The sequence below is a fragment of the Strongylocentrotus purpuratus genome, unplaced genomic scaffold (assembly GCF_000002235.5).
Source record: "Strongylocentrotus purpuratus isolate Spur 01 unplaced genomic scaffold, Spur_5.0 spur5_scaffold_9, whole genome shotgun sequence".
In the NCBI taxonomy this organism is placed as follows: Eukaryota; Metazoa; Echinodermata; class Echinoidea; order Camarodonta; family Strongylocentrotidae; genus Strongylocentrotus; species Strongylocentrotus purpuratus.
The window spans coordinates 4,810,642-4,954,820 of NW_022145615.1; the positions used below are offsets into that span (position 1 = coordinate 4,810,642).

Genomic DNA, 144,179 nt, shown 5'->3' on the forward strand with positions numbered 1-144,179 from the left:
GAGATACAAAATAGAGCCTCTTTTCCCCCCCATTACCATGACTAATTCCTGAATGTTTTTTGAAGCCATCAGACATATTACTATAGCCTTGCAAAGCTCGGCTGGCCTGCAGAGCGCGTGTTTCTTTCGGGGGTGGGGGAAGGGGGTATCTAATATACCAAAGTTAAAGAATAAATAAAGTCCATGCTCTCTATAAAGTTTACTTAGAAAAATACAATTTTAATATGATAACAGGAGATTTTCCCTTCTATCATTTAAATATCAGAAATGCTTCACATCAGTTTTTTTTTTTTTTTTTTAACCAGCTTCCTTTACTTTAGGGTACACAATATCGTGAAATTGCTTTTTAAAACCAATATTAGGCCTACATAATAAGAAATGTGTCGTCAAGAGAGTGAGCAATTCCCGTAGACTTTAAATATGACTTTGCTCCTGAAGTGTTAAAATCTTGCTCGGTTGCTACGATGTAGCCAAAAGGCATTGAATGCAAAAGGGGTCCAAAAAAATCCAGGGTGAGAATCTCCACTCACCCCCTCCACCACAGGCCCCACGGTTATCAACCTATCAACACACGACTGACAAAATAGAAGAATAAGACGTGAAATCACATCGTCCAACTCCAAACTCAGGAAAGTAAATAAATGAAAACAGATGGCGCTACAGTGGTTTCAAGAAAATTTCACATAACAGCTTCAGTTACATCAAAATAAAAGGAATTCTTTGTTACGCTCCCTGTGGTCAGAGGCGGCGCTCCCTATGATGGGGGAGGGGGGCAGAGTGGCCCTGCCCCACTCTTTCAAGTACCCCCAAAAGGGCTCCTTTTACTTCAGATAAGTGCCCCTTTTTCTTTATAACAGGTGCTCGCTCCACATTCTTATAATATACGTGCCCCTTACCCCCTTTGAAAAGTGCACCCTTTACCTCTGATAATATGTCCTATTCAAATATGAGAGATCCCCCCTAGATTTTAATTTGACAAGTGCCCCTTTTCCTTTATAAATAGTGTCCTTTCTCACTTTTGATAGTTGCCCCTTTTCACCTTTTTCACTTTTATTTTATTTTTTGTGATAAGTGTCCACATTTTAAAAGATATAAGCCCCTTCTCTTTTTTCTCTTTTTCTATTCTAATACGTGTTCTTTCACTTTCTCCTCAACATGACTTGTGTTCTTAATCTTAAGTGGTTAAGAGAGAAAAATTCTTAATTTCCCCCAAATTTGTATAGTTTATATAATTGTGCTACTTATCTAATTCTTTTCAGTCTTTCATTAATAGATTGTGCTGAAGGATTTTTTATATTTTTTTCTCTTTATAAAATGTAACTTTTCGCACTGCGTCCTTTCAAATCTTAAAACTTATCTTGCTCTCCTTGCCTGCTCGCAAATGAATATTTGGATACACCCACACCTAACTGCAACTACTAAAATGATGTTTAAGTAGTTTCTTGGACCATGTTAAGAGAGAAACAAAGATTAAAATCTTCCCTGATAATGTAATCACAATGTAGGGTATATACACTTGTAACTCACTCGATTCAGGATTGTTCAGTCTTAGACTGTTGTTCCTATCCATGGTTTCCTTTGGTTGGGGTCGTCATCACTTTGGAAGGGGTTGTCATATATATATATATATATATATATATATATATATATACCCAGTGTCTTGAAAGGTATATATTTTGCTTTAAGGCTCCCTTTCTAGGTGTCCTTTTTCCAGAAAGTGTCCCCCCCCCCCCCCACCAACAAACACTTTGGGAGACTCCGTCCCTGCTTGCGAATTTTCTAGTTTTCTAATTTTGGGGGGCGGGGGGGGGGGGAATGTGCCATTCATTCTTATGTGGGAACTTCTGCCCCCAGCCTCAATGGTAGCCCCAAAAGGCAGCCAAAAATGTGATTCAAAGGAAAACAAACTAATTTTCTTTTCTTTCTTCTTCTCATCTTTCTTTTTCATTTTTTTCTTTCTTTCTTCTTTCTTTCTTTTCTCTCTGGTTTAATCATTTATGATAAGCCATATCCACGCTCCTGAACCTCAGTCACACCACTAAACCGACTCCAGAGTCCATCCGTCTCTAAACACTGACCGATTCTTGGTCATTTAGGGGTACATAAATATACGGTCTGCTGTCGGACTATCGTGCACTTGTCTCGTTGAACTCGCTATGCCGTTGGCAAGTTGAGGAGCAATCTCGTTTGTGTTTAATGAACGAGCGCCATCTCATGTTGACTGTAAACTACTTTGCTGATACGGGCCCCGTTGCATAGCACTATTGATGATTCCCTGTAAAAAAAAAATTAAAAAAAATCTTGATTCGATTGACAGACTGTTGAGTGATATTGCCAGGGGCGGCGATCCCGGAGGGACGGGGGGGGGGGGGGACACGTCCCCCTCGATTTTTTTTAGGAGGGGATCGTCCCCCCCCCCCCTCAAAATTTGAAAAAGTATACACAAAAAATTGTATAGCAAATACTGACTAAAAACTGCAACACACTATTAGGCTCTGGAGGGCCCAAGAGTGCAGCGTTTAATAAATACAAATGCAAAAATCTTCTCACTCAGTAGCTACGCTCCCTCGCATAATATCCTTCAAAATTAACAAGTAAATACCGAGAAAATTGAAGAGTGAAAAATGGTATATATTGCTAACGTTTATACTATAGTTTTGCTAAGGAATGTAATTTTGTAATACAACAAAACTTCAAAAACCTGTGAGGGGGTAGTCACTTCCGTCACCTTCACCCCTCTCATTCACTATGCTCCCTCGCATTTGCGTACTGATGGGTGCGGGGGGGGTTGGGGGCAGTTCCCCCAAAATGAAATTCAAACGTGGTTTATTTTTAATTCGATACCAGTGATTTACAAATATTGTAGAAATGGCATGATTTTTCCCTGACCTTCCGGGTGCCCTGCCCCTGGACCCCACCAAGGGCCCTAAGGCGGCCCCTTGATGCTCATCTGATCGTAATTTAATGCCTAAAACCCCTGAGCTTCTGGGGGCTCCGCCCCCTGGACTCCACCCCAATAAGTGACTTGCATGCCAGTGTCACAAATAAGGTATCAAAATATGCTCATCTGACCGTAATTAAATGCCTAAAACCCCTGAGCCTCCGCGGCTCCGCCCCCAGGATGCTCGTCTGACCTTAATAAATGCCTAAAACCCCTGAGCTTCATTAGGCTCCGCCCCTTGACACCCGCCGGGGCTTTGCCCCTGGACCCCACGCCAATGTACGCTTCGCTTTGCTTTGCTCTACCTGATCGTAAATACTTTAGCCCCCCCCCCCCCATTTTGGAAAACGTTCCCAGGGCCTGCGTAACGTGTAAAAGTGGTGGTGATGCGGATTTTTTTTCTGCCCCCCCCCAAAAAAAACATTATTGCACTGCTCCCTTGTCCCTCGCATTTCGCCCCCCCCCCCCCCTCCCCGGTCATGAAAAGAAATCGCCGCCCCTGGATATTGCCATGGTAAGTTTTATCCTAAGGTAGTTCATCAGTCGCCTTTCAAGCAAGCTGCTTCTATGACCCAGGCATAAAAAGCTCTTCAGAATTTCCGATCTTCTCGAGATATCGGTGCTTTTACACCCCGGAACCGGAAACTGTGCCAATCTGCCGATATTGCGCAACAGCTCATAACCGCCTCCTCCTCCATCCTTCTTAAAAGTAAAAATAAGTGCTCACTGGTGAAATAGTTAAAACTAATTTGATCTCATGGCTTCTCCTAAATAACTGAACATTCAAGACTAAAACACACCTACCAACCTATTTGGTATATACCGTGTGAGTCCAAAACAAATTTACACTCAGAATATTGTCACTTATTTTAAAAGTCAGCTATGAACGAAAGGTTATCATATATGTTTTGAAAGAGTGTTATATCCCGAATCGTTTGGTATTGGTATGGTATGTGTTCACGCTTGGATGAGCAGGAGGCAATGTTTTGTGAGAGTGCAAAAATTGACTTTGCACAAAAGTATTAAAGTGAGAGGATGAATTGAATTAAATGAGATGCATTACATATGCTTTTTGCAGAAGCAAAGTCACACACGTACACTACACGAACGCGCAAAAATGTTCTTTGATATTTGATATTTAATATTTGATATGTTTGGCATGCTTAATTTTGTTAGGGATGTTATTTGGATCTACAAAGACCGAATTAATATCCAATTCCCATTTGTTTTATTCAAACATCACATAAGCATTACTTTGGCCCAAGTCGAGTGTTGAACTCTCTTAAACAATGTCCCCTGTTCATCCAAGCGTGAACACATACCACAAACAAAATAATGATACCGAATGATTTGGGATAAAATACTCTTTCATAAGATGTATGATAATGTTCGTAGATGAATTTTAAAATAATTAGCAATTTTCTAGGTGTAAACTTTTTTTAGACTCACACTGTAGAAGCTGTATAATTTCTCCTTGTTTGTAGAAGCTGTATAATATTCATAATCACTGTGAGATATCATAGAAGACAACAAGATATCGAAGTTAAAAATGTCGACCCACGTCATGGTTTTTTGCAGGTTTTACATGTTTTTACATATGGATTCTAATGTCGTGTGTCGTGCGTCAAGCACATTAAGTTGCTTTTTCAGGGATGATGGTTTGAAAAAAAAACATCTTACCTATCTACTGCATGATACACCATTCACATTTTCATTAATACCAGAACCTTTCAGAATCCTTCCGAACCCAACCCCATTCCATCACTGGCGGATTCAATGGGGGAGGGGGGGGGCACAGCGGCCTGTCCGTGCCCTCTCCCCTTTTTGAAACACGAGTGGCATACTACACTGTCGCTCATATAGTTGGAATATTTTAGTTTTACCCCAATTAATTTTTTTTATGGAATTATTTTTAAAATAATTAAAAAATAATAGACCTAGATAATAGTATACATTCTCAGATTTTGTTAAATAAAAATTTGCCAATGTGTGTTTTGCGGAATTGCTAAAGCATGTATATGCTATTATATTCCACATACTAAGAATCTTGCTCTACGATTGGTCAAAAGTAAAAAAAAAAAAAAAATATTCCACCTTAATGACCGACAGTGTATTAGTCCACAAGAGAAAAGAAACATGATTTTCCCAGTTTCCCAATTTCAAGGTGGAGGGATTTTGAGAGAGTTTTTATTTTGCTCGTCACATTCACTCTATATTTACTGCCCAATAGAGCCATATTAAAAATGTTCATGCTTTTCACTTTCTTTGTACTAAGTGTGTCAGGGATCAATACATACGTGGAAAATTAAGAGGGACATCGGGAAGCGATGCATCAAGAAATGACTGCATTGTTTCAACAATAATTTAGCTTGACAAGGTGATGCATTTGGGGTTAACCCCCCCCCCTCCCCTTGAGTTTTTTATATGTATGTTTTGTGTATGATTTTGGGAAACCCCCCCCCCCCCCCTTGAACAAATCCTGCGTACGCCACCAGACCTCACAATCCACTGATTAACAAATTGCCTCGAGAGATCGAGATTGAGAGAGAGAGAGAGAGAAAGAGAGAGAGATAGAGAGAGAGAGAGAGGGAGGGAGAGAGAGAGAGGAGGGGGGAATGAGAGAATGAGAGAGATATTCGGAAACGGATAATGTCATCATTTACCACCATGCCTCGCATTATTATTCATTAAACCCAGCGTGCAAATCGAGTTACTACCGCATGCAAATCGTTGTTGGAGAGGGAAATTTATGAGCTAATAACCCCCATCCTCTTTAAAAAAAGGGGGGCCATAAAGGGATATTGCACAATTGAATTCTCAAGATAGTAGTCTTGAGAATTCAATTTGTCACATATAGAGGTCGCTGGTATTCACTTTCATTCCCTGTACAAGCAAATCATTTTGATACAGTGGCGAAGCGCGGGCTTAGTAACTTTTAGTGTTTTTTTTTTGGGGGGGGCGGGGCACCAGAATTTGGTCTACTAGATTAGCGTTTTTTAATTTATTGTCATAGTCACGACATCCTTTTAGGAGTTAAACCATTTCTTGTAAAAACCAATCCCTAATTAATTGAGGAGAATTTGTTTTTCCATCCCTTGTACACATAGACTTACGGGCACATTTTCGCGTGAGGGCCGTAAGGGCCTCTTGTAAGAAAATATGCTTTCCAGATTTATAATTAAAAAAAAAAAAGGCAATTTGATTTAGTCATCAATATTCGAAGAGCATTTTCTAATCCCTTATATTATCTCAAGTTCTTTTTCCTTTTCGTTCATCTCTCCCCTCGCTCTCACCTTTCGTTTCGTTTTTTTTTTCTCATTCGATTGGGGGGGGGGGGGACGTAGCTACGCCATTGATTTGATAAAATAATAAGCAATAAAAGAAGTGAGAAACGAGAGATAATCCCGAAGCCGCTAAAGTTGTTTTATATTAAGTTGGAATACAAAGTTCTGATTATTAGTATTTTCACAACTGCCATGTTATCATTGTCTATTATCCTTGTTCAATATTTCATGTTTTCAGGAAAATGTTTATTCAGGTTTGAATGTGAAATGTCAAACTTTTTTAATAAAAAAATTCTACGACTCTTTTAACAATCAAACAAAATGAGAAATGACGCAAATTTTTACTGACAAACGTCAAGATCATTTATTCATAAAAATAACAAATCCATCTTAAAAAGCAGTTCATTAATGTAATAGTAACTTGAACATGACTTTAAACATTTTACTGCAGCAAATTGGCCATCAGAGGGAATTTGTGTTCTTAATGCATGCCTAGAAGGACATAAAGATGTAAACAATTCCAACTCCTATTAGATTTAAAGGATGCAGTGAGGACGTTTCTATAGCAACCGGATTACGGATACATTGAAGTACAGTGTACGTTTATTCCGAAACGTTTTATATTATTTCATTAAAAACAGAAAACTGTAGGCCAACAGTCACGTGCATCAACACACCGTTTTATATTGTAAAGGGCGGTATCATAATATACAGAAAATGTTTCGCAGCACTTTTGAGCCCCCCCCCCCTTGTGTTTTGCATTTGTGTTCCACACGACCCAGGGATGTACAGTATCTCGAAGTTGAAAAACAAGAGGTAAGACCCCCCCCCCCCTTCCTAAGCAGGGAGGGGAATGGGGTGGAGGAGGTGGTTGTATTTGGACAGATCAGAGTTTCGTGCTACAGGGCCCTGTATTACAAAGAACTGATATCAATCGCAACTTATTTGTGATTGATATCAATCACAACTATGTACATGAGAGATGGGAGACAAACTTGTGATTGATTTGGGAATTTGATATTGATTCGGATCAATATCAACTCTTTTTAAGACGGGGCCCTGGCTTATTACACCAATTCCACCCCCCCCCCCCCCCCACACACACACACACACAAACTTCACTGTATGCTATATACGCCACTTTAAAAACCTGTCCTTTTTTAATGACACATGGTGTCAAGAAAATCAAATGACAAAGAAGACGGCAATTTCAATTTCAATTATTTATTCAAACTTTCTACACAACATAATCAAATCAGCGCTCACAAAAAAAATGGTTTCTGCAAAAGATGTTTTAACTACTTACGCTCAGGGTGAGAATCACAAAAACGATAATTTTTATATTATCAATTATATTAGGTAAGAGCATAGCTGTAGTAGTAGAAGTAGAAGTAGTAACAGCCTTTGTAAGAATCATCACACTATTGTATCATTAATAATAGTATGAGTAGGTTGTAGTAGTAGTAGAAGTATTAATATTAGAAGTTGTTGTTGTTGTTGTTGTAGCAGCTGCAGTTGTTGCAGCAGCATTAGTATTAGTAGCAGCAAAAGTGACAGCAACATAGAAGTATTATCATTTACATTGTTAATGTTATGAAATTATTTTAGTAGCAGTAGAGAACAAATTTAATATTCAATATTAGTAAAAAGAAATACAGTGTACTAGTACTAGTAGTATTAATTTCAAAGTAGTACTATTAGCAGTAGTGGTATTGGTAGTAGTAGTAGTAGTAATGGTAGTAGTAGCAGCAGCAGGAGTAATAGTAGTAGTAGCAGTAGTAGTAGTAGTAGTAGTAGTAGTAGTAGTAGCAGCTGTAGTAGTAGTAGTAGTAGTAGTAGTAGTAGTAGTAGCATTAGTAGTAGTAGTAGTAGTAGCAGTAGCAGCAGCAGTAATAGTAGTAGTATCAGTAGTAGTAGTAGTAGTAGTAGTAGTAGTAGTAGTAGTAGTAGTAGCAGTAGTAGTAGTAGTAGTAGTTGTAGTAGTAGTATAGTAGTAGTAGTAGTAGTAGTAGTAGTAGTAGTAGCAGTAGTAGTAGTAGAAAGTATTTTGAAATCGGGCCGAAAATTTCGCAACGACTCAGCCAGCCAGCCGCTGGTGGTGGTGGTAGTGGAAGCAGCAGCAGTAGTAGTAGTAAGCCTAATCGTGGTTGTAGTGGTGGAGGCGGCAGTTATTTCTGGAAAGTTAGGCACATGGTCATCCGCGACAAGATGTTTACAATTTTATTGCATCAAAAAGATTTTGGTTCTTAGTTTTAGGAATATAAAAATACATATATAAAATAAATTCATTTTAGAGCTCTCATAACCTATATTCTCTTTAGGTGTGCATGATTGTAAACAGGCAGGCCTAACCCACCCCGACCCTTCCTTACCCCGTATTCAGATATGGATAACCAAACGACGTTTATTTTCCTCATGTAGAAGTTTCGGATTCATATCGAAAGAAAATTCGATAATACAGAAAAAATTAACATTGTTTATGTTCGTTGTTAAAACTCGATTTTCCCCATCAATTCCTTCCTGTATTCCTAATCTTAGAGCATCCAAGGCCTGATTGCTAATTATTGGCCTTAATTACTGTGACTAACATATAATTTGATGTCAGAGAAGGTTAAGTAATATAGTCATAAACCTCTCACGGCCCTTGCTTTTAAGCACCAAGTGTTAATGATGATGGTCGAAATTACCATTTCATGATCCCTGTCTCACGGCTCTTAATATAGTTCTCACGTTGCTGATCTTTTTTATGTAATACAAGTAATTATATTTCAGAACTTAGTAAACTCCCCATGAATCCATTTTTCTAATTGAAGTAGCTTCTCTTTGTGTGTCGTAAGAAATAAAGGGGTATTGTTTGATTGAATCACCTAAGGCACATAGGCAAACGTCGGTACTTGATGATAATGAGAAAGTTAATACGTTTTTATGCGATGCACATCCCTTCTGCATGCATGATGTAGTTTTGATGTAGTAACACTCTCGTGGTACGAGTTTTTGAAGCTTCTTGGGTGGAAGTGAAGCGCTCCTGCCGACATATTCTGAGATAAAATCAACTGGATGATGAGATTTGGGAGACGGTTGGACTGAATTACGCCGTTTGCATGGGTTGTTCGTTAAGACCTCGACAAACACTCGACGGAATTTTCGATTAAGTATGCCATAAATTAAAGGGTTGACGGCGGAGTTGATGAAAGATAGGAGGGATGTGATTCCTAAGGCAACATAGATACTATTAGATACGTCGAATGATGACAGAAGATACACAACATAAAATGGCATCACGCATAGGATGAAGACACCAAGAACAGCGCAAAGAATCATGACGGCTTTCTTTTCTCTTCGCATCCGTGTTTTGGGCTTCCCGATGTAGACTGTTCGCGAGGTCTGAACAGATGTCCTCTCCATCGAGACCACTCTTCGGGATTGGAGCTTTGCTATGCGAAATATATTGTAATAGCAGTAGAGCAAGATGCACAGTGGTGTAAATAGGGTCAGGACCAGGTACGTGTAAGCATAGGACCAGTTCTCGGTCCAGTCCGCGACGCAGAGGCATATCCATGGGATGAACCGGTACTCGGACCATCCAACCAATGGCAGGGCGGCCATCGTCGCTGACAGAGCCCAGATGATAGCAAGCATGATGCCGGCACGCAACGAAGTGACGATCCTCGAATATTTGAGCGGCTTCATTATAGCAACATATCTGTAAAATGGGAAAAGTAGTACAAACACATATTAAGAATGTTTACATCTACATAACTAATCTGTAGGCCTTTCCACACAAAGTAATAATAATAACAGTGATATTATTACATTTATAAGGCGCTTAATACCATATTTCTATAAGCGCTTAACAAAAATACAAAGAAATGTTAACATACAACAATATTATCTATGATACATAATTATAATAACAATATCCTAATAACAATTATATGATAATAAGGTATTCTGATTATAAAGTAAGAAATGTATTTCTTTTTGTTGATAGTTCATTATTTAAAAAAAAGTAAAGTAGTGGATGGATGAATCCCTTGTGTGGCCATCTACACATAACATTTATAAGAACAGTCACGTGATTCAAAACAAATCTTGAGACTGGTGCAGTCTTATTTCCAGACATCCATTCCCTTAGACCTCAAAGACAAGTAGATCGAGAAATTTGGCCTCGATAACCTTCAGTTTCGTGCTTGTAAACAGGTAAAGGTCTATGCTATACAGAACCTGTTGTTCTCTGAACATTTAGACACATTGTCAGAATATCAAAGAGAACAGAGCTTTCGGACTCGTGAACCGTTCCCGCTGAAAGCCCGGTCAACGTTTACCCGTGTGCATCTTTGGCCAGATAATATTAATTCATGAATTGAGCATTCCTGGAGGGTAATTGGTTACGACACATTTTGTTTTAATCAGGCATATGCTGTTGTTATTCGACCCCACCCCTCCGTCCCTTTGGAAAATCTTGGATCCGCTCCTGCACACCTACCTATCAAGAGAGACAGCAGCCAGTGTCATGACACTGGCACTTCCAAAGAGTGAGTTAAGAAACCCGACCATAGCGCACATGTCAGGTCCGAGGTTCCAAACCCCGAGCTGGACCGATGACTCGATCACGAACGGTAAGACGGTACACCCACGAAGCAGGTCTGCAATGGATAGTGACGTCATACACATGCCGGTACCCGTGTTGATGCTACGCGTTCGATAGACTACATAGCACACCTGCGTGGAGGAGGGAGAAAGAGAAATTCCAATTAGAGGTTCACTATACTTGTCAATGTTTTCAGATCTTTATTTGGCACATGTCATTACAATAACTAGTTTTTATAAACAGTTTCCATTCATGTTGCACTTCAAAATGTATCAAGCGCGGAATGGATGTTAAATCAAAGTTGGATTATTCCTATTGCTGACTGTAGAGTCAGCATGGGTGTCAAATAAAGGGTTAATGGCAAAAGGCAGAGGGGAAGAAATTGGACTAATCTGAAATATGATGTACGCGAATAATGATAAGGATGCCCAAGATAGTCAGGGGAGCAAACCGATCGTGGATTAAAGATTATATACCACTTCGAATGATTGAAATGAATACTTTTATTGGACACGAAATATAATATTTACAAAGCTATGAACACATTAATAAAAGAAAAAAGTGAACACACATTATTGCAACATTTAAAAGTAACCACACTTTTCACCGATACTACAGGGCAATGCTAAAAACTGACATGTATACAGGAAAAAGCACCCATGTAGTCAATAATTATACCGTTTTGATCAAACTTTAACAGAAAAGTTACGATGATTCCTTTTATTTAACCCGTCGATATCAATTTATCGTGTCAACATCAAAGTTGAACAAATAATTATTGAATGGTTTCATGTTTTGGAATCAGAGCGAAGCCCTATTTTCAGAAAGTCGGATCTTTGCAAAACATAAATGGCTGCGAAGCCATGTTAAAATAAAACCAAGGTTGACTTGAAGCTCATGTAAATCGAATGTGACATGACTTGAATTGAAACGAATTGAGGTGATGTGAATCGAATTCAATTCAGTTGAAATATAGATGTATAAAGTGAATTGACTTACCGCCATATTGCCAAAGATAGTTATTACTAAGATGATGGAGAGAAAAGCTGCTTGGAAGATGAGATATTGCTTCGGTGGCCTAAGAGTAAATCTGGCAGGCTCTGTAATGTTTTCAAGTATCGAGTTGCTCGTTTCATTTTCCTGTCCTTCCATTTTCGAGAGACGAACGGACAGCTTGGCAAACCTTACTCCACTTTTAAATGTCCGCGAGTAAAATTGCGTGGATGGTTACTTCAGACATCATAAGTCACACAGATCCATATTTCCCGGTGATAATAATAGTATCAATAGAAAACTCGTAGAAAGAAATGAACCTGGCATATAAATCGGCAGATCCTTTTGATACGAAATATTAGGAGCGTCAAAAAATAATGTAAGTCTTCAGACGCAAACAGATATAATGAACAAGAACGCGGCTGATGCATAAGTAGTTACAGGCTTATCTAAAGTAGGATGAGCGTGTTCTAGTGTGTGTGTGTGCGTTAGTGCGTGTGCGTTGAGAGCGTACTCTGTCCAATATCTCGCAATCTTGCAGCTAATTAACATGACTGCTCCAGTAAAATTCTAGCATGGCCGCGAGAGTATGTGGAAGATACTGTCGACTTCTGAATTTGCAATTTTACAGGGGAAAACTGTGTCAGTATCTTCAATGTGTTAATATGCTCTACGAAAAGATTTTTGTCATTTTAACATACATTTTTACATACAATTTGTATGTATGAATTTCATTACTATTTTGTAATATGAAATGTAGAGGAAAATAAATGTTACTATGATTGAATTGAATTGCAATGATTGAACTGAAGGTTTGGATGTATGATTACATAATGACTAGAAAGATTTAGGGTCTATCTGTGGTGGACATGGAATGATCGTGGGCTTTAAGTCTGTCTTTGGTAGTAGACCAGGTAGATATGAACCATACTCTCCATTGGGATACTCTTGGAACATAAGATTGTTTGTGCTTGATTATGTAGCCTTATTTTACATTTTGATGATCATGGAATACATCACGTATATCTGAGGTAGATAAAAGTGTACTTTGAATTACGTACCAGATAAATATACATTTTTTCATTCTCATAATATTGATCATGGAATATAAGTCTTTCTTTAGTATACTCCTCATAGTATGATCATGGGATATGGGCCTGCCTTTGGGGATATTTATAAACTATAGTCCACAAAGGATGATCAAGAAATATAAGTGTTTCTTAGTATAATATACACTGTTGGTCATAAAGGTGGAATAATTGCATTTTTGTTTTGTATTTGTGGGAACTGCCCCGTACCTTAGCCCCCCGCTGCGTACAGTCATGGTTCAGTGGCTAAGCAATGGTCTCGTTACTGTGAGGCCCCAGGATGAAAACCGTGTCAATCTGCTTTATTAGTGTCCTTTAGTGAGGCATTAATCCTCAGTACTGTCAGTTATGACTTAAGGACGTAGGTCCCCTAGTTAATTAGCATAGTAGCACACATAAGCTTTAGCAGTCACGCAACACAAACACTCGCAAAATATTATTCAATGTAATCTGAGAATGTATACTATTATTTAGATCTATTTGGAATAAATCATTGTCAAAATCATTCCATAAATTGGGGTAAAAATAATTATTTCACCTGTATGACCAACAGTGTATGTTTGAAACCATATACACCTCAGAGCATGAGCATGGAATAGGCCTATTACAGGTCAGTCTGTAGTAGATATAATCCATACTTTTGATAGGATAATCATGAAATATCCGTCTTACTGTGGTACATGTAGATAACGAACCAAACTCTTAACATGAATGTCATGCAATATATGTTTTGAATGTCTGCGGTAGGTATAAACAATACTGTCTTATAGGATGATTATGAATTATGAGTCCGTCTTCACTAAATAGAAACTATACTTTTCATCAGATGATTTTGATTTTGATTTAATCTGTGCATTATCAGAACTTGAATAGTTTGCTGTAGGCTAAACTTATTATTCGCTGCATATTTTTGTTAAATTCCTTTTCTGCAAATTTACGGCGGGTAAAGCGATGTGCCCCCTCCCTGAAACAAATCTGGAAAACGGGTCCCCCAATCCTCCGTAATTATTGCTCCGGCTTATATTATTTTATATGTCTTCCCTTAGTTTTGAAAGATAAAGTCATTCTATACGCCTTTGGTAATCGGTGCGAGTAGTGATATAAGAAGAGCTTCCATCCTCTTGAAGGAAAATCATGATTAAACATTATACTCCCCATAGTATTTTGATGGATATAAGCCAGCCGGTTCCTGGCATGAACCAATTAACTTCGTGCCGTAGACATAATTTCGCGCCAGCTTAGAACTATTTAAGTGTTCAATTTAAAAAAATAAAATCTATTTTAAGGCAAAATTCGTTATTAAAAATATAGAAGAATAGAAGAATACGCCTTAGCGTCAACTTCAATTTGACATATTGTGTTCACTGGAATGATTTCTCTGGTAAACCATACGAATTATACGATTTGCTTTTGTAGCTGCATCAGGAACCACAGACACAAATAACTTTACTGGTTGCTTACTGACAAGCATTTATTATGCTTTCTTAGCAGTCAGGTAAAATAACCATCATCACTACTAAAACTTTGCAAAAACGCTGATGCAAAAGTTGCAAAATTACAGTCGATTCATATTGTAAAAATAGTTCTTTAAAGCTTATGGATTATGTTAGAGATGTAGTGGACGAGTGGATATGACACCGGACTGTGGATCACAAGGTCCGCGGTTCAAGTCCCACCGCGGCACTAATGTCCTTTGGCAAGACATTGATGTACATTTGCCACTCTCCACCCAGGTGTTAAATGGGTACCCGGTAGGATGCAAAAGCTAATGTGGTTAGATTAGCAAGTGTGCGCTTGTAAAAAAGACGCCTGGCTGGAATGCTCCCCAGGGAGTGGAGAATGTGCATACATTTTATGCGGGTAAGCCTGAATCCGATGACCGGGGTAATGATATATATATCTGCAAAGCGCTTTGAGAGGGCCTTCGGTCCTGAAAAGCGCTATATAAGAACTAGTTATTGTTATTAGTATTATTATTATTATTATTATTATTATTATTATTATTATTATTATTATTATTGTTATTATTATTATTATTATTATTATTATTATTATTATTATTATTATTATTATTATTATTAATTAGGTATAGAAATGAAGAGAAATTCTGAAATTATTGCATTCCGTCACGAAAGCATGACGCTGCAAAATAACCGTATAAAGCTCAGTTTAGCGCACGCAAATCAGTCAAGTTCGCGAACGAGTATGCGCTGCGGTCTGACTGTTACCGTGCAAAAAAAGTTGTTTGTCTTATTATTGCACGCTCATGCACACATTAATGAGTTTCACGTGGCACGTTTTCAAGCAATAGAATACTTGCTAACAAATAACTCATTTTGTTTGTATAAGACTCTGCTTACTTATTGTCATTCAAATATCCTTTCGCGAGCGAAACTGTAGTTTTGAAATGTTTAATACTTAATACCGCGTGGCACCTTGGATAAAGTCCGACTACCTATGGGTTCAAAATAATTATTGTACCCGATAAGTACGTACATTTTTGCCCCCTTAATGTGATGTTATTCATGTTGCAATTTCGAAACATACTTGCTATTACTTTAATCCACAGACATATACATTTTTACCACCGTTAAGCTGCAGTGTGTATGTATTTATTTTATAATTTATCAAGTAAAACCAAAATATCAACCACTTTGGGCGGGGTTTGAGCCAACCCCGTACACTGGGTTGAACTACATGACGTAAGCCGAACCTTCAGCGAATATGATGACACTTGATAAAGACACTGATTTTTTTTTTGCAGTCAAAGTGTGTGTAATCAGTCATACTTGTTTAATGTTGGCTTTCGTTCACGTGTTTTCTAGTCACATGCCCGACTTTAATCATAATATTATATTGCTAGGTTATCATAAAGAAATCAGTAATTATCAGAAGTCGATTCCCTCGGAAGCTTTGGTTTTGATTTCTATTTGTGATCGGTGCATGTTGTTTTGGTGTTCAGAGTCGCAGATCTAGGATTTTCAAATAGAGGGGGTAGGTGCGACTGCAAATCCTTTCACGTATAAACAATGGTATTTCGCTTGCCCAACACAGCAACACGTGTCATATAGTATAACATTCGAACTGAGTCTGTTTAACACGTTTACGCTGTGGAAATTGGCTAAGATGCAGGGGACCAGCGCAAAATCTTACATGTGCCAACAATGGGAGATAGGTCCCTACCCCAAAAACAAATAGGGCGCTTCTCCTACCCCCACCCCCTCCTTTAGGGGTCTGGGGTCATGGTGGTAAATATTCAATCAGAATTTTGCTTAAGTGTTTGTTCGGCAGGAGGAAAGCGGGGGAGAAATTTATGTAAGATAGTTATCACCTAAACTGATGGCTATCATCATGTATTTAGGGTCGATGTCAGAATTTATGAATAAATTCTGGTAGACGGCCCCACGTGTTTCGTATTCATGTGTAGATGAATGAACAATCTGTTTAACATATTATCAGCGTATGGACAAATTGGCAGCAAAAGACCATTATAAAGGGTATCAAAGAATACTGAGAGATTTTTGTTTATAATTTTCATACTTAGGATTTTAATGATTTCGTAGCTTTATGGTTATACTGACTGTGGAAAAACCTTCATTCTACTGAAGCAAAATGAAAAACGTTTGTTCGACTTATTTCAAACTTTGAACTAACTGTACTAAATTGTTTGTGTGAGTTGTCTGATTCAACTTTAAGTTGAATAACCGCTTATTGTTGTCTACCCTTTTCCCTCTCTCTCTCTCTCTCTCTCTCTCTCTCTCTCTCTCTCTTTCTCTCTCTCTTTTCATTTGTCTTCCGTTCTTCTGCTTGATACATGCAAACATGGCAATGTAATTGATGGCGATGTGACTTGAATTGGGTATTGCGGAACGTCAGCCTTTTCATCCTGTGCACAAGAGCATTCTACATCGATTTAATAAACCAAAATCAATATTATTTGTCATGTTATTTTGAAATAATTTTTCCGTTATCAAAAGTATCATTCACATTGTTAATCATTGAGAAATGAAAAATGGGGCTTGGATGCGTGATTACTGTGAATAACAAAAGAACATACTTATGATCAGAATCAGTTGAGTATTAAACATAATGGTGAGCGATTTGCACCCCACTTCTAAACATTTTTCTTCTTCTAAATATGCCCCTTTCATGGTCATATTCCTGTGATTGTCACTGAAAACTGAATTGCTCATATTTGAAAAAATTGAAAGACACTAAAGGATGTGTTGGATAATTGAATTGACCATGAGTTAATTGAAATTAACTGAACGTATTGCATAAGCTCATTTAGCTTTTTGGCTTTTTAGCTTTTTGTATGCATAGATGGTGGAGACGTTTTTGACAATGGAAAATGGTGTGCGTAACAGTTCCATCTAAGGAAAAAAATGAAAAGAAAACTATTATAATATAAACGTTGTGATCAACATGAAGTTATCTTCTTTATCATGATAATCATTATCATAATTGTATCAATATTATATCACAATAGTCCCATAAAATATAATATTTTAATTATATTAATCGATGTTATTGTGTAATTGATAATAATTATTTTTCTGGATTTACACAGCTCTTTACAGACACAATACTGAGCATGATTTCCAATTTAAAAAAATGAAAATTTGAGCACCTTTTTAAAACAACTTCTATGAAAAAGACTTCAATAATATCGTGACGTATTTCGAACGTTGGAAAAAAAAGTTATGAAATAAAAAGAGAATTTGTTTTTATTCATTGATTTAATTTGATAAAAACTCCTCTTCTTTTTGGTTTATGACATAGAAACAAAGCATTTTCCGTAGTCTTAGCTTATACAAACAGAAACCTGATTATAACATAGCTTCTTATCATATGATAATCGAACATAAATACAACATAATTTATTATTCATAGTTTCACACTGTATGTGAATATAAAATAGCATAATTATTACATAAGGTAATACGATTACAAATCGGTTAAGCAAAGCATGGCGGACCCGCCCAGCTAAAAGAAAACCAAACTCATCATTCAATTGCATGAGCAATCGCCTGTCACACGATGGCAATTTTTTTTTCTACGAACACAAGTTGTATTGTATGCTTATTACCTCTTCATTTAATAATCCAAGTGGTGTGCTGTGGTAATTGGTTTCTATTCTTAAACTCTTGAGAAATATCACACACAAAGCTATGCTCATTAAGAATCCTATTTTAACATCGATTTCCTTAAGTAGCCCCTTTTCTACCTCTGCCTTCTCGTAAGACAACAAAACAGGGTGGAATTGGAAAAAACCAAGGATAGTTCTCTCATAAACAATACTAATTGTCAATTCCATTCCTTACAAAACAAAGGTACGGAAATAGTGTTATTTTATAATTAACAGACTGTCTGACATAAAATGACACGTACAATAACATACGGTTTCTTGAAATCAGGAGAAAGAAGAAAAAATATCTTGAATCTGGGTGTGAGGAGTAAGAGGGGTGAGGGGACGGAGGAGAGAGAGAGGGGTGAGAGGAGTAAGAGGGGTGAGAGGATGGAGGAGAGAGAGGGATGAGAGGAGTAAGAGGGGTGAGAGGATGGAGGAGAGAGAGGGGTGAGAGGAGTAAGAGGGGTGAGAGGATGGAGGAGAGAGAGGGGTGAGAGGAGTAAGAGGGGTGAGAGGATGGAGGAGAGAGAGGGATGAGAGGGATGAGAGAGGGTGAGAGAGGTGAGAGATGGAGGAGGGAGAGAAAAAGAGAGAAAGAGGGGTGAGAGGATGGAGGAGAGAGAGGGATGAGAGGGATGAGAGAGGGGTGAGAGAGGTGAGAGGTGGAGGAGGGAGAGAAAAAGAGAGAAAGAGGGGTGAGAGGATGGAGGAGAGAGAGAGGGGTGAGAGGAGTAAGAGGGGTGAGAGGATGGAGGAGAGAGAGGGATGAGAGGGATGAGAGAGGGTGAGAGAGGTGAGAGATGGAGGAGGGAGAGAAAAAGAGAGAAAGAGGGGTGAGAGGATGGAGGAGAGAGAGGGATGAGAGGGATGAGAGAGAGGTGAGAGAGGTGAGAGGTGGAGGAGGGAGAGAAAAAGAGAGAAAGAGGGGAGAGAGGGGTGAGGGGAGTAAGGAGGGGTGAGAGGGGGTGGGTAGAGAGTGGTTAGAGGAGTAAGAGGGGGTGAGAGATCTGGTGGAGAGAGAGAGAGGGGTGAGGGGAGTAAGATGAGTGAGAGGATGGAGGAGAGAGAGTGATGAGAGGGATGAGAGAGGGGTGAGAGAGGTGAGAGGTGGAGGAGAGAGAGAAAAAGAGAGAAAGAGGGGTGAGAGTGGTTAGAGGAGTAAGAGGGGTGAGAGACCTGGTGGAGAGAGAGACAGAGGGATGAGGGGAGTAAGATGAGTGAGAGGATGGAGGAGAGAGAGGGATGAGAGAGGGGTGAGAGAGGTGAGAGGTGGAGGAGAGAGAGAAAAAGAGAGAAAGAGGGGTGAGAGGGGTGAGAGGAGTAAGTGAGTGAGAGGGTGGTAGAGAGAGGGATGAGAGGGATGAGAGAGGGGTGAGAGAGGTGAGAGGTGGAGGAGAGAGAGAAAAAGAGAGAAAGAGGGGTGAGAGGGGTGAGAGGAGTAAGTGAGTGAGAGGGTGGTAGAGAGAGGGATGAGAGGGATGAGAGAGGGGTGAGAGAGGTGAGAGGTGGAGGAGAGAGAGAAAAAGAGAGAAAGAGGGGTGAGAGGGGTGAGAGGAGTAAGGAGGGGTAAGAGAGTGGTGGGTAGAGAGTGGTTAGAGGAGTAAGAGGGGTGAGAGACCTGGTGGAGAGAGAGAGAGAGAGGGGTGAGGGGAGTAAGATGAGTGAGAGGGTGGTAAAGAGAGGGGTGAGGGGGTGAGAGGGTGGTGGACAGAGAGGGGTGAGATGGGTAAGAGGGGTGACAGGGTGGTGTAGAGAGAGAGAGAGAGAGGGGGGTAGAAAGGGTGAGAGGGGTGGAGAGGGAGGGATGAGAGTGGGTAAGAGGGGTGAGAGGGTGGTGTAGAGAGAGAGAGAGAGAGAGAGAGGGGGTAGAAAGGGTGAGAGGGGTGGAGAGGGAGGGGTGAGAGGGGTGAGAGAGGTGAGAGGTGGAGGAGGGAGAGAAAAAGAGAGAAAGAGGGGTGAGAGGGGTGAGAGACCTGGTGGAGAGAGAGACAGAGGGATGAGGGGAGTAAGATGAGTGAGAGGATGGAGGAGAGAGAGGGATGAGAGGGATGAGAGAGGGGTGAGAGAGGTGAGAGGTGGAGGAGAGAGAGAAAAAGAGAGAAAGAGGGGTGAGAGGGGTGAGAGGAGTAAGGAGGGGTGAGAGGGTGGTGGGTAGAGAGTGGTTAGAGGAGTAAGAGGGGTGAGAGAGCTTGTGAGAGAGAGACAGAGGGGTGAGGGGAGTAAGATGAGTGAGAGGGTGGTAGAGTGAGGGGTGAGGGGGTGAGAGGGTGGTGGAGAGAGAGGGGGTGAGATGGGTAAGAGGGGTGACAGGGTGGTGTAGAGAGAGAGGGGGGGTAGAAAGGGTGAGAGGGGTGGAGAGGGAGGGGTGAGAGTGGGTGAGAGGGTGAGAGGGTAGTGGAGAGAGAGAGAGAGGGGGGGGGAGGTAGAGAGGGTGTTAGAGAGAGAGGGGTAAGAGGGGTGAGAGGTAAGAGGGTGGTGGAGAGAGGTGGGAGGAGTGAGAGGGTTCAGGAGAAAGTAGGTAAGAAGGTGTGTCGTTGTGGGCGTTCGTATCTGTTTGTGGGTGAGTGGGTGTGTATGGGTTAAGATGTGTGTTGGTAAGGATGAGGGTTTGTGCGTGCGTGCGTGTGTCTGTGTGTGTGTGTCTGTATGTTAAAGATAGACAGAGAGAGAGAGAGAGAGAGAGAGAGGAGCAAACAAATAATCCAACTTTTGTTCTCCTAATAATTCAGGAAAGAAAGGCAAGTACAGAAGTGCTCGACTCGACATCATAAACCGGTATTCCGTTTATGGTCGAACCAGCAATGAGACGAGGTGCGAAATAATGAGATATTTTAATATGCTACACAATTAATTGTATTTGATATATGACACATATTAGTGTGCCACGTTTATGACACTTTATTACGGTGTCAGTATTTACCATCATAAAACGATACTCGATAAGGTATAAAGATTTTAGTGGTGGTTGTGGTGGCTTTTTAATAATGCTCCAACATTATTACCCCGGACATAGCTGGCGGCCAAATTTAATGTGTAGGGCTCTTGCACATCGGGTACTCATTTACATCTGGGTGGAGAAGGGCAAATGCGGATCAATGTATTTCAAAAGAACTGTAATGTCGGGCTGGGATTCGAACCCTCAACCTTTCGTTATAATCATAAATAAGCCACCTCGCTGCCCTGTTAAAGGATGCCCAAGTAGTGCATCCGCCAGTAACCCCACCCCCTTCCTCGCCCATGCCACACATGACTTCTAGGGCAAGTTCACTTTGGCTTAAAGTTGGCTTGATGAGAGAAACGGGTCATTACTTTTTACATATTTGGGGAGAATATAAAACAAAAGAATAATGAAATCATGAAGTTTTAAAGATTTGACCGATAAAGCACAAGTTGGCAAACTTTTTCATTTTCCTGTTTGTCAAATTTGTAATTTAAGTTTCATAAGATTTCCAGTTTCTCCAAATAATTACTTATCATAATACCCTTGGTAAATCACATAGCTTGTCACGTTTCACATCCTAGCCTTCATATCCGAGCCTTAGACATCATCCTCTACAAGAACGGAGGCCTTTATAAAATTCAATTGAGCTTTATTTCAAAACAACTTTTTTTTTACATTAAAGAATTATAACATTGTGTTGTGTAAATTGTTCACGGCGTAGAATGTTTAAAGGGATCTGGTAACTTTGTCTCAGATTCTGAAACAAAATCCTGGATTTAGCTCATGCTGCAATGATAATTATAAACCTTAAGGTCAGTCATGACTTTTACAATCCGATCGCCTGTCTGATTATCGAGATATTTATGATCGGAAAATCGAAACCAAATTTTGCGTTTGCCAAACGGTTATCATAACACTACAGTCTATTGGGGAAAACGAATATGGTAAAACCGGTCACTCAAAGATTTTTACTTTTTTGAGGCCCTTCTTGATCATTTTGAAGCGCGATTATTTTAGGGCTTCAATATTATACAATATCACAGACACTGATAACACGTAGGGCCGTGCATCTGTAACGCCTTCGTGATCTATTAAAGTTGATTTGAGGCTCTGTCTGGCTTCCTCGTAACATTTTGACACATACCGAATCTCGAGAGTGTAGATAATGAAGGACGAGCGTTACGAAAAATATGGGTTAGGTACACTATTGTACAGCTTCAGTAATGAATGTATATCATGTATATATATATACTACTACCAATACTATCGCTGCAACTCATACTACTACTTCGACTACTACTAACACTACTACTACGACTGCTACGTACTACTACCACTACCACCACTACTGACTACTTCCGCTACTACTAATACTACCAATACTACTAACACTACTATTACTATCTACTGCTACTAATACTACCCATAATGCTACTTCTGCTACTAATACTACAACTACTAGTACTACCACAACTTATACTTCTACTTTTACTACTACTCTTACTACTACTACTACTACTACTACTACTACTACTACTGCTGCTGCTGCTGCTGATACTACTACTTCTACTACACTTACCACTACTTCTACTACACTTACCACTACTTCTACTACACTTACCACTACTTCTACTACACTTACCACTACTTCTACTACTACTAAAATTCAGGGTCTTTTAAAAAAATCAATATTCTCCCTCGCGGTTGACTGAACAATAAGCATTGGATTAGGAAGGTAAAACGAGAAAGTTATTTGTAAACAAGTAAATGGATCTGAAATTTTAATTATAATGTCATTTAGTTGACTCTATTCTATACCCATATTTACATTAGCTAAATCCAGTTTACATTCCTTTTTAAAAATTATCATTTTGCGATAGCATTCCATCAAACAGTTGACTCACCGATGCAGAATGAAGGTTTGAATTAAGAACAGAAATTGAAATCCACATGTATAAATAACCAGAAAGAGAGCAAAAACAACAACAACAACACTCTGAGTTGTCTTCGATTAGTTTACCAGTTCGCGTGCAAAAATCTCAATGCCGCATTTGTATTTAATCTCTAATCTCTAATCTTGTCCATTGTATTTAATCTCTAATCTTGTCCATTATGGGAGAAAACATATAAATATAAACTTTCGCGAATAATAGACCCCTTGAAAATCTCATTACTTGGAAATTCGTCAGGTATTTAGGACTTTTGTAGGATTTCTTTTGTTTTTGTTATTTTTAACAGGAAATAAGCATGAAAAGTAGGTCAACCAATAGGAATACTTTATGTCATATCTGAAGATGCGCCTAGCGCATATTATATCCTGCATCAAAAATTTGTTGGCTTTTGATTGGTTGAGAGCTCGTCACATGACCAGAAATATTTGACCTATTTTTAGAAAGTACTATATGAGAGTACTATTTTGGTTTACAATTTTGGAGTTGAGAAAAAAATGTGAATTTTTTGGGGGAATTGAATCAATTTTTTTTTTTCAAATCTTAATTTAATGAAAACAGAATATTTTAAATCTTTTTAGATAAAATTTGACATTTTTTTTGTTCTAAATTTTTTTTCTCCCAAAAATGATTTTTTTTGTTTTGTTTTTTGTTTGTATTAAATAAATTTTTGATGCAGGATATAAAACAAATATACCATGCCTTCTGTTCGAGGAACGGTTAAACTATGGGCCTCGGTGACTCCAAAAGTACCATTTGCTTCGGCAAATAGTAGTCACCTCTTGCGCATAGTTTTAACCAGAACCTCTTAAGGCAGTGTATATTTGTATACTAATCTTTGGCGTAATTAGTTATTTGAGCACTTATTACGCGCGTCATCATTATGCGCTGTTGAATGTGGATCATGAAGACAAATCACGCTTTCACTATATTGGTTAAGATGAGAGCATTAAAATCGTCATATCCTAGCATGTAATATCTTAGAAAGTTCTCATCTGTGATGTTTCCGGTCAACACGCAATCTTCTTCTAACTCGTCTATTGGCACGAAGTTGGTTCTGGGTAAAAAAAAATTGCCGCCATTATATCACCACGAAAGATACAACAATACCATACCTGTTGTAAATATTGTTGTAAATACCATGCAAGATAAGATAAGATAAAAGATACAACAACTTTCAGAATACCAATTATCTCGACATTATCTCCCGTGCGCATAATAAGCAAACAAGGATTAAATGCCACTTTATTAATAATACGCACAATTACAAGCGCACCAAAGTATGAGCGCAGGCGCGGCCAATAAGATGAGAGAAAAGATACAACAAAAGATAACACAAAAGTTAGAACAATGTTCAGAATACCAACTTTATCGTATCTTCAAAGATACAACAATATTAGTGATAACACAGGGTTCAGAATACCGCCCCTGGGGGGTGTTTCACTAAAGCCCTAAAATCGATCTAAAATCGATTTGATCGATTTTAAGGGCCTAAAATTGATTTCGATTTTAGCAGCAGTTTCACTAAATAAATAAAATCGATTTTGGCCTTAAAATCGATTTTAAGTTAGAGTGTGATCCATATCAATTTTAAATCAATTTTATCCTTATTCATTGCATTATTGATATGCTATGTTCAGTATTCATTGGTTTAAAAGGCGTATGTGTCGGCTAGATTCAATTTGAACATACATCTGAAAATGAAGAATTCTGTTCCGAAAATGAATGGCATTTTTTTTTTTTTTTTTGGGGGGGGGGGGGGAACAAAGCTTTGTTCATAACCAATTTTTTTTAAAATCATCATAGTGAGGCATATGATCAATACCAAATGTGGCACTCTGGTGGGGGGGGGAGCACAATGGCCCATTTTTTCTTCAAAAATACATGGGCGGCCCTTTTTCTCCTTAACCCTATCTAGCCCGAGGGGGGGGGGGGGGCTTATCCAGCCGCACGGGAGGGGGCCCAATTCGTGAGACAATATTTAGCAGCGAAACAGCCGGCCGATAATTAGCTCAGTGAAGGGGGGTGAGCACTAATTTTTTTGGGGGGGCCCTCGACAAAATTTTAAAAATCGCACCCCCCCCCCCGAGCGCCAGGGGAGGGGGCCCATCTCCACAAAAAAAATGGTATACTTAACGTGTTCTGACACATTTTTTTTTCCCAGAGGAGGGGACCCGGCCCCCCTGGATCTGCTACTGCTTAGAAGTGCCCCCCAGGCTATGCAGTTTCAAAATAACCCATGCTAGATAGGGTTAAAGTGCCCCTTTTACATCTGATTAACATCCTTTTTTGTTTATTAAAAGTGCACTTTTTCTTCATGTAGTTTGTAACGTTTCACTTTGTTTTAAAGTTCCTCTTGTTATTTCTAATAACTTCTTATGTTTTCTTCTTAGAAGTGACCCTTTTCCATTTTGTTATGTGCCCCCTTCTCTATATTTTTTAAACCATATGTGCTTACAATTATGTGTCCTTATTCCGTTCATATTCTCTCTCTCTCTCTCTCTCTCATTAACATAAAACGACACTCCCATCACAACGCTTTGCTTGTCGCCCCTTTCAAAGTAATTTTGTTTCTTCATGAACACCCCCCCCTTCCCACACAAAAATAAATAAAGAACAAAATTGAATAAATAAACACTAACTTATAACAAGAGCATTACTAGGATATTTGAATACTCACCAGCAAACAAACACACCATGATTGAATCACATCATCGCTCTTTATCATCATGTAATAATTATCACCATGCGCTAGCGTACAATCTCATCTATTCACCCCCCCCCCCTTTTATCTTCTTAAAAGACAAAAAATACATACAAATGAAATTAACACAGATTTTAATGTCTAATCAATATGCTTATGCTTTAATGAATAAAATCTACATTTTGTAAATGATGAGCATAGCAAATACATTCAAGGGATACAATTAGAACATTTTTTAAATGACACAAATGGAAGGGCTACTATGAAAGTATCAGCCAGTTAAAACTACTGCAGCTGATATCTGCCACTCTCTATTCGAGTTACTTTTAAGGATATTAAAAGAGTAATACTTGTCAAAAGTATTTCTGTTACTCGTATGTTTGTTAATCTATGGATGATATACATTGTCATCTAGGTCACGCAGTCGGTGAGAATGTGATTTTCTTGATACAATAGTTTGTCTATATGAAATCAATCATCAATTCTTTTCTATCAGCTTTGAAAAAAAATTCCTGCAGGAAAAATCTGTTTTCACTCAATCACAATGTTCTGTTGTTTATTTTGTATTCGTTATTGTGCAATTGCTACAAGAGCACTTTAAGCACCAACAGGTAATTATCGATACAAAGTCATGCAAGAAGTGCCTCTAGGAAGAGTTCCAAATAGGTCATCAAACTGCTGCTCAGATGAATTGCTAATTTAAAAATTCCAATTTGATATTTTAAGATTCATTGCCATGAACAGAATTATCTATGTAATGTGAGTTTGGTAACAATAACCTCCATGACAGAACAATAGCTTTTTATTTATTTTCTTTTCTTCTGCAAGATTCTAAAATTGTGTTTAAAATATAGGAAATCTTGGAAGTATCATTAAAACGTTTACTTCCTTTAAAATATTTTATGTTCACATTTTATCAAACCCAAAACCTCATACTCGATGGCAAAATTTTAGTACCTTGACTAGAGCATTTTTAATAGCTTAGGATTTAATTTGTAAATCTTATTTTACAAGTAGTGTTGGGTGTAAAAGTGACCAGTCCATGATACCAAGATCTGTATCTCATTGTGGTTCCTCTTGCTTAAAGCTTGAAAAGGGAGCTTCTATCTGTAGGCTAGCTGATGTTTCATAGGAAGCATAATGTTGCAGGTAATTCAGGCTCTGCAGTCTAGAATCAGAATTTAAAGTTATGTAATAAATGAATCAATTAGTAAATACTAGTGCAATTTTTCAACCCATCTTCAACCTTTGTATTCATGATCATTTCAAATACTTTAATTGCTAAATAAATAAAGTAGAAGAATACAACATTTTCTTTGAAAAATTTGAGACAAAAGTAGTTTTAGTTATAGAAGATAAATGATTGTTTGCTTCGGAGAAGAAAAATCCTTTCATAACCATTTGTGCACGTTTATACAACAGAATGGTTAAGATGGGTTTTAAACTTCTTACAGGGATTATGACAAATGTACTGATTTTTCTTTTGTAATGACTGCTATAGAGGTATGACAACAATGGCAGGCACAGAACATGCTGATAAGATCAATTATGGTAATTGATACTGCTTACCTTTTCAACTTGAAGAGATGGACAATAAAAGTCCATATGTCATGAACTAGCAGTACATGAAGACGCCATAGCTCTTTATCTTGCAACCTAAGATTTAAAGCAGAGATACATAATTGTGATGAAGAGAGCACATCTATTTTCCAGAAAAATATTTGTCATTGTATCTAATGTGTTCAACAGAACATAAGTACATTTTTATCAGTAATTACAATAGTAATTTACATGTATTTGGTCCCACATATTGTTACCAACCACATTGAAAGTTTTAGACACTTGCAAGATTGACTATGGAGTCTAATATTGATCTCGGATACCCTACTCTTGAACCAAACACTGTTGTACACAGAATCAATGAACATTCCCCTGTCGTGAGTAAAAGGGAAAGATATACCTCAACTGGTAGATAACAAACAGCTTACATCATACATATATGCTCATAACATTTTGTTCAATCACATCTTTATACATTAATTTCTGCCCTAAATTTTATTAAACCGAAACGGAAATTCTTTTTGCTCAATTGATCGTGAGCCCGGCAGTCACTGAGCAGCGCCAGATCGACGTTGCTCTATCCCTTATTGTTGAACGCCAAACAATATTTATCAGTCTGGCTGACGTAGTCATTTATGTTCGATTTAGACATGTCATGGTTGACTACCCCTTACATGGATTTATCAGTTTGTGATTGTACTAGAAAATGTAATGAAAATCAAGATTACACCCTCAACAACAAATTAGTAATTTATTTATATGTAGGCCTAGTTATAGAAGAACCACACACAAAAAAAATTACCTTTCACTTGTTTAAATATTGGTGTGCAATTTTAACTAGTAAAAAGATCACTTCACAAGGCCGCTTAGTATGATACACCTAGACATTGAGCTTGAGTACATTCTGCATATCCAAACCCTTTCCTTATTGCGCCAGAGGCCGAGGTAGAAATTAGTAGTAGAATGAGAAGTCCAAGACTGTAGAGACACGGCAGGAGAAAACTTTTGAGTCTTGGACTAAAGCCGGTCTATTCGGTGGATACGACTTGAGGTCCACTCCATCTTTGAGTCTGACTCTGTCAGAAGAAAAATGAAATTAAGAAAAAAAAAATAACATAGAGGTCTAGGGAGCCTAAGGCTTAGAGACCATAGTCGACTAATATACCTGGTTTTAATATTAATATGCCTAGACCTACTAGACTAGTCTAGAATCCAACTTGTTACTGTAGTGTTAGGTACAGACTAAACCTATCTGACTCCTTAAAAAATACAGTAGTCTAGACTAGATTCTAGGTCCACATCTAGGACTAGATCTAGTCCTGCAGAAGAGAGCTGCAGACAGCAGTATGTTAGAGCCTTAGACCTGGTTAGAAAGGCTAGGTCTACATCTTCCCTAGATCTATCATTATCAAGTACACCTCTAGCCCGGCCCCCCCACTCAGGGGTCGGAATGACCGCATGCGTGTTGCCAAAATGTCCGGTAAAGGGGTACTTTTCGTGCGACAAAGTCCGGCCCGAGAATTGTAAAAAAAAGGGGTGTATTCGACTTTTCACCCGGAGATTTCTTTAAAAAGGGGGTGTTTTTTTCTTTTTTTTCTCTCATCTCTTTGGACTCCTGAGAAATTATTCCGAATTTAGGGGGGTACATTGAGCAATTTTCCTGATTTAGGGGGGTCTCCAAGGCAGGAAAAGCCCGCAAAAGGGGGGTTCGAAAATGTTGGCAGTCCTCGGATAGGGGGTGCTTTCAAAAAGAGGGAACGAGCATATGCGTACCCTAAATAACACTTAGTGGGGGGGGGGGGGGCCGGGACCTCTAGACTCTAGATCTAGATCTAGACTAGAGTAGACCCTCTAAATCTACATCTAGAGTCTACTACTAGACTAGATCTAGACTCTCAATGTGTCTTAGGGTCTAACATAACAGTAACACTCTAGAGTCTAGACTAGTCTAGAGTCTAATAATCTTCTTTCATAAAATATTAACGTCAAAACAATGATCCAGTTGATTTTTAATTTTAATTTAGGGCCCAATAATAATATCAACAAAAACAAGACAAAGTCAAAGCCAATACGGCAATAGATCTAGATCTAGGGCCGCTAAATAAATAGATTCTAGATCTAGATCTAGAGTCTAGTACTTTATAGATTTAGGCCCTAGACAGAGTCTAGATCTAGATCTAGGCGTAACTACTAGTAGATCTAGGCCTACTAGAGTCTAGTCTAACTGTTAGTGTGGCCAGAAATCGAAGTAGTCTAGGCCCTAGGTCTAGATCCAGTCTAGATAAATAGGTCTAAGCCCAAATCTACAACTAGACCTAGGTCTAGGCCTAGTAGTATATTGTATAACCACAAGACTACTGCAATAATAAACTAGATTAATATGATTAATGAGTTTGTACCTGTCCTAACCCTCGGTAGAAAATTCCCATTGAACCTGCATGAATTTATATGAATGGGACTGAAATGATTGAACCAGTGCAATTCGTCCACTTTTTAGCCCAGTTGAGGAGTGATATAAATTGATATTATCTAAAGTTTTGTTCAGTTAAACAAAAATGTAATTCTATAAAAATGACAGGAACACTTTTCTCCTTCCAAAATAATAGATTTTTTATCAACAGAATTAATATTTTCAAAGAAAAACGGAATTTACTTACTTATTCAAGGAGTCTCTTCCAGTAGTTTAGCAATGCAATTTTGTGATCGATTTACCCCAAATTGACTAGCCTTGATTGCAGACACCTAAAAATCTATTTTAGCTTAAAATCGATTTGATGAAACAGCTCACACGTATCGGTTTTAAGCTAAAACTGATTCGGCCTTAAAATTGATTTTTAAAATCGAAATCGATTTTAGTTGATGAAACACCCCCCAGGTCCCTCGGAGAGGACCTAAAGCCGTCGGCCGTCTGGTTGCTTATGTAACAGTTTGAATTTGTCTTTATATTTCAGTTAGTAAATTTCTCATCTCTTCCTTAGCCACTATTACATATTCATTTATATATTTGCATTCTTCATTTGCATATTCATTTTCCCTGCTCATGTTCCCATTTCATTCACCTTCTTACAGCACAGTCTTTCAGTTGCACTACTGCCACACCTTATTTTCCTCTCTCTCCTTCAAACCCATTCCCTTTGTTGTCTTCTCATTCTCTATGCATGGTTGCCTTTTCCTGCCCTAGCAACATGCACTTTCTCTTCTCTCATTCGTTCTCTTTGCCTCTCACCTTTGATCTATCTAGCCTGTTCACCTCATTTGTTTCTCTTATCACATGACTTTCCCCTGATTGGTTTATTTTGTTATGATGCCTGAGTTGTACTCAGAGCCATGTTATAATATTGAGTATTAAAGTTAGTTCTGTTCCGTCCTTCTTCGGGTGAGGTTGTGTTTTCTACTGTCTTGGTTTACTTGAGTTTTGTTGGAGAGTTTGGATTGTTTTTGATGCAGCATGTTCGATGATTGATTTTGGTTTATAAGTTCCCTCGGTTAATAAACACGTTACACTTACTTACAAGAATGTTATGCTTTCTTAGCAGTCAGGTAAATAACAACCACCACCACCACCAAAGAATGGAGGAACATGAGAGAGAAAGAGAGAGAGAGAGAGAGAGAGAGAGAGAGCTGGGAAGATAACAATAATGTATATATTTCTAATTGTGATCCTATCAGAGAGAGAGAGAGAGATGGGGGGGGAGAAAGAGACTGAAAAAGATAGACATCAAGAGAGAGAGAGAGAGAAAGAAGAGAGAAACCTTAAAGAGAGAGAAAGAGAGAGAGAGAGAGAGAGGGGTGGGAAAGAAAGAAAGAGGGAAAGAGATGGGGAGGATAGTTCGTCTATATAGTAAGCAATTTACAACAGAGCCTAATGATGATTATGTTCTACAAAGATGACCAATCCTTTACATGGTGTTCGAAATCAATGTTACATAATAAAAAAAAGTGGCATGCCCTTAAATTGCTGCTTTCGCAAGGAGGTTTCTATTAAAATGGCGAAAGATGTTATATAACCATAGCTGAACAAGGTTTCACGTTTTCACATGGCGAGCATTCCTTTATCAATAAAAATATACACACACTTACGACTGAAACAAAAACTGGATTTTAAGAAAAAATGTAAGAGAGGTGGATAATTCGTTGTTTTAAATAAACACGGCAAAAATTAAGATAAGCAAATAACTGTAGTGCTCTTTCGATATATTGAACACTGGTCGTAATCTGTTTTCACGAAGTGACGGTAGTGAAAAAAAATTGCATTCACTTTGCGTTACGATTTTCCTCACTACCGTCACTTCGTGAAAACAAGGACGGTATGATTTAAAGGCTGAGATACACGGCCTTACGTGTTATCACTCGGTATCTGTGATATGGTGTAATATTGAAGCCCTAAAAAAATCGCGCTTCAAAATGATCAAGAAGATCCTCCAAAAAGTAAAAATCTTTGAGTGACCGGTTTTACCCTACTCGTTTTCCCCAATAGACTGTAGTGTTATGAAAACAGTTTGGCCAACGCAAAATTTGGTTTCGATTTCCAATCATAAATATCTTGACAATCAGACAGGCGATCGGCTTGTAAAAGTCATGGGGTTCCTGACTGACCTAAAGGTTTAAAATCATCATTGCAGCATGAGCTAAATCCAGGATTTTGTTTCAGAATCTGAGACAAAGTTACCGGATCCCTTTACACGATCGCAACTACTTTTGAAAAATCAACCTTTCCGCAAATTCAATAGCCTTGTGAGTCATAGAAATCATGTTCGGATAGAGGTGTCGTGGATGAGCGAAAATGACGATGAACCATAACGTTATAATAATAATAATAATATTGGATTCATATATAGCGCACGTATCGACCTTGCAAGGTCCTCAAGGCACTCCAACATTACCCGGCTATGATAGGCTGCCGATTTCGACGCTCACAGCATTTTAAGGAATTCCTTCCTACCGGTACCCATTTAACACCTGGGTGGAGAGTGGCAAATGTAGATCAATGTCTTGCCAAAGGACATTAGTGCCGCAGCGGGACTCGATCCGCGGACCTTGTGATCGACAGTCCGGCGACGTATCCACTCATCCACGACACCTCTATCCGAACATGATTTCTATGAGATATAGAAAAGGGGTAATAAAATGGCCCTTAAGTTGATTTCTCGAAAATAGATCGTGTTGAATATTAGATTTGAACTTCTGTGTTAACATAATCCGGAGCTACTATTCGTGTCAATAAGAAAATCGAGCTGAATTCATCATAATTATCGAGTTAACTAAATTGAAATACATAAAAAGATTTGAAAGACGATGCAAACCATTTAGAAGCATCTAGTGAAATAAGTGAGTTGCTGGATATCATCTTCTCAACTGTGCAATATACCGAACCTACACAATCCTGTTCTTGATTCAATGTAATCCGAGAATCTGTATTGAGTTGCGCCACATACGTTTGTTTCATTGTAGTTTGACGACGATGGTTTCGAATCACAGAGAGGGAGTATGCTGTATTATTTCGAAACACATTCAGATGATTCAGGGGCATAAATGTTCCATTTATCTGTTTGTGACGTCGCACATAGTAAAGGAAAACAATGGGAATTGTAAATATCTGGTAATCTCAACTTGTAAAAATAAAGACTTTATATATTTTCACGTATTTATCTCAAACTTTCAACGATTCCTTTTTGATCTTTCTTTTTGGCTTTCATTCCGGACAGATTTGCGTGAGAATGTAATAACCTTTCAATGGCGTTTGTAGAAGTACTGTAGTCACAGAATGTGTTAGGTATAAAAACATTCAACTCATGAAACATAAACATGCAGAATCTCACAATTACAACAAATTATGTGTACTTAAGATTAAAAAGAAAAAAAAGTAGGCGCCGTCCAAATGTTAAACATTTGCGAAGGTAAGTTAATTAATTATGCATTTGGGGTTAGAATGAAAAAAAATATTAATCATTTTTCATTTCCAACAAAACTTTTTTTTTATTATGTCATCACTAAAAAAGTGGTCATGTAATTTTATCATATTCCTTTCTCAAACTTTCACTGAATCTGTATTTTTCTGTTTGATATGGTTTTATTCAGTTCATTAAAAATATACCGTGCGCTACCCTGCTTAATAAGCTGATGGTGAAATGTTTACCAAATAAACACTTACTCAAATCAATTATTAAACAGTTTGATTTTCCCCTTCCCATGTCAGGTGAATCTATATTTTAACTACTGTAAATTTCTATATATTCTATGGATATAAGATTAGATTATTATTATTATCATTTTGATAAGGGGTGAAAAATGAACGATCTAGTCCAGGAGTACAGTTTTTCATTTGTTTTATGTCGATATACTAAAAGAATTCGATCATCTTGAACAGTGGAAAGATATTTCCCCCAAAGTGTATAAGAATATATTCTACCGAGGCATAGGCCTCTGTTTTTCGCTCTTAACTCTTTCTCAACAATTGACATCTTCTTACGGGTTCAGTATTCCCCTGTACCCCGTAGCCACGGGGGGGGGGGGGGGGGGGGCACGTGCCCCCCCCCCCCCCCCATTTTTTTTCTTCCAAGATCGGTTGAACTTTTTTAGACCCCCCCCCCCCAACAAACAAAAAAACAAAACAAAAAAAACATCAAACTCTGGCTACGGCCCTGTTCCACTGTACCCCGTAGCTACCCCATTGATGGATCCATAATATCACTCCTGTATCTTTTCCCGTATTTTTTTCCTCCACAGTATACTGTAATTGTTACATGTTTTTGTCCAATTTTGCTTTTTCAAAGATGATGAATATTATTATATACGTATACATATACAATGATTACTGATCATTCTGATTATGGAATTCGACTGTTGTAGGCCTAATTGCACATTCTGAATCCTTAAACATACATGCACCTCTTGATCGAGCAATGGCTTACGAGGCACGGGGCTGGGATCTCAACCGGTCGCCCCCAGTAGGGAGAATTATGAACTGTCACTATTTTGGTAGCTGTCACCTTGATATTTTGGCAGTGTAGCGGTGTATTCGTGTTTTTGCTATATCTTACCTAAGTGCATTTTGATGACCCCAAAATATATTTTTACTAAAATAAATGATCGTGGGAAATTGATATTCAGGAAAGCGACACCAGTGTCCATGGTCGTGAGGTATAATCTGTCACCCTTCTATATCCAGGAGGGGGAGGGGGGGGGGGAGCTTGTACCCTTTGAAGCTCAAATCAACACACTATTTTAGGGATACTGCTCTTGTATCGTCTCGGAATGCAATTTTGAAGCTTGAGAGTGTAGTTGAAAACCTATTTTTTGTGAATTTAAAAAAAAATTGAAATTATTATATTATTCTATACACTTCACTTGACATGCGTGCAAATTTTCGCGTAGATCGGCCGTTTCACGGCCGAGATCTTAAGGGGGGCCATGATGCCCCCCCCCCCCTGGCCGTACTAAGACCTCAAATAGCCCGGCCTTTTTAGGGTTAAAGGGATCGTTTAACAATGTTAAATCTGAGATACACGGCCCTACGTGTTATCAGTGTCTGTGATATGGTGTAATATTGAAGCCCTAAAAAAATCGCGCTTCAAAATGATCTAGAAGTGCTTCAAAAAAGTAAAAATCTTCGTGTGACCGGTTTTACCATACTCGTTTTCCCCAGTAGACTGTAGTGTTATGAAAACCGTCAGGCGAACGGTTTTCAAAATTTGTAATTCCGATCATAAATATCTTGATAATCAGACAGGCGATCGGCTTGAAAAAGTCATTGGGGTTCCTGACTGACCTTAAGGTTTATAATTAGCATTGCAGCATGAGCTAAATCCAGAATTTTGTTTCAGGATATGAGACAAAGTTACCAGAGCCGATCGCCCGTCTGATTATCGAGATATTTTTTATTGGAAATCGAAACCAAATTTTGCGTTTACCAAACGGTTATCATAACACTACAGTCTATTGGGGAAAACGAGTATGGTAAAAACCGGTCACTGAAAGATTTTTAATTTATTGAGGATCTTCTTGATCATTTTGAAGCGCGATTTTTTTAGGGCTTCAATATTACACAATATTACAGACACTGATAACACGTAGGGCCGTGCATCTCATATTTATCATTGTTAAACGATCCCTTTAATGTCTTGAACTGCGTGACTTAACAAGTTTCTGTAACGCCTTTGTGATCTATTAAAGTTGATTGGGGGCTCTGTCTGGCTTCCTCGTAATATTGTGACACATACCGAATCTCGAGATGGTAGATAATGAAGGACGAGCGTTACGAAAAATATGGGTTAGGTACATATGAAATCCACATCTATAAATAACCAGAAGGAGAGCGAAAAACAACAACAACAGCAATCTGAGTTGTCTTCGATTAGTTTACCAGTTCGCGTGCAAAAATCTCAATGCCGCATTTGTATTTAATCTAATCTCTAATCTTGTCCATTATGGGAGAAAACATATAAATATAAACTTTCGAATACTAGACCCCTTAAAAATCTCATTACTTGGAAATTCGTCAGGTATTTATGACTTTTGTAGAATTTTTTTTTTTTTTTTTTTTTTTTTAAACAGGAAATTGTATGCAATCTTTCATCTTTATAAGCTATGCTTTTTTATTGGTTCACAATGTCACGTATTATCTGTGTCATCGTGCACTAGGTAAATATCAGATTCTGTTTATAGATATGTGTTGGTGATGCTAAAACTAGAAGAATTTGTTTTTAATCCTAAAAAAAAAATGAAACAAGATCTAGGGTTTTTTCACAATTCTCTGATATGACTGTAATATAAATATTCAGCGTAAAAAATAGCATTGACATTGGGTTACTTCAAAACATCTTTAAGAAATAATAAAATAAAATACATGTGTGCTAGTTATAATTATGGTTCATTATGATGAAAATGAATTGTAGGAAAGACCGTGAAAGAATATATTTTCTTGGAAATGTAATTGGAGAGAGATTTTTATATTCAAATGATGTTTATAAGATAATGATAAATTGACCAGTTAGCAATATATAAACAGTCTAATGCAGGTTATACCAACACAAACGAAACATCAAAAGATAAAAACAATTAACAAAAATAGTCCTATACAAAAACATAGCCATACGCACAAACAACCCATGCGCACATTCGTTGTAAAGGAGTCGTTCCCTGCTTGAATGATATTATCGTACCTTTCTTGTCATTGATGAAAAGTTCAGAGCCAAGCATTATATATATTCCTCCTCCAATCAGTCTCAAAGTCACAAGTTCCTATACCTTTTGTACAATCTTGCGACTTATTCCAAGCTATCGAAAGAAAGAGAGAAAGAGAGTGTGATAAAGAGAGAGCTGGGGAGATAACAATAATGAATTCAAATTATATTTATGTACTTCTAACTGTGGTCCTATCAGAGAGAAAGAGAGAGAGAGAAGAGGGGGAGGCAAACCTTAGGGAAAAATAGTGAGATAGAAAGATATATATATATAGAGAGAGAGAGAGAGATAGAGAGAGAGAGAGAGAGAGAGAGAGAGAGAGAGAGAGGAAGAAAGAAAGAGATGGGAGCATAGTTCTAGCAGTTTATAATAGAGCATAATGATGATTATGTTGTACAAAGATAACCAATCCTAAAGGTATTGGGTGACTTTGCCTATGCTTCTAAACAAAATCCTGGATTTAGCTCATGCTGCAATCATATTATAAACATTTAGGTCAGAAATGAATCCCATGACTTTTACAAGCCAATCGCAAGTTTGATTATCAAGATATTTATGATTGCAATTCGAAATTTAACACTACAGTCTATTGGGAAAATGAGTATGGTTACACTTATTACTGAAAGATTTTTACTTTTTTGAAGCACTTCGTGATCATTTTTTTAGGGCTTCAATACAACACCATATCACAGACACTGTTAACACGTAGGCCATGCATCTCAGATTTGGCATTGTTATACAGTGCGTCCAAGAAAAAACGAAACCGACAATTATCGATGTTTTATCATTACTTAGTCACATTTATAATTAATAATTATATGGAAAGCTTAGATCCTTCTCTTTCATTTGATGCAACTCATATGATGCATATTTCACGCATGAGTGATTAAAATGAATTTGAAGAGAGGAAAACAAAAAGTCATTTGGCGGACGGTATCTTAATTTCAAAGAGAAAATCACATTTCTAGAAAGTTGAGTTTCTGCTCTTTTATATGACAACTCAATCAGGAAAAATAAGCAAGGAATGACAAAGTTCTGTATGTTTAAAGTAGTGCTTGCATTTCCATAATTGTATCAAACAAATTCGTTTTCACTGGCTGCCTGCCGTAGCGACAAGCAGAACTGACAAAAGACTAACTCGTTTCGTTGACAATCAGCCATGCATGAAGTCTTTCGTTTACGGCTGATTGTCTTTAGTTAAATCCGTTTGTTGCTACGACAGGCAGCCGGTGAAAACGAATTCGTTTAATGAAATTATGGAAATGCAAGCACTATTTTAAACAAATATTATATGAGTTGGATCAAATGAAGAAGAAGCTTTACAAATATGTATCATTTATCAATTATAATTGTGATTAAGTTATGATAAAACATCGATAATTCTCGGTTTCGTTTTTTCTGGGACGCACTGTACAATGCCTTTGAAAGGTGTACGAAATCAATGTTACATTATACAGAAGTGGCATGCCCTTAAATTGCTGCTTTTGCAAGGAGGTTTCTATTGAAATGGCGAAAGATGTTACATAACCATAGCAGAACAAGGTTTCCGTTTAAACATGACGAGCATGATATCATCAATATAATTATACAAGCACACACTCAAAGACTGAAGAAAAAAACTGGATTAAAAATAAGGAAGACGGAAGGAAAATGAGAGTGTCATAACTTTTTTGTTTTGTTTTTGTTTGTGTTTGTACTTTTTCTTTCTCTCTAATGTCTTTTGTTCTCGTTTGTTTGTGGGTTATTTAAGACTAAGTGTATGATTATTTGTTTGTTTATTTTTTTGTCTGTTTTTAACATAGGTTCCAATTCATGGGTGTTAGATGCTAAAGGTTTATTTTCTCAGGTATATTCAATATGTTAATTTGAAGTGATTACTTAAAATACACTAAACTATAATGATGTGTTTTCTTCTTTTTCATATGAGTTGTACCTTCAATCATACTATTATGTAATTATCAATCTTGTTGAATGTTTCTCGAATATTTATTTGTAACACCTGTGACTGATAGAAATAAAATATCATGTAATTTTTTTCTCGAAAAATCAACCTTCAGCAAGTTCAATAGCCTTGTGAGTGAAGACGGCCTGCTTGCTCATCCGTGACCAACTCTTGTGTCACCTCACAAAATATATCTTAAACCTGACTTTATAATTGTGTCTGCTATTGCCTTAGTCATATTGGTTATGAATTGTGTTGTGAATTTTGTTATAATACTGTATATTATACTTTGTGAGAATTTCAAACCACACTTGTATGTATTATTGCCAATGTAAATTGTTCATACCTGAATTTATTCATGATGTGATTCAGAATTGTATTTAAAATTCTTGCTATGTATAAGTCATATAACTGTCTTGTTATGTTTTGTGCTGAAAGCCGGAGGACCGTACCTCATCATAGACTTTTTCTTTATAGAGTCTTGGCGCCCTTCTGGCTTTCAGCACACGACACCATGTTTTTGTCTTATGTTTTATGTATTACATGTTACACCAATGGATAACAAATGTCTGTATTATATTATGGACAATAAAATCTTGCGAAGTTCAATTATAATAAAACCTTTTCAATCAATCAAATCACGTTATCTGATCATGATTTCTATGAGATATATAATAGGGTATTGAATAGATCGTGTTATATTTTAGATTTGAACTTTTGTGTGAACAGAATCCGTAGCTACTATTCGTGTAAATAAGAAATCCGAGCTTAAAGCCCAACTGCTATACTTATAGCTACTTGCGCCCTCTATATAGCAAATAATGACTAATCGGTGACCATTGATCCCCCTTGATCCTTTTTTTCTTACGTTAATTGAGAGCTTATTTGATGAGATAACCACCTGTCAGTGACCATCAACCAAGGCTCAAAATCGATGACCAGGCAGGGAGGTCTAATCCCTCCTGGCCAAACTAGTGTGGTGTGGATTTAAATCATCATAATTATCGAGTTAACTAAATTGAAACAAATAAAAGATTGAAAAGACGATGTAAACCATTTAGAAGCATCATCTTCTCAACTGTGAAATGCCGAAATACTAATCCCAATCAACACCGTGTCAACCTGCACCATACTGCTCTTGATTCAATGTAATCCGAGAATCTGTATTCAGTTGCGCCACATACGTTTGTTTCATTGTAGTTTGACGACGATGGTTTCGAATCACCGAGAGGGAGTATGCTGCATTATTTCGAAACACATTCAGGGACCTAAATATATGGCAGAAATCATTTTTTTTTCCCCTTCCATTTATCTGTTTGTGACGTCGCACATAGTAAAGGAAATCCAATGGGAATTGTCCATATCTGGTAATCTCAACTTGTAAAAATAAAGACTTTATTTATTTTCACGTATTTATCTCAAACTTTCAACAATTATTTGTTCCTAATCTTTTTATTGCTACTTTCATTCCAGACAAATTTGCGTTAAAAATTTAAGTACCTTTCAACGGCGTTTGCAGAAGTTCTGTAGTGACATGATGTGTAAAAAAATGTATTAAACAAATCTAACTCAATGAAACATAAACAGGCGGAATCTCACAATTACAACCAATTATTTGTACTTTTTAAAAAGAAAAAAAGTAGGCGCCGTCCAAATGTTATACAATTGCGAAAATAACTTAATTGATTATGCATTTGGGGTAGAATGTATGAAAATTACAATCTTAAGAAAACAAAATTAATGACAAATGAAAGATGATTCTTCATATCGAACATTTTTTTTAATGATTATTTCATGACTGAAAAACGCGGTTTATGTAAAATTATCATATTCCTTTCTCAAACTTTCACTGAATCTGTATTTTCCTGTTTGATATGGTTTTATTCAATTCATTAAAATTTACCGTGCGCTACCCTGCTCAAAATGAGCTGATGGTGAAATGATCACGAAATAAACGCTAACTCAAATCAATTATTAAACAGTTTGATTTTCCCCTTCCCATGTCAGGTAAAGCTATATATGTTAATGCTGTGAATTTCTATATATTTTATGGATACAAGATTAGATTAGATTATTATTATCATTTTAACAAGGAGTAAAACAAAAACAATGGACGATCTAGTCCAGAAATACAGTTTCCCATTTGTTTTATGTCGATATACGAAAAGAATTCGATAATCTTGAAGAGTGGAAATATATATATTTTCCCCAAAAGTATATAAGAATATATATATTGGCTTCTCTTTTTCGCTCTTAACCCCTTCTCAACATTTGTCCTTTTCTAAGTAATTCCCCTGTTCCCCGTAGCTACCCACTGATGTATCCATTTTTACTCCTGTATCTTTTCCGTGTATTTTGTTCTCCACAGTATACTGTAATTTCTACATGTTTTATCCGACTTTGCCTTCTCAAAGATGATAAATCATATACATAATATACATAATCAATATTTACTGATATTTCTGATCATGGAATTCGACTTTGTAGGCCAAATTGCACATTCTGAATCCGTAAACATACATATTTGCACCTTTTAAGCAATGGTTTACGAGGCACAGAACTGGGACCTCAACCGGCAGCCCCCAGTAGGGAGAATTATGAACTGTCACTATTTCGTTAGCTGTCACCTTGATATTTGGGCAGTGCAGTGGTTTATTCGTAGTTCTTATATATATCTTACCTAAGTGCTTTTTGTCCCAAAAAAATTCACTAAAATAAAATTAATGATTGTGGGAAATTGATATTCAGGAAAGCAACATCAGTCACCGGTGTCAGTACGTCCATGATCATGATGTTTAGTCTTTTACCCTTCTTATCCAAGGGGGGGGGGGGGCAAGTTTGCACCCTTTGAAGTTCAAATTGGCCACTATTTTAGGGATACTGCTCTTGTATCGTCTCAGAATGCAATTTTTGAAGCTCGAAAGTGTCGTTGAAAACCTACTTATTGTGAGCAAAGGATGAGTAAAGTATAAATGCGATCATGAGATCGAGAATTGTGAGTTTATAACCATACTTCCGGAAATAAAAATAACAGATACAATCGTTCATCTACCAATAACAAACTTTTGAGGAAAATGGAGGTACATAGAAAAGTTTATTGCCATGTTATATTTGTCACCAATAATAGTGTTATGCTCTATATTTTCAAATACACCAGCAACTATTTCCGAACTTGGCACGAATAGGAGGTTCATACATGTACATAAATCTTCCCATGTTTTCGGCAATAAATTTGTTTTGGTCTAAACAAACTGCTAGGCCAGTACCAATCTCCGTTCTGTACTTTATTTCTCAGTCACGAGGTCACGGAAAGGAATTTGACAGCCGTCAAAACAATAGAGTCTGCGTCCTTAGTTGACCGTAAGCTTGCCAAAAAATGTGACATTTGTCCCCAAGGACCTTTATCACTATGGCAACGGCTAACTCGATTAGCTTCCGTTTGTATAATCGTCTGGGAATTCTTTGATTCTATCCAGCTTGCTAAACGGGAAGAGAGAGCGTTTGAGCAATGTGATATGAGCCAGATATCACTGAGAGTGTCTTAGCTTGGCTTATATAGCGAGAGGTGTGAGGGGCCTATAATCAACGGTCAGTTTAGTCGTTCACTCGCCATTGTGTTGGACAACCCTTTTCACACATTCACGACTCACCGCAGTGGTTGAATAGACAGACGACTTTCATTCTGTCTCCGCTTTGATTGAATTGAATTCATCGCCGTCATTTTTTGTATGTTTGCTATAGGAGTACATCACCCATACAAGGGGACTACCTTCTGTCTGCACTGCTTGCTCGGGACTGTGTGTCGCTGTAACCAAACATTACGTCCGAAACCTCCCAAGGCTTCCTAAATCGCGCTCGTATTTTTTTAATCTTCATAAATTATGTTCGCCCGTATGTCTGCTGGCGCTGGCGCGCTGACGGGGCTGTGCGCTGCCACGGTGGGTATAGTACAGCACCAGCGGCGCGGTACGGACCAGACGAGCGAGTCTTCCTCCCCTCAACACTCGAAAGCCAATCCGCATTCGCCGCCTCGTAGTTCGGGAGACAAGACTCGTGGAAGTGGTATCTCGGCGGCTCCATCGGGCGAAGGGAAGGAGACATCGGGAGGCCCAGCCATGGACTTCAACGAATACGCCGACGACGTCGCCAATAGGGCATTGGACCTATACAACGACAATGACTGGAAAGTGGCTCGGTCAGCAGTAAGTTCAATCTTTATCATTTTGAAGCTTCTTTGGTGTTAACATTCAATAATGTTTACTGATAACTTTCCTTGATGTTAAAACGTTTATTCAATCCTTGACCATAATTGTTTTTATGTCAAAATTTATCAAATTGACCAAGCGTGAAAATAAGTTTCAGAGGATCGCTATATTATGTTAGGCAGCGTTGGTACTCGAGTGATAACCAAGGAGATGGGAGACACCACTCCTTGCGATATCTTCGTATATTATCTTGATACTCTGTTCAGGTTTAGGAGAAAGATGAGGGGTTCTAGTTGATGGAACATTTAGTGAGCCCGCGAGCATGAACGTTGGTGGTGGTGGTGGTGGTGGTGGTGATGACGATGATGATGAGGATGATGCTGGTGATAATAATGCATGCTGTCATATTACATGTATGTTATTTACCAGGGCGATCAAGATTATGTCGAGATGATAGTTAAAGTGATGATCATGACTTTTGAGTGTTTATGGAGCAATTATTTTCGGATGACAATTATGGTAGTCAGGGTCAAGACTCTGTAGGGACCTTAAAGTTGTCGATGTCGGGGATATGTGTCTTCATCAGAAGCATAATCTTGGTAGCGGTGTTGTTGGTATTTATTGGTGATGGTCTTACTCGAGTGATGTTAAAAGCGATGGTTTTACTTTAGTGATGGTGGTGATGATGGTAGTGACGGTGGTGGTGTTGATAGCGATAGTGGTGATGATAGTGATGACAGTGATGATAGGGACGATATTGATAGTGGTATTGATGATGGTGGAGATGGTGGTGGCTCATGGTGATGGGATGGTGACGACAGTAGCAAAGGAGGTGGTGGCATCAGTGATGCCATAACAATGTTACAGTGGTAGTTATGTGATGATGGCAGTGGTGGAATTGCGGTGTTAGTGATGATAGTGATCAAATCATTACAGTGGTGATGGGATTGTGGTTGTAGTGATGAGAGTGATAGTGGAACTCATGATAGTGGTCAAATGACTTGTAAAGATGATGATGGTGGGATAGTGGTGTGATGGTGTTGGTTGTGATGATAGTGGTGACAGGGTGGCGGTGGTAGCGGTTTGATCATGGTTCGATGGTGGTGTACAGGGTGTAAGTGATAGTGGTGATGTTTGCAGTGATGATAGGTAGTAAAAAAAAAACATTTTGGGAATTTGGCTACAAGCCGTACAGTAGGCTTATTTGCTTTTAAAGAAATTGTAGCTTATAGTTTTCCTAATGATATAATAATTCGTGTGTTGAATATCTCCGCTGATTAGCTTGGTTAGTAAGTCCATGGTTTAATCATATCATATAGCTGCAATTATTCCAGGACAGAATGAATAAATCCCGAGTAGCAGCTGTGCGGATCACTTTGGCAAAATAAATGAGGGATGAAACAAATATCAATTAATTTCATTTTCACCAATCTTCGAGTAGGAGTAGGACTATATTGAAATATATTCTTAACCATGTACTCTTGGTGTATACATGTTAACAGAATGGTCATTGATCTGCTTTGTCCTGTGGGAAGGGGGTGGTGTTGTGCGCTTTTCTTCTTCTTCGCGCGGTTGATTAAGCCAACGATGAGCGGTAAACCCCTTATTGCTTGGAGGCATGTCATGTTATCGTCGTTCAAATGATCCTCAACTCGCATGTGAATGCGGCGTTAATTTGCTGATGAACAGGCGTGAATCATACCCAAATATCACCAATTCGTAGTCTACCATCCAAACAGTATCATTTCCTTAGGATTCCCACTTATAAACCGATTTCATTCTAAAGGATGCCATTAATTCGTGTCTGTATATATTTTGCGTCATTCTGTTTTGCCTCACTAAAAATTTGTGCTGCATTACGCAAATTATTAGCATAACAAATAAAACGATAGATTTAATCATTAGTGTTAGGTGCACTTTCGTTATGTTATTGTAACTATTTTCAAAATGTATAGAGGTCGTATTCGTTTTTAGCTATACTCCCCTGATACTCCCAAGTGTGTTTGATAGAAAACAAGAAGGGGACTGAAAAGTCTAGAAGAGAAAATTATATTGTAGGCAGTGACATAGCCTATTCCAGAGAAGGAAATATTGAAGGGGCATTTTAGGAACAGAGTGTTCGAGTCTACAAGTCAGATGTTAGATATTTAAGGGGAGCTCCACCCTGATATTTAGTAGGTTTTATTCAAAGAAGACAAATGAGAGGAACAGGTCAGTGAAAGTTTTGAGCAAATTCGGATTAAAAACGAAAAAGTTATGAAATTTTGAAGTTGCGATCAATACAAATTGGCAAATCTGTGACTTATCTTGCGAGCTTTCCTCCCGTTTTTTGAACTAAAAGAAAAACAGAAGTTTCAATTTTCCCTCAAGAACATTTTCATTCATAATTATATACATCCTATATATATATATATATATATATATATATAACTATTGCAAATTTCTCTTCAACCCCAGTGTGGAGAAGAAAAATATCAATTCTTTAATCAATAACAAAAGAAAATGAAAGTTTATGGAATTTATGTACAGAGCAAATAGGAGAGGCGTTCGCAAGATACGTCACAGTTTTGTCAATTCGTGTTTGATTGATCGCAACTTCAAAAATTCATAACTCTTATTTGTACACCCTTGTTATATAGAGCCAATGTAACATATAATACATACCAAAATGTGGTTATTGTGCCCCTTTTTAGTATAAGACGCAAGAGGGACTTAAAATGAGATAACCACTTCTTTCCTTTGCTTTCTTTTCTATATTTTCTTTTTGATTGATTTGTTTCCATTACTTTCTGGAATTGTGCCCCTACCCTTTTACCCAATCCCGTTTGTGAATCCTCTCAACTCACTTTGAAAGAGATCGTAGTTAAGAAGATAGGCCTGATAATCCTCCTGACATCATAATGATTTGGTGATTGCGTGTGAATGTGACATGTCTTTGTATAGCAAATCGTGTGTGTCTCGTATTAAAGGTGCTTATCCTGATTAATTAACATAATGACACGTGACGGCTTTTATACGCAAACTGAAAGTAACAGTGTAGGCCTACTAATTGAAAAGAAAGGATTGTGCACGGATTTAATATGGTATTTGTAACCGGGCCAAAGAGATTTTCATGGATTTTAAGGAAATATGTATATGTCTTACTTCCCAGTTTAGCTCTGTGTAGAACATGTTTCCGCTCGTTTTCCACCCTTTCGACCCCCCCCCCTTTTTCTCTCCTTCACTCACACACACATATACTCGCCCCCACCAGACATACAAACACTTAGATCTTTTCCCCTCTCTCCCTCTCCCTCTGTCTATCTACAACTCTATCTCTCTACCTCTCTTTTCAATATTTGTTCTTTATTGTATGTGTGTGTGTGTGTGTGGAAGGGGGGGGGGGGGTCATCAGTAGAGCTAACATTCAACATGGATTCACTGAGAAGGGAAAGTCATTCCGTCTTGGAGCCAGTCTACCGTCGATAGTGTTTTAACTACTCCGTTCATTAATGACATCTTAATCAAGCATGGCGGTTATCTAATTAAATTGGTCTAGTAAATCCATGGGGAAATGATCAGTTTTTCTTCTTCTTCTTCTTCTTTTCATGGAATACCCTGGGTCCCTGTCATGCCTTTGTGTCTGGGAATGTCGTTGGTTAGGTCTACGATGTATTCGAAAGTTTCGAGTTGATTCTTGACAGAAGATGATGATGGATGGTGGAAGAAAATTAGGTAGAATGTAAGACAGAGAGAGAGAGATAGAGATAGATAGCTAGATAGAGAGGAAGAGAGAACGAGAGAGGAAGAGAGAGAGAGAGAGAGAGGAGAGAGGGGGGGGGGACGGGGACGGGGAGCACAATCTATACAGAAACAATATTTTAGGGTTTACTTTGAATTTTAGCTTTCTTGGTGTCATCCAATCATGTACATGTAGGCTTAGGAAAAAGGTCTCCCTCCGAAAAATTTATAGAGAGAGAGAGAGAGAGAGGGGAGGGGGGGGGGGGGGAAGAGTTTTTTTTTCCCCACTTCATATCATACATGTATTTTCGAGACTTCGCAAGTTACAGTCATTGTTGTCTTATCTCATACAAGTTACGGGGAAAATATATTTTGGATGACGTGTTAGTTTGTACGGTGACATGAAAAGCCTAAACACGGCATTCTTCTTGATTTGGGATTGTTCAATAGCGTGGCTGAATAACGACCGTTCTTTAGATGTACGAACTTCACTGAGATGGTGTAACCATGGTGTAACTATAGCTTGCAACAGCCCATGTTGTCTTACCATTTGCAAGTGAAGGGAGGATAATATTGGGGATGACGTGTGGCTTTGTGCAGAAGCATGAAGAGCCTAAACATGGCATTTTTCTCTCTCAAGTCTCAGTCTCAGTCTCAGGGTCTGAGTTTGTTCATGGGCATGACTGTCGTCTGGCCATCTCTCATCGCATGACGTGGTGGGATTGAAGGTCGTCACCAACCATCGCATTGGATTCCTCTAAACATCCAGAGAGAATGAGAGATGGGATGCGGAGGAGGAGGAGGAAGAGGAGGAGGAAGAGGAGGAGGAAGAGGAGGAGGAAGAAGAAAGTGAAAGTTGTAGAGAAAAGAGTGATATGTAAATGGAGAGGTTATTTCTTATCATATACAGGGATGAGAGAAAGAGAGATGAAAGGAAGAGGGATACGTGGATAGTAAGTGAGAGAATGCCAGGTGGGGTGTGAAGGAGGAGGAGGAAGAGGAGGAGGAAAAAGAGAGTGAAAGTGATAGAGAGAAAGAGTGATAGATATATGGAGAGGTTATTTCTTATTATATACAAGGATGAGAGAGAGAGAGATGGAAGGAAGAGGGATACGTGGATAGTAAGTGAGAGAATGCCAGGTGGGGTGTGAAGGAGGAGGAGGAAGAGGAGGAAAAAGAGAGTGAAAGTTGTAGAGAAAGAGTGATAGGTATATGGAGAGATTATTTCTTATTATATACAGGGAGAGATAGAGAGAGATGGAAGGAGGAGGGATACGTGGATAGTGAGTGAGAGAAGAGAGAGAGAGAGAGAGAGAGAGAGAGGGTGGGGTGGGAGGGGGAGAGAAACAGAATGAGAAAAGGAATGGAGGCTGGCGTGTTTGGGAGATAGTGTGGGCTGGAGTACATGATGTTGTAGAAATTAATTAAGAACAAGGGTAAAGAGAGATTGTTGTGTATCATTCTAGAGACAGATTTGAATTTAATACAGGTGAATATGAGGTTTGGAAAGGGTATTCCAGTTTATGAACGAATCTATACCCTTGGGCTTTTAATAATTAATTCAAGGCCGGAATATCTTCGTGTATGCTTTCACGTAATATTCAACACAATTCTTGCAATGAGGGTGTATTATTGTGACTAGCTCAATAGTGCGTTTAATTTCATGTGCACCCAAGGATGAGTATTCACGTACGAATTGCTCTGCGTTGGGATGTTGTCCAACACCACGTTCTGACCGTATGGGATGCGAAGGGAGACCCCCAGCCCAAGGCCAGTGACAGTGGATGAGCTGGAGCTATTAATTCGTTAATAATCAATTCTCGGCCGTCATGTATTCAGAGACCGTTCCACGCACGTGTGATTCAAGATCAAGGTCGCATCCTATCTCTCTCTCTCTATCTCTCTCTTCAGCTTCCTCCCACTTCACTTCATCTTCCAACAAACATCTCAAAGCCAGGGAGAGCTCGGTGTATTAAATTTTAAAGGGGCTGCTCAGATCTGGTCAGTGCGAATATTTTTTGTCAGTCAATGATCCTTGATCAGATCACAGCAGTCGTCACTTCTACTTCTTTACAATACTGCGACATGTCGTGTATTAATCAATGTGGAATTGGGGTGATGGAAAGGGGGCATTACGCCATTACCCCCCCCCCCCCCTCCTCCTCTCGACAAAAACTCTGGAAAAAGGGGGAGGGGGAATGTGCTCAAAGTTGTCTTCTTGTGGCTCCTCGGCAATAGTTTGGACTGAAACGCACCTGAAAACGTAGGAATTCTTATTGTCAGAACTGTTTCTGACTTGTTACCCCATCTCCCTCACCCTCCATGGTCTAAGACTCCTTGAGCTGCCACTTATCACGGACTCCCTGTTTTCGAATGACGTCATTGAGACCACAAAAACACGACAAAAAAGTCCCCGCATCAACTGAATATTCATTTGGGCGTCATCAAATAGCATCTGTATTGAGGTATAAGACTGATTTCCCAATGTGTTGATATCTTTGTGACTGCAATCTAGAACACTTCAAGTTCATTTTTTTCGTTGCCCGACCTTCATAACAAACAAAAAACTACTGAGGTCACGGTTGCAAGTTTCGCTATCTTTATGACACCCCCCCCTCTCTCTCTCTCTCTCTCTCTAACACACACACACGCACAATTTATTGTTTTCTACCCCCTATCTCTACTCTCTCTCTCACTCTCTGTACTTGAACACTGGTCTGGAGCAAAGATTTGGTGGCTGTCAGCTAACATTACAGCCTGTGTAGTGTGTACACACGGTGACCCGTGAAAACCCGGCAGACTTCACAATGCTACTGTGCACTTTGCTTATTCGGGTGCGCGTTTACACAAAATAGGCATAGTTCAGACAACATAGTTCAACTTCACGCACAGAGCCTCATACTTGCTTTTCTCTTTCATTTCACTATTGGATAAAATGTAGCTTGAAAAAAAAAACTGAACACGCCGTCAGTGGATTCACCGTATATACCTCTTTTATCATACATCTGAATTTATTACGCAAGATGTGGTATTACAGTAGAATATTGGTTAAATCACTGTAACTAGTACCTTATAGTCGCACCAACAAGACCGACACCGGACCGACAACAGGCCGAACGATAATAAATCATTACCTCCATTGCCAAGAATCGGTCGGTTTGGAGTCGGTCTAAAAATCGGTTTACTTTGGTGGTGTGACTGACGTACAATACATAAGTCACACCGCCAACCAACTCCAGGTCGACGCTAAACTGACGTAATACTTGTTGTTCAATCTGTTGTAAGTCGGTTGTCGGTTCGGTCGTTGTAACTGGGATGGATACCTCAGTCAAACCGACTCCATGTCGAATAAATACCGACCGATTTTTTAAAGTGAAAGTAATTTTTTCCTTGGTCTGTTGTTGTAGGCGCGACAAGGGTATGGGACCAATAATGAACTTGAAATAACCAAGAATACGAATGCACAGTAAGTTGTGAAGTCGTCAGCATCACAGTTGTTGTCAATTTACGGCGATTTGCGTCGGTCAATACGCCTAAATAGCTCAGTCAATGGATACCCCTGACACACCAACGAAGCCGACACCAGATCGAATACAGACTAAACATTGCACGCAATGGCTCAAAATGGGTCAGTTTGGAGTCAGTTTGTCGGTGTGGCCGAGGTATGATTGAATGATAGAATGTGTGCATGCTTCGTAGGGTTACTGACATACATCGGTGTGACATGTTTGGTTAAGACGTTTTCCTCCCTTCAATTCTGCAAATATAATTCTGGAGCGAGGGAATGTTTTGAGAGTGCAATGCACGTAGGAGGTCGGAGAGCATTGATGGCTGTTCCAGGGTTTGTTGTAAATCCAAAGGTGATGAAGCAAGTCCAAGGATTTGAAGATAGTATTGGTCTTGCACCTTCTGTGCGAGAGAGACTGTATAAAGTTTTCCGATGGATTAATTTTCAGTAACAGGGACATTATTTATTATGCGTTACACAGAGAAGTTTAAAGGTCATTTACAAGATGGACTTTGCATAAGTTTTCTTTATCGTTGTATAGATAAATTAATTTTTGATTGAAGAGGTTGTCATTGTGTCGGGGAGGGGGGCAGGGGGTTCCGTTCATTTTAGCACCATCGCTATAAACGTGACCCCCCAAAATGGGGTCAAATGTCTTGAATTGTGAGTGGCGAACTTGGTAATTGTTTGGCCAGTGGCAAACTCAAAGTTGATCTTCGATTAACCCTTGAACTTGCAAACATTTACCTTTAACTGCCTGCTCCTCGTTCGGGGATATTCCTTTCCTTCTCAACCCTCTGAGGAAGTACAAGTTTTTACACTTCAATAGAGCATTCATACACGAAACCGAAGTCGAATTCGTTACCAAAAGTGACATCGGGTCAAGTAAAACAACAGACTTCTCACGTACACCTGTATAATATTTCAACAATGAGTGTCACAGTAGATTTAAAAGAGCGAACTCAAAATCAAACTTAACACTCTTTACAGTTTTTAAATTGAAATTCTGATAATTCCCCATTTTTCAGGTAAAAAAGTGAAATATAAACTTTTATTTTTGAAAGTTGAACAGGTGAGTTTCCAGTTTTGTTACAAAGTCAAAGGAAGCATTTGCTTTTCTGGCCCCAGCAAAAAATAAAGGAAAAAAAAAATCCGCTGAAGTGATTTCGAATGATTATTTTAACGATGTAGTGAATGGGTTGTAGGAACCAGAAAGATGTAATCAAACTTCCTCTAAAATAAAAGGCACCATCAAAAGTAAGTTATGCACATTCCATTGACAATCAGATCAACCCGACTTCTTTATTTTATAGCTTATCATTCAACTTGTTTATAATACTTTTCACAATCTATTCGTTTTTCAGCTTTCAGTATTTTATTTGCATACTATCTCACATTAACTATAAATCATCTTGGGCTCTTTGAAGATTCAATTTTTCGCCTTTTCCAGAAATCCAAGATGGCGCCTAGGCTTATAGCCAAGCCATAATATAATTAGCTTGTGGAGGATGGGTGGCATCTGTTCAAATGAACTAAATCAGACACTTTATTCCATCAATGGAAAGGTCTTTTTACTTGGAAATACACGGTTTCCACATCCCTACAAATTGCTGAACATGAGACATGTCCTCATAATCTGATAATGTGTTTTCCTTTCAAACAGATTTCTACTCATTGCTTCACAATCTTCCTAATAATGTTATCTCATTCACTTTGTCAGATGTTAACGACCTCTCTGTGAATCTCGATTTCGAACTGTGCACCGAGTCACATAATTGATGTCAGTTGAGAATTAGTACTGTCGGGAGTAAGCGATGAGAAACTATTTCCATCTCCAATTGGTATCATAACCTTAAGGTATCGATGTGGAAAATGTAGTAATTGTGTGAATTGAAAAGGAAAATGAGATTTGACTCCTTATTCTCAGGTTAGTCGGCAGATATTTGTAAGACTACTTCGTCAATCCTATAGATCCTTCCGGAAATTGTAAGTGTTCGTGCTTCCTCGACGCATGTTATTCGATCTTACATGCCTCTTGTTCTATTGCTCTCCACATTAAGTGTTAGTCATCAGACCAGACTAGGACCTTCTTAATATTTTCTTTAAGAACATTTTCCAGTCCTAATTTAGTCATTAATTGTTTTCTCCCTCGTTTCCTTTATCGTGTCATCGTCTAACTTTTAAAACGGGGGCTGCTCTAAATGCAATATCTCCCTTGTACATTAAAAAAAAGTCGTCACAATGACATCAATACATTTTCCATCCTTGTTAACAGTCCATATTAGTGAAGCCCCAATTTATTAGTTTTTTGGTCATTATATTTTGAGAATGACTGATATTTATTGACTTATGTGCTTGTAATTGTAGGCTACAAGAAATTTGAGCATTTGAAGTTTAACTTCTATTACTTAACACAAACCGTGTAGCATACTAAAGACCTAAACATCAATTTATTCGATTTCTTCGATTTTACGTGATGTATAAACAAGATCAGCTCAGTTTTAAATGGCTGCTATTTTCTCCTTTATTCGAAAATACTTCAGCCAAACCGCCAAGCCGACTTCATACCGACTCCTAACTAACCGGTTCTTGGTAATTAGACTGAGGTAATTTTTGTTCGGTCTTTTGTCGGTCTAGGGTCGGTTCTCGTTGGTGTGAATGGGGTAGGCCAATGGAGGACGTTCAGATTTGTTCAATTGTGGCTTCCGCACGCGCCGATGTGATTTAATTTCATAATCTTTGTTTATCATTTTAATTTTTGTGGTTAAAAACCGCACATCCGCAGACTTGTACGTGTTGAGATTTACATGACCACATGACAAATATTTTATCGCTTCCCGTGTCATTTCTGAGAATTTTATATTTACTGTCATCCACGAGATTGCACAAATTGAAACAAAGTGTTTTGATATGAAATACAAAAACAATATCAGGAAATTATTCACCTTGCATCCTGTGGAATGTCAACGTTGAATATTTATAGGTGACTGCGTGACTTCCGAGTACAGGTACCACTAATTTGATATTTTGTGGGATGTGTGAGGATCAAAAAGCTTATAGAGAATAAGATTTGGAAGGAAAGAATATCGCGAAATATAATGCTGCCTCTCTGCCACACTTCCCCTCCTCCCTCCTCCTCCGTCAAACAATTCTCTCTATCTCTCTCAAAAAGGGGGATTCGTTTGCAATTGATGCACAAGATACAAAATATCGGTATTCATATTTTCTACACGATCTTACAAAATACGGAGAGACAAGGTCATGACCAGAAATGGAAGACAAATATTTATCTTGCTTGATAACAAGACCCAAGCACAATAATCAAAGGATTCTCGAGGACATATTTAATCGGAAAAGAGTTTGGGAAGGGAGGGTCTGAAAACGTGAAAGTCTTGTTTCGGGGGAAATATCCCCCGTTAAAAATTGAGAGGGGGGGGGGGGACGTGTCCCCCTGTCCACCGGGATCGCCGCCCCTGCTCATGTTAATTGTTGTTACCGACATAAATTATGCTTTGTTATGGAGGACATGTCAAACCCGAATTTCTTGCTAAATTACGAGGACAGTTTTATAAGGAAAGTAGTTTTTGTTTGCACCAGAGGCCGTTCAAAGTTAAAATATATCGTAATGCACCAGAGGCCGTTCAAAGTTAAAATATATCGTAAATACCTTTAAGATTGTTCAAGTCTACTACTTTGTCATTTATTTCAAAAAAGATTTTTAGATAGTTGTTGAAAAGCGATATTGGAAAGAATCAGTTGGTCTATGATTATAATTTAATCAAACTTTTATCTATAACTAGAACTCTCTGCGTTGGTCATGTCGAACTGGGTGTAGCCAGCAATGTCACATTGTATTTGAAGAAGAAAGAAAAAATGTAGTTTACCAACCAGGTGCGTCGATTTATCTTGAGGATGTACATGTATATCTATATGTGTGGGGTGTTTTATTTTAAGGGGGGAGCAAGGGGCAAAAATAGATCGAAAGTATGTGCTGCAAAATAATTATGTCACGCAGACATCCCCCATGTATTTTTTGAGTGACGCCCCATCTGGCCATACTGTACAAAATGACAGGTTTTCTCTAGAGTTATCAAAGCATGGTGGATAAAGCTGCTATAGGACAATAACCTATACCCCTCGAGTGAATATTCTTTGGTGCAATATATTGAAATAGATATTGTAATACTTCATCGGGCACACTTTGCTTCTAGCAAAATTGCTAGTGAAATTATTTAGATTGCCTTTCGCGATTACGCAACAATCTGTCACAAGAAGGAAAACCTGACATTATGCAACGGGCATTATCTCGCCAGGTTTGCAGTTGGATTTAAGGTTAGGTTTAGGTCTAGGGTTAGGGATAGGTAGTGTTTGATCTAGGGTTGAACTGAGGAATTCGGTTAGGGCCGAAAATTGACCGGGTAGAATATATCGCCGGAACAGTTTTCGGATAATCACAAGAAGTTGCTTTCTGTAGTACAGGACATTGACATGACCGTTGGTAAGATTAAGCAATTCTTGTCGTATTGGTTTACGAGCAACATCAAGAGCTACAACAAAAGAAACTCGAATTGGAGCGTACCGTATTTCATTTACTGGAATGCACGACCGTATAGCGTCGGCTATTTATTAGCTCCAGTTCACAATCGGGCCGACTTTTTCTGTGTCAAATTGAATCAAAGAATAGCCATGGTGGAATTGCAGGTTTACTTTCCGCTGACTTGAACTCTGTAGGAGCCCTATGGGGAAACCGTGTCAAGACGCGTAATGCTAGCAGGGCAGCCGTGTCTGCCAGGCATGTAATACAGGAGTATTTCTTACCGTTTGGGTTTTTGTTAGCAATTGCAACCAGTTGTGGAATGCATCGGTGACCCGATTTCTGGGATTGGAGTCAGTCCGGCTACCAGATGTGAAAACGCACGTGAATAACCCTTGCATACAGACCCTCATCGTGTTATGTTTTAAAAGTGTTTAACCTTCTTAACTGAAGTAGAAATTAAATGAGAAAATTATGCATAAGATGTCTATTAGTTGGTTCTAGGACAATTACCCCCTGGGCAATCACCCCCCGGAAAATTACCCCCCGGAAAACTACCCCCCAAGGACAATTACCCCCCGGAAAATTACCCCCCGGAGAATTACCCCCCGAGGACAATAACCCCCTAAGGACAATTACCCCCCGGAAAATTACCCCCCGGAGAATTACCCCCCAAGGACAATTACCCCCCAAGGACAATTACCCCCCGGAAAATTACCCCCCGGAGAATTACCCCCTGAGGACAACTACCCCCCGAGGACAATTACCCCCCAAGGACAATTACCCCCCGGAAAACTACCCCCGAGGACAATAACCCCCCGAGGACAACTACCCCCCGAGGACAATTACCCCCCGGAAAACTACCCCCCGAGGACAATTACCCCCCGAGGACAACTACCCCCGAGAACCCCCGAAGGACAATTACCCCCCGGAAAAATCCCCCCCCCCCATCCCGAGGACAATTACCCGCCCCGAGGATAACTAATGTACCCCCGAGGACAACTACCCCCACCCCCTTGAGGACAATCAGGATTTAATAGCAAAAGACGATCTGACACATTGAGAGATGTTGTGAAGGCTACGAGCCCATACAATCCCGTGCATGAACCCACATTCGTTCAAATACTTACGCGTGATTATCCTCATTACTACACATTTTCCTTTAACTATAATGTATGCAACACCTGGTAGTTGCTGTTTTCTACGAAGAATGTAAGTTTTAGGGAATTGTCCAGCGCGTCTCAAAATGCATAAAAATACATTTCTCTTGAGCAGCGTTATTTTAGACACAGTGCCCTCTTAAATGAAAACTATTTATTTTGCATCACTCTGGCACTCGTCAAGTGCTATGTACACACGTATGGGCACATTTGATTCTTGATTTATCGAACGAGCAAGAAAAAAGAAGGACAAGATTTTTTCAAAATGGTAAAACATAATGTTGTAATCAACACACTAGAAAAGATTTAAGATACTGTATGCAGGTGTGACCGCGCCGTTTGTCCTACCAGTTTCGTTTGTCCGTCAGACATTATATGCGGGTTTGCTATCCGCACATTCTGTCCCCCCATTGTTTTACGTGTATATTTGATAAAAGGAAGCAACTTGGCAAATCAATGTATTTAAACTCATTGTAAATCATGTGGTTGACATTTTTTCTAGAAATTACATAATAATAACTCTACAATATTTTTAAAGCAAATGGGCCAGTCCTTTTGAAAGTAGAAGTGAATATTTTCTTTAAAACCTTTATTCTATGAAGGCATACTCGTGATATCGGCCCCATAACTGTTGTAATCGATTATACTTTTGTACGTGGCTTCGTACATCAACCAACTCACTACTAGTATAATTATACTCGTGATACAGGCCCAAATCTAGGTCACTTACTAGGAAATGAGGAATATATAGGAAAGGTGGTAGCTTTTTTAAAAGGCAGTGGAAGGTACAATGAACTGTGATGCTCAGCTATAAACATTAATTGAGTATTAATTAAGTATTAATCGAGTATTAGTTACGTTTTGCTATTATTAGTGACAGTGGTACTATCCTCGGTATAAATTGCTTCATTGTATAAATTGTATAAATTGCTTCATTATACGGAGAGAGGTTTTAAACTAACGTCCTAACGTAATGAACTGATCGCAACTAATATTCGACCACTACATCCTTTCTTTCCTAATGAATTCTTTAAAATAACAAGCCGAATAACAATACAGAAAATAACTACTAACAATTTACTGACATTGTTAATTGCACAACACAACGCCACTAGGCTATCGTCGATCCAACAGTAAAAGTATTAAGAGAGGACCAGTAACTACGCCCTCTCACATTGCCTGGCGGAAATCATCGAATGACGATGGAAACGCCATTAATCGCAACAACAACAACAACAAGCCCCGCCCCAAGTATTTGGGGGCGTTTCGAGGGTTAATGTAGGAGTTAAATGGGAAATAAAAATGATTAAAAATGGGGTTGAAAGTGAGTGGGGGAGGCTAGAGTATTTAAGATAAGGTAGAGCGTAGCACAAATTGGCGGATGCTCAGGGGGTAGGGGCATTTAATTACCGTCAGATGAGCATATTCTAATACCTTATTCATGAAACTGGCAGGTCACTAATTGGCGTATGGTCCAAGGGGCGGAGTCCCCGGAAGCGCAGGGGTTTTAGGCATTCAAATTAAGGTCAGATTACCATCCAGGGGCCAGCCTTAGGTCCTAAGGTGGGGTCCAGGGGGCAGAGCCCCCGGAAGCTCAGGGGTATGGGCATTTAATTACGGTCACATGAGCATACTTTCTTTTCTGTTTCTTTCTATTTAATTTTCTTATATATTGTTTTTCAAAATTGTGTGTGGGGGGGGGGGGGGCTTGAGCCCCCAAGCCCGCTGTTCCGCGGGACCTGACATGTAGGCCTCTAAATAGTAAATAAGCACATTTCTTGCCTGACTGTAAATTTTGATATTTGTCATTCTCCAACAAACGCATAAAAAGTATAATTTACTAAAAAGTGAGGAAAAATCCCAGAAAATTAGGCCATTTCAGCAACATCTGTAAATCACTGGTATCAAATTAGAAAAGAAAAAAAATCACTTTTAAAGTTTATTTTGGTGAGGGGGGGGGGGGGTAGCAACTGACTGAATACTTACACCTATGGTGTCGAGGAGCTCTTTCTTTATTTTTTTGTTCGGTAATAAATAAGGTTAGTTTATGTGGGTGTCACTCAAGCGCGGATATACGGGGGCGACAGACCCCCCCCCCCCCCTCTTTGAAAAAAAAAAGAAAGGAAAGGAAAGAAAAAGAAAGGAAAGGAAAAAAGTAAAGAAAGAAGGGCTAAAAACACGAGTTAGAAGTGGACCCATCAGGGCGCTCACTTATCCGTATCAGGGGAAAAAATACACGGGGGCTCGGGGTGAATTACCCGAAATGCTAAAAAGAGCCCCCGAAAGTCATAAAAGTAGCCCCCGAAATTGTTTAAGTATTTTTTCGCCTGATCCGTATATAGAACAAGGCCCTGGGGCAGCTAGCCATACTCCGATATTTGGGTCGTTTTCCGATCAGAACTAGCCCTAACTATTATTCCAGGATTTTGTTTCAGAACCTGAGACAAAGTTACCCAATCCCTTTAAGTTTCAAAAAGTAGTCTTCATTGACCTGTACATAGGCTAAGGTTGGCGGGAAAACTGCAACTGATATCCCCCCTTCTTTTCTTTCCTTCCCTTTATCTCCTCTTTTCCCTTTTTTCTTTCCCTTCTCTTCCTTCTCTCTTTCTTTTTTCTGGGGGGGGGGGGGGGGCAACAGCCTGGGAGGCAAAGCCCTTTCGGCCCCCCCCCCCGATCTCCTTCTTTCCTCTTTTTTCTTCTTCCTTTCCCTTTGTCTCATCTTTCCCTTTCCCTTACTCTCCGCTTTACCTTCTCTCTCTCTCTCTCTCTTTTTGTTGGCGGTTGGGGTCAAGGCCCTCTCGCCCCCCCCCCCTCCCCCCTGGATCCGCGCCGGGAAGACCTGTAGTGTCATCCCCAGCTAGCTGGCAAAGCTGAATATGGGTTATCCAGTCGTTTCATTCATTAAGTATAATTATACTTGTATTGAATATGTATACGTGTGGACTAGAGTACGGACATTCGGTGCGGCAGGCGGACTATTGGTGCGAGACCTCTTCCGCACAGATTGTCCGTCAGACATTTGAGGCGCGCACGGAATGTCCGACACGGACATTCTACGCGGATAAAATCCGCACCGATCGTCCGCTCTCGATCGGTCTCTAATAGGCGGACGATCGGTGCGGGTTACATTCTACGCGGTCACACGGGCACCTCGCCGCCGAATGTACACGAATATAAAGTGATATATTCGGTCATGACCTTGATACACGAATATGAGGATATTCGGGCCTCTCGTTGCCTTGATTTATCATGTTTATAAATATAATGAGAGTATGGTAACAATTTAATTTCGAAATAAAAGATATATATTCGCAAAATATTGTCAGCGAGCAAGGAAGAAAGACATTTTATTATTTTTGTTACATTTTTTTTCTCTTAAATAAATACTCTTACCGTTTCTGATATTTTTTTCCTCACAAAATCAACGTTTTCCAAAAAAATGTTGTTATGTAACTAACATTCTCTTGCGGCACCCTAGTTGAAAAACGCTGCTCTGGAATTACAAAATCATTGAGATGAATGTACCAGAGAGCGGATACTTATTTTCTTTTAATATGGCACCGTGCATACCATATATTTAACTTGACTGCAATTTTTATTTCAAAAAAAATTACAGTACAAGAAAACATATTTTAGTTTACCATGACAACAGAAATATATATATATATATATATATATATATATATATTTATACATTACATTACATCTATAAACATGAAGAAAACCTTAATTTTGGAATAGATCATGGATGAGGGCCCATTATACATACAAAGACAAATATACGATCAGCTGATTAGAAAAGTTACAGAGGATGCATAAATAATGAAATCTTACATCCTAATTTCTTTGTTGTGCCATTTTGGGGGAGACTGGCTGTAACGCGTACTCATCTGCGCGCAATGTATTGTTAAATTTCTAAGAAATGTAAATTCCGTACTTTGATTTGATACATGCGTCTTCTGGCAATTGACTTTGATTCAATACATGTGGCATAATAAGTCAAACTTCACAAGGATGGAATGGAGGTAGTGGATGTTTCTAGCTTTCATATGGCCTAGAGTTTGAAGAAGTTTCACCAATTAAAAATTAGAAAATTATGATTTGTTGAAGGTGCAAACACAAATATGCAACTCCGTGACGTGTCTTGTGAGCTCCCCGCCTATTTGCACTGTAGTTCTAGAAAACTCTTCCTTAACAATATTTTTATCATACATTCACATAAAATATAATTAAATATGAATATTGCAAATATGTTTATACACAACCCCTCTATGAAACAAATCTATTCTGTCATAAATAAATTAAAATCCTCGGGGGTAATTGTCCTCGGGGGGTAGTTGTCCTCGGGGGGTAGTTGTCCTCGGGGGGTAATTCTCCGGGGGGTAATTTTCCGGGGGGTAATTGTCCTCGGGGGGTAGTTGTCCTCGGGGGGTAATTGTCCTCGGGGGTAATTGTCCTCGGGGGGTAGTTGTCCCCGGGGGGTAATTGTCCTCGGGGGGTAATTGTCCTCGGGGGGTAATTTTCCGGGGGGTAATTTTCCGGGGGGTAATTGTCCTTGGGGGGTAATTGTCCTCGGGGGGTAATTCTCCGGGGGGTAATTTTCCGGGGGGTAATTGTCCATGGGGGGTAATTGTCCTTGGGGGGTAATTCTCCGGGGGGTAAATTTCCAGGGGGTAATTGTCCGTGGGGGGTAGTTTTCCGGGGGGTAATTTTCCGGGGGGTGATTGCCCAGGGGGTAATTGTCCTGATACGCTATTAGTTATCGAATAAATATACACATTTAAGAGAATGGAAGAGAAAAGGGGACGTGTGAGTGGTGTGTGAGAGAGAAAGAGAGAGGGGATGAACATAGAGATACAGAAATAAACGTAACTCGAAACAATGACAACATATCTTATGGCAGAAAGGTCGCAAAAACTATAAATGAAAGTGATATCTGCCGCTATCCCCACTGACTGTTCACCTTGTCTAAATAGCTCGTGTGACATTGAAAACTATCCCAAATATAAACGTTTTGCAAACTGTGGATCATGGGTCGTGATGCTAGATATATTATGACAAACAATAAATGAAGAGGCTCTGTAGAAGGTCGAAGAAAGTATGAATTTTCGCCTACATAAATTTAATGTACATTGTGTAGTTATATGTCAGTCAACCATTTCACTCACTCGGGATCTGTTTTGAAAACAAATTTGTCATTCTGGCCTTATCCAAAGGTATTTCTCGGGATTAATAAATCTTTCTTTTTAAAGGAGAGGGGTGTCCATTGTGACTAATTTTGTTGCTGAAAGGATCCGCATAATATGTCACAGTTCTGTACCCCCCCCCCCTCCACTATTCCTTGAAGCTACCCCCTCCCCCATCTCTATTTAGTATGCAGGTGGTGTTGACAGGGGTGTGTCCTGTACCCCCGTCTCACCTGCTTGGTGTTTAATCAAACGTGAAGTTCTCCATCTCGCCACAACAATCGCCCCATACAAAATCGACCATGCGCGGCGTACCGAGTTGTATTAATGAGTAGGCAAATTAGAGTAGTTTGCAAGTGCCAGAAGAATGGCAGAAATCCATGTTTTTGTGTAGGTCTTTGTCACGGCTGCCTTGACTGACAAAGTAATCTTCACGCAATACGTCAAAATTGGGATGATGCATAGCATTTATTGTGTAATGTAGGTTTTCGGTCAGACTCGGGGCTTGGAAACTCCCATAAGTGACCGCAAGACAAAGAATGAAATAGCCTGAATGCATTTACCTATGCGTTTTATGCCATGACAAAAACGTGAAATCAACCACATTGATTAGGTTTTCACGACAAAGGCAGTTAAACTGTTCATGCTGAATACAAACTTGACACTCTAAAACGCCATCGGTGTCAGTTTTTAAAAATCATTTACTAGTGCCTTGTGGTGTCGTTGAACAAACACGTTAATGCTGTAAAATTCTTTTTAATGTTTATATCCATGTTAATCTATTTCCAATCTGAGAATTCACACGATGTTTGGTTTTAGGCTACTTAATTCAAATTATATTTTCGCCCTCTTTACCATCTTTAAAAGGTTAACATTACGATCTAGTTTATAAGAAAACATGGGGCTAATTATTATACACGCAAAAGCTAATTGTAAATATAAGTTAATTGGAATTTGTTGACTTCTTTGCATGTGTTGTGGGGTTTTCCCTGTCGACCAGGAAATTGTTATTTCCCCCCAAAGTATTTGTTACGTAATCGTGTTTCCTGTTCACGATGTGCATGCAGACAGAGAGATGCGCATAGCACAGCTGCTGATTCGTCTGTTCTTCCTAGCATTTAAAGGTCCCGAGACATGGATGCTACTTATGTTTGTGTGTAGCAACGGTTCTTTCATGATTAGATGTTCAATCGTGTCTTGCATTTTAAAATAATTTCCCACATATTATTCTTTTTACCTCTTAGATTTTGATGAGCCCTATCTACCCCCATCTTTGGCCCAAATATCCTGTCACCTTTGCTATGTGACAGCATATCCAGCAAACGTGGATATTAAAACCCCTGTTTAACTTGAAAAAAGTGGTCAGTTATCGAGCTTTTGCATACTACTTCCAATAAAATTTGACTGAAAGGCATTTTAAATCTACTTCCTATTCAACTTTTTCGAGGCTTTAACCGAAACGTAAGTTTTTTTTCGATTTCCCTTGAAAAATCTTTCCAAAATGGATTTAAAATGTTCTTCAGTCTTTAAAAAAAAAAAACTATTTTCATTTTTTGTAAGGTGTTATTAATTTCCTTAGGTTTTTGGTATTGAAAATATGGCCCCTCTAAAACATTTACTTAGTATGCTATTGGATACCTCTTATCATGTTTATAGTTGGTAAAGCAAATTACAAGCAAGCAAGTTTGTAGAGAAATTTATTTTTAAATTTATTTTTTATCCAACTTTTGTAAAACATCAACATCCTCAAAATGCTAATAACATGGGATAGTTACAGTACAATCAAATAATAATGAAAATTGATGTAAAAAACCTCAAACAAAGTAAATGAACATACCACTGCATAACTCTTAGTGGGCAGTAATCACAAATTCACCTAAAAGCAAGTTAATAAACTCGTACTCTTGATGTAAATTGATTTACCAATCAGTATTCGTAACAAATGTGTTTGCACATGTGGGATTGAATCATCTCGCATCAACGGAACAATGGTTGACAAGTTATTATCGGCCGGCGGCGTTCAAATACATGTGTTGTTTGTTCTTACATGACCATTTGGGGTTCATCTTACCACACTACTTGAGAAGAATAAGCTGCTTAATGAAAATCGAAAGAGACAAAAACCACCAAGAGGATGAGGGTCTGAAAACTTAGTTTCAAGCACGTAGTCCTAGTGAGGTCATCGTATGGTCTTGGCAGACATGCCATCTCTCCGGGTTTTCCGCGGCTGACGGGCGCCGCTCTCTTGTTGCGCTCGACAGCAGCGAAATTAGCGCTCGTTCAAATGCCAGACTTGGCCGCAAATGATCGCCTGCCGTGCCGAAGCTCAGACGAGATTATGTAAACGTTTGAGAGGAGTTGATTGTAACATGATCGAGGTAGACTGCTACATCTGTCTGCTTTAAGTCGACTAGATTCATAGTAGGTTCTCAAATATCGCTCCAACCATAAACCGCGTGATGCACGGCCATGCACCGCTGCGCGCGCAATGTCAGGACTTTCCGTTGCGCTTGTGACGTTCGTCTGCAGCGCCGGCGAGCGCAGTCAAGCTGGGCGAGTTACACAACGGTGAAACAATAGGTGAATGTCATCGAATACCGGCTGCCACGGGTGTTCTGCGATCGGGTTACGCCAATCTGACGAAGCGTGCTCAATGATCTTGGGTAGATGTTAAAGAATTCAAGTCTGAAGGATGCGTAGAGAACCGGGTCATCTTACACACGGAGCAGGAATATTTAACCTACATCTTGGAACTCCACTTAGTGGACGATGCACGAGATTGGTTTAAGTTCGTAGACGGAGATTATCCCGACCTTGAAGATGATTCATTAACACGTTACCATTATAACACCGCCAACGTTTGCGTTCCAGTTGGTTTTATCCACGAATAATATAGGATCAAAATCTTGATGCATACAATAAAAAAATAAATTCCAACACTTCAACTCGTAGCTATACCGGCGGTTACTTTATGATAGGTTCGGTGGTACGTTCTCTCAGTTAGTATTTGTTTAAGTCCTTGACGTAATTTCTTTCACCACGCTTGATTACCTACAGAATATATGAACCAGAGGAAGAAAAAAAAAAGATCCTAGACGTAAGAGTAAAAAATCTTCCACGGTTTATGTTCTGTTGGCAGTTCGAAATTGTCTGAATACTTTGCAAATAAGCAGGCAACATAGTTTACATTCAGTGTAAACAGTAAGATGGATGACTTGCCGTAGCGTATACAGCTTAGGGCGTAGCGGGCATTATTCCCCCCACCTCCATCCGTTTGCAAGCAAATGAAAAAAACAAAAATCAATTTTGGGTTAAAAAAATCGGTTGGTGCTTCAGAGGAAACGTGCCACCCCCCCCCCCCCCCTCCGTCACGCCCTATAAGCGCTCGCGTACTTCGGCACCCCTTGTATATTTTGCCAACCCCCCATTCTTGAATTTCCGAAGGTTCATAAAAGAGGAAATATCACACAAAATTAATGATTCCTCCCCTTAATTTTTATATTGAAGTCGGACTAGTGAAGGAAACTATTGTACCTTAATTTCACTCAAGACATTAATATACTATATAGGTTAGTATTGTATTTTCGACCTGAATGCAAAACTACGAGAAATTTGTTCATGTTTGAAACCAATTTATTTTGTCAATATTTGCTGTTATCACTTACGGAGCAAGCAGTAAAAAGTAGATTTTGTCGGTTACTCTTAATTAATAATTTCTTTGCTTTCTGAGGTATATCTTTTTTGCTTTTTTAAAAGATAAATAAAAAATTAACAAGACTGTATGTAGATTGTTAGTGTGTCTATAAACAGGATGTACCGAGACTTAGAAGGTGGGCGGACTATTGGCGTAGCACTGATTTTTAAATAGAACCTCGGGATACTGTTAAGTTTAGAGACTCTTTACAAAAAAAAATGTGTTGACTGATGAAGATCCATGTGTAATATCTTTCCTTTTTCCTCTTCCGTCCATTATTGCTATCGTCATTTTCGCACGTCGGAGAGGGAGGGGTAGGCTTTTCATGTTTATGGACCTATATATTTGAGGGAGGATTATGGGAGGGGAAATCCCCAGTCTCCCCCAATGGCATAAGGTCGGTGTCCCAGCACGATATGACATGCATGTTCTCCTTCCGAGATGCTTAAGTCTGGCCAAGATGAAGATCAATGTCATAGACACGACGGGATACGAGACCGCGCATGGCGGGCGGCCCAGACGGATGGCGCGCCGCGCGAGCAGCTCGATCGAACTCGACATGAAAGGTGATCCCAACTCAACCCACTTTTTTTTATTCTCGCACTCAATTGAAAAAGGCGTGTGAAACAATGAATCCTCCAACATCGATCCACTACTTCCAACCACCCGACACACTTTCCATGGACCGAGTCATATTTTCTTTGTGTCGATGTTGTCTGGTGGAAAGGGTGATAATGGCACAGATCCATGACAAGATGCCGCCACGAAAATGTCGCCTTTAACATTTGATGATGAACTTGACTTGCATTTGCGAAGAAGAAATAAAAATGAATCCATACGTCATTACTCAATGTTTCTTCATTCTGTTCGAGAAAGAGAAAATAGCATGAAGAAAAAACATAAAGAAAGATATTTAGGAAGAAAAGTAAAGGGTAGCATTGGCATATAGACATACACTTGGCGAGACGCCGCAGATTTTGGCGTCACATTTTTGTTGGTCCACATTTTCTGGCACATAAAGATGTTTCTCCATCAGTCTCAAGAAGGAGAGATAAGAGGGCGACATCACTCGTAAATATTCCGCTTGTAGTCCACATCGGACCCCTCAATAATATGTGTTTTAAATTGAAGTCCTGAAGACGAGCATTGTGCTACAAAAATAAACAACGAACATTCAGGATCCACAAAATCCGTTATGAATTCACGTCGTCACGTCGATATATTTTCCTCAAATCTGAAAGTGTTTGTTTGTTGTGGTCTTGTGGACAAAAAAAATACAAATAAATACATTCAAAATTAAATCGGCATGTAGGCTATGATTTGTCCGCAAAGGACAGACGAGGAAATTAAAAACAATACACAAATGAACGGAGGGAAGAGAGAGAGAGAGAGAGAGAGATAGAGAGAAATTGGGCCGGGTGAAGGGGGGGGGGGCCTTGGGAATATTTCCGAAATCCGGAACAAGCAATCCATATGTCAGCCTCATCACATTGTTTTATCTAACATGACACAGTGTTACTCGAATGAGTAATTGTGTTATGTAGACTTGTCAAAGTCAATCGGATGATAACGGATTGGATTTAGGCAGACACACACGTGTAAGTGGAGATGCTCTCTGCGACCCCATATCATTTAGGTGTCAATACAATAAAGAGATAGATTTCACGCGGGAACTTGACATTTTGAACCGGGGGAGACTGTGTCGTCTGCACCCTTGTTCGTGTGTGGGGAGAGATTCAATTCCAGATCCCCGATTTCTGCCTTATCCTGCACCCACTTTTTCATTAAGCTTTGCAATTATAATATCAGGGGTGGATCCCGAATTCTCAGATGGGGATGGCGAAGGCCCCGTCCCCTACTAACCTTGATTTCCTCATCTTCCTATGCTCATTATTCAGCCACCATACATTTTCACCAAAATTCTTTGGCACATTTATGTGTAATCTTGAAAATTCAGTGTAATTTTCGTTGGATTCTGTGAAAAAATATTTTCTATATTTACCAGAACTCAGTTTATCTTTAAGGCGCGCAAGAATATCATCAGGCTGTACTTTTTCCTTTGTATATTATGCTACTACGGTTTTTAAAATAGGGGTCTGCCCCTTAATCCGTCACTGTAACCGTTTTCTCTCTGACATGAAACATGCGTCAGGACTTAAAAGTAAGACTGGACAAGAAAATACCATAATCAGCTATCACCCCTGTTACAGCGGTTTTACAGTCTGAGCATAGCTCGAGGACGTATTTTGGTGCATAAATGTTCTTTTCTTCATATTTTTGTCAATATTTCTTTTTACATCTGCAGAGTCTTTCACGTGGTGATTTTTCCAGGCTGCAGCTGGCATTATACTTCGGTTGCTTTAGGCAAATTTTTCAGAATTTTCAATATTTTATGTGTCTTAAATTGTTTCACAAAAAAATGAGGGAGAGGGAAAGGAGAGGGAGAGAGGGAGAAAGAGAGAGAAAGAGAGAGAGGGGAAGAGAGAGGAAAATGGGAGAACGGAAAGGGAGCTGGGAAAGACTTAATTCATGAGCTGGAGAAAGTCTTGACCGTGTAAGAATGAGCTGTGCAGTTCATTAGCCTTTCCCCTGCACGCAGCCTCCGGCTTTTCAAAACCTAGACGTTTCTGTATTTTAATGAAAAAATAATTATCCGGGTTGATGAACTAAAACTGCGCAACCGTCCGGTTGTACCTTCTGAACTTCAAAATCAGAACGGTATTTTAAGTTACTCAAATTTTCTTTATGTCATATTTTGAGAAATACTTTATTCCTTAAACGATCATACGCCTCCTCTTTCGAAAATGTTTAAACGTTAGTTGTCAGACTAATGCCTCTAAACAATGATGTTGATATTTTTACTGCACAAATTCAACCATCCACCAAATATTGTAGTCTGTGTATTTCATGCACGCGGAAAAGTCAAACCAAACTCGCCGTAGCTCTACGTGACTTTTTTTTTTGGTTCGCTTAAATTTGATTCTGAAATGTAATTAACCTGGAAAAATGAGACAACACAGCCGATGACTTCAGTCCTTTAGAAGTTCGTGGTTTTGGGCCGCATGTTCGTGGTAATGAGGATTTAGCCATCAATCTGTACATGCGAACCAAGAAAAAATCTAATTAACTTCTCTATGTTACCACAAAGATTTTTTTCTTATTCCAGCGCAGGGTGTAAAGGAAACTGTTTAGCTTGAAGCGTTAAAGTGTCGATGATGGATAATTGAACCTTAATGTTAAACATTGCACACGGGATAAATCTACAACGGATCTTCTCCCGACGTAGCCGCAAGAGAAAAAAGAGGGAGAAGAGAGGAAGGGAGAGAGAGAGAAAAAAAAAGAGGAAGGGAGAAAGAGAGGAAGAGAGAAAGAGAGAGGAAGAGAAAGAGAGAGAGAGAAAGGGAGAAAGAAAGATAGACATAAAAAAAGAGAGAGAGAGAGATAGCTTATCACCCTCATTGTTCTCCTCTTACCAAATTCTAAGCAATTATAAGGAAGAACCTGGCTTAAGAAACAATCGAAATATAAAAAAATTATGATCCTTCCTTTTTATAAATTTGGGGTTACTGACTGGATGAGGATATTGAACTGCTTTTAAGAACAATGCCTCTCGACTAATCTTGGTATTTTATCGATTAATGTGTCACGACTTGTTTGAACAAGCTATACAATAGGTTCACTGAATGTTGTAATGTCATATTTTGGTCATTTCCCGTCTTAAACACATAAATTGTATGTAGTGAGAATATCTCTATCTTGTATTCTGTTTATCCTGTTCAGTGGACGGGGGCGTATCATTGAGTGTCTTTAGAAAAGACGGACAGTCACCCCTCCCCCCCCCCCCCGCTAGCTCTCCCCCCAAATATTATCATTTTCCAGGATTTTTATTTTTAAATTTCGATCAAACTCGCTCAGTTGAGAATAGGACGCTTTTTGTTCTCGACATTGAAAAGGTATTCTCTTCCAGTGAAAAATAAATGTTGTTTAAATTCTATTCTATATTGAAAATAATTTAATTCAAAGCAAAGAAGCAAAGAGATTTAATTCCAAAAATTTGATTTGTAAGAATAATAGCAAAGAAACGATAAGATGACATGCTATGTTCTAGCTGTGAACTACATGGAGGCCTACTTGTAACAGTATAGATTTGTACCTTGAACACCATATCTTGAACACTATATTGTTACTGCTATGTTAAGTCGTTCTTTGTATTTGTATTTCAAGTTAACATTGAACTATTTGTCTGCGCATGGGCAGAAGAGGAAAGTCGGTCATCTACCCGAGCTGCCCGCGATTTTGTATGTTTTGATCGCCCCAAGGCAGACAACATTCTCGATTACCTCGATCATAAACACCCGACCAGTGATCGCTTTCACGTTCTCGTCTGCGCTGACGTACCTTGTTCTGATGAAGATGAATGCTTCTCATTCCCGTCTGGAATATTTTCCATAAAATGTACATCGAGGCAGGGATCCAACTCCCTGATCAAAGTAAAGTTTCTTATAAAGATTGAGTAATATCTTTTTGGAATTGGGATAATTGACCTCTCTCCCAATAACAAAATACTTGGTAAAAAGTTAAAAATGGTAAACATCTTTTGAAATTGATGAAACTCTTAAGATATTGAAATAGATATCATGATCATCTAAATATGACTAAAATGATACCCGCGTGTAAGCCTATTTTCTTTATTGTTGATAATTTGATTTTCCTACTTGAAGTTCATTGAATATGGATTTATTGATTAAGACGGGGAAACTTTTGATGAATCATTTTGATGAATTAAAAATGCTCATCGTTACAACTTTGGATTCTATGAACACATAAAATAAACACCGATGTTTGTGGCTAAGTAAGATGCAAAAAGAAATGTAAAAAGAAGACGACATGACATTTCTGTCCTAAAATACCCGCTTGGTCGCTTCGCTCCCTCGCACTTTTCCCACTTAGTAAGACATGTGCTCACCCCCTGAACGGTCAATGCGCCCTTCTTAATGATAAGACTTGCCCTACACCATGATTTCTTTCTAACTCAACATTTGATTTACACCTCTAGACAGTTTATAATCTGAAATAATTCTACCTCAATCAGTACTAAACATATTTGTACATGTATCTTTCTAAAATATAATCTTTAACACTTTCAAATTTTCACGGCGACACTTAAAAGATGCAGTCATTTGAAACACCATCTTGTATTCTTCGCACGGTTCGCCACTTTTGGATCAACTGAATGATTTTATATCCCTCCCCTGGCACATTAATTTGTTTGGAGTAGATGAAAAAAGTCATGATTGAATATCCTGGTTGTCTCATCAATACTTTACGGTAATAACTCGCTAAATGTTCGCACCCGTGTCTCGAATAATATATGAGAAGCGGCGTGTATGTGACTTCATGAGCGCAATTAATTACCATACCCCTCGGCTTTGCTTTTCTGATTCATTACTCCCCTGTCTAGATCACTTTCCTTCTTCTCCCCTTCTTTTACATCTTTCTTTATCTCCCTATCTTTGCTTTCCTCTGGTAAATGTAGTTTCATTTACCCCCCCCCCCCCCATCTCTCTATTTCTCGCTAAATTTGAAACAAACTCACTTCTTCGATGCCTCTTGTACACTTTCTTCTTTCTCTCTCTGAATCTACTACCTATAGATCTAAATCACTTTCTATTCTCTCTATATATCTCTCTCTCCTCCCTCTCTGTCCCCGTCTATCTCTCTCTCTCTCTCTCTCTCTTCTCCCACTCTTTCTCTCACTTCTCACACTCTCTCTCTCTCCCTCCCCTCATTCCCCTTCCTCTTCCTCTATAAATCACGACACATGATAATATCATGCATCTTTGTTTTGCTATGTCCAATAACCTAAAATCGAGTGAAATTTTACACAAATAAACACGATTGTCACCTAGGAACGTTTCGCGACGTAATTAATACATGGTCAGATAAAAAGAAAGCGATCTACAAAGCTCTGATAGGGTGGTCTCATCAAAAGTTTGACAAATGACAATTGATAAACTCTTCACGCCTCATTTTGGTTTTGGGGTTGGAACGAAAACAACATGATTGCTTGATAACATGGAACATTTATTTCAAGACAAATAGGTAAATTGATGGCACGCTTGTATCCGTAAAAAAGAGAGAGATGGGGAGGGAGAGTGGGAAACAGGGATAAAGTAGAAGAGTGCGAAATATTGAGATGTAAGAGAAGGAGCTAGGTCGGGGACAGATGAGGAGAGAGATAAAGAGAAATAGAGATAGACAGAGAGAAAATAGAAAGAGAAGAAGGTGGGAAATTGGACGTCGATCACATTGAATGAAGACGGATTCATAGAGTCATGGTTAAAGACATCCAGGAAAACTTTACTGAACGGTTTCCTTAAAGCTTAATAACAAAAGACGTTAGGGATACACGTTTTCGAAACTCATCTGGGCAGAGGTATATTGTGAGTCTAATCTATATAAGAAGGGGAAGGCGTGGTGATTTGTGTGACCGAATAAGCTCGATAGCTTAGCAGACATTTACTGTTTTGTTAAATAATTCATATTGTTGACAATCTGAAATACCGTCTGGTATCTATGTTATTTAAATCTAAAATAGTGTCTCTTTTTCAGTTGAGTAATGATGCGTCGCACTTTGCCCTTAGCCTTTGGGGGTAACTGTCTGTGTGTGCATTGATCGTTGTTCCTTGTACTTCAAACATTTCAAGTACACGTGAAAAAGTTGTCTCCGGCTCGCTGCTCAGGTGCAAACAATTTGCTCTGTAAGTGGACTGATCAATCTCATTTCTGTAGAGACGGCTCCTTGATCAGGCGAGATGAGAGCGCCATTGTTGGGTCATGAGACGGGCTTGATACGGACGAATGGCAAATGAAGTCGAAGGTACTTCCCACGCACTCCAACCGAATTACGTCGCTATGGTGGCTGAGGAGTTTCCCAGTTGCAGCATCAATCGACGTCTCGCACGCTTTCACCGTCCTCTTAGATTACCAGGGCAGCGTCTCACGAAACCGATATAAGAACAAGTTCACCGAAATCGTATTGAAATGCGTGTATTAAGGTTAACACGCGTTTCAATGGGATGTCGGTGAACTTGTACTTATGACGGTTTCATGAAACGCTACCCAGAGTGCCAGACGAGCAAGAGATTGTCAGAGGAATGGTCTTACCAAATGTGCGAATAATTCATCCTCATGATGATGATAAGTGATAGGTCTATCTTGCACGCTTGAGGAGTGTACACATACATGATAAGCGGTGTCAAGACTCAAGAGGGTGCTCAATGTTAAGCGCATGACAAACATCGGAAACGGGGGTACACCCTTAAACATGTTAAATAGCCCGTGTAAAATGTGTCTGGTATGAGGGTCGTTATGTATCCTACCATATCCGGCACACATTTTTGTCCAGCTGGAAATTGTTTTGTCCAATCATAACCATTTCTGTATTTTCTTACTCAAATTTGGGGAAAATCTCATAGTTTAGGAAAAGAAATATCCCTGACCCCCCCCCCCCCACCAATGAGGACAACCATCATGTAGCGATTCTTTCATCGCTACCTTATATCGACTGCCTTGTAATGTGGTAACTTTAAAAAACGAGACGCGATTGTCACATGCACTTTAAAAAACCTGGCAATTATTCACCTCTGACGATTCAATCTTGGTTTTTCACATAATTTTCATTATAGTTTATTAAATATATTAATTCATATATACCCGTGGAGAAAAATTTATTTTGCTGATAAACATAATGAATAAATTAAAAAAATTATTCCAATGCAAATTAAATGAATTATGGATCTAAGTACATCTCCGATCTCTGAAGCAATACATGTTGCTGTATAGCTACACTAGCTTTTTACTATATTTCAAGTTCAGTGCTACATTCACCGTCGTTTTACTATTATAGTATGTTACTCTGGAAGCTTACAAAACATTAATGATGATACCATACTCATCATTCATCAATAAATAAGGAAAAAGTAATGTTTTCACATTAATTAAACAAAACTCCTAATCGACTAATGGCGAGTGCTAGCTCACCTGCGCCGGAGACGACAAACATCCATCATTTTAATAACGATCTTGTTTTGACCTTAATATCAGCCCCTCCCTTACATCAACATGATAACACTTTCATTATGATGGTTCAAAATGCTCCATAAATCACTAATGTGATCGTGATAATCTCATCAAGAATTCGTCGGTACGCCTGCAGGAATATTGCCAAAAAGTTTTTGAACCTTAAATGGATTGGTGGTAACATTTTAGACCATAGAATCGCCTTCAAACTCTGCGAATACACACGTCTTAATTAGGAATAATAATAATCCTATTTTATTTAAAAAGTACATAATTATCATGATTTTATTTGATTTAGTTCGTTCAATTTGTTTGCATTAATCTAAGCGAATAATAGTGAAAATTTTTATACTTTTCTAGTTCGACAAAGCCTAAAGTATTACAAGGCCCAGTCTCTGTCTCTCTATGTGTCCCTTTCTTGTGACCCACATAATATCCCTGTCTCTTGAGGTATTGTGCCCATCGTTGAGCAACATTTATCTCTTTCTCTCTGTCTCTGTCTCTATCTACCCCAAATCTCCTTTGCAAATACCCATTGTTGAACTAGATCCGTCCCCCTCCCCCTCTATTTTCTCGTGACCCATATCTATCTCCGACTGTCTCCCGAACTATCGTAGAAATTCAGTCTTGCCCCCGTCGCTGAGCTACATCTATCTCTGCCTCTACCTAAATTACATTCATCTCTCTTTCTCGTGACCCACATTCTGTCTATGTCCCTCTCTCCCTAACTCTTGTAAAAAGTACGTCTTGCCCCGGCCCGCCGGTCGTTGAGTAAGATGATGATAATGATTCCAAGTGACAGTACCAGGCCAAGGTTAACGACTCGGAATGTTCCAGTTTTTGGCCGCATTAGACGTACTTGACTTTTAGAACCAGACAGCCAATAAATCTTCAACCTACCTACGTAATTAAGGTCTCTGAAAATACAGGATGGAAACATGTTACCTGAAAATGGGAACCTGCACCTGACGCATTGATGAGCTAGAGGGGATGATAGAACTGTTACAAAGTTTTCTTGTTAGGTATTATGAAATAATTTCGAGTTGTTTAATAAGAAAAGCATTTGCCGCGTTTGTCCCTGATAAATGGTACGAGATGAATTCATGTTACGCAAACCGAAAACTTTTCTCAGCCAGCGTTCTTTTTCTTCTGACATGAACAAATTAAATTAGTATAGAGAGTGCCGGGGTAAGCTTATTAAATAATTTCAATATCGTATATCTATGTACGCAATTCATTATCAGAATGAAGAATTGGTTTCTATAATGGCCCCTTGATTTAGTAGGTTGACATCTACTAAAGACAGCATGTTTGTCTTTTATCACGCTTATACTACGGTACCGTGCCGTACATAAGTTTTCCATTGTTTTACTTATCATTTCTTTTTTTCTTTATATGAAACTCTGTAAACTTTAGCGAAGAATCCTTTTCTCATTTTATTGATTTTCCATATTCAATTTAAAATGCTTACTGAACAGACCGCTGAACTTTCGTCTGCAGTAACCGTTTTTGGCCCATTCTCGGTGGACGCAGTAGCGTCAAACGTCCCACTTTCTAATTGCTGAGAGACATGCGATATTGCGGCCACTACAAAATGCTCATGTGCGAAGACTTATAGGGTAAGCATCTTAAGTGGTCTACATAAAACAATCTCTTTCTCGGGTTTGGGGGTGAGATATATTTTGCATTCATAAGGTGATTTCCTCTAATGGAGGACCACCGGTTGACGCGGAGGTATTGTTTCTTGAGTGTAGGGATGTGTCCAGACGGACAATTTTTGTCCTCTGCAAACCCGTCATTTCTGTATGTATGGCATCCAACCTGACACCGTCAGGGCAGCAGTATCTTCCTGTAAACACATGGTGTGCAGAGTGATGGCAGTTGAAGAGAAGAACCAATTTCTTCGAACGCTTTTGCTTTGGTAGAATGCAATTATCAGAATATAGGAATTTGAAGTGCGGTACTATGAGAGACGAAATTATTTTGTTCAGGCTCCTACTGAGTCGTGGGAGAAGAATCCCTTTGCTTGAGAATCATGGGTTAGGGTTAGAGTTAGGATTAGGGTAAGTCATGGTTAAAAAATATGAAGGTGGTTCTAGAGACGGGAAGCAAAACGGGCTCTCATGTGTTCATTAGGAAAGAATCGTTATGTTCCGAACATGAAATCATTTGTGTTAAAACAAAATCTCACTCTGTTCCCATTTTCATAAAGTCGGAAGCCTCCGTTTTTTAGAGAGCATACTGTGGTTTTAACTATGGTTTAGACAAAACTAAATGTATGTCTGGACAGAGTTGTGCGATATCTTCATGAGAGAGCATCTCGTCACTCGATCAGGACAGATGGAATGAACGATTTCCGTCGCAGACAATGGCGAGACACTCATGAATATTCATGAGCCGTCGTCGCGTCCTCGACTCTTCCACCGTGGATTCATGAAAATGGCTGCTAAGGATCGATGATTGTTTCATCATGTTGCCGCAAGGCATAGAGGCGGTGCTGCATCCATCAAGTTGGAACAGATAGTGAGTAATGAGGGTTGTTAAGAGGCTGTTGCGATCGACGACAAATGTCAAATGGAGACAATTTCTACAGCTAACTCGACAAATTGTAACGCAATTGGCGTTATCAAGTTGGTACAAAAGTGATATATCTCTCAGCTTCCAATGTTTAAAGAGCCGATTCCATCTACGCAAATTTAATATCAAGCAGCACAACAGATGTTTGTCTTTCGGGGGCAATACTTCTGTCTTTAAAAAAAATATTCCACCAATTTTATTGAACGGAGGATTTTTGTGTTAATGACAAAAAAAGGATTAAAACCAGGAATTAAAATCTATTTCATTTTCCAGCCAATGCATTTATTTGTGCGTTTCTTATTCAAGTATGCTAGCAGTTATCTTAAATCTTAAAGAGGCAGTGTGATGTAAAACTGTACAAGTAAGAATGTTATATATACGATAGGTCTTTCAGATACATAAATATTGCACTTGTGAATTAGAATGATCCATTTAATATATAAGGTAAAAACGCTTGTTGTATCTGACGATTTTTACCACAAAAAACATGACTAATTTTGGACAGATAGACACCATAGTGAACCATCTCTCTACATAATTACCCTTTATCAATCTTTTAAGTGACTTAACCCTTGATTAGACAGTTAGAATATTGGTTAGTTCCCATCAGCGTATCAATTAAATTTGTAAAAAATGAAACTGTGACATAAAAAGTCTACGATGCTTAGAATAAATCACATAAGCACTTCGACGTTTCAGAGATATCATTTTCTCAAAGAACATTCTCAGATACACTTTTCTATAAGCCATCATAAGCAATAAAGGTTCTTAAGGCAACATAGCCGTCGTGAAAAAAAGTATTTCATCCCTCATCACCTAGATGGAGCAAGAGTTCTGGAACTCTGCGCCAATGGCGTCACTTTCTGCTTCTTAACGTTTGGGTGACTGTGAAGTGAAAAGCGGTAGAGGAAATTTCCGTTACATGAGAGATCTCACATCGAGATACGAGGAGCTGCATGTACTCTTATGAAGCTTGGTGGTTTTCGGCTGATCCGCTGATCATCACTTCTGCTTGCCTGGTGACAACCTCTGTGTTCTTTCGAGGCTCTGTGAATAAAGATTACGGTTAGTTGTTGATATAGTTAGTTTTTGTTTGAAAATAAGACTTTCCAAACAACAGCCTATTTGACTCCAGTTCTTTCCGGCTCTAGGTTACTTGTATAAACTCTTTTGTCATAATATTGATGCGATCAAAGTAGGGCTTTGGAGATTTAGTAGACAATGCCTTATATAAACTAATCATCATGATCATGGGTTACCGCTTACAAGTAAAGCAAACCTATAACTATAAAAAGATATTGGCATGTCTGTTTGTTTTATCTTTTTTGTTGACGAATACCGTAACGGGAGAAGCAAACTGTATATAGATTGCCATCGCTATCAGTTTCAGAAATAAATTTTGAAGCTCGTTTTTTAACGTTCTTGCTGGTTTGTAGTGTACGAGACAATCCTTGGTTGTCTTGTGTGTATATTTGTTTCTGAAATATACCAGTACCATGTACAATTGGTTAAATTAAGTATTTACCGACTTTCAGGGAAAGCAGCAATAACAAAATACAGTTGTGCATGTGCACTTGTGAATTGATGGAATTCCCTTAAATCCAAACTCCCCGCCCCCACAGTTCTGGCTGCATAGCAGGCCTTGATGGATGATTAACTGTAGTTCAGGGGAGCAACCGCAGTTCGTTGAGAGCGATTATTAACATGTACATTAACAGCCGTGACCTATACAACACACGACTTTTAAAGGTGGCATCAGCCATTTTCGTGAGTGATTGTCGGTGCAAATTGCAATCATGTCTGACACGTGGTGTCAGATAATATCAAAGACAACGGTGAATAGAAATTTATTGCTTTCTGAAAGAAAAACATTGTTCAAAAACTAAATCAAATATATATCGTGAATAGGTTCTGTTTGGAACTACAAAGCTTGATTAATACGCTCCACCGGGCAATTTATTATTGATTTGTCATAATTACGATTACATAATCGGAGAGGATATGTTTGTACTTCAATCTAATCCAGTCTGTGCCTATCCTCCAGCGCACACATATATTCTGTAATACACTGTGGTCAGCACATCACAGACACTGTGTCCAATCGGGAACATGTACTACTGGTCCCTGGTCCGGCTATCCACAGTATGAATTAGAATGCGTTCCAAATCTTTGTGATCGCTCTGTGGTGTATAAGACAGTACACTCTGTGACGTACTGTGGTATACTTGCCACATTGTGAATTAGAATGTATTCCAAATCTCTGTAATCACGGTGGTGAATACGTACACTGACAGTGCTGATAAACGATAGTAAACTCTAAGCTCACAGTGGCCACACTGCATTCATCTGCCACAATATTTTATTAAATACTTGACAGTGTGGGTGTAGAAAATGCTGCTTTCTGAGTCATGTAAGATGTATTAATTGCTCAATTGTAATTTCAAACCTATGTACTGAATGGGATATGTTTGTAACATTAGTTTTTGTATGTGTAATTGAAACGTGTGACTGTGTTTTTGTTTACTTTACCTGATTATGATACTAACTTGAGACGAAAGAATTGATGTGCGTGTGTGAGAGTTTCTATGGAGAGTTGCTACGGACAAGTAAACTATTTTCGTATTTTGGGGTGTGTGTTTTGTAATGCCCAATGTCTCTAGGCATACTACTTCCTACTAACAAACATTAGTGCATGTACTAGATCGGGTTAAATCGACTCGACGTCGGTTCTCTTTTGGCTCGGGGCTCTGGGGACTCAAACTGATGGCTGCGGTTAGACTGACAACTTACAACTTTTGTTGTCAGTGGCTTGGAGTAATGTTTGAAAGTCAAATCCTGTACTTGAAATGGGACCACTATTTCGGGACAGGCTCGCAGAATATCAGAATGATGATCTTCGGTACGCACAAAGCGGCAAATAACGTCAATTCTCATGTTTCTCAATTCTCAATTGTCCTGTACAATACATGTTTGGCTTTCACACTGTGGCGTATATGTTATTAACGTTTTGTTAACCATATACAATTTTATAATGCAGATGAACGCCATCTTTCAGTATTTTGTTCAAAAATAATAATTTACTTTACTATCAAATACTTGAATATCGAACAATTCTGGTCAAATTAAATTATTCCAGAGTTTCTCGACAAGCCTGCGATTAATAATATATGGAATTTGAATTTCGCAGTTCAAATACATTAATTTGTTTTGTTTGTTTTATATTGAATCATTACCAAAGGAGGAAATCTCATTTGAGGATTTCAAGGTAACTTAATGCAAAATTGTTCTATACACAATTATTCTTCCGCTGTGTGTTGCATGATTATATGAATATTTGTGGCACAAAAGTGTGACTTTATATATATATTTATCCTACTTTCCTTTCTTTTATCGTGACATAACTGAGTCTTTCATTTAACCCTCTTCCCTTTGGATGTCTCGCACAAATTTAACATGGAAGCAAAGATGTTTTGGAAAAATTGAGAGAATATTTCTGCAAGCCCGCCGTTCTGGCCATCTTTCCGTTTTACTTACGAAGGTGTTTTAGTACTTTCGAATCCATTGGCCAAAATAGTGTGTCGCAAGATATTCTGTTTTTTTACAGAGGCAAAATATCATTGCTTCCAAACGAATGGTCTATAAAAAAAAATATCAAACTGTATTCTATATCTGCCTGCATTACTATACACATGTGCACTTTAATTTGATATTTATCCTTTCCCCAAAATTCTGGTTTGGCTGTAGATTTCAGAAAGTATCGCCGCTGTAGTTGTTTCCAAATGTTCTTTTCTGAAACCCTTCGTGAAACTGTCGTCTCATTTTAGTTCGTAATTAATCCAGTTTGAATGGATTTATCTATAATTTATGTCTTTTGTTATTTTCAAATTAGAATGTGCTAGTGACACGAAAATAAATGTTTTGTATTGTGTGGCACATCTGTGGGCAGATTTGTAAATTCCGTCCTAATTTTTTAATTAAAGACGTTTTGATTATAGTTTAACAAAAATCCACATGTCTTTTACAATCTTCAAACGAAAAAAATCTTCTTTTCATAATGATGACGTGATATATCTCAAACCATTTACCGGCTTATAAACTTTTATTTTTCTCTCATATGTTTCTCTTTCAGAAAGAAATTAAAATCATGTACAAGAAGTCTTCCGAATTCGATGGCCATGTGTAAGTATTCCTTATCTTACTCAGGTACATTCTTTATGAATGATACCGGCATGTTCGCACCCTCATTCACTTGCCTGTTTTTTTTCTTTTGTTTTATGTTTTTTTTCTACTTCTAATTAACCCCTTTTAGTAAATGCATTTCAAAGCTGACTGCTCTTTGAATGGCGTCAAAGATTTACTGTCAGAAGACAAATGGTGCATGTCTTTAGTAGACGCGTATAATCTAAGGTAGATGTAGACCTACCAACTTTTTTTGAGGGGGGGGGGGGATAACCGTTACCTGTCCTAAGGATACCTTTTGGGAATAATGTGTGGCATACAAAGCCATGTACGTACTATAAAATCATGAAGATTTATGGCGCCAAACTTAATTAAAGGCCGGGGAAGAAATATGTGAGAGAAGAAAGATGAAGGATAGTAAAGTTTACTTATTTACACCGCTAACTAATCTACACACACGCACTAATCTACGCACACGCACGTATGTACCCACACAGTCACCCACACATGCCTCCCATCCGATAAATTCTCTGCAATACACAAACATGTGGTGAAGACATGACAGGGACAATTGGGAAATGTAAAAAAGAAAGAAGCAAACAGAAACCGTAACAACAATTGGATTATAAGCAGGCTCCTTAAAAGGGTGCCACACATTTTAAAGAGAAAAGTATATTCTGATAAGGGTATCAAAACTTTCGTATACTTTGGACCTCAGTTTTGAAGAATATCGTAGAAAACGTGTCCCCCTGAATAAAAAGTTGCCCATCAAATACTCTCACATTTGAAATATGACAAGAAATATATGAAACGGCTGGACCAGAACTGTCATCCCACTGGTGTGTATTCCGTTATACTTGTTTCTATTCCTAGAATTTCTAGTGATTGTCCAGGGAGTAGTTGTACTTTTTCTGTGATTTTGAAGATTACAAAACCTCAAAGTAATTATGAATTGCTGGTATTACGTAATCAATGTTCCCAAATAACTTCTTGACAGTTTCCAACTTTCTATCACGATGGAATCTCATGATCATTACTCATATTTAAGCCTTAACAATGCACTTTTCAACAAAACACAATTCAGCAGACACGTCGCGCTTAATCAGATACACGTCACATGTCCTCGTACCGGCGTTCGAGGCGAAGACAGCTCGCACTTCCCCCGCATGACATCATCGTAGACCTAATCAGACTGCTTTGTGCTAACTAATTAATCTCGTTGGCGTACAATGCAGCAGGCATACAGACAGTCTAGCTAATTGGAACTCGTATCAGGTTAGAAGGGCTAGCACTAAATGGCTAGCCTGAATCACGTGTCAAACTCAAAGTGGGATCATTGATAGACAGGTAGATACATAGATGGACATCGTCATTGACGGGCAGAGGCTAATAGCGAGATAATTAGAGGGATGACGTGGTTGACATTTAAATCAAGGCACCTTTGTCGAAAATGTACTTTATAGGCCTTTCTCTTAACGACATTTTGATTGCTGTTATATCATCACATGATTTATTTAGTAAATACATGTATAAATAGCAGGTTGTGCATTCATCGAAGACAAAGATGATAACGATAACTCCGAACATGTTTATATTTGAATGATTATTCATGAAAATATGATTAGTACTCGAAGAAATCTTTACAGACATATTGAAGCTTGAATCTTTCGTCTTGCACTCATCGGCGTAAACCATACGAGTAGAACAGATTCTTTATTTAAAGTTTAGGGCTGTTACTCAATATTCAATAATTTCTTTCATTTCCTAGTGAATATTATGTCTTCTATATTTTGTGTTTTATCACCGTAAGTGTGAACGTTATTAATTCACTTGTATTCACCTGTGATTGCGTAATCGACGTATGTGACGAATAGTCTTCAAAATGGCCACCCACAGTCACCCAAACCTGACTGTCCCGTATACATTGTGTATCGGAAAATGTTTATATTTTGTAATGTAATTGTAAATGTAGTTTCCAGTTTATTTGAACACATAATCTTCGACGTAGTTTTGAACAAGTGGATTACAGAATGTGTTGAATACGAAATGTAAATACATAATACCTAGTGATCCATCAGGATACTTTTATTTGTTCAGGATGTCCTTCAACAAGATAGTGAATTTTGGCAAGCTCTCGCTCTGCTTCTCGGAAAACAATGATTGTGCCAAATTTGAGATTAAAAAACCCTGAGAAATGTGGAAGTCTTAAATAAAATCAAACATAAGATAGCATCAATGATACTTTACAAAGTACTATGGATTTCATGACGATTATCGAATTCAATTTTCATTATCGAAATGTCTTTAATCTTCAAAACAAAACGGCAATCTCTTTTTCGACGAATTTCCCCCGTTTTAACCTTGTTTCTTTATAATCCCTGCACAAACAATATTATGGGATTCAGAAATACCGAATATTGTTATCGAATTTCATAACGAGGATTGTGTTCCCTCGGAATTTCTAGAACCCGTGTTCGGCCTTGAATTAGTAGGTGTTTCCTGTATCAGAGCTCTGAGCGAAAATTAAGTTGTTTTCGTTTTTCCCGCCTACAGTTTGAGGCCCAACTCACATGCCCTGTTTCAACCTTTGAATCTGATTGTAAAAATGCATGTAAAATATGCTTTTTGTGAGTTCAGTCAGTTTCCATGCCATTAAGATTTAATATCCAAGCCTATGGATGCTTAGCCTAGCATTATCAAATCAGTTTGATCACCATGCAAAGTTCCAATGACTTAAATAAATCCTTAGAATAGGAAAACTTATTCTCAAAGTCAATTTCCAATCATGAATACGCTTCTAAGTTTGTTCACGCTTTGGTTTTTAGTCTGGTACATCTATACTCGCTGCTTTAATCCTTTCGAAACATCTCTTTTTTGTTTCTCTTCCTCTTGTGTATGATTTTTAATGTTACAGTACTACAATGCAAAACAGAATTGAACTGGTTGTTTTTATCCAGTGAACATAATGATATTTCAACAAATGAATGTAAATACAAAATGAATAATAATTTTAACAAATAATTAAAAAAAAATCATTTAAAAGGACCGAGTATAAAGGCAGTTAACAATCATCTATTAAGTGCGGCATATATTGTACAATACCTCTAACTGCAAATGGTTATTAAGTATCGAAGTTACCATTTTCAACATATATCTGATCATAAACCTAGTACTAGGGTCCATGATCATATACTTGTACACGACTCATTGCTACCTCCCTCATCCCGTCTCGTTTCAGTTTCCTTCCATTAAATCATAGTTATGGATATGTTTGTTGAACTCTATGTTGAACTCATGTCCACCCACATCAACTGCAATAAGTCTGAATTCCAGCTCTCTTTCTTTCCACCTCTCTGTCTGTCTATCTCTCTTTGTCTCTGTATCTATCTTTAACCCCTTTGTATAGCCACGCTGGATATGTTTATATTTCTACAATTTCTTTTCATTATTGATACATTTCTGTCTCTCCGTCTCATATCTTTACATATTTCCGTCTATTTAGTCTCTCTGTCCTGTGTTTGATTGTTTGTTAACTTCATTGCCTCACTTCTTATCTCCCTCACTCTCTTTCCCTTGTCCCATTTTATCTCTCTGTGTTTTTTTCTCCAACATCCATTTCCCTCTTTTCGTCTTTGGTGTGGTCATTACTCCATATCAGCTGTTCTTACTTTCTCTTGCTTCACCACCATTTTCTCCCCCCCCCCCCCAAAAAAAAATAAAAAATAAAAAAATCAGACTAAAATGTGAGACTTGTAAATATTTCGAATATAAAGATATGTTTTCTACGTAGTACATTCGTGTGTCATAGCTATACGAGCAAATGTAAGCTACTGTGGGGTCATGTAAACTGGGTTATCCTATAGTAACCCGAGAGTACTCCTCTTAACCTCTATCCTTCCCTTTTCTCTCCCATTTCCGACTTACATACGTCGAACCTTCTTAGTTACACTCCATCCTTTCATATCACATTTTTATCTCATTTTTTTATCAAGATCATGTTTTGGGCCTATACTAAAAGCCCTATAATGTATGTTTATTCATTACTTAAAGTTCAAGTTGCATTATATTTCGGCATGACAGTAAGTATATATTTGGTAAATGAAGCCAACAAATAGCAAGAGTTTGTAAAGGTTGGCCCCATTCAATAAACCACAATTTATGACAATAAATCAATCATTAAGAGTAATCATTGAATCATAAACATGTATTTTGGGTTTTGTAAGTTCGCATGTTCCCCTTCCTGATCTGCATTTATAGATGGAGAGAGGGAGAAAGAGAGACGGAGAGTGGGTATGTTTTCTCATAATCTCTCCGCTTTCATTCTCATTTTCATATCATTTCATTAAGATCATGTCTTGGACTTATTCGTAAATTAATCCCTACGCTGCCTTCACATAGGTAGAGAGAGAAGACTCTAAGCTTCATAATCTCATAGTTTTCGTTTCTCGTTTCCATCTCACTCTATCAAGCTTATATCTTAGGCCTATACGTATGTGTAGTTCGCATGTTCCCTATCGCTTAGTGCATTGTGCATGGGTATATAATCTAGTAGACTGAGCTGAGAGAGTTTCCTTGATGAATCTGATGACTCAACCTCAGGCCTAATCAAGTATGAAATCCCTTCATTGCGTCGGAACATTCTGTGGATGATGAACGCTGAGTGTGACACCGGCATGCACACTGACGGTAGTCCCATCCCGCTCACCTGTGCGCAACCCCCTTTGAATTGTAGATCTAATTACTGAGTGCACGTATAAATATAGTATTGGGTATAATGCAGTCTCTACAAATGACAATATTTGGAAGTGTGGATGTATGAAGCCTTTCAAGGTTAATTAATCAAAATTCTCGAGAGGAAAATATTTTCAGTGCTGAAGAATTAAAAAAGGGCTGTTCATAAAATCGAATATAATTTGTTATTTTAATCTATTTGATTAGTTTCATTGCCATTTGAAATTTTGCCATACTATGATATATCACATAAGAGAAAAGATAGCATTAATAGCAAATATTTGCCTGTCATGTCCAATACTGAGTAATATATTACGAGAAAAACTGCATCATAAAATCACGTATTGTAGATTTGAATTATGTATTCTTTAGTTTTTTGACAAACTTAATTAACCTTATTATCACGTATCAAAACAAAAGTAATGACTTTTGACAAAAAGTAGTAAGTACATTTTGAATCATTGAAATAATTTATAGAAAAAAAATACAAGGTAAGAAAGCCTCATGAAAACATAACAATAAGGTACAAATCTATGTGAATCGTTACTGCTCGTCATGATATTACACCTACAATAAACAGCTACATTATTCACACCCTTACCATTTTGTAAGAATATGGAAAATGGATTTTCCCCAAGTTATTTTTCTTGAGAATTTGACATATTAAAGCTTACATCCAAAAGTATTCAATAAATGCCCTACTTCAATCAGTCCACCTTTCATTCTCGAGTTACGCAAAACAAAACGGGGTATGAGTAATTCAGTTGTTACCAGTATTATCTTCTTCCAAAAAGCGCCAAGTAGCCTAACATTATTCGAACAAGTTCATTTGTTATTCCTGACCGCTTCAAAGCTGCGTGTTTCGGATGGTGGTCTTAAAGATCGGTCCACAGACGTAAATAGTTTTATCCTGATCTATATTCAAGCAGTAAGACCGAACACACACACACACACGCACAAAACAAACGCCCACACACGTCATCTCATTTTCATTATACATGTTACCCTGCACCACGAAACCACCAAAATGTAGAAAGATGTGATTTTATACTTCATGTCTCATTCTAAAAGAGGAGATTCCCAGCTTTAAAATGATATAAAATTCATCATGGTCACACATCCACAACAAAGATAACATGTCCAAACCACAATTCTTTACATTTGTAATTCTTGCACTGATTTAACTACATTAGAAAGTTACAAAGTGCATCGCGTACGTCTTGTTACGTTTCAAATACATGCTCATCGTGTCTCCTGCATGGCTGGCGGTGGCGCCTAAACCGAGGCGCCATTTTACCATGTGCATGAAGTAACAATGACAGACTTTTCTTTGCTTTCCGTCTTTTTCTCTACTTTCCCTTTGTCTTGTTTGGGGAATGTTTGCATAATAATGAATGCTTGCCTTGACTTTTGGCAAATATCAACGATTTGATGGGAAGGTTAATCCCTTGGAAAGATCACAAGGACCAGGTATGCCCTAAGGGTGGGTGTGTGTGGAGGGGAGGGGGGGGGGGGGGAATCTCCTCCCCCTTTTCGGTATTGTTTTATCCCTATACTAGGGTCTGTCATAGTGTTGTACTTTAATAATGCGTACCCGAACATAATTATCATTCTGTCGACACGTTTTGCAAGGAGAGCTCCCTCCCCTACACACCCGCACATACGCCCACACCCTTACCCACAAAGGCAGACATTACAAAATGGCTCCATAATTCAAGCCCCCATTCTACATTTTTATTTTGAGAAAGGCAAACTCTATTCATCAGGTGGAAAACCTAAGGAATGAAACATATAACTTTGATTTAATTCGATTCAGGAATTATTTTATCCAGACAGCAGCAAAATGTGCGGACATAATAATTAACTAAAACAATCGAATAAATGTTTCCTAATTTCGAACATGGAAGTACTTCAACCTCGTTTTCTATAAGCTTTTTCATATAGTTCATTTCCATGAAAAGAAACTATTCACCTTATAAACAGTTCGCTAGATCAAGTCTGATATCAACGTACCAGACAGGAATTAACAGCAACTCGTCTTGTTTCAAATACCCTCTGTGTTAGTGTATCTCAGTGAAACGTAAAATCACTTAAATTACACGGAAGAGATTTTATGATGCCTCTGATAAAACACAAACACCTTAAATTGGTATTGATCCCGGTGTAATAAAAATCAAATTGTCCCAGCCAAGGCTGTCTGATCCCGCGATCAAGATATCATCGAAAGTCAAGGGCGCACTAGTTGATTTTCATTGCAATCTCCCGTTGCTAGGTTACCGTCAGTTGAGAGGGAATGTAAAGCAGCTATCTTGGTTTCTACGCTAATACCGATTGACGTATGTTCACAGTTCAAATTATTAGTATCATACATACATAATTATCCATGGATTTCGTTTCGAGTTCATTCTTAAAATGTCATGTGATGGCATGTTTTGAAAGGAATATTTGATTTAATGACGAGATATCGGTTTCTAATAATGATGAACTTTACATTTATGATACAATGGTTTTTATGTTTTGACAGGCATTTATAAATTATCTGTGTTTATTTGCGTGTGGGTCCTCCATTTTTATTCTCCACCCAACTTCTGGGAATAAAACAATCCGTTATGCATAATTATGCATAACGTGTACATTTTACATTCACTTTTATTAAACTTGCAAAAATCATGCTAATTGCTAGCAAACAAAATCAGCATCGTTATTCTTGCAAGCAAATACTTATCCCTGACTAGTAAATACTTTATTAAAAATGTTTTGTTACATCTCAAAGGAATTTTGCTTCTTCTTTTTCCTTCAAAAAGTGGATAAAACGTGGAGATGAATCTAAAACAATTATTCTGCTTACAAAACATTGATACATGTATGATTAGCATTTTCAATAAACTAAGCGCCGTTACATCTTTTACCAAATAGGGTATAACGTTAGTGTGGTTTTTAATTTGTGATCTGATGGTATTAAAGGTTAAAAGTTAAATTAATTAGTCATAATATAGTGCTAACCAGAACTTCAGTGCTCGATATCTATGGAGCAACGCTATTGTTGAAATGTTTCCCTCCGTTTAATTCTTAAAATTGAGATCACTTTCGCTTGGAGAACTTACTATAAAATGACCAAAGGCATTTTCTGCGTTATTATGTATGTCAGCAACCATGCAGCAACCATATAAAGTTGCCATGACGTGTCAGGTGTGACGCCATAAACTTGTCACGAGCGATATTGCCTTCTACTTTCTTGCAGCTGATCCTGGTCAAATTTCAGCAAAAGGCCAATTTCAAAATGCCATGATTATAAAAACAAGAAACTTCAACAACTATAGCTTGCAAGGGGACATTATTATTACAAGTTACTTTATATTACACACCAATTATGGCTATTGGGTATATAAACATTCTTAATTTTCTCATATTACGGCCAAATATTGTACAAAGGCAACACGGTTTGTTCGCATTAACAGCACGACTGCCTCGCCGTTCATTAGCACCCGAACCCGTCTAAAGACATTTCACAAGTGGGGCGTGCGATATTTTTCGGCAATAAGTGGATCGTTAACCTTCACGCATGCGTAACCATACTCTATCATGTATTTTCTTGCCGATTCCTAACAATTATCACTACCATCATAATTACAGTACCATCGAACAGCCTTGCTTTTAATAAAGGCCGATCTGACTAGCATTTACCGTTTTATTGTGGATTTGCGATGCACGTCTCTAGTACAAGGCTAATTATGTGTAATATATTGGGAATCAACATTGTCTAATATGGGTGTTCCTGATGGAGAAAGCGTGGAAAAAGAAATTGCCGGGGGTGAATAGCCACTTTCAGGGCTGTTTTATTGCTCTTTTACGAGCAGTTTTCCATGGGAAATAGACGTGGAAATGAAATATTAATTCCGCTGGATTTAGAGATGAATTGCACAAGGCCGTTCTTTTGTTTAAAGCATAAATGACTCACAATATACAGGAGAGGAGGTATTAAACTTGGAATTCTAGGAACTGTTAACAACTCTTTTATGGTATCCATTACAGCAGAATTGAAATAATTGTGTAATTTCAAAGGATGGGAACTCTTTGTTTGTCAGTATGCAGAGTGCACCAATTCACTTGATCACTTCAAATTTTGCTATGTCACTTCAGGGAGATGAGAGGAGCTCCCTGTTCACTTTTATAACTAGACGTTTACTTGTATTATTGCTAAAAAGTATTTTGTATGTTATTAGTGGCAGTATGAAGAGGGGAGAGGCACTGGTCTTACGTGTTAAAATATAAATTAACCAGGCCCATCGATTAGGGGAGGATGCATAAAGGGTCATATTATCGTCTTTTGTCATATTTTTCTCTTTCTCTCTCTCTCTCTCCCATTCTTTTTGTCTACTTTTCTCTTCTTGCTATTCTTTCTCTTGTTTTTTTCACTATTCGACTTGGGCACACCCCACACCATCCCTATGGAGATGATGTAATATGGTTGATAATAATTAGTTTATGAGACTGGAATTATTTCGCAAGATGAGTTCTACACGGCAAGAATCTAATATTTTATTATGTTACTAATCTTCCTTCTTATATTTTTTTCTATCACCTGATACAGATACAGAGCAGAATGCACAATAGATGCCCCTCCTGAGAAGATCATTCATTATATACTTCCATCACCAAAGGGTCTAAGAGGGAAATGGGACAAGAACGTCAAAGAGTCGGACGTTATCGAAAACATAAATGAGGTATTATTTTATAGTTATGACTTGATTTCACTCTTTATTACTATCTTGCCATTATTTCTTCCTCTTTTTCCCGCCTCTCTCCCTCCCTCTTTCTCTATTCCCAAATCAAAAGTTTTAGTAATTTTTGCTGCCCATTGGATAAAAAAGAGTAAAATGTAAGAGCAATCTGTTATAGCTATTTCTTAGCCCTTGAAATGGATTGCATTTCAAGATAAATTGAATGAAGGTCATTGCTAATTGTTTATCGTGCAGTAGAGGTATTGTTTTGCCCTGCAAACAAATCGATCAAACCCATACCTCGATTTCCTTTATTTCCATTTTTTGCATTATTATTTTGTAAAAAGTTTGTACTGCAATCATTTGGCAGATAATATAATGCCTTCAATTCATGTATAACTTATGTTTCCATGTGAATTTATTTCCTCATAACCAGAAGTCCAGAAGTTTGGATATCTTCTATATAACATTCATCTAGAATTGAAGACATTTTAAAGTTAAAACAATTAAACCAAAATGGTTTTAATTCTGTTTTTTTATAATACTCTCCACGTGCTTTTATAACTTAGTGGAAAAGGAAAGTCACACAATATTCGCCGTTGCTTTTCAGCGTTCATGCTCTTCAAATTTTACCATGTATACCTAGAGAGATTTGTTTAATAATATCGTTGTTGGCTCAAATTTTCAGGTGATTGTTTTTCTTTTTGCCAATTAAATCTTCTTGCGATTCATAAAATTCGTTCTAGAACTAAGCAAACATAATTTTCCGTTGAATTTATTTTTCCGTTTCGACCGCATGTTATTGCAATTTTTTACCTATTGGACAATATTGCTAGAGAACAAACATTTCATTTTAGGCGGTATATATAAAATATATATATATATATATATATATATATATATATATATATATATATATATGTACGAGGGAAAAGGAAAGCTCGATATTATGCCTCTCCATTTATTGCACGGAGCATGGATTGGAGTCGTAAATATGCTCCGTTCCTTTACCTCAAATTTTATTGTTTTCATCTTTCAAAATCACCCTAATTCTCTCGAAACCGGGAAATTGAATTTCTTCTACGAGATGGCATGAAACGAGTGTCATGGCGAATTCAATATGTTCAAAGCCTGTCCGTATCCATGTTCATAGTCCATCAGATTTTGATTTATTCCCGTTTCATATAATGTGATCTATTTTATACCGATGCACAAAGCAGACCGCTGTGCACTTTTCTTAGATACTAAAGCGATCATACCTCTAAAATATCAACTTGTTTGCTATCATCATTTTTTTGGCAAACATTTAAATTAAAAAATCCATCCTGTCATCAAAAAAAAAAGAAATAGGAATAAATTTAAGAAGTACTTCTTATTACCATCACCGTATTTTGGTGCTAATTCATGTACATGTATAAGGTATTCTAACTTGATTGGTCCAATATTTCCGGGTCCGGGGAAGCCCCTTTGTCACTTTGCAGACATATTTTTCATATTTTTGTCAGACCGAGTCAAGTTTAGACCACAGTCCATTATGGCAACAACGGATGACCCAACATTTAGTATTGGCAGACAATAGACGAACTGCTCCGAGGTTGAAGAAAAATTAGACGAAATTATAGTGACACTACCATGACTGTAGACGAAGTAGTTGTGGGGTGTGGCCGAACTAACATTAGAGGAGGTGGGCATTGAACGAATTGGCTAAATACCTAATGACAATTAGATTGCTTGGTCAGTTGTCTGTCTAAAAAAAGAAATATGATTGTCTCCAATATCTGATAATGCACTGGGCGGACCAACTGATCCAAAAACTTGGTTATGCGACACATGCTCCTGCGACAATATTACTCCGCGATCAATACCTCCACCGGTCACGCAAATCGAATTCCCATCTTCATCCCTGGATCAAACACTGTACCTAACCCTAACTCCAACCCTAAACCTGACCTAAAATACAACTGCAGCCCTAACCCTAACCCTAACCCTAACCCTAACCCTAAATCTAAACCTTACTTGTATTCCGATAGCAATCATAAACCTATATCTTTGACTATATAAAAAATGCCCGGAACAATTGTCGTCGCGCTAATGTCGGAGCACCCATCATTTTTCCAGGCTCAGAAGATCGTTATAGAAGGTAAAGCGACTCCGTTCATTTTAACACCGGTCTAATATGAATCCATGCGACTTCTCTTCACTAATGGGGCAAACTAGGCGAATAGTACTTCGGAGTGGAAGGGCAGGAGAGAAATGCCGAGACAAATTGATTTGAATTTGAGTGATTTACCCGGTCTATATCTGCGTATCCCATCTTAGACTCACATCTATAAGAACAGACGGTATAACCAGTGTTTTGTTGAACTATGTCTCGAACTTTTTGTCACATCGTTTATTCCAAATCTATTTAGAATGTTAAGGAAATGTACAATGATGTAGCCGGAACTAACAAATGAATCTGTCGTCTGCACTGCGCAGTATATGTGTGTGTGCATTTAATGAAAGTAACAATCATTATTGTTCTCACAATCTATCTCCATTGAAGTTTACTTATCTCTTTGAAATAATTCAATCATGGTCTTTCTTTTCACTTGTACTCTTTCCCTTCGTGAGCTTTAAATTGTGTGCTTTAATCTAATACAAGTTACTTCTTTTATCCAACTTCTGCATCGCTGGGTTTAAGAATAACCTTGTATTTCTAATTTATTTAGGAGATGCATTTAGGCAGCTACTTCGTAATCGAAAATAAGCTATATTGGAGGCTGAATATTTTTGTTTTTGAGAATCATCGCCATCTTAATTATGATTGTACATGTATTATTTAAGATATGAACGCAGAAAGGGTTATGACAAAATAATGAGGTCTTTGAAAAAAAGGGAAAAAGTAGGTGTGCCGTGTTTTCGTGTGGGTGAGGATGGGTGAGGATGGGTGTGTGTCATATTTTGTACGAATAACCAAGGAAAGCAAAGGGAATAGAGAACGATACATCAACAGAGCACCAACACAATGGTATTGTGTTGTCTAGATGTGTACGGACATCGACTCGCTGAACCCGGCCAATGTTTGGAAAAGATGTTCAACTCTAGCTAGCACTGTTTGCCCTTATGACCAGACATGACATTTCATGTACGATCTGCGGAAAGCATTCACCCAATATTTCTGAATTAAATCAAAAAGGATTTTCATCGAACATCGCCGCGGTTGCTCTTCTAATTTAGGGCAGCGGTAATATATCATTTTCCTCAACCGAAATACATCTTGCGCATGGCATCGATCGCATAAAACGAGATGGGAATGGTCGGGAGTTGGCTTACCAGTAATCCTCCCTTCTCCCCTTCTCCATCTTTCTCCTCGCCCTTTATCAACTCTCAAATCGTTTATGTCTATTTTTATGCGGCTTTTTGTTTAAGTCATATCTTTTGTTTCCATGTTATGTGTCCTTTTTGTTTCGAGGAATTTTGCCTCGTACTCCCCACTTTTTTATTCCTCCCTTTTATATTTCTTTTTCACTATCTTTCCATTTTTCAATTTGTCTTCTCTATTCCTATCTCTCTCTCTCTCTCCTTCGTACTATCTCCTTCACTATTTCCTATCTCCATAAATCCCTCCGTTTTTCCTCCTCATCCTGCTCTCCCCATCCTGCTCTCCCTCATTAGTTCTTCTTTCTCTGCCTCAGCTCGCTCAGATATATGGTTTTTAGTTTCATCAATTTTCTAGATTAGGGATTCTTCGTCTAATCTAATTGCGTGCGCAAAGAAGCTCCCGATCTCTCGCATTTGTGCTTGGATTAGCAATATGGTATGTCTTGATGCTTCCCAAGTCTCTTTATAACTCCTCGGATGCCCAGCTTTGGCCTTGAATAGCAGACTAATCTAGTACGCAGACAGGGCAAAGTACGCTCACATGCATGTCAAGATATATCCCACAAACATTTTTTTTTCTCTTTTCATTTTTCATTTAACCACGGATGAGTCAGCCGCGCTTTAGCAAACTTTTTGGCGAAGAGTACATCATTTGACAAATTTTCAATATCCGTCACTAATGATGATTTTTAAAAGGCACAATTTTGTGTATTTCATCCTAATGAATGAGCAGTCTGTTCTACTCATGATTATATGTTCACGTTGATAAAATGATAAGAATGCATCAGTTCTTAAATATTACATGAAAAACATGAAATTGACGTTTGTATAATTAGTTCATTACGTTCAAAAAAGGTTTAATAAACTATAATAGTAATGGACCGGGTGTACATTATTAAGAATGTCTGTATTTGCAGATCAGTGTGGTTGCATTGTAGATCTGTCGTTATTGTTTAAAACGTAGATTTATAATTCATAAAATGTTCATATTTGATACTTTTGTAAAGTCATTTTCATAAGCATCCTATTGAGACTTACTCAGAGATAATAATTATTTGACTATTACTTTCTTTTTATCAAAACGTTCAACTCGCATGCTTTAAGTCAAGTCAATGCATGGATGACGGTCTGTCTTTATGGTGAACCATATCAATTCGCCGTAGGTTCCTAATGTATGATTTCAGAAACCCATCTTTCCTAACATGTGCTGTAGCTTGAAGGTATCTGTGATCTAATGGAAGAAACGAAACGGCAAAGCTGGAATAAGGTTTGTAGGAGCGTAAAGTCAACGCTTCCAGGCGGAGTGGTGTTGATACAATTATGGGTTGCCAATACCAGCTCTTCCCCGAGGGATTGAGCATCTACACTAAACGAATTATAGAAGTGATCATGGATTTGAACTCGGAGATTGTAAGGTTAGAGGATCCAACTGTTCTTTCATTCTCTCTCTCTCTCTCTCTCTCTATAGATAGATATATAGGTAGATGGATAGCCGCCTGTCGTCAGTGTGCACGAGCGGTTTCGAGGCAAGCCGTAGTCGTCCCGTGGCAGTTTACACAAATATGTTATTGTTTAAAATAATATTATTTCAGAAAATGAATTATTAACGTATCTCTTTTTTTTCTCTTCCTCTCTCTCTTTCATATTCACTGTCCTTGCCCTTTCCTTTCTTCTCTGTCTCTCCATCTCTCTTGCCATCCACCACCTTTCTCTCCTCTCTTTTTCTTTCACCGTATCTCTCTTTCTCTCTCTCTCTGTCATACTTTCCAATCTTTCATTGTATGTTTTTTTCTCTTTTTCTTTCTCTTTGTATTTGCCTGTTTGTTTCTATCTCTCTTTTACTTCTTCCTCTTTCTCCCCTATCCATTTTGTCACATCCCAAATCCAGAATCTCATCATCGCCCGATCAGCGACACACAGCGCCGCCATGGGCCTGATCGCATCGCGGGACTTCGTTGATCTGATCACGGTCAGGCGCTACCCGGACCGCGGGATCGTAGCCACCAGCTCACGGAGCGTGGATAGGAAAGATAGACCGCCCGTTGACGGCTTCGTGAGGGGGGTCAACTACCACGGGGGCACCTTCTGCTCCCCCGTAGATGGGTAATTTAGAAACAGTTATAGCATTTCCACAATTCACTGAAGTCAGTTGAACACGAGGCGTCATTTACTGACGTAAGACTGCGTCATTTTTTGACGTAAGTCTGCGTCAGCGACTGTCATGGCTTTTGACGCGCCATGTAATATGTCAGAGTGATATCATGATTGGAAAAATATGAATCAAAAGTAAAAAGTAAAAAAAAGTATAAGCGACATGTTGCGCTGCACGGATTAGTAGTTTGGCTTTGATCAGCGCAGGAAATAACGCAGTCGAAATAACGTCTCGTTTGCAATGAGCTTTAGGCACAGACATAGTTATGACTAATAGCCTCGATTCAAAGTTTCTTCCAGTTCACGCTAAAATTCATCGGAAAGTTAACCATGGACGTTACTATAGAACGGATACATGTATCTTTTGATACAATAATTTTAAGTTAGATAACATTCAACAAATTCCTTTCCATTTCGGAAACTCCGACCAATATTGCAGGCAAATTCCGTTTGATAAGCCACTAAACCTACTTGTATAGTTCATTTATATGCCCCTTTAACAAAAATTTGAACAGAATTCTACACAATACCCTTATGTGCATTGAGGGCACAATCATGTCTATACAAATTTACAGTGAGTATTTGGTTAATGGCCGGGGCGACTATAAAACATTTTTAATGGTTTGGATGTATGTTTTCTCACGAGTTTGCCAAAATATTTCCAAAACATTACGATACTTAGTGATTATTTCTGATTTGAATTGCATCAATATTTGCCTACTGTATGGCATAAAGTGTCATCATATTAACAAATTCACTAACAAGCGTATATCCTGAAACTGGTGTCGAATGGGCAAGCCCCCCCCCCCCCTCAGTCAGCATGTTATCAACGAATTAATGAAAAATATCGAAGCTTTAGTGGAAACAAATCATACGGTCTTACACATCCAGACATAAAGAGAAAAGGTTATATACAGACAAAACACACAGAGAGGATGTATAAAGCCTATACATAAATGCAACAGATAGATAATAAGTCGATGATGATAGTTGAATAATGCCATGATAAAGCATGAATGGGGAATTTAAGCAAATATGAAAGGTGAATCTCAAAATAGACAAATATGGGGAGCTTGTGCATGAAGGATGATTATGGGGAAGGAAATTGATTTGAAGCTAGAGAAATCCCGCTGCGGATTTCCCGCCAAATAAAGCGAATAGCGGCTTAATTAAAAACGGGTCTGTCCTTGAGCGGGCTAATAACATCAGTACATGTCTTTTATGCGGATTCATGTTCTTGTTTCCGTGCGCGTCTCGCAAATCTGATTCATTTTGACTCACGATGTATGTTTACGCACGGATAGCTATGGTGTAGTGGTGATGACAAATCAAGAGTTCCGAAAGTTGTGGGCTGACTTTAAAGAGCAACGCTTTAAGGGGCTAGGCAACTATTTTGTTACTCAATATTTCGACTCAATATTTAGAGGAAAGCGTAGGCCTGCTCCTTCCACTTTCGTTCAAGATGAATTTGTCAAATGCAACAAACTCTTGTCTATGAGGTAGGCATAAGGTTGCGATGCAAGTCTTTGACAGCTGCAGGAAAGAGGAGTTCCCTCTAACTGACTACTGGGAAGAAAGACGTTTCCTTTGATCTTTAAAGACGTGCAGATCTCCTTGTTATGGCATGTGGTTTAGCGCAAACGGGATGTAGTAGGAGGATCGAGGGCGAGAGGGGAAGCTCACAAAAATAGCGTGAATCATCGAGGGAAAGACTTGTTTTTATTTCAGCTATCATGACAAGCTGTCATGAAGGATTCTTTTGAGATTCGACCACCCCGAATCGAAAGAAGGTGGAATGCGCCTCAGGCGAAGATATACATGCCTAATAACATTTGTCCTCGGTGTAAGTTATGATACACTAGACAAAATAATATCCATAACTCAATGTGTTACAAGCGCCTTTTCTTTATCCTCTCTGGTCCGCGGATCAAGGCAGAAATACCAATGTCCTTCTCAAAACAGAAAGAGTATACCCCTTCAACACCTACCGAATATATCATGTCACTTGAAGGCACGTTTATGTCATAGTAGACGATGGATAGACATACACTGACGAAGTCGGTTTGGTGTGTATAAATAGTCTGAATACCTTAAAGCGCAAGAGCAATCCCATTATTATTTCGGAAATACATATCAAGATTGAAAAAAATCTCAAGATTATACCGCTCGCGTTTTTATTTTGTATATGAATTAGTTTCCACCGTTAATGTGTAGCGTAGGAACTTAAAGACATTTTTTCATAGAAAGAGGAACATGGTCCACTTGTTTCATCTGGATTTGCCTGTATGTGAGACATGATAGATGGAGAAATGGGAAAAGCGTTCCAGCCCAATTACTCTATTTTTCTAACCTCTGTTGTGTAAACTGCCCCGTATTCAGAGCTGCCACTAGAGGGGGCGCTATGAGTGAAACACTCAGAGCCATCTATATACACAGAGTTTGGCCAACTTGGTTTCACTGGGTCACAACATGGCGTATATTCTTGTGTTTTGTGCTTGCCCAACAAAGCAGTAGTCGCCATATTGTGTCCAACTCGAACCGGGTTGGCCAACTCTGTTTATAGATGGCTCTTGAAAACCCCTTTAATCCCTGACCATATAATATTCAATTCGTGACATTATGGCAACAACAACAAATTAAAAGTTCTAAAAGTTGGGATGCATTAATTATTTTGTAGAGTATGTGAATAAAAAAAAAACTCAAGTTTTGATTTAAAAGAATTAAGAAACGAAATTGTTTTAACATAATGAGGAAGAGAGTTCCATATTGACAGTCCTTTCAATTTGAAAGAAATAGATGATGCTGTATTTATACATCTTTCGACATAGTAATTTTCCGGATTTCTAGTATTATAATTATGCATTTCTGTTTTACATTTAATAATGGAGGCAAGATTATATGGTATTTTGTTATGTTTATGTTTAAAGACCATTAATGAGATACAGTAGTCATTCAGTGGGCAAATATCCTTCATTTTCCTAGCTACATGTACAGTTGATGTATTACAGTAAGCTTAGAATATGAGGAAGTTATTCTCTTTGATTTCAGGAATATATATCATTTCGGCACAGTAATGTTGAAGAACTCAGGACCTTTTTAATCTATCCTTTCAAGTCATTTTTGGACCTCTTTTCGATGGGATATTGGATGTGGGTCAACCTAGTCAGCAATTTTTTTGCCACCACCCCTTCCCCCGATAGATAATGCCCCTCTCTTAATAAATAATATTTTATTTTTGTTTTGTCTTTCTTCTTGAATAGGGAGAGCAACAAGACCCGTGTGGTGAACATAGTACAAACGGATCTCTGCGGAATGATCCCCCAATCGCTGGTTGAGTCTGCACTACCAAACAATCTCATTGAGTTCTTTGTCGACCTGGACAATTCGCTCAAGAAAGACTACTGAACACGCCTCGTTCGAGACTTCTTGCCAGTTTCATTGACTTTGCAGCTATTTAGTAGTTATATGGAGCATTACACTCGGCCACAATATTGTTTTTTTTTAAATATATATCATGTTTACATAATGCTAAACCAGTGTATACAAAAATGAGGGTCATGCATGAAAAATGTGAGTATTAAAGAGTAAACTTAATAGTGACCCGCCAAGAGTTTTAATTTCTGTAGCTTCATCAAATCATTCCACAGATCATAGTTTAATTAGGACATTTTGACCAATGGTTTAGAAACGGCTTTTGTAAACAAATATATCAGTTGTAAAGTATATAGGGTACATAGGGTCAAGTTTTGGATTAAGGAATATTTGGTAAGACGATGAACAAATTAATTTACAATAGTCATGATATACAATGAATTGTGTATTCTTTTATTAATTCAAATTATAAAAGATATGGCACTTTGTAGGATTTTTTTCAATGGCATAATGATATTAATACATTCTTAGTTGTCAGTTATGTGATGGAATGCTGAAGAAAAGTTGTACTAAAGAAAATAACATGTGTGATGTTAATACGGAAGGTACTGATCTTTATTTTTTCTTAACAAATTTAACTATTCTTTCTTAACAAATTTTGCCATTCTTTTGATGATATAAGTTTAATGGAGGTAGTATGAAAGAGTAGATAATTATCAAAATGTTGAGTGGCGTTCAACGTGAAATCATCACAAAATTGTGTGTAAAAATAGTTTTATAATCTCATGTTAACTTCTTATATGGTAAAAATTGGAAATGGTTTTTTAAGAAGTCTGTAAATTTGAATGACGGGGATAGCTATAAGCACCTAATTCATTTAATTCTTGCATGTCAAAGAATGTTATCTGTAGAACATTGTGCAAAAATAAAGAAGACTTGCAAAGTGACTAATAGGATAACTATACAGACTCTTAGTTTTAGATAATGCCTCGAATTGATGGTTTAAAATGCTGCAAATTTATTTTTTTATTACGATCGAAGTTAATTGTTAACGTTAATCAACCACAGCTATTCGTCGTTGCTTTCTGTGTTCAAAGTTTGTCTAGTGTTTCAATATTTTCCCCAACAAAAACGAAGGAGAAAACATCAATAGAATGTAAATATGTCCGATGGATACTGCATTGGGTGAACTGTTTAGGAAGCTTTTCCTTCATAAATAAAAGTCCGAAAATGTTTTATCAGTAATGTTTTTAATGTTAAGGGATACTGATGTCGAACCCTAATCCATCGACCCGTACCCCCTTTTTATTTTGTTGACGCCTCAAGTAAATTTATTCCATTCGTTCCATATTGAGGCAGTATAAACCCAACCCAGTGTATACACTGCTGCTCATAGAATTAGAATACTTTTTCTTACCTCTTTTCTTGAAAAGATTTTAACAAGATGATTTATTTTTCAGTAGATAACGTTTGTAAATATCTTCTCAGGACTTAATTGACCAATCCAAAAGTCCTATCTTTTAGTTTCTGAGGAGATATAAACTTTTTTCTACCAAGAATTTATCATATCGTCGCAAGAAAAATTGTTTCAATTTTATGGGCAACAATGGATTTGCTCAATTCGTTACAGTTTGTTATCTGTGAAGAATATTCATTAGGCGGTGTCAGAAACAATTTTCCCGATCCATCTTGAATTACCAAAATATTAGCTATCTAGATAATTCACTTACATAGATGACAGACAGAAATTTCCCGCGAAAAATCCCGTTAAATTTCTCGATGAGGGAGAATTTTCTTGGTTTGTTGTAGGATTTGTTCGCGGGCAATTGATGACAGACTAAATTCTAAATTCATGAAACGCAGATGTGTTAATGTTGATCGAACCATTACCAGTGTTCCATTGTAATTAGCAGTGCATCCAAGATAATTAATAATGAAGGTGAAAGTAAATTTGTATTCTCTTGTTTAATATTATATGCAAATGAAAATGTAGAGCCTTATTGACTTGAAGCAACTGATGTACATGAGTAGTACATGATTAAAGGGATTACAGTAAGCCTACCGCCCCTTGCGCACGAGGCGTTATTTCGCTGACGCAAGGCTGCGTCAGTGACTGATGAAGTCTTTGACGTGACATTTTAGAGTGACATTGTACACAGAAAAAAACGCAAAATAAACAGGCCAAATATTGCGTTAAAAAACTGTCGTATTGGCCGATTGCATTCACAGCTTTGATTAGCGCATGCAATGGCGCAATTGATATGACGCCTCGTGTGCAGAGGACGCCATACCACATGCACCCGAGGTGTCATATCAATTTATTTCCTTCGCCAATAAAGCCTCTTCAGAAAAGTCGTTCATAATTATGCCAGTAAATTAATGATCACACTTTACATTTTGCATTCACATCGTATACAACGCTACTCTCACATGACTCGTTAAAGACTGCGCTAGTCGCTGACGCAGCCATGAGCCAGCGTATGACGCTTCATGTACAATGGTCATAAGAGTGTTCATGGTCGAGTGCATGATTTGAACAATAACGACCAAACAATTGTCTTGTAATACATGTAGATAGATTAATAATACAGCGGGTTTTTATATAATGAATAGGCTTCTACGGCGTATGCAGGGTTAGCATGTCATTTGCAGGCCAAAAAGAAATAAAACCGTGGACTCAAAAGTAAAAGGACTGAACTGGCAGTAGATACCATTTAATACAGATGATTATAAAATTAATAACTCTGTTTTGTCACATTAGTCTGCTTGTATGTGTTACCATACCTGCAAACACATTATACTTAATTCATGCATGTACTTATCCTTAGTATGCGCCAGCTAGAATTAGTTTTCCTAAAGTTAGAAACGTGATAATCAAGTATATATGGCAAAATATCACTTATTATTGTGTATTTCCTAATTGCACTGTAAGATGTACAAAATTAATCACATAATTAGGTTTATACCCTTAAATTACTTTATCATATAATCATAATATTGTCCGTTCTTGATATGGTTTTCATCGCATTTTACTCTTAGCATTATTTTATTCATTTCCTTTCATATTCCACTACAATTTCTATGAGCCCTTCACTCTTAAATCACTTCTTCTATCAATCTCTTCATCTTATTCGAATTCATTTTTGTATTGTCACAGAAATATGCTCTCTCACGTTTTATGAAAACGTGTAGTTCATTAATTTTCTTGATTTTTCAGTATTGTCATCATGCATCATTGTGTATTTACAACATTATTATAAATATTGTACGACTACTAGCCAGTAATAAGCGTTCATCAATGTTGTCTAGCTTAAAAAGCCAACTGCTATCATATAACTCACTCTCGTGTTGTAAAACTTGTATATTATGCTATTGCTTAATGTTATGCTGGAGAAGAAAAAAAGAAATATGTGAGACATATGAAACCTTTGTGTATATATGATCCACGAACTATTTGTATTGTATCTTGTTGATTCAAGTTGCATCATTCGATGTGCTTCATAATGTTTGTTGACCACGATAATAAACAAATATATTGTCGAGTCGCTGAAACTCTGGGAGTATACTTTGTGTTTTGTTTGTGTACATGTATAAAGAGACAGTGATCTTTAAACACGGATAAGTTCAACTTCAGATTTACTTCAAAGACCCACAGAAGGGTAAATGCAAGAAATAAAACCCCATTATTTTCAGTTAAAAGTTTTTTTTTTCTTAAAAGAGGAAGAATAACGAAATTGAATTATGAGGGTTAGCTTATAAATAAACCCCACTTGGGCTCGATTGTAGCGTTGGGGCAATAACGCTGTACATGCATTGATACTTTCACAGGGTTTTACATTGAACACTTCACTTTATTTGAGTTAATTTTCCAAGTGTCTTTCTCAAATCAAATCAGTCAAATGGATATGAATAAATATGTTCAATATCAGCATTACTACAATTCAAATCAACACAACATGAAAGGAATTCTTTACGAAGGATAGGCCTATGCATTTACACACAATTTTGTTTGTTGTTGTTGTTGCATGGAGTGAATAATATAAATCAAGACATATGAAAAATGATAAATAAAGTGGGATAAAAGCAAGGAAAGAGGGAGGAGTGAGAGAGGGAGAGAGACACACAGATAAAGAAAAAGAATAAATGAAGAGAGGAATAGAAAGAGTGAAGACGATGGAAGCTATAAAGTTTAGAATCCTAAGATTAGATAGATTAATGTCAGATTTCGTTTAAGTCCTGCAAGCAAGGGACTAATTACTATCAGAGATCTGATTACTTTAAGAATAAATCTGCATAGCCTGTACTTTGTTCCCGGACGGAAAAATTAATTTACAATGCCACCAATTAGGGTAAAGGTGTGTAAAGACAAAGTGTCCGGTGATCTTTCCACTTTGTTGTTCACTTTTCCTTCCTTTATCTCTCTCTCTCTCTCTCTCTCTCTCTCTCTCTCCCTCTCCCTCCTTCTCTCCCTATACCAACATACATACAAACATATTATATAATTATACATATACATATATTTGTTTTTATTCATTTATTTATTTGTCCATGTTCACAATTTCACAATTCACATGAAAAAAAATATAATATAACAAATCTTTTTCAATTTTACAATCCATTTGAATTGACTTCACATGATAAAAAATATAACAATGTTTTATCAATGACAAGTTGCAATTATTATACAGCATAAAGAATAAACACACAAAGATGATAAAAGATAAGCAAAGAGCTTGAATCGTTACAACACCTTTCAAATATAAAATACATGACAACTAAAATTTCTAAAGGGTTGTGAACTATTTACACTGTTTACAGAGAACAAGAACAACACTTTTTGAAAAAAAGAAGTATAATATTATTGTTAAATCTAACAAAATGTCTTATATAGATCATAAAAGAATTACATTTATGTTCGACATAAAGAGAACTGATATACCGATTGATATATGTAAATCATATCTTATATTAATACATTTGAGTGCTCTTTTAAATTCATAATTGTATTGGTCCAAAACGGAATTCGTTGTGTTTACATGCATTAATCACAGAGAAAAATAAATGAAATGTACATGTGACACGATACATACAACATAAAATGAGTGTATGAAGAAAATAAACATATAGCACTTTAACATTCTTATAAATAAATATAGATATTTTCTCTGAATTTACATTATTGACAATATCAATATTATTAATATTATTATTATTTGTATTGTTATTATTGTTATTAGTTACTTTGACTCATTATGTCTGATTGATTTCTGGGCTAATGTAGTGAGAGGATTGACCACATGTAAATTCGCCTGACTGCCTTGTTGAATATGAGTGAACCATGTTATTAGGTTGGAAAATTGAAGATAATGAAGTGTAGGTTTACAATTTGATATTGAAACGAAATATAAATAAGTTAATATCATCCAGCATTTCAGTTTAACAAATAGTGGGGTAGCATGGTCACGATAACCAGCTCGGGTACAGTTTTCTTTTGCAGCAGAAGAATATTATTTATCACACACTTGGATGTTGCCCACAAAATATTACAATAGGAGATATGTGGTAAAATTAGACTATTATATAATATAATTAAAGGTATTACAAAGTTTTGGTATGGTGTCATGAATTTGGTTTAAATGAACATATTGGAGGTATATGCGAACCTACAATATTCAGTGATCGTTGTCGCGGTTGAAATCGTGTCTAAGAGATGAAATTGTAAATAATAAACTCTTTTCGTTGTATAGCTCCCTCTCAAGGTCAAGATATTAATTTAGCTATAAAACAATGTTTCTTCACTAAAATTGACCGAATGGCTACGCCCGTTTGAAAATTATATATCCCAACTACATTCTGAGATTTTCATGGTCGCATCTACCATTGTATGGTCGTAGGCGCTATTCATTATCGAAATTTACCGGGAGCACCGGTATATTTTGATATTCCCTTTTTCTTGGAAGCAGAAGTGTTTTAGGGGCTATTTTTTTAGTGCTTATAATACATCCACAGAGGTATCCAAATATTTCAAAATTGTAAGAATCTTTTTCCAGTCAATTTTCAAAATTTCCCAAAACTTTGTATTACCTTTAAGTAATATTCTATCAGAAACATATAAATCATAAGTTGATATAACAGAATGCATTGAATTCTACTCGCAGAGTTCAATAAAATAAACAAAAACACAAGAGAAAATGATCATCCATGCAGGAATAAATTAACATATATCCCCTCCTTCCATTTTTTCTTCTGTCTTTCTCTCTCTCTCTCTCTCCGCTCTCTATTATATCGGTTTCTCTATCTCTCTCTTTATATTTCTCTCCTTTCTTTTTTCGTTCTGCCCTTTTCTCTGGTTCTATCTCCGTGTTCCCCTACTTTTCAATCAGGGGAGTGCCCCTACCCCCACTCTCACCCCCAAGAGCTCCAACTCATCTCATGACCATCGACGCCCGCTCTCGATCTCTCGCGCTCGATCTAGCTAGCTTCTTCATTCTTAGACCGAAAGCTTCAGTCTCTATAATCGTCGGTTGTTCCACTGAGACTACGTCTGGCTCCACTAGACCTCCGGTTATAGAGACTGAACGACTGCCTATGCCAGCCTGTGTTGAACTTATTCCGCTAGATTTTAGCCGCTAGGCCCCTCCCACAAACTTGCCACGGCCGTATTGTTATGCCCCCAAAATCCCCCAAAATGTCATTTTACCTCGTCCATATCCAATTTTAAATTAGGCCTAGGCTATAATACATCGGTTCCACTTACTAATTTGATGTAAATAATCCGTTTAATGGTCCCTTTTAAGGAAATTATGGGTCAAAATCGACATCCATGTTGAAAATCTTGCAAGCCGTCCGTTAAACTCTCGCTGCCGTCAATCTCATCCCTTCTAGTCTACGCCGAAGGCAAAATGATAATGAAGGAAAAACTGTGCGCCATCTACACGCTCGTAATAATGGCGTTATCACAGTTTTTTCCTTCATAATCATTTTGCCTTCGGCGTAGACTAGAAGGGATGAGATTGACGGCAACGAGAGTTTAACACGGCTTGCAAGATTTTCAACATGGATGTCGATTTTGACCCATAATTTCCTTAAAAAGGGACCATTAAACGGATTATTTCCATCAAATTAGTAAGTGGAACCGATGTATTATAGCCTAGGCCTAATTTAAAATTGGATATGGACGAGGTAAAATGACATTTTGGGGGATTTTGGGGGCATAACAATACGGCCGTGGCAAGTTTGTGGGAGGGGCCTAGCGGCTAAAATCTAGCGGAATAAGTTCAACACAGGCTGGCATAGGCAGTCGTTCTGTCTCTATAACCGGAGGTCTAGTGGAGCCAGACGTAGTCTCAGTGGAACAACCGACGGTATAGAGACTGAAGCTTTCGGTCTACTTCATTCTCAGCTAGCTCTGTCTGTTTTGATCGTGAACATGGCGTCTACCACTCACAGCAACGGGGCTACGCCTTCCGCGAAGAGAATGCCCGATTTCTCAATTCTTAAGCAGTTGTCGAGAGAGCATCTAGTTCATCTGCTAGAGTCTGTGAGTTTGTGTTTTTCGATGATTTTAGCCATTTCAGAATATCATAAGTGTCTTTTTAAAGATAAATTCAACTTATAAAGCACACCATTTACAGCGAGTGGGACTGTAATGTAGATCTAGAGGAAATCTATGAATTAATCATGTGTGACTGTGACTACCGTGGAGTGTCTGTGACTGTGTCACTCTTTCACGGCTAAAATGCTAGCCTAGCTCTGTATTGTTTTTGCATGATGTTTGGTCAGAATTTTTCAGGACAGGTATCAATTATACCGGTAATCGTTATGAAGCCTAAAGTCAAGCATAATTTATGGGCACTTTGTCTTGGGAGTTTGGTGTTTTCTTTTTGTGATTTAAAAGTTAAAGCCAAGGGAGTGTATCATGGGAAATACTGGTTAACGCCATCTACGTCTTCTTTTGGACAACTGCATGTATACGAATGGACGAGATTAACTGGGTCAGTGCGCGCTAGCGTTCGCGAAACAAACTGAAGTTCTCCTCACAGTTGGTTTCGTGGATGTTGCACGGCACGAGAATTCTGCGATCGCGTTGTCCGTAGTCGTATTATACCCGATTGGCTCCGGGTAGGGCCACGGGAAAGACACAGTCTCGTCATGACACACTCCCTTTAATGTTAGATCTCCCTAGGGGAGGTACTCAGAGTTGATTTGGAGTTGGTTTGGATAGGGGTGTGCCATTGAAGCCTTGAATAGAGTCGTAACCTCTACTCATTTTTAATGGTTGTTTCGAGGGATTTTTACTCGAAATAAAGCCCATTTTCCACAATTTTCAAAAAATTGTGGAAGTTTTGAAAAAGCAGACCCATGTTTAATTAGGGAAATTGATGTTAAAAATGGGACCCATGTTTAGGGATTTTTCATGAAAAAGTGAACTATTAGAGCGGCACACCCCCGTATGTCTTAATATGCGAGTACCCCCCCCCCCCCCCCCCCACAAATTAACTCAAAATGTGGAACTTTGTTACCAGAGTAAAAGAGCTTTGCTCACCTTCCATGTCTTCCTGCTGATAATGAAGTGACATGCAATTTTTTTGCGACGATGGTATTTGCCTTCACTGATTGTTTGCAGTCTTGATCATGGCTGGAAAAAGGCAGATCTCGCTTTGCAAATTTGACGCTGACTTGAAGAAAATGGTGATTAGTGTATAAAGGCAAATGCTTTGATTGTTGAAATAAATAATTAAGTCAGTAAGGGCAAAGTCAATTACTATTGGCTTCTAGCATAGATTAATTAAAAAATGTCTTTTTTCTTTTTTCTTTTGTTTCAGATGCCGAACGGCAAAGATCTGGTGATTGAACCTGATTTAATGAGACCGCTGGATAGGATAGCCGGTGCACAACTCCTCAGGGTAATTAACTTCTTAGTCTTTTTCTTTAAATCCACTTTACAGTATAATTCCAAAAGCAGATGTAATTTAACCAATGCAAACTTGATGTCAAAGATTGTAAAAGGGTCACAATGCTTTCTTTGAACTTATCACATCAAAGTTGAAAAGGAAACAAAACATGATACTCCATATTCTTCAATGACATATTTCAAAGTTTATGGTTTTTATTCATGCACTGTGTAAAAATAAATAGTTTGTTTTTTACTGATTTTATCATTTGGCATTTACAAAAAGCTAATCCGTTTTGGATAAGAAATCTCTATTTCTGACAGTAACCTATGCGAAAATGTAACCTAAACCTAAACCAAAAGTCATTTCTTTCTTCCCATAGTAACTGTTCAGCTGTCATTTTCTAACTGCATTTCACCCTATTTTTATACTTTTTTGTTCAGAGCCATGGTGTTGAAAAGATCTTCAAATTAGATACAGACACACTAGCTGGGGGTGGATATGGGTAAGTTCTATTCTATACAGTGCATTAATATACATTTTTATTCTTGTAAAGTGAAAAAACTCTGATAACAGTCAAAGCTGATTTAAAGTTGCAGTCATTTAAAAAGTGTCATCTATTTTTGATAGATTTCAATATTCATTTATTTTGGGTACAGAATTCAAAAGAAAAAAAAGCTATGAAGAAAATTTAAAAAATCACATTCGTACTGAATGCATGTTAATATGAATAACAACATCTTTACTTCATTTCATAACACCATATGTAGTTTGATGGGAAAATCTAAACCATTGATACCTTATTTTCAAGTGTCTTCTGAGTAATATCCATTTAAATTGCATCTTTTTTGTTTTGTTATTGCAGACGAATGTACTTGGTTAGACCATCTGTTCCAGTTGTGAAGCAAATAGCAAGTAAGAACAATCACTATAAATATGTTTGGAAATTGGCTTGAGCCTTTGCATTCTAATCTGTAAATCATTAGTTAAAATGTTGAGTTTGATTTATGTTGTCTGTTTGTCTTTTATAACATTAAATTATGAACTCCTAAGTACAATTTAGATGGGAAATAACAGGAAATATATAAAAAGAAGTAACCCTAATCTCCAGTTTTTGAGACAGATACTTGTACTATTTTGTGCGTGTTCAAATAAGCTTTTGTTCAAATTTTGTTGACAGTTGCTATTCATTGCGAGTACATAATGAGTTGATAATACTGGTAAATAAGTATGTTTGTTCTTCTACTGCTTGCTTGGTCCACAATAACAGGGGAAAAGTTAAAATTTTGATACAGTGGAGCCTCATAAAAAAAAAATGAAAAAGATATAACAAGGTGATTAGCTGATCCCACTCTCTGTCCTTTATGTTTCTTTTTTCTTTTTTCAGTCCTAATAGAATATTTCTATAGAATTTGTGCGATGGATTTGTTTAAAATGAGTTTTAAGTGCATTTTGTTTTGCTCATTTCTCTCTTCTTCACAGGCCAGATTCGGAGTGATAAGATGAATGATAGACAGAGAAAATACTCCATTATATTTGTCCCAAGAAGGGTAATTACCACTAGAATATCTGTTTTCTTCTTATTATGTTTGTTTGTTGGTTGTTTTTATGGCATTCAGTCCAATTTGACTATTTACGCATAGACTAGTTCTTTAACTTACGTCGTGTCGAGGTAGTCAAGTTGTAATATAATTCCTGGCTTGGAAACTCTGTTCGCCTGTGCTTCGCTGGTCCACTGCTGGGGAATGTATCATCCCAGCCAACCCTGCTCCGTACATTGAGCAAGCTTATTGAATCACATAGTGAGGTCAACAATTCCTTCAATATGTACATGACTGAGCATTTTCAACTGTTACAATTTGAGCATATTGGTTATTATGTGTCAGACCTCAGATTATAACCCATCTAATGCCTAAGATATCTTCACTTTTCATAATCACGCTATGCACATTTATAAATATTTGTAGAAATATACAATGAACATGTACATGCAGTTTTTCCAGGAAACTGGCATGTATTGAAAGGCAAGAACTATGATTGCATTGAAGAATTGTAAATATCAATCTTGATTTCAATTTTTTCCAAATATTATATATTTATTAATGTAAGTCATGTTCCAACATGGATTGTACAAATGTAGGGTAATTTGTGGCTTGTGGAATGAAAACCTTAGTGCAGATTCACATTTATTCAATTTTTATTTCATTATAGCTTCACATTTGTGATCTGATTTTGGAGGAAGAAGGAGTCTTTGCAGGTAAAACAGTAATTTATAAAAAAAATAATCAGGAAATTAAAGGGATGGAGAGAGAGAGAGAGAGATGAGCAAAGAGAGAGAGAGAAAGAGAAAGATAGAGAAAAAAGATAGAGAGAAAGAGGGAGATAGAGAGAGAGAGAGAGAGAGAGAGAGAGGCAGGCAGACAGACAGACATATATAGAGAGAGGAGTGGATAAAGGAAGATATGTATACATGTAGGGAGAATTGTAAATAAGGAGCAGAGGGGGGGGGGGGGGGGGGGGGAGGCATGGGCATACCAAAAGCATTGAACATTACACATAGGGGCAGTTTAATGTATTCATAACCTATGTTTTGGTCAGAAAGTTACATGTTTTATTAACATCCCATTAAATCTAGATATAATGTCAGTGATGATGCTTTCCCAAAATTCCCTCAAGCAGGGCTCGCCTTGCGCCCGGGACTCATGGGCGCCTATAATCTAGGTCTTTTTATTATACGCCAAATGTCCTCTCCACCCAGGTGTTAAATGGGTACCCGGTAGGATGCGAAAGCTAATGTGGTTAGATTAGCAAGTGTGCACTTGTAAAAAAGACGCCTGGCTGGAATGCTCCCCAGGGAGTGGAGAATGTGCATACATTGTGTGCGGGTAAGACTGAATCCTATGACCGGGGTAATAATATATATATCTGTAAAGCGCTTTGAGAGGGCCTTCGGTCCTGAAAAGCGCTATATAAGAACTAACTATTATTATTATTATATACAATGCAACAAGGATTCTGCTACTTGAATTCATTTTAAAATAACACTTCATCTACCACACTATCTCTTTGCTCATGCTTATTTTCGTCTTATTTGTTGTATCTGTCCCGAGTCATTTGCCCTTTTTTTTTTACCCCCATAAGACACTCCATATTTGAAATATTGATTTCCTTTTTATACAGATGTTACGATGGAGGAGTTTCATTTAGATCTGTTTCCTCTGGACTATGACATCCTATCACTAGAGCTCCCAAACTTCTTCAGATGGTTCTTCCTTGTAAGTAACCATTTAGATTTAGGGGAAAAAGGTCTCGATAGTTTGTTGAAAATATTTGTGATTTATTATTATTCGAGAATAACTTTCACCATTTGATCAGGTTTCACTTTCCAAAAATTGTGGACGATGGTAATGAAAGTTCACTATATTCTGAAATTCATAGAATTTGTCTATTAATAATGTACTTTTTTAAAATGATATTAACCTTTTCTGTGTTTGAGTAGGTTTTATTTATTTAATAACTATTGCAACTGTGTTTCTATTTGATTTCAAAAAGCGTCTAAAATGTTTGTTGGGTCAGCCATAGTCCAATTATATCTGCTATGTATATTACATTAAGCAACTGGTAAAAGGACCAAATGGAACATAATGTGGTATTATAGTTGGTGGTGTAAGTATCTTTCCACTCCTCTATAAAGTGAAAGAAATGAATCACATAATGGTACACATCCTTTACACAGTAGCAGTATTGAAGGTGACAATATATAATATTTGTTGTCATAGGATGGTGACCAGACATGGATCTATTCAGTATCTACATCCTTAGTGAACATACAAGCCTTGTATGGGACCATACCTTATGTGTTTATTCTCTATGTTTGTTTGTTTGTTTTTAGGATGGTGACCAAACATGGATTCATTCAGTATCTACATCCTTAGTGAACATACAAGCCTTGTATGGGACCATACCTTATGTGTTTATTCTCTATGTTTGTTTGTTTGTTTATAGGATGGTGACCAAACATGGATTCATTCGGTATCTACATCATTAGTGAACATCCAAGCCTTGTACGGGACCATATCTTATGTGTTTATTCTCTATGTTTGTTTGTTTGTTTATAGGATGGTGACCAAACATGGATTCATTCAGTATCTACATCCTTAGTGAACATACAAGCCTTGTACGGGACCATACCTCACATCTACTACCAAGGGAGGTGCTCTAAGGTAAGATGTGACGTATCATTGATATATCATCTGTTTGGAGCCAGAAGGATGTTAACTCTGTAAAAGCATTGAGTTTTCATTCAATTCAAATGATTTTATTTCTCATGCAAAACATAATACAATGAATAATTATATTACAAACATATGCAATGAAACAACAAATATAATAGAAAAAAGCACGAGAAAAGAGGAACTAACTAGAAGCAGAGCTTGTTGAAGTGTTAGTTCCTTGTTGCTGTTTCACATTCTAACATGAACAAAGTATGCTTAGAAAATCAATAAATAGAAAAAAAATGTAGCTAAGAAATTAAAAATTTCGGGGGGAAAAAATAAAACAGAGGAAAAATGGAGGATAATAGTACAAGGCAAAAAGAAAGAAAGATACAAAAAAGGGAAAATTAATAATTACAAAAGCTCTAGAAAAAGGAGTTATCACCCTTCTGGCTCTCAGCAGACGATCCATGCTTGTTAATTCTTTTGTTTAACCTTTTTCACACATTTTTGATTCATGGTTACTAAGTCAGGCAGCTGACAGAGGGCCAAAAAGAAGATTCCATTGATTTGAGTAACTTCTTCCAGCATGTAGTAGTTTCTTTCGCTTCCAGGAATGGGACCCAACAATAGAAATGAGCAAGTTTCCTGTGAAGTCTTCAAAATGCCATCCTATATTCCACTTGACTTATGCTAGGTTTACATTATGTTCCCGTCGGCCAGGGCAGCCCCGTTTGCCCGAAACGTAGTGTCACGTTTTTGTTGCGTTCACCCCGTTTTACTATGGCCTACTAGGTTTCTCATCCGCACCGTGACTGCCGTGGCAAATATTTTGACAGTTTAAAAATCTGGCACGGCAATCACGGCCTGTCACGTTTGCCCATTCTGTGCCCCCGCGTTGTCTCACATCCATCCTGTTTTGTCCAATATGTCCGGAGGCCTGAAACGTGATTGCCATGGCCGCGGGAACATAATGTAAACCTAGCATAACTCTGAATATTAGCATGTTAATGCATTTGATTACAGAAGCTATTAAGCATGCAGTGACATTGACAAACATTGATCCACCACTGCTGCTTCCAAGTACATTAAAACCTTAAACAGCCAACCTCATGAGCTCATGCAAACTTGTCAAAGCAATACTAGTTGTTTGTATGAAACGTTGAAAGATGGTATGATATCACAATAGACGGGTTTACTATTCAAATTTATGGATGTTTCTTTCCTGGGGACCTAGTGACAAGTTATACCATTAACCTGTTATTAGTGAATGAGCTACACTACTTGGAATCCAGTCTGCATACATTACTTGTTGCTATGTCGGGCAAGCTTTCAGGTTGTCAAGAACAACCTTTGTTTGAAAAGTATGTGTATAATTTGAATTTGAAACCCGTCTATTGTGATGGTATAAATAGCAAGTGCATGTGCCTTATCCATCTAATCGGGGTCGTGGCGTGCGCCTGTAATCCAGCTAACAGTGGAAGTTACAAACTGATTCAGCCGAGAACACAGGTTCGAAACTGAGTCACGTCTTTCGGATGGTGACGTTAAAGGTAAGTCCCCAGACGTAAATAATCATATCTGATTGATACACGTCTGTAAAAACTCGATTACACACACACTTTATCCATCTTTTGCCACTTGATTCACTTTTGACAAATCTTTGTGTAGATGGTGTGGGAGATGATGAACACCTTACAGTCCCTTCAGGGAACTCAGCTGAAAGCCCCCGTCAAGAATGAGATCGGCCACCTCTTCTTGATTGACAGGGAGACTGACATGGTCACGCCCATGTGTACGCAGACCACCTACGAGGGCCTCGTGGATGAGACCTTTGATATCAGCAGCGGTGAGTACATAATGGAAAATCCAACAACAAGTTTACCAAAGCTGTGACATCATAAAAATCTATTTTTAGAATTTCTCAATTATTACTTTATTTTCCAAAAGAGCACAAAAATAATGTCTGAATGTCGAAAAGCAATTGAGTATGTTAAGTATTGGCTGAGATATGACCATCTTAATAAATAGATTTCCTATAGGAACTCAAGTGTTATTTTGCTCTGGTTCATAATATTACGAACCAGAGCAAAATAACACTGAGGTTTTTGATGACGTCACACTTCACCACTCTATAGGTCAAATTTTTAAATCCTTAATAATCTCGACCAAAGAGTCGCATTTTGACACCTTAAAATAGCCTTATTGCGCGGCTTTCTTGCAATGACCATGTAACAACTTCTGATTATTCTTTTTAATTGTTATAATGCGGTATACATGAACAAATCTAAACAATATATCTAATTCCCTCTTTAATTCTTGCAGCAATTAAAAAAAACATCTAAATGTAACTATATTTGTTCTTTCACTTTTCGATAGGTTTTTGTGAGTTTGGACCTGAAGTGACCGGCGGGAAACCTCTTAGATTACTTCTCACTGTTGAAGACCAGGTAAATACGGCTATACGGTCTGTTCACAGCCAGAAGGGTGCTAAACTCTGTGTATGAGGAAATGTCTTTCTGGCTCCAAGTTTATGATACATAAGCTTGTTGTAAATTATGCAAGAGATGACTTTGGCTGGGAAACGCGTGTTACACCAAAATGAAATTGTATCCAAAAGGTTAAAATCCTATTAAAAATGGTATTGAAGCAAGGGAAAGTGTTTCAATGTTTTTGGAACTAGTGTTTCTCTGTAAGTCGAGCTTCATTATTTTCTAGATGTTGTTGATTGTACTTTGACATTAAATTTCACCATGTTATGGCACAAATTTCTCCCTGTTCAGTATTGTAAATTCTGAGTGCAGAATATTTAAGCAAATAGAAATTATAATATAATCTGATAAATTGTGCTGGAGAGACATGTAAGTGCTTGCATTTGAGTGTAATGTGATATATTATTTTCATTCTAAGCTCTTTGAAGACATACGCAATCGTCACATCTCAAATGTCTTCACCTATCTGAGTACTACGGCAAAGATGGTACAGACAGGATACAATGTAAGTACATGTACATCCAAATCTGCCATAGTGTCCTCCTGTGTATAGAGGACGCAAGTAGCTATAAGTAGTGCAGTCCCGCTTTGATAGACATTTATCTTGTTCTCTCCAAGTGTCCTTGTCATGAGTGACGTAAGAGAAGTCCCCATCGTTAGTTTGAAATTAATTTTTTGTTATGTCTGTATAATTTGCCATCATTTACCGGTATCGTTTTTTATAAACACTTTGTACTACTCTGCAATTGCAGATGACTTTCTAGGTTCTCATTGTTTGTAAATATTCTTTCTCTTAGATTGATCGGTAAAGAATGTTGGCTTCAAAAAAAGATTAAAATATATCTATATTGGTAAATAAAATTTGATTTATGAATGTGATTTATTCTTATGAAAATCCAATCTTGATTTTGATTCCTTGTTTTGATTGGAAGAAGATAAATCCTATGAAGAGATTTATGAGTTTGAAAAAATTTAAACTATGTAGATGACATCATGTCAGTTGAAGGTTTGAAGGTTTGAAGGTTTAGAAAGTCAAGATCATTGTCACTTCTGTTGTCAAGAACAAATTTTTTATTTTTTTATTTGCAGAAAGGAAGACAGTTGAATTCTGTGACCGACATGAAGACGTTTGTACAGTCTGAACTGAAGGACCTCAAGCAGAAATACAAGTCACTTACAATACGTAAGCAATATTTTGTTCAGATTTCCCCAATTATTTTTATTTACGATATATAGTTTGACCTCATGCATGGCATTGTTTTCTGCCAAGTTTTGCACATTATTGTTCGATGTGTATGCATTATGTTGATCTAAACAAATTAAAACACACTCAAACCGGGTGAGATTAGGCTTGCATTTAAATAGGATGTGAGTGCAACTTGCCATGTATTACCAGGTATTTCCCGTAATGCATATTTTGAGGGTCTTTACATAAATGGAAATAAATGATTTGAACAACGATAAAAATCATAAAATATAAGCTCCAGGGATTTATATACACTGCAATAATCTGTCTTTACGTCTATCAGCTAACTTGTGTATTCTTACTTTTGAGGTCCTGCATATCGAGAGGGTTAATCATTTGTTATACCCATCTTCTCCAACAGACGTTGGAGCTTGTGAAGTCATCATGAATAAGACAAACACCCAGCTAGACTTTGACGAGCACCTACAAACAGAGCATGGTGAGTGTATGCTCATTTAGCACCCAATTAGGATCAAACATAAATTCTGTGTATTCGCACATTATAGCAAGCGTTAACATGAGTTAATGAGATGAGTTTCCTTTTCCTGTATTATCTTTCTGACACATATTGGTTTTTGTATTATCTTCTTTTTTGTGATCTCATAATGTATATTTGTCATTGTACACTTCTTTGTTTTATTTGATTCTGCTGTGACATGATCTTTGTTATTGTTCAACCGGTGGAAAAAGAATTTTTCTGTTGTATGACAAAGGATTCAATGATTTCAATTCTATCCAATGTTCTTTAAATGCTGTGCACAATAATTTTTCTAGGTTTTCTACTATCACCCAAAAATGATATTTATTTAACATCAATGGTGTTACCACCAAACAGTGACATATCCAAATCTTGGCCTCATGGAAGGGGGGGGGGGGGAGTATCTGCATACTCTGCATGGTGAGATGCTGCTATATTCAACACCCATCAGAGGTTGTATAAGGTTGTGACAATGTTGTGCATAAGTTCTCACAATTTTCTACTGCAGACCAAAAATATATGCCACAGGTTTTGTTGACACAGTTATAAAATATTTAGATACTGAATCATTTGGTTATTTATGGAGCCAACATTGAATGTGCCTGTATTATACATATCTAATTATATGATGAATAAAATTACTGCAATAGGTGATTCATTAACTACTAAGAAAGGAACATAACACATGTCAGTTTTTTGGTTTACACTAGAATCCATTAGACAGCTTTGCTAAAAGCCTGACACATTTTGTAAAAAGATAAAATAGAAATTTAGAATAAATGTATATTTTTTGAAAAAAATGATATTTATTGTGATGTACATGTATGTCCTTAAAAGATTACTATTTGTTATTTTCTAATTTTATGTGTAGGAATGCTTGATGGATCAAATATGAAAGATAACTACACATTTGTGGAGGAACAAATAGACAAGCAGGTAAGAAATATATCATGCATCATCAAATTGAATATGATATTTTATATCATTATATATTTTTTCATAAACATGTATGCCACATTATGGAGATTTGTCAGGGTATATTGTCTTTTAAAAACTGTATGATTTTGACCTTTGCTAATTAGTAGGTTCTCCTTTATCAAAGTTGACAGCGAGGTCAGGTTTGTCCTTTTTAAAGAAGATTGATCTGATAATTTTATTATTTTATTCCACCATTTGCTTAAAATAATAAGATCCTTACTGAATAAGTTTAACTAATTTTCCTATTCAAGTCAATGTTGTTCTTTCTTCATATGTACTCAATTCAGCAAAGACCTGTTCAATATTTCTACACTTTTACCTTTCTGTTCTTTTTCTTGTGTGCTGTATCAGAGTGAGATATTCAAGGTTGGTGTGTAATTGTGTTATGAAGCATGATAGTTGGATGCAATAAAGTACATTCTTAACCACATATGTGGCAGTGTCTCCGTTGAATGCATGAAAGACTTGAATATGTGTTTGTTTTTTGTTTTTTGTTTTTTTAATTCTATGAAATCCTTGTGTATGTGTATGTGTTCATATGATTTTATTTTATTTGATCTCTTTTCTATGAATTCAGTAGGATTTTATGCAGATTTTTTAAATTGATTGTACGACGCATACTTCATAGACAATTGCTCCACAGTCAATATTCTACATGCACTGAATCCTTGCATTTAAACCCTGGATCAAATGTTATGCCTAACCCTAACCCGAAACCTAACCCCGAAACCCAGTAGCAAATATTAACCCTAATCCAATATCTTGGATTTAACAAAGCCTGGAGCAAGTGCCTTAATACCACTGATGTTGATTACCTCTCTAGAAAGTTGAAATACATTCTGCTGGATGTTTGTTACATGCAGTGCAAATAGGAATGTAGTAGTGCTGCTTGTGCTTGTTATTGCATGCAAGTTCTTTTCTTTCGTGAAAACTGTTCAGAATGTTTAGCTGTTTGGAAATTACATGTCTGTGAAGTTTTGGTGCCTGTGATAGTATCTCTGTTTTAATTCACTTTGATGGTTCCCCGTTTCATGGAACCATAGTCAAAAGATCCTGCTCACTTCAGGAACAGAGATTTAGCATCTCAGTGCGTTTTAAAGCCCGTCTGTACAAGTTTGGCCAGGAGGGATTAGACCACCCAGTGTGGTCACTGACAGGTGGCTATCTCATCAACTCAGCTCTCATAACATAAGAAAAAGAGGATCATGGGGGACCAACGGACACCGCTTAGGCGTTGTTTTCTATATAGAGGATGCAAGTAGCTACAAGTAGTACAGTGGGGCTTTAAGGAGCTCTTTCGAATAACAGCATGAGATGATTTCCCAAGCACACCTTTGAAATAGCCCGCTTTTTCATCTTCACTGCAAATTAGCTCGGGCAATTTCAATTCTGCCCATCTCTGAATAAGGAGCTAATGATTGGAAATTTGCCTCATAGGTCCAAGAGACAGTTGGAATCAATCTCCACCTCACTCCAAATGAAAGCAAGCATTATATAAGTACTCTTTGAGCTGCCCAGTATCAATAGTGATGCTAGTTTGAGCAGCTGTAAATTTTTCTGGCATTTTATTCTTTGAAGCCATCCCCTCGGCCTCCCCTCACCATCCCCTCCCTCTAAAAACGGGGTGGGGTATAAACTTGTGCTGCATAATTCTGTGTCCCACTATATCAATGAAAGTCAAGTCAACAATATTGGTATCTATACACAGTATTTTGCATTTTACTTCTATGGTTTTATTGAAATGCAATTAATGGAACTGATTTTTCTCCTTTATGTAATATACATTTTAAGACTTTTCTCATTCTCTCTCTCTTTGGTATAGATGAGTTTGGTGAGAACCCTTAGATTGATGTGCCTACTTTCACTAACCCAGAATGGTGAGTTTAAAGATTAGTTTGAGTTCTGGTAAAAATGAAAATAAAAATTCATTTAATTGTTTCTACTAGTTTATGATTTAGAAATATTAGTTTTTACTCTAATTTGGAAGAAAATTATAGCAATTTCAACAAACAAAAAAAAACAATTTCCTCATATTCTAAATATCAGTTATGCAAACATTTGTTCAAGTTTTTAGAGAAGAGTTAACTCTTAACAAAAAAGGAAAACGTATTAACATCTTCACCTCTACCTAAAAACACTTGTTTTCACAAAACTCAATAAAAACAACACATTTTCTTTCAGGTCTGCCTAGCAAGGAATATCAGACGTTACAGAGGCACTTTCTTCAGAGCCACGGGTACGAGTACATGCTGACCTTCGCCAACCTGAAGAAGCTAGGTCTGTTTGTTGAGCAGCAGCCTGTAGAGATCAGCATGGGTAAGATGTCCGTGTCAGGGGTCACCACCAAGATCAGCGGCGTAGCTGATAAAGCCATGAAGAGGGCGGGCTTCAGGCTGCTCTCAAGGAAACTCAACTTGGTATGTTTATCTGTATTCTCAAATTGAGACTGGTTTGATTTGGTTTGGGTTTGGTTTGATGATTTCTTACCCGAGTGGTAATGAGTATGCTTTTTAGTAAGCAACCAGGGGACCTACAGCTTTAAGTCCATTCTGAGGGACGTGGTTTCGAACTCAGGACTTTCCAGTCATGAGACCATTGCTTTCAATATGAGCACTCCTAAATGGCTGGATGGGTTGGTACAAGAATATTTCCTTCTTTGTTTTATAACTATCAAAAAGAAAGAAAGAAAAAAAATGATAAAACTGAATATGCTTCTTACGTTAACATCTTACACTTTTTTCACTTAAATTGATTAGATTTTTAATTAGGCAATATTTATTGAATGAATTATATATCGGTATGTTTCTGTCATTCACTTTTTAATTTTTTAGATCCCTAAGGCTTCAGAAGTGAATCTCAAAGATCCTAATGACATGTCCTACGTATTCAGCGGTGCCTATACCCCCATGACTTGTCGGCTAGTAGAACAGGTAAAAACCATCTCTTGGCTGTTCTTCCATTGGGTAGGCCCACACACCAGAGAATTCTGACTGTCATCTTCTCCATTCCTCTGGGAATTTGTCTTTCTCGTTTTGTTTAGTTCTGTTTTTGTGTGTATTTATTGATACATTTCCTTTTGAATACATTTCTCCTTTAAAGAAAAGTTTGCATCGCAAATCTATATTTATATTTCCAGCAGTTTAAATAAATCTTTCAACTTTCTGATTATTTTCATTAATAAATGGCTCTTTATTTAGTGATCATCTTCAATTTGTTCTATGTTCTGTCTTTTGTTGGTTTAGACCTTATTACAATTCTTTTCTTCATGTACCTACATGTACGTTTATCTTTCTGTAGGGTACATTGCTATCCGTCTTGTTACCCATTCAATTCCTCTTTTGCTTTCTTCAAGTTTCTTTCTTTATTCACTCCCTTCAATACTTCTTCATAGATGACTAATCTCACCAGCTATCTTCTTTCATTTCTCTCTACAAATACCTCTACAAACTGTCCCAACATTTCTGTGTTCTTAGCGCCTGAGTCTAGAGTTTGTTTGCTTATCTATCTTTATATTGGTAACATAAAATGGAGTGCAAACATCATTATCTATTTATCAGATTTTGTCTTTTGGAGGTATAATAGAATTGTCTATTTGCTTTACCAAGAGATTGATCATGCTGCTTTGTGCATTACCCATATTCCAGTTTCCCTTTAACTGACATGTGTAGCTCGTACAAACAATCTGTACATGTGTAGTGGATTTAAAGTAAATTACTTTTCAAATTGTACTGGTATGTCCAAAAAATGAATAGAATTCGGCTCAACTGTAGAATACCCCACTCCACATCAGTATTTGGGTGGTGGGTCAGGGTTAGAATTAATATTAGGATTAGAGCTATGGTCAGTGGAAGGATTAATATATGGATTAGAGTAAGGATCAGAGGTAGGATCGATATTAGGATAAGAAATTGATTTGAGGTCAGGGTTGTGGTTAGTACTTACGCGATAGGATATTCTGCAGATGTACCGAGAATTTTGATTACGGAACTTGTATTTGCTGTATGTTACCTGTGAATACTGATAACGTGCAGTCCTTTCCGGTTCCTACATCCTTCCATCTCATTCTTCATTATGTTCCGTTTACTAAAGGTACTTGCAAGAGGAAGTTGGGCTAGCCTTGATGATGTCACCAAGCTATTACCAGGACCATCATATGCCACTCATAAATCAACATCAGTAAAAGGTATTGTATTCAAAACGTCAAACCAAATCTGTCCCAAAGCTATTTCTAGGACAATCATATAAATGCCACACTCAAGTAAAAAGTTAATAATAATAATATTCCGCTTTTATATAGCGCCCAATACATTGATACAACGATGTGTCTAACGCTCTACAGATATATTATTACCCCGGTCATCGGATTCAGGCTTACCCGCAGTCCTGCACACAATGTATGCACACTCTCCACTCTCGGGGAGCATTCCTGCCAGTCACTATTTTACAATGGTGCTCTTGCTCATCCAACCACATTAACTTTTGCATCTAAACACTCCATTCAAATCTGTCTCAAGGCTAGTATTATCGTGTGTGTTGGTGATCTCCAACTTATTGATAATAGAACAAATCTTAAAATTTTAATGGAAAAAGTTCAGAATACATAGAAAGCAAATGTACCTTTAATTCCATAGAGAATCAGAGCTGATCTTCTGTGCAGGTCTTGTACTAGTTAATCGCACAATCATTTTTGTTTGTTGATTACCTCTTGTATGTAGCATAGGTCGATGGACATTCTTCAATGTAGAACACATTTTTGTAACAGGGTTGATGCTTCTTGCCCAACTGTTGATTTATTTAAGTTTTGAACGTTTGCTGTCTTCTATGATTAAGCATGAATGCATATTCAATATTTTCAGGTCATACCGGTAGCAGCTCTGTGACTGGTCCTCCATCAGAGAGAGTCGTGATGGTTTACTTCTTAGGCGGCTGCACATTCGCTGAAATCAATGCCCTGAGGCTACTAGGGAAAATGAAGAGTAAGTCTCTTGTAAAATTAATACTGGTAATTGCTGCGTAATGAAAGGATTTCCTGTGACGGTGGAATTTTTGCAGAAAGAAATGTTGGTGTTGCAATATTCATTGATGTGTCAGATGTGCTTCGAAAGCACCTTTACTGGTCACTAAGGCTTCATGATGAAATTTCTACACAATAGTTAATTAATACCTCCGTTAATTCATTTAACTCAAATAAATTGCAATTATTTTTTATTTATTTGTTTAGTTTTATTTTTTATTTATTTGTTTAGTTTTGTCTTCTTTTCCAATATAAATGACACATTTATTGATACAAACATGAGGTTATGTTATAAATTTATTACTTTTTATACTCCCCCACAACATTGACATTAATTTGTTTGTAGTCTACTATTATTCTTTATATACCTCACTTAAGAAATCCAGCCATCTGATTGGTCAAAATTGCATTCATAAACTTCAACTATTCCTGTAAAATTGCCGGTAAAATTCCAAACCCATGTAATAGTTCTAAAAACCCAGTTACCATGGTTACTGGGAAAATAGTTCAGTCTTGGTGAAATACCCATAGGTTCACATGTTAAAATGGTCTGAGCGATCGAGGATACCGTACGTGTGCGATGAATTGGTCGGTAATTTCAATACAATTGAATCTCGATCGATCTTACCGACAATTTTATCTTGCATTGTTGACATGAAGACGAAAATAAACTTCCAAAAACATAGATCTTGATCTAAGTTCGTGCCAATGCATTGCAAAAGTAAAAGAAGGGCCTGTTTAATGGAGCTGCCGCGAAGCATCAAGCACGCGAAGCCGTTTTCAATCCATTTTAATGTATAAATAAGAGAAAACTGCTAATTATGGTATAAGTGCGCGATGGCCGAACGGTCTAAGGCTGTGATTGTAGTCACATCATCGTTGGTACGCAAGAGATCGAATCCCATCTTCGACAAAATTTTAAAAAAATATATATATATTTTTTAGTCTACTCTCAAAGATACACTCATAAAAAAACAATCGTGCAAACAAACTAGATAAAGGCCAAGATGGTGTCATAAGTTGACTCTTTTTTTTCCCGGCATATAAAAGTATTAATGACTGCTTTAATATTCGAGAAATAGTTGTTTTTATACGCTCTTGGGAAGGTTACAATTGGGCTATTGCCCGAGGCATGCCTCGGGCAATAGCACAATTCTAACCTTCCCTTGAGCATATAAAAACAACTATTTCTCTCAAAGCAGTCATTAATACTATAGTATTTCTGCTTTTGTTTTTGTCAATTTTTTTTCTTCCTATCTTTTATTATGTCATTAATGTGTTGAATAATTTTTATGTATATCATGTATATTGTTTTGTTATTTTTATAGAAATGTGGAAAATAAATCAATTAAATTCAATTCAATTCAATTACAGATTCATGTTTGTAATATGTATTGCTAATCACATAAACCCAAAACTCTGAAAATACCTCAACAACTTTTACATGATGCGATTTCTGCTACTTCTTTCCAGATTACACATTCATCATTGCCACCACATCCGTTACCAATGGCAACAAGCTGATGGCATCTATCAAGGAGTCTTGCTGATCCAATGTGAGATGCAGCTTGATGGACAACCAACTGCAACAGGTTCTGAACATCATGCAGAGGGCTTCATGAAGGAAAATGTACAACTCACTGCAGAGGGCCTTCTGTGATGATACTTTGTTCTTACAAGATCCTCTCCAAATATTAGTTCAGTCTGAGGGTTTGTAAACCCATTCATTAAAAGAACCAGATGGTTTCTGTCCAATAAACTTATAGAAATTAGAGAATTCTGCGGTCAAGAGCTTAACAATACCCAGTAATAAAGTGAAAGCCCCTTCAAGGCCAATTGAGACATGAGGCAGTTAACTGCATCAAAACTGATGCTTCAAATTATAATGATAGAAGATAATTAGTATCCTTCAAATATGTGTATTTTATTGTCAGTTGGCATGTGTGGGATGATTTACAAAAAGTTATTTTACCGGAAGAGCCCTATTCCTGCCAAATTTTTGTCATACTTGTTGAAATATGAGCATATCAACAGATATTTCATGTCTGGTGTTAGTGTATAAGTAGTATCATCTATTTACGCAGCTCTTAAAAGTAAAGACCAGTTTTGGAAATGCCCCCCTCTCAAAAAATGAAATGGAAGGTCTTGTTACCAATCATGTGAAAGAATATGTTTTGACTAATAGGTGATGATACAAATTTTGTTGAGAAACCGCCTACTAATTGGTCTATTTGGTAAATTATTATATCTATTTGGACCAGATAGATATCTCGCATGTGTCGCACATGTGTCGCGTAGTCACATATACATCTTTCTGTGTACAGTGCTTGTAACTTTACCAAGACTGGGCCAAATTTCTTATCATTTTAATGATTCCAGAACCCTGCAGTACACACCAATACTTATATGCTAGATGCTCAACCTTTTCTGATTGATTCCACAACGTTTCTTTCACAATGCAATCGTATGGCCATAACTGGTCTTTATCTTTAAAGCGGGACTGCACTACTTTTAGCTACTTGTGCCCTCTTTATAGCAAAAAATGCATAAGCGGTACCCATAGGTCCCCCATGGTCCCCTTTTTCTTGATTGGGAGCTGATTTGATGAGATAATTGCCTGTCAGTGACCACGCAGGGAGGTCTAATACCTCCTGGCCAAACTAGTGTAGATAGGCTCTAAAGGTACAATGTCCCATTTGCAGGCAAAAAAAATGAAAAGGTTGAATTCCAACGGCATTTGAAAGATAATACTAATTCAGAATTTCCCTCAAAACAAAAGGGCTTGATAAGGTCTTTTTGTGGGAAAATTTTGAATCAACTTAAGGGTTTACAATCCTTTTAGTAAATAGTCTGATTTTCAGACCCTTGTAATGAATGGTGTATGTTTTGTGCTGCGTAAAGATCCAATCAGTATAATTTTGGCCATTAAAAGATGTCGACAAATGCTCATGTACCCTTTACAGCTCATTTTATGTATGTAACATCAATAGGTATTCAAGATTTCCATCACTTTTCTAATTCCAGGTAATTGAAATGCCATATGTGTTATTCACTAATTTGTTATACCTTTGCCACCAAAGAGGGACACATTGTGCAATAATCTTTTTCTTTTTTCAATTTTCTATTATTTCAGCTGTATAGTTGTTATATCTTTATTATTACGTCAGGTATCTGTACATGATAGCATTCATTTATATACATGGATTATATATAGAATAATACAAGAGAAATTATGGTACCGGTAGGCCTAATTATATATCAATATCACATACCGGGTATGTTCTGTAGCAGACTAGCAGTGACAATTTACTTATCGTTTGTCTTGTTTTCATATTTTGCAAATATCATTTAGCTTATCTTGCTCTTTCTTTCCATCTTATTTTATTGGTATGTTCAGACTTTCATTTATTTACTCATTTTGATAAAAATATAGAGGAAATTAACTTGATACATGTATATAATGTGCAATGAACTAAATTTATAAAAAATCATGTGTTTTCATAAATAAATGTAAAAGATTTACAACAAAAAACGTTCTTATGTGCTTCTTGGTTTTAGTTGTTTTACCTTTGTTTATTGTATTGTTATTCATTTTTTTCCCGTTTGTTATAAATAGTAATAATAATGATATTAATAGTTATAGGAATGAGAATGATGGAATATGTGTAATTTGATGATACACAGCACCTATTCCATAGTGTTCCATCAATTCTAAGAGATAGGGACATTCGTTTTCAACTTTCAATTAACATTTATTTCCTTCATGAAAAAAAATGTAGAACATTTTCATGAAATATATATTTACAATGTTATGTAGGAAAGAGGAGAACTTTCCTAAAAGCATGAGGCTTGTGGTGGGGTCGCCATAAAAAACAGTCATGCATAATTAGCTAATGATCACAATCTATACAAAATACCAAACAACAGATAAACCAATATCTACATAACATGGAATACCAATAACAATAAAGAGATGTAGGAGGTATGTAAATGTGTATACATATATATAAATTTATAATATATTTATACATGTGTATATTTTACTAAAGGTGTCATTAGAGGGACATTTTGAGTGAAAAAATGAGTCGTTAAGTAGATTATAGGAGGACAATATGGTGTCCTCTTAACGTTTAATTTCTCATAGAAGGCCCTATTTGTTTATATATCTCTCTCTATATATGTAATTTCACTAAAGGTGTTATTGGAGGGACATTTGGAGTGAAAAAATGAGTCATTAAGTAGACATTAGGATTAGGATTTTTTTGATGTCCACTTGATGGTTTTTATACAGTGGGTATATCCACAAAAAAAGTTTACCCAAATTTGGTAGCTTCCAATTTAAAAGTTATAACTTGTGTGATCTTGAATCATATGTTATTGTAAAGTAGAACTAATACCCTGCCAATGATACTATTTTCATAATAGTGCTGCCAAGCATGACTGAACATCTGGCTTTTCAAAAATTATTGTCAAAATCCTCTTGTACCAAATTTGTGCTGAAGCAACGAACGTGGGTCAGCCAATTGTGTGTGTGTTATCTCATTCCGAAACAATTAAGTGCCCCTTTATTTACATTGACTATTTAGGCAGTTGGATAACAAAGGGTTAACATCAACTCAAACTCAAAGAGCTACTGGCATGGGATCAGTAAAACAAATATTTTGTTGAGACAAGATGACTTTCCTAGGTCTGGGAATATAAATGATTCTCTCAGATCTTGTAAAGTTGCGGCATATAGTTATTTATTTCATTAAATCTTAAAATCTTACCCAAACAAAATCGGGCAGATGAAGGTGAAGATAAATACACACTTATACATGAAAACGTACTGTCGGTAAACCACAAACACAATGCTTCAAATCATAATATTCATAATTGTGTATATATTTGTTGGTTTTGTTGCACGCCCACGTTCGAAACAAATTTCCCGCTGTATCACTGACTTCTGGTCCACGATTTGTTAACTCGTATCACGTGATATTTAGGAAAGTTGATTTTACCGTTAGAGTTTACTTCCGGGCTTTTCGCGTGCCGGGGATCTTGTCAGCAAACAAGCGTGTTATACGTGGGCCAACTAGCTAGGTGCAGTCCGACGCGTTTATTTTTGTGAACTCATTTTTTTTTAATCATGGCGTCCCAAACGAAGAGTCAGAGATACGAAAAGCGATCTACTCGAACGGAGTTTAAGACAACTTCAACTCCAAAGGCTAGTTCTTCATCGCAGGCAAAATCTTTACTCAGTCCGGCGAAAATTTCCAGGCATGAAGAGAAAGAAGAGTTGATCGGCCTCAACGATCGGCTGGCAACTTACATTGATCGAGTTCGTCACCTCGAATTAGAAAATGGACGACTTCTAGTCCAAATTACTTCTTTTGAAGAAACACAAACCCGAGATATTGAAGGCATTAAAGTTTTATATGAAAAGGAATTAGCTGATGCCCGGAAATTGCTCGATGAAACAGCTGGAGAAAAGGCGAAATTGCAGATTGAATGTGGGAAATACAAGACGGAGTTGGACAGTTTGAGACCAAGGTTAGTTTTATTTGTCTGCTAAATAAATTTCCATGAATCGTTTTGCTGCTGGCAGAATGTATGGTTTTTCATTTAATGAACTTCTCTAATTGATTTCACTTTCCCAATCTGATAAATATATTATAAGGAACGGAATTTTATAATTAGTTCTTGTAGAAATTACGACATTTCATGTCTAAATCAACATGTTTGACACTTGTCAATTTACATTCGGTGTGAGTTTGGAATAACAGCACTCAGCAGGATGTCGTTAATGGAGATGATGCGGCCCCACGCGAGCGGTTGAACCGACGCTTTGGCTGAGCTGGGGGAGGTCAAGCGTACGCGCTGAGTATTCGTACATACAGTGTACACATGGCATGGCATGGAGTGCAGTGATATTGTGGATAGAGCTAGAGTCGGTCTGCTAGACTCGTCTCTTTCTTTTCATGTAGGCCTACCGGTAGTTGGTTTGAAAGAGAGTAAAAACAGTTCAGTACTGGATTGGGGAAGGGGACTGTATGGCCTATGGGCAGAGACATCTAACGTTACTCGGTAATACTCCTACTGCCCTGGCTATTGTTTTTCGGTTGCGGTGTTTCATGTTATGAATATTGAGAATATGATTAGATCTAGGCCTAATTAATTATGTTGTGTGGCAATGAGCTACCCAGTGTCACACATCAAGGGTAATTTCTAAACGTACGCTGTACCCTCGACTGCGCATTCATGCGCCTAGTCATGAAAATGTCACGCATAACTGATCTTTGAACTTGGCATCTCTGCATGTGACGTGTAGTCGTGTACACCAACATGACTTCGGATTTTGGCATGGGATAGTCAGAACCCTATTTCACTAGTTATATTTGTTATTAACTAGGTCTACATTGAAATTTCAATTTCTTTCACAAACCCATGTTGCATTTAGTCAGGCATTACTGTAACTGAGTGTTACTACACCTCACTACTGCTTGGTACTGATCGGGGCTATTAAAGTCCTGACTCTGAGCTACGGTAAGGGTATTATTGTTGAACAAACACAGTACGAGTGCCCTACATGAACAACTTTCAAGCAGCCATTATTGTCTTGTAGACCCTACTAGTTGTAGGGTAGTCAAACTTGAGAGTTCTTTTGTAGAGTCGAGAGCTTGTGGTTAATATGTATCTGAGTTGTAGGGTACATGTAGTCAAACTTGAGAGTTCTTTTGTAGAATCAGAGCTTGTGCTTAATCCGTATCTGAATGCCCTTTGTGATAGTAACAATCAACACCATGGCCTTTGAGGCTTTGCCCTTTTGCTTGGCAGGTGGATAAAATTGAATATCTTACTGTGATAACTCAATTGTTGACACACAGTGACTGTACCAGAACTTCTACACGTAGGCAGACCTACAAATATGTACACAATCACTTCAAATGTGAAACACCTCTCCTGCCATAGCATATACATGACCATACTAATAAGAACGTTGGTGAAGTATAGACATTCCTGAGTACCGTATACCAACGCAACCAAAACAGAAACAATCTATTTAGATTCTCATGTGTCATATTTGCATCTCTTGTTGGATGTTTGATAAGCATGATGCATTTGAATTGTGAAGTAATAATGAGTATTTTAATAGAAAGAAAAAAAATTGTCAAAGTTAAAATTCCAAATCAAATGTTGTTCAAATAAAGAAAATATATATTTTTTAATCATCAATAACCAATATGTACCAGTAGTTTAGTAGCTGAGTAATGAACATACATGTAGAAACTAGAAAGATAAGGAAATCCGGGTACATGTTAGTAGGCTCAACACCATGTGCTTAACACAGGTCACTATGTTCAAATGGGAGTTGTGGTGTTTATCAAAGATGATGCCCAGTAAGTTTTTCTGCATTTGTTATTTTGTTTTTATTTCACTGGTTCAAACAACCAATCTACTGCAGGATAAACAATCCAAAATACATCATGACAGTTTTCTCTCAAATTTGATTTCCATACCAGAGCTCAAGATACCTCCAACCAAAGATTAAGTAGCCAATCAACTTTTAAAGACCAATCTGCAAGATACATTATTATACCATATGACCTTATAATTTCAAGCTCATTACCACTTATAAACTCATTAATCTATTTGACTATACATAGTGGGATATTGGTACAATGCAGCTAGCCAGCTACCAATTACATCGGTTCAAGTCTATCCACATGTACTGTATGACACATCGGTCATACAAAATGCTCCCTGTTCGTTCTACAGTGTAGTAGTGAATTGACAGTTTTGGCATTGTTCCAGGAATTTGTTTCATCCCATTCATTAAAAAGATATAGATGCAAAGTAAAATGCAGGGATGTCCTGGTAAGAGTGAAGTTGGTCAATGGTCTGCATGTAATGACCTTTTCTGTGATTTCCCATTGGCTATTTATAGCCAGGGACTCCCCTTTTCAGTTCCTTGGTGTAGCGAAAGTGGAGCGCTGTTTGCAAATTACATGTATTATACCAATCAAAACTTCCTCCTTTTTCGTAAAGCTTGTTTCAGGTGGAAGTATTATCTCAACTCTCAAACCATACAATTGAACAACTTCATATTCATTCATTTATTGAGAACTAAATATAAATCTAGTTCAGTTACAGTACCATGCGTCAATGTCTCCAGGAAACTATCAATGGACATGGAAGGGTTTTTACTTTAGTATATACACCAGGAAATGTGAGATAAATCACACTTTTCCACACAGTCATGATCGTCATTTCCCTGAATATTCTGGTCCGGGTTACACCACCTTTCCTCTACTCCGAAGAGACCAGGAAGGAACGTCAATTGCAAAGCTTCCTGGACCAGTAAGATTTGAAATCTGTATTTTGAGGTTTCCAGAGCATTTCCTGGACGCATGCTTCTTGAGTTTCTTGGGAGAACAGGAAAGGAAATGGTCATTACTTGGTATGAAACATATACTTGCTCATCATGACTGGGAGGATATACTGTACATGGTGTGAATATGTGTTGTACTATTCATTTCACCCTTTGTTTCTGTCTCTTTCAGTGTCTGTCAATTCCTGTGTTAATTATCGCGTACACGTACACATGTTTTTCTCTTCAATATTCTCTCTATGTTGCTTTTCATACCCAGTTTCTTCTCCTTCTTCTCTCTCTCTCTCTCTCTCTCTCTGATTTACTGATTATGATTATTTTTTCTACAGCGAAACTCTTCTCTTGTAATGTTTTCCTTGGGTTTTCACTCTTTTTCCTTCTTGCCTTCTTGCCTTCTTGCCTTGACATAGCTTCTTATGTCCTCAGTTTATGACCTCTATTTTGTCTCGTTAAAAAGATTATTACAGATGCTAAAATTGTTATCCATGTGTACATGACCATGTACTTTAGGTGTCAATTCAATTCTTCATGTAGTAGGTAGAAATTTTATCTATATTTTCCTGTCCTTCAGTGGTATCTATTTTACTATTTTTTTACAGACTCCAAGGCCTATTCGAAGCAAACAACATGCAGTTGAAATTTTACTGGTACTTCAAAGTTTTTATATCCGATTAGGAAGCTTTGAAGCTTTTAGTTTTATTGATGTTTGTCTAGCCTGGCCCTGGAGACAATTGCAGTGGATTATTTCTCTAGTCAGCAGAGATACAGAGATGTTTACCCCAACATTAAATGTGCTCTGATCAGGCAGAAAACTGGCCAGTTATAATCAACTGAGGTGAATTACGGTACTATGATTTACTACAGCCTAGACAGGCCTGATAAAAACCCGATTTAAATCGGTTTTCCGATTTTTTTAATTTTTCCCGATTTTTTCCCGATTTTTTTTTTCTTCCCGATTAAAAAAAAAAAAAAAAAAAAAAAAAAAAAAAAAAAAAAAATTTTTACCAGATTTTTTTTCTTCTTCCCTTTTTTATCCTGATTTTCCTGATTCCCCCCTTATTTTCTCTATTCTTCCCTATTTTGCCCTATTTTTTTCTCCCAATTTTCTTACTCGAAAGCGGGGAATGTTGTTAGATGCCGTTTTTTCCCCGCGAATCGCCTTTTTTTTTTTTTACTCAAGGGGGGCGTGGTTGAGGGGAAAACAAAAAACCTATTTTTTTTTAGTGCTCACTATCACCCCTGAGCCTAGAGAGGCTTGTTTATTACAGAGTTACACTGTAGCTTAGAAGCCATGACAGCTTTTGGGGATGAAGCGACTGCAAAACAATAGAGAAAGGAGCTTTAAAAAGTGGGAACGGAAGCGTGGGGAAAGATTTTACCTTGAAAATCATAAGTGCGTCTTTATAGATCTGCAATGAATAAAATGCAGTAAAGAATAAATGGATAAGTAGGGGCTGTTGGGTGCTTTCCACAAGGAACAGATTACTGAATCGTGCTCACATACAGTGTTTGTACACAACTATAAAGGCTACAGTACATCATAGACTTCTGTTTGACTCTCGGGTCCAAACAAGGGTCTCCTTGTTAATACTCATAGTTTAAGATGCATTGAAGTACTCCCCCCCCCCCCCCCCAATCGCATCAATGATGGAAACTGCACAAAGCTTTGTCATGTACGAAAATTAGTTACAGTATAAGCTTCTGTAAATGCAAGGAGTCACAAATATATAACTCCTTGGTAAATGTTATATGTTGTAATGAAAACTTATTATCGCAAAATAAAGGTTGGGACTTTGGGCATTGTGGAGAGGAAACAAACATATACATGTAGGTCAATGCATATGAATGCAGTACCTGCATGCATGTTTGCATACTGGAGAAAGAAAAAAAAAATCTCCATCACAGTTCTCAAATTTCCATTGTCTGAAAATCATTCGTACAGCATTCGTAGCAGTTTGTAATGGCATTTGTGACCGAGGCTTTTATAGTCATCTTTATTTAGAGTTCCAGAATTTCTCATAGGTATTAAAATAGGTAATTTCCATATTTCAGTTTCATTTACATGTACATGTAGTAAGGCTGTAGCAGCCATAAAATTAGCCTTCATTGTTCATGTTGAGGTCTTATTTCTTACTGTAGATGTTCTTCTTCCTGGTCTATAAAGTGATCTATTTCTCTCACTTCCTGCCTTAAAAAAATCCTGTGACGATAAAAGCTGACTTTGTCTGTCATACATACTGTACAGAATGCATAAACAAGGAGTGTCCGACTCTAAAGCAGATACAAAGACTACACGGTTGGTTGGAGCGTCCCTAGCAAATAGGGTTCGTTCATTGTGAAGGGCGCACATCTCATCGATCTCATTCACATCTGTGATAATAGATATTTTTCTTGCATTTCCCTCCCCATTCTCTCTCTCTCCCTCTTTCTCTCCCTCTCTCTTTCTTTTTCTCTCCACTCCTCTTGCCTCTCCCTACATTCAGATAAACAGTATTCATTGTACAGCTACATATATCAGGGTTTTTCTCTAGTCTCTAGTTAGAACATCTTATTTGTATGAAAATCATAAAATTGGGCGTGGCTTATCATGAGTGTGCACTGATGATTGGCCAGATGTCATGTCAATCAAGTAAATTGACCTCTTCAAAATAATTAATTTTCTCTAAATTAAGTTGACTTCTAGTCTGTTTGCTCTACGACGATTCTTTAGAAAAGGTTCTCTTTCTCTCTATCTTGTCATTCTGTCTCACTCCCTCTTTCTATTACCCTACTTTACTGTAGATAAGTCTGTGTGGCTTTCTCTCATTTTGCTCAGCTCGTCTTTCTTGATTTCTCTCTCCTCTTTTCTGTATCTTGTACGTTGACAAGCATGCTCTAGCTCTACTTCAGTCGATGATACAGATACACGTGTTCAGTGTTCCCAATGTGAACTTATGACCTCTTCTGATTTTCTCATTCTCTGGCTTGGACCATGGACTCCCCTCTCTTTCTCTCTCTTCCCCCCCCCCCCCCCCCCTCGCTCTCTCTATTCCCCATCTCTTTCAGTTTTTCTGTCTCTACTCTCTGCCTTTCAGTCTTCATGTTGGGCTTCTCGCCAAAGAAATACCATCCTGTAGTAATGCCACTTACCAGCATGGCCTACATTCTGGTACAAGATGCCTAAAAATGTGGTTTTAGAGCTTCATGCATACCACAAGGAAGTCTCAGTTTGTAAAAGGAAACAATCTTCATTCATTGGGGCAGAGAAGATTGAGCTATCAATTGCTCAGTCATCTGATATTTCTATGGAATATTTGTCTGCTATCATTTCCCTTTGTGACCTTTGCCTGCAGGATCTAGGCACTCCTCCAGTCTCCTCAAGCTTATAAGATGAACTACACATTCCACGCTTGTTTGTTCTGTCGTTTCCATGGTGATTGTCCATTTCTTGTCAATTCATAAAAGATGAGACCATCCATGTTTAGCCTGTGTTAAAGCACCCCATTCTTGTTATGTGAGAAACAGGGGGACCTTCATTTGAGATTTTGACCCATGTTTGTGATCCGTCTTTTCTTTGATTCTTTTGTAAACATTTGTTTTGTGGTCTCAGGGACATTTAGATTATTTATTTTTGTAGAAATGTACACTCCAAGTGTTTGGATACTGGATGCTATTTAAAGTAACAGACTGACCTAATTTGTGTTTGAAGTCTCATACATGTACATTGTACAGTATTGTAGTTATAAAAGAATGTAACTTGATGAAAGATGAGGTACACGGTATGCGTAAAAAATAATATTGAATAACATTTATAAACAAATGCGCCAACACTCCCAAGAAAATAAAAGTGTACCCGGTAGTTATTTATCAGGCCAACTTTTGGCAATCTACCTACATGTATATGTTCAACTCAGGTTATAGTTTGCCCATTTTAAAGAAGAAAAAAATTACTGTTATAATAATCATACATGTGCAATAGTTGCGACAAAATGTTATCCGTTTACCTGAATGGGATATTTATTTTTAATTTAAAAAAACACATTAATGTACATGTAGAGACGCTGCTGTAGCTCCTGCCATAGAAAGTAAGCAGTACATGGTTCGTCAGCTGCAGTTCAGTTTGGCATCAAGGGAGGGTCATCTTCATTGTACTCGTCTCTATAGGGTGCCTCCTGTGAAGTTCTTTCTCCTGCATTTCTATATTCTAGTGGTATTCTTTCAAGAAGATAACTATTGTTTTGAGGCTTGGAATTATTCATTCGGTAGAAAGGGGAGCGTACTTTTGAATTCAGCCCTCAGACTAGATATTGACTTCAGTATAATCTGACTGTAATTTGTAAGAAAATTACTTTAAACTGAAAGCCCCACGCTATGCATGGCACGCTCTGTTGCAGAGGCCTACTGGTATGCAACTCTCTTTCTTTTAGTGTTCCTTGTGAAGATTTCTAAAAACCAATAATCAATAGAAGACTCGATGAAGACTAAAGAGTGTACTTACAGTCGTGTATAGCAGGGGCGGCGGGGGCTGAACTTTAGATATTGTTTAGATTAAAAAAATAGACAAAAATATTGCTGATTATTTCCTGCTCTCTAGGCTGTTAAGCCTGTACTACTAACATGTACTGTATGTACATGTAACTTGTGGAAAATGACTCTATTGAGATTCCTGCTATTTTTCAGTTTATTTTGATATAAAGGGTAGTTCAATTGACTTTATTTGTGTCAGTCAAGTGTGGCTTCATTGTAGTTGTTTCTGTTTCTGAAGTGAAGAATTCCTTTTCATTGTTCACTGTAGAATACAATCGTTCCCTCATTAGAGGTTGGGCTATTCATTCAACTTTTTTATTGATTCTTTTCATAATCTGATTAGAGATGGCTCGGTGACTGTTAACCAATAGCCATTGTCTTGTGTGACTTGCGTGGATTTGTGAAAATCAATATTAACCAACTCGAAGAATCAAGTGTTTAAGCATGCATAGCAGACAATTTTTGTTTGGCTTAATTTGAAGTAATGAAAACTGCATTTGATGATTGCTACTGTAAAAGTATTTAAGTGGACATATTTAAAGCCCCTTTAAAGTGTTGGAAGCCCCAACAATTTGATGGCAAAATTTCACTTAAATTAAGACCCATTTCTGTAAAGACTTTCAAAACAAATGTGTTTGAAGTCGAGTAAATATTGAATTATACTGAAATTACATACATACATGTAATGTCTCCTTGTATCCTTCCACTTGACATAAATTACATTTACTGTTGCTGGTAACTTAAATCTTAAATTACTATTGCTGGTAACTTAAATCGCTGATTCCCCCAAAGCCCCCACTCCCAAAAGTAGTACCGTTAGTGCAATTTAATACATGTACATGTACACTGTAGGCCTACAGCTGTACATACACTATTTGTATTCTCAATTTCTACTACGGTATTAAGCTGTTCTTTTTACAATGCATGTCATCTAAACTTGAAAGAATGACATCCCATGAAACTGAAATGTGACAGAAAATACTCATCTAATCAGGAGAAATACTGGCTCAAAATTAGCATATCTTGAAAACTACAGAATACAGGATTACAGAAATAGGAGTGGCCTTTCCTTTTTTTCTGAATCACAGATCACAATTTAATTCATAATAATCAAAATTCAACTTAAATCACTGATTCCCCCAAAGCCCCCACCTCCAAAAGCAATTCCTAATTATTTTTTGCCAACCCTATACAATTGTCATGCTCAATTTTGTCCAATTTTGGAAGTTATTAAAGGGATCCGGTAACTTTGTCTCAGATTCTGAAATAAAATTCTGGATTTAGCTCATGATCCAATGATAATTATAAACCTTTAGGTCAGTCAGGAACCCTATGACTTTTACAAGCCGATGGCCTGTCTGATTATCAAGATATTTATGATTGGAATTACAAATTTTGAAAACCGTTCGCCTGACGGTTTTCATAACACTACAGTCTATTGGGGAAAACGAGTATGGTAAAACCGGTCACTCAAAGATTTTTACTTTTTTGAGGCACTTCTTGATCATTTTGAAGCGCATTTTTTTTAGGGCTTCAATATTACACCATATCACAGACACTGATAACACGTAGGGCCGTGTATCTCAGATTTAACATTGTTAAACGATCCCTTTAACTGCAGTAAAGCAACAGTGACAAAAAAAACACTGTTGTTACAGCATTGAAAAAACATGGATAAGAAACAAATCTTGAAATCTTGAATTCTTCTTGTTTTTCGACAGAGTTGGCAAGCTTGAGAAGGAGCTGAATGCAGCAAACAAGCGTGTGGCATCGCTAGAGTCCCAGATCGCCGAGAAAGATGTGAGGATCCGCTCTCTCTCCAACGACAAGCGCTCTCTGGAGGATGAACTCAATGAGCTCAAGAAGGACCTTGGTAACAAGGAGAAACAGCTCAAAGTTGCCAAGAAACAGGTAAGATGAAAGTTTGATACCCTCAAATAATAGATGGAAGGAAGATGTGGAGCGGTTGTAGATTTTGCCTTACGACCTTCCAGCACTTACTCCATTGTCTGTTTCCTACACCAAACAGTTTCCTAACTTCTACCGTAGACCTAACACATTACATGTACATGTACGTGATGTACGTATTTATGGTTGACTTTATCTCTAGGCTCGTTCAGATACAACATAAACAGCCAACAACAAAAAATGCCACCTTTAAAAAAAAATGTGTTAATGAATAGCAACTGTGCACAAGAAAGGTCGTACGCATATTGACTTGGCTCTGTGTTAGCTACATAAATGTGAATGTATTACACTGACATCGTCATATAAAACCATTGTGGTTCACTATGTCATATCTGAATTAGGGTTAATCCTTACTCTAACCTATAATCAAATTAGAACCCTCGGATCAAACCTTATTATGCCTTTGATTAAATAAAGCCAGGAGCAAATGTCATATCACCTGTGGGCCATTGATCAACACTGAGTTGTCTAAACATGTTATTATCTAAAGGAGAAACCAAGGATTCCCAGGTGTATTTGTTCAGGACTTTGTCCTTACTTTTATAGACTCTGAGTAATCAGAGACTCCCAAATGAACGTTTTATGGGCCTAACCAGACCAACATTTTTTATTGACACCTTATTACCTTGACAACGTGTTTACATTTTGAGTGTGGATGACATCTTTGATACCCTGACACACATGTAAAGCTTCAGGGACCTGGGGATATCTAAACTAGGACCTGGCATCGTGTAACGATCATTCATGAAAAGAAGGTTTAGTATAAATGCACTTCTAAAGGCAACACGGACCAAAGGATTACCCCAACAAAACTAGGTCCAAAGACCACAGGTAACGCATGAATTGTGTTGAAAGGAGGGTTGATTAGAGGACGCGGAACTATTAAAGCCCTCTTTTGACAACTGATAAATTGAATCCCTAGACGAGATATGTGTAAACTGTTTAGGAAACCTGCTTCGTTAGTTTTAGAATTACAAAGGACTTTTGTACATGTTTGTGTAGTTTTGTTGTTTTGACAGCAGCTACAGAGCAGGGTCTATTGATGGGCTCTTCATACAATGTAGTCCCCTAGCTTGGCGCCCCTTATGCATAACGACCAACAAGGGTTTAGACTTTGTGCCCGCGAACTATGTATAATCTGACATGTACCTTGATTTACTCTTAATAAAATGCTGTATTTGGTGGACAGTTTTATTGATCTGCATTCTGCACTAATATTGTATTGGACAAACACTATTGTGACATTCGTTCAAACTTTCCCATTCCTTCCTATGTCTATTCTGCTACACTTTTCCTATTTTACACAATTTTGGTTTCGGGATTTTTCTAGATTTCTTCAAAATACTCCTAAATTATTAAATATATATTTTCAAACTTTGTCAGAGTTTAAAGATGTATAATATGTGTTTACTTGGGCAAAGTAAACCTCCAGATATATGTCTAAAATTATATTTGTCTCCGTCCTACGAACTACAAATTTAATTACACATACTGTACATGTACACTTCTCTTTCTGTACTTCAAAATCCTCTCTGGGTTTCTTTGTAAGTCAGTACAATTGTTTCTTAAGCCTTTTTTCATTGTCTTCATCTTACACACAGGATTTTCTGCTTTTAATCTTCATCGATTGTATTGGTTTAGCTTCAGATAGTACTTATTGGCAGATTGGCAGTCCAATTTTAAACAGTGTTATGTCAAGTAAAGACACACACTGTATGTACCTCACCAAGAGAGGGCACTAGGCACATTGTACTGCTTGCTCCTCATCAGATGCTGACTGAGTTTCATGAAGTTAACAATGAAATAAAAAGACTGTACATGTAACTGTGTTTAGACAATATCAATTACTGTATAGTTTTGTTTGCCTTGTTTAGATGTTAAGTACAACTGTGCATACTACATGTATATGGCTGTTTTTTAAGTAAATATTCTAGGAAACCTATTTCAAGTATTTCCATCTTGTTTTTCACACATTTTTATGATGACACCATACACATTTATGTGGAATTTTTATGAAGTACAAACTAAGAGAGAAAGGCTAATTAAAGGAAACAAAATCTATTGATGGAAGAGCAGAACAAACTGGCCGAAGTGATGTGCAATGCCCATCCTGTTCCTCTTTATGTCTCTCTCTTTTTTTTCTTTCTCAAAATCATAAAATACATTTCCAAAATTATGATTAAATATTCCTGACACCTGGTAGAACCATATTCTAATATAAAGACCCCTATCTTCTGAATTCTGAAGACATAATAAACCCCACTTTATCTACTATATACTTCTTATTTTAAATCACTCTTTTTTTGTTTATGTGTCTCCAGGTTGAGGAGGAGACCCTTCTCCGAGTGGACCTTGAGAACAGGCTCCAGAGCCTGAAGGAGGAACTGTCTTTCAAGGAGCAACTCTTCAAGGAGGTCAGTCAAAGTTTTATCATGTTCCCCATTTTTAGATGGCGCTGTTACAAGCACTGTCATAGTAAGATTTTGTTGCATGATAATCTGTTCTCCTTGTTCCTTTAACTGCATGTGGGGAAAATCCATGTTCTGTATTCTAGTAATACTCTAACGGGTAAACTTGACTCTGGGTTTGAAATAATTAGCACTTTTAGCTAGAGTGGACGAGAACGGCGTGAATGTCCACCGATCATGCATGTCTATGGCAAGGTGTTTTAAAATTTATTCCTATTTCTTGATATCAAGAATTACCATTGCTTTACAACAGAAAATAATTTCCTGATATCAATAATCCAATTCTTGATATCACTTTTTGTAAACATATGTGAATTATTATGCTCAGGCTCCAAGCAGACAATTTAAAGCAAGATGATTCCAGCAGGGGAGAGGCTGTATGGTGCCTTTCACCCTTCCTACAATCCTTGCAAGATTAAACCTAGTGGTTTATTGAGAACCTTGGTATCCACTCAATGGTGCCAAGAGGTTCAAACCTCTCACAAAGTCATGATCTTAATGGATATAAAGAATTTTGTATATGATGTTGCTCATGAAAGTGTGCTCTTTATCTGATTTCACAAAATAGAATCATATTGAACAAAGCTACATTGTAGTAGTGTATCCAACTATCCATACATGTACTTTTCAACAAAATTGGTCAGGTTTGTCAACATTTTTGTTTTGTAGCTCTGGGAGAAAGTTTCTCTCCACATCTTCACCATTTTTGTATCCCTTCTGTTTGGGTGAGAGGGCACATTTGTGGACTATCTTAAACATGAGACTCAAAAATCCTTCACTTTTGCTCTCTTAGAAATGTTTGATCTTTTTTAAAAATAAAAGGGAAAAAATCACTCTGTAGGCTGGTGACTGGTATCATGGAACTAAAATTTTCTTGAATAAGAATAAATGAAGTTCCATGTACAGGGAGTTGTCAAGAGATGGCAGCATAACATATAGCAAACTGAGGCATTTGGTATCTTTGGCATCTGTTCGCGTATGGGCTCACTCGGTAGAATGGGTATTGAAGTTAACTATTGTCAATTTTGTCAGTCGAGGGCAAACATACTTTTGCTCTAGGTTTTATTACTGCACTTGTCTTGCATCTTCTACATTTGTATTTCCAATATATGTATATTTATACACACACAAAAATCCAACGAATTACCAGAATCAAATTATTGGTTTTAAAAACATATTCCTTGATAGAATGCATTCTAGGAATTTGAGCTCCTATAGCATTCTTGATGTTTTTCTTCACTAACAAGTTAATGTGGTCTCTCACTATTAAAATGTTATTCTCATCACATTTGTCCTAGAAGCTTTGAACAGTGCGTACATGTACAGTAGTTGTAATTCGTTATTTACTTTTCCAAGAAATTTGAACTTCAAACCTTCATATCAAGAATTATAATTGTCCTTTGACCCTCAAAATTCATCAATGTGAAAAATTGAATGGAGCAGTGTTACAATGTAGATATATCTTCCATTAAATAAACAATACGATTCACTGTAATGGTTCATGTTGGGTATAGTTAAGACTTACTTTAAAAGAGCGCCCCTTCCTATTCAGTTTCTCTGGTATCAAGGGTGTTGTTAACACTATTCATGGGCATTTCTCCTTCAATCAAATCGGTATTCTTATCTTTCTATGTTTTTCTAAATCACATTAAAAGTATTGCGTTACTATCTTGTAGTCTTGGAACTGTCTGCACAAGAGCCCTGTTCTCATTATTTTTGAGAAAGCATTAATGCTTGTTAGTAAGCAACCAGTGGACCGACTGCATTAGGTCCTCTCCGAGGGACCTGGTGATGAGGATTAATGCCTTACCAAAGGGCACTAGCGCATCGCCTTGGTTTCAAACCCGGGTCGCCGGATAACTTGACCACTGCTCTACCAACTGAGCCATCGCGCCTCCTCTATAGTCAGACCCTCTGTTATACCTTTTCTTATCTTTGCCTGCTGCAGGAGCTGAGGGAGACACGTACCAAGCGCCAGGTGGATATGTCCACCATCGAGGGGCAGAGCATCGAGGAGCTGAACAACTCCCTGTATGAGAGCCTGCAGGAGCTGAGGGAGCAGACCTCTGAGCAGACGACCCTGCTCCGCCAGGAGACAGAGTCCCTTTACTTCAGCAAGGTAAGAATATATATCTGTCTAGTGTGAAACAGTGTTTGTGATCACATGGATATATTAGTCTCTATAGGTTTATAGGAACTTTGTTTTTTTTCTCTTTTTTTTCTTGTAATTTATAGGAACTTTGAATGTTTTATTCGGATTTTATATGTTGTTATATTTGTTTTGTTAGGTTTTGTTGTTGCGTTTTATTATTTTATGGATTTTTAAAATAAATTTGTTGTGTAGTTGGTAGGATTTTTTTTTTTTTTTTTTTTTTTAAAGGGAGGGGGGGGGGGGTTCATGAAGGTGAAATATCTTCAGTTCTGTCTACATTTACTGTTATTTTATTATAGCAAACAAATACTAGCTTTCATGTGTAGTTACTGAAAAAGTAGGAAGACTTGAAACTGGGGCATCAAATGTTTGTTATTTTTATTGAGTCTTTGGCTTAGAATAATCCATTGTTCAAACTTCAGTACAAGCCTTACACAAACGAAACAAGATTCAAAGATACACGCTAGAAGGTAGTGAAAAGATGGCAAGCTTACATGTATCACGTTATAGTCAAGACTGTATGATCAGCGTTGTTATTCACTTCAGAAGAACATTTAAAGACTGTAGTATGGGCATACAGAGGACTTTTGAGCAAGAGCTGCCAAAACATCTAGGTCCCGCTTGGCCGTAGTGATTACCCAAACACAATAGGTCATTCATGATTCTGATTTAATAGCTCTTGAAGACTTATTGTGCCGGTTTTATGATTGGGTGAACACGAACTTTAGAACAGAGCTGGGAAACGCTATCTTCCTTCTTGTTGATTATTATCTAATAAGATCAATATTCAAGACGTCCTAAGTTATTATAAGTACATAGCATCTATGGTTCACTAGACCAGGGTGTGTATTGACTGTATAGAGTCCTGTATTATTAAAACGTGGAGTTTGGTTGGAAGTAGGAGCCATGAGACTTCTTATGTCTTGAAGACATGGGAACTGCTGCTAAGGTGAGAAACCTGATAAAAAGTCTTCCTCTTCTTTAGCTCTGAACTCAATGAAACATTTGTAATGGAGTGTGTTTTAAGTTTATGTAATGAATGGAAGTGTGGGATTAGTTTCAGACTATTTCAGACTCACTATTGCTATATTCCCCCATGTTGATTTGTTCTTTTTTGTGTGCTTTGAAAGCCCACCAAAGAAGGATATTTTGTCTGTTAAGTGTAAGAAGGGCATTAAATCTTGAAAAACATACATGTATGTGAACTAGTACCCTCTGGCTCCAAGAAGACAATTTAAAGCAAGATGATTCCAGCAGGGGAGAGGCTGTATGGTGCCTTTCACCCTTCCTACAATCCTTGCAAGATTAACCTAGTGGTTTATTGAGAACCTTGGTATTCACTCAATGGTGCCAAGAGGTTCAAACCTCTCACATGACATGATGATAAATATCAAGAATTTTGGAGCTGCACCACTTTTTTATCACATTTCATCACAATAATGATAATAATCTGGATTTATATACCGTCTCTAAGCACTTGACAGATATCATTACCCCCGCCATCGGATTCATTCATGCACAATGTGCACCATCTCCACTTCCTGGGGAGCATTCCCAACCATATGGTCATTGGTCAGTTGGTCACCATGAGGGCATATGGCAATTACTATCAACACATCCCGACATCCTTCTGCCAGGTCCCCATTTCTCTACTAGGTATGGAGTCGAAAATGTAGATTAGCATATGTTTTGTATAAAAGACATATGATCCATGTTGGGAACTCCAAGTGCTCAAACCATTCAACTACAACTTCTCTACAAATCTTTTTTTTTTTCCTTTCTGTTAATTCCGTGCAGTTGGCTGATCTGAAGGCTCTGGCTGAGCGTCACAGGAATGCTGCCGTCAACTCTCAGGATGAGGTTCGTAAGCTCCGCAGCACCGTTGATGACCTCACCTCTGAGATCACCACCATCCGTGCCCAGGTAAGTCTCTTGTATAAGAACGAAATGTTATCAAATTTATGATTGTTTACTGTTTTGATGTGTGCAGGTTAAAGGGGTTGTTGACATATCAATGTCAACAATAAAGTCAGTCTACACTGTATGTAGAGAATATAGGGCGCTTGCAAAGAACTAAGAGCCTTCAGCAAGAATTTCATCAGATCAAATACTTTTTCTGTATTGAATTTTACACCATTATCCTTCTTGTTCTTGTTGAAAAGTGACCATCCCTTTGCAATGAAGGAAATTACAAAACACTATCTTTCTCTCTTTGTGTCAGCTATTTCCCATAAGCACTTCTGTGGTCTTGATGAGAATCTGTCCCTTGCCAGATTTGTGGCAAAAAAGAAAAATCTTTACAAAACCCAGTGCAAAAGTCACCGGAGCAAATGTCAGGTGGCTCTTAAATCGCCCGGAATCATTCAGGGGCTCGTTTCACAAAGCTTTTTTTCAATGACAAATGACTAAAATGAGTGACAAATCTGCTGATACCCAATCAGAAGCAAGGATTTCAGTAACAAAAACTGTCATTTGTCACTGATGACAAGTTTTGTGAAATGCCCCCCTGCAGTCATCTATAGCACCCCATCTCAGAGGCTTCTCTGTAGAATGTAGAAGACCCTTTTTTCTGGCTTGCCCTTTATTTTCCAACAGGACCATCAAACCGACCCTGCTGTCGCAGATGAGTACCTCAGAGTAAGAGAGGTTTTGATTTGAAATCCATCAAATTTAACACCGCCTTCAAATGCATTAAATGCCTCTTTCTTAAATACCTCAGAATGTACATTGAAGCAAAAAAAAAGACTTGGTGACAGTATGCATCCTTGTGGTAGGCCTCTACGTAGTTGGAACTATTCAGTGTTGTCATGGCTTGTGTATACTGAAATTGCAGATCTTCATACTGGTCATATCAACAGGTGTTTGGGAAAGCCCATTAGATGCATTACATCACATATTTCAAATAAACTCAATCAAAGACTTTGTATTATTAATGAAGCAAATGTGTAGAGGAAATTGTGGTCCTCTGTGATGTTCTGTTGTGTCTCCTCGTTCTCTGAAATGTGCATTTATTATCCTTTCTGTCTATGACGCTCCATGACATGACTTTGATGGTGCAGGACTCTTTAAGGTTATCCTTATTTTTAGAGCAGTATAACAAAAATTTAAAAAACTTCGCAGTGCAGCAGTGGTGTCTTTGGTCTTGGCAACAGCTCATCCTTCCAAAAATCAGCCTGCACATTCGCAAAATCATGATGTTTTTCACACATTGATGGCTTTTCATTATATATTAGATATATTAAATATTCTATCTTCTCTGTGAATCCCATATGGTGTAGCGTTTGTTCTATTTCTGATGTCATAGGTGGGGGTTCCTTGTCACTTCCGCTGCTGCTATAAATCTGCTATTACAGTGATGCAATATTCGATCCAGTGACATTTGCATGTGTTTCAAAAGTTATTTTGTCAGTCATTGAGTTAGGCTTTTGGTCAGGTTAAGATTAGGGTAAAAGTTGGATTTTTTAAAAAAGATTGACCACAGTCGCAGTGCAATAGACCATTTTCATTATGTAATCAAATTAAATGCATAAATCTTTGTTAAGTGCCTTTAACAAATTATTTTCATTCACCTGTTATGAATAATTTCAATAGTCAGAAAACAAATTGCATACATTTATTATTGCTAGATAAGACATCATTATGGCTCGTCCTACCTAACAATACAGAATGTATGCTATTTTCATTCTGACTATTACGATAATGGCCAGTTGTCGCCAGGAGCATTTGTTGTTCTGATGGTCATGAATCTTGAGTCTGGAGTATCTTTGACCTGTATTCAGCATATGAAATATTTGATTTCTTCTTATTTTCAATTCTTCATCAATTATTATGTCGCTTCTTGTTGTCCATTTATCGGTCACCTCTGTCAGGGGTGGAAACAAGTTCTTCTACTCCCCCTGTACATTTCC

The 144,179-nt window shown here is 37.6% G+C and overlaps 4 protein-coding genes and 1 long non-coding RNA gene across 6 annotated transcripts in view; 3 read left to right on the forward strand and 2 right to left on the reverse strand.

Annotated features, from left to right (window-relative positions):
• Positions 1 to 6,687: 6,687 nt before the first annotated feature.
• LOC590507 (dopamine receptor 2-like) lies at positions 6,688 to 10,936 on the reverse strand. Its single transcript, XM_030977025.1, has 3 exons — positions 10,712 to 10,936; positions 9,145 to 9,928; positions 6,688 to 6,717 (listed from the first exon to the last, which is right to left on the reverse strand). The coding sequence occupies exons 1-3, from the start codon at positions 10,897 to 10,899 to the stop codon at positions 6,688 to 6,690; spliced, it is 1,002 nt and encodes a 333-aa protein (XP_030832885.1). The 5' UTR covers positions 10,900 to 10,936.
• A 31,264-nt stretch (positions 10,937 to 42,200) lies between these two features.
• On the forward strand, positions 42,201 to 101,042 carry LOC584940 (stAR-related lipid transfer protein 5). The gene is made up of 6 exons (XM_011679758.2): positions 42,201 to 42,509; positions 78,212 to 78,238; positions 79,103 to 79,152; positions 88,475 to 88,607; positions 93,856 to 94,070; positions 97,379 to 101,042. The coding sequence occupies exons 1-6, from the start codon at positions 42,201 to 42,203 to the stop codon at positions 97,521 to 97,523; spliced, it is 879 nt and encodes a 292-aa protein (XP_011678060.2). The 3' UTR covers positions 97,524 to 101,042.
• Positions 101,043 to 104,886: 3,844 nt separating this feature from the next.
• LOC584922 (vacuolar protein sorting-associated protein 33B) lies at positions 104,887 to 122,997 on the forward strand. Of its 2 annotated transcripts, XM_030977167.1 has the most exons (21): positions 104,887 to 105,030; positions 106,316 to 106,396; positions 106,828 to 106,889; positions 107,250 to 107,299; positions 107,867 to 107,934; positions 108,596 to 108,641; positions 109,565 to 109,659; positions 110,503 to 110,607; positions 112,270 to 112,447; positions 112,978 to 113,048; positions 113,509 to 113,595; positions 114,180 to 114,273; positions 114,698 to 114,775; positions 115,686 to 115,750; positions 116,144 to 116,158; positions 117,615 to 117,669; positions 117,974 to 118,209; positions 118,624 to 118,722; positions 119,882 to 119,975; positions 120,649 to 120,768; positions 122,280 to 122,997. In XM_030977167.1, the coding sequence occupies exons 1-21, from the start codon at positions 104,920 to 104,922 to the stop codon at positions 122,354 to 122,356; spliced, it is 1,887 nt and encodes a 628-aa protein (XP_030833027.1). In that variant the 5' UTR covers positions 104,887 to 104,919; the 3' UTR covers positions 122,357 to 122,997. The 2 variants fall into 2 exon arrangements, with proteins under 2 accessions (XP_030833027.1, XP_030833028.1); XM_030977168.1 differs by lacking the exon at positions 116,144 to 116,158.
• LOC115920702 lies at positions 110,256 to 110,607 on the reverse strand. Its single transcript, XR_004062473.1, has 2 exons — positions 110,576 to 110,607; positions 110,256 to 110,349 (listed from the first exon to the last, which is right to left on the reverse strand). It is a non-coding gene; the product is annotated as an uncharacterized LOC115920702 (long non-coding RNA).
• Positions 122,998 to 125,913: 2,916 nt separating the features above from the next.
• The window catches only part of LOC373247 (nuclear intermediate filament protein), a 23,534-nt gene continuing 5,268 nt past the window's right edge, over positions 125,914 to 144,179 (forward strand). Inside the window, 5 exon segments of the mRNA NM_214500.1 lie at positions 125,914 to 126,338; positions 135,405 to 135,594; positions 137,973 to 138,065; positions 140,068 to 140,238; positions 142,069 to 142,194. Of these exon segments, the coding sequence (NP_999665.1) occupies positions 125,935 to 126,338; positions 135,405 to 135,594; positions 137,973 to 138,065; positions 140,068 to 140,238; positions 142,069 to 142,194 (984 nt within the window). The 5' untranslated portion in view covers positions 125,914 to 125,934.

Coding starts and splice junctions, on each gene's coding strand:
- LOC590507 (XM_030977025.1), bottom strand. CDS start 10,899: ATGTGTATGACGTCACTATCCATTGCAGACCTGCTTCGTGGGTGTACC. Junction 9,929..10,711: donor GCTGCTGTCTCTCTTGATAG/GTAGGTGTGCAG, acceptor CCCATTTTACAG/ATATGTTGCTATAATGAAGC. Junction 6,718..9,144: donor GATGTGCATCGCATAAAAAC/GTATTAACTTTC, acceptor ATGTCCTTCTAG/GCATGCATTAAGAACACAAA.
- LOC584940 (XM_011679758.2), top strand. CDS start 42,201: ATGTCTGCTGGCGCTGGCGCGCTGACGGGGCTGTGCGCTGCCACGGTG. Junction 78,239..79,102: donor TCTCATTTGAGGATTTCAAG/GTAACTTAATGC, acceptor TTTCTCTTTCAG/AAAGAAATTAAAATCATGTA. Junction 94,071..97,378: donor TTCTGCTCCCCCGTAGATGG/GTAATTTAGAAA, acceptor CTTCTTGAATAG/GGAGAGCAACAAGACCCGTG.
- LOC584922 (XM_030977167.1), top strand. CDS start 104,920: ATGGCGTCTACCACTCACAGCAACGGGGCTACGCCTTCCGCGAAGAGA. Junction 113,596..114,179: donor TGGTACAGACAGGATACAAT/GTAAGTACATGT, acceptor TTTTATTTGCAG/AAAGGAAGACAGTTGAATTC. Junction 119,976..120,648: donor TAAATCAACATCAGTAAAAG/GTATTGTATTCA, acceptor CAATATTTTCAG/GTCATACCGGTAGCAGCTCT.